The sequence below is a fragment of the Panicum hallii genome, chromosome 3 (genome assembly GCF_002211085.1).
Source record: "Panicum hallii strain FIL2 chromosome 3, PHallii_v3.1, whole genome shotgun sequence".
Classification (NCBI taxonomy): Eukaryota; Viridiplantae; Streptophyta; class Magnoliopsida; order Poales; family Poaceae; genus Panicum; species Panicum hallii.
Genome location: NC_038044.1, coordinates 17,717,909 through 17,833,606, shown reverse-complemented (window position 1 = coordinate 17,833,606; position 115,698 = coordinate 17,717,909). Strand labels below are relative to the sequence as shown.

General features: G+C 45.8%; 12 protein-coding genes and 2 pseudogenes across 12 annotated transcripts; 10 read left to right on the top strand and 4 right to left on the bottom strand.

The window, feature by feature from the left end:
* Positions 1–3,241: 3,241 nt before the first annotated feature.
* Positions 3,242–6,781, top strand: LOC112885298. The gene is made up of 7 exons (XM_025950948.1): positions 3,242–3,332; positions 3,821–4,126; positions 4,221–4,787; positions 5,069–5,183; positions 5,364–5,855; positions 5,932–6,042; positions 6,762–6,781. Exons 2-7 carry the CDS (start codon positions 3,920–3,922, stop codon positions 6,779–6,781), a joined length of 1,512 nt encoding a protein of 503 aa, XP_025806733.1. The 5' UTR covers positions 3,242–3,332; positions 3,821–3,919.
* A 2,174-nt stretch (positions 6,782–8,955) lies between these two features.
* On the top strand, positions 8,956–9,835 carry LOC112885297. Its single transcript, XM_025950947.1, has 3 exons — positions 8,956–9,054; positions 9,145–9,341; positions 9,439–9,835. The coding sequence occupies exons 1-3, from the start codon at positions 8,956–8,958 to the stop codon at positions 9,833–9,835; spliced, it is 693 nt and encodes a 230-aa protein (XP_025806732.1).
* A 7,351-nt stretch (positions 9,836–17,186) lies between these two features.
* On the top strand, positions 17,187–18,403 carry LOC112885296. The gene is made up of 3 exons (XM_025950946.1): positions 17,187–17,282; positions 17,546–17,745; positions 17,881–18,403. Exons 1-3 carry the CDS (start codon positions 17,187–17,189, stop codon positions 18,401–18,403), a joined length of 819 nt encoding a protein of 272 aa, XP_025806731.1.
* A 9,841-nt stretch (positions 18,404–28,244) lies between these two features.
* LOC112887947 (eukaryotic translation initiation factor 3 subunit M-like) lies at positions 28,245–32,332 on the top strand. Its single transcript, XM_025954244.1, has 9 exons — positions 28,245–28,730; positions 29,907–30,045; positions 30,151–30,363; positions 30,468–30,612; positions 31,153–31,303; positions 31,411–31,520; positions 31,613–31,710; positions 31,810–31,879; positions 32,015–32,332. Exons 1-9 carry the CDS (start codon positions 28,499–28,501, stop codon positions 32,102–32,104), a joined length of 1,248 nt encoding a protein of 415 aa, XP_025810029.1. The 5' UTR covers positions 28,245–28,498; the 3' UTR covers positions 32,105–32,332.
* Positions 32,333–34,096: 1,764 nt separating this feature from the next.
* Positions 34,097–35,210, top strand: LOC112888009. The gene is made up of 3 exons (XM_025954348.1): positions 34,097–34,275; positions 34,358–34,566; positions 34,680–35,210. Exons 1-3 carry the CDS (start codon positions 34,180–34,182, stop codon positions 34,975–34,977), a joined length of 603 nt encoding a protein of 200 aa, XP_025810133.1. The 5' UTR covers positions 34,097–34,179; the 3' UTR covers positions 34,978–35,210.
* An 8,287-nt stretch (positions 35,211–43,497) lies between these two features.
* LOC112886882 lies at positions 43,498–44,286 on the bottom strand. Its single transcript, XM_025952903.1, has one exon. It carries the CDS (start codon positions 44,056–44,058, stop codon positions 43,738–43,740), a length of 321 nt encoding a protein of 106 aa, XP_025808688.1. The 5' UTR covers positions 44,059–44,286; the 3' UTR covers positions 43,498–43,737.
* Positions 44,287–51,417: 7,131 nt separating this feature from the next.
* On the bottom strand, positions 51,418–51,941 carry LOC112887003 (annotated as a pseudogene).
* Positions 51,942–52,318: 377 nt separating this feature from the next.
* Positions 52,319–55,874, top strand: LOC112885295 (annotated as a pseudogene).
* Positions 55,875–58,829: 2,955 nt separating this feature from the next.
* On the top strand, positions 58,830–61,464 carry LOC112883909 (3-hydroxyacyl-[acyl-carrier-protein] dehydratase FabZ-like). Its single transcript, XM_025949177.1, has 5 exons — positions 58,830–59,141; positions 59,281–59,341; positions 60,205–60,349; positions 60,839–61,092; positions 61,210–61,464. Exons 1-4 carry the CDS (start codon positions 58,943–58,945, stop codon positions 61,088–61,090), a joined length of 657 nt encoding a protein of 218 aa, XP_025804962.1. The 5' UTR covers positions 58,830–58,942; the 3' UTR covers positions 61,091–61,092; positions 61,210–61,464.
* On the bottom strand, positions 61,442–63,846 carry LOC112883908 (subtilisin-like protease SBT1.9). Its single transcript, XM_025949176.1, has one exon. The coding sequence runs from the start codon at positions 63,820–63,822 to the stop codon at positions 61,543–61,545; it is 2,280 nt and encodes a 759-aa protein (XP_025804961.1). The 5' UTR covers positions 63,823–63,846; the 3' UTR covers positions 61,442–61,542.
* Positions 63,847–74,437: 10,591 nt separating this feature from the next.
* LOC112883886 (probable serine/threonine-protein kinase At1g01540) lies at positions 74,438–77,851 on the bottom strand. The gene is made up of 7 exons (XM_025949144.1): positions 76,915–77,851; positions 76,716–76,820; positions 76,462–76,584; positions 76,197–76,367; positions 75,974–76,103; positions 75,663–75,872; positions 74,438–75,042 (listed from the first exon to the last, which is right to left on the bottom strand). The coding sequence occupies exons 1-7, from the start codon at positions 77,580–77,582 to the stop codon at positions 74,890–74,892; spliced, it is 1,560 nt and encodes a 519-aa protein (XP_025804929.1). The 5' UTR covers positions 77,583–77,851; the 3' UTR covers positions 74,438–74,889.
* A 10,117-nt stretch (positions 77,852–87,968) lies between these two features.
* Positions 87,969–91,749, top strand: LOC112887283. Its single transcript, XM_025953422.1, has 4 exons — positions 87,969–88,031; positions 88,410–88,694; positions 88,842–89,531; positions 90,808–91,749. Exons 1-4 carry the CDS (start codon positions 88,005–88,007, stop codon positions 91,567–91,569), a joined length of 1,764 nt encoding a protein of 587 aa, XP_025809207.1. The 5' UTR covers positions 87,969–88,004; the 3' UTR covers positions 91,570–91,749.
* A 6,436-nt stretch (positions 91,750–98,185) lies between these two features.
* LOC112883803 (protein S-acyltransferase 8-like) lies at positions 98,186–102,515 on the top strand. The gene is made up of 5 exons (XM_025949035.1): positions 98,186–98,448; positions 98,765–98,950; positions 99,061–99,354; positions 100,921–101,154; positions 101,651–102,515. Exons 1-5 carry the CDS (start codon positions 98,404–98,406, stop codon positions 102,176–102,178), a joined length of 1,287 nt encoding a protein of 428 aa, XP_025804820.1. The 5' UTR covers positions 98,186–98,403; the 3' UTR covers positions 102,179–102,515.
* Positions 102,516–112,577: 10,062 nt separating this feature from the next.
* Positions 112,578–113,390, top strand: LOC112887456 (ethylene-responsive transcription factor ABR1-like). Its single transcript, XM_025953631.1, has one exon. It carries the CDS (start codon positions 112,711–112,713, stop codon positions 113,350–113,352), a length of 642 nt encoding a protein of 213 aa, XP_025809416.1. The 5' UTR covers positions 112,578–112,710; the 3' UTR covers positions 113,353–113,390.
* The last annotated feature ends 2,308 nt before the right edge of the window (positions 113,391–115,698 follow it).

The following is a 115,698-nucleotide window of genomic DNA, read 5'->3' as shown; positions in this document are numbered from 1 at the left end:
CGAGCCGAGCCGCTCCGAGCCCGAGCCGAGCTTCGAGCCGCGAGCTTTTTTCCAGCCCTAATGCCCACCCTCGACTAGACCCGCGGGTGAAATATCACACCCACGCCCGCACCTGCGGATCACCCGTCGGGTTTCGGGTCACCCATGGTTGCGTTAACAATCATTACTATACTCATATACATCGAGCATTAATATTTTAGCATACAAATTGTCAATTAAGCATCAAATACAAACAAACATAAGTCATAGTAATAAAAAATCATAGTATGCACGGGAATGCTTACATGATTATGAAAATTTGTTTAATTTGATCAGTCGGATACATCTCTAAACCTAAATTTATAGGGAAAAAATCTTATATAAACCTTTATACGGGCCCTGCGGGTAAAAAGAAAGATCCGCACCCGACCCGCAAGGCCCGCATGTGCCACCCGAACCCACACCCTAACGGGTGCGGTGCCCGCGGGTCCGACCGCTATCCCTAATTGCCGCTACTGGTATACTTTTATTTATGCTTTTAGAATAACCAGCTAACCATTACCACAATTACGTGTGTGTAACTTGCTTGAGAAGTTGTCCGGCACCGCAGAGTATCAACTACGTCGTGGCAATTGCCCCATTATAACCTTTAGTTTTACTACAGTATTAGTTTGAAAAACTGTAGAAAGATGTATGCTTCTACTTCTAGTCAAGCTACGAACAAATATTAAAGGTTACAAATCAATCCTCATGGATAGGTAGTTTAGCGGTGGCTTGATTATAGCATTCATTGAGCCTTGACATGCTCTTCATCACATTGTTAACATCTCAAACACCAACATCGTTTGGCGATACCACAAGTGACCTTAAAATGTTAGGGTCTGTTTGCTAGATCTTCTCCAGTGACTTCTTCAACAACTTTTCATGAAATCCTACTGAATAAGTAAAAATAGAATGGCTTCACGCAATAACCCGACTAAATTCCCAAACGGCTTATAATAGAGAGGAGGAGTTAAAAAGTTGGTTTCACCGGCTTCTCCTTCCTCCTCAAGCTCGAAAGTATTCTTAGAATTAATAGATTGTTATTAAGAAATTTATTTTTGCTAAATATTTTCTTAAAACAGTTTCGGTTAAAAAATTGATTTCACCATTAAAACTAAAGCTAAAGTCATTTAGAAGGAGCCAAAGTTCTACAAAATAGAACATTAGTGTAAAATTTAGGGAGCGTGACAACCATTAGAAGAAAAAACCCATTGGAATAGCTATGGAGAAGCACAATTTAATAGCAGTAGTTTACAGGGAACAACTAAGTAAAAAGAAAGGAGAGGAAAAAAGTCAACATGGATCAGATTCCGAGATATTGGACCATGCATCTCGAACATATTGCAATAAGACAATCTGAAAAATATGAAGATTGAAAAAAATTAGCAATCCACTCTATTTGCGCAGGGTATCTTAATAGTTGCGTTGAACAAGAAAGAAATATTGTACGGCAAAGCCCATTTTTTATTTGATTCCATCCGTAGATGAAATCGTGATATGTTGCGGAGAGAAGAGACAAGTACATTACACACGGCGGCGGCAACATGCATGGCTTGTTGCTGCATGCTCTTATTTTACAAATCTTATAACGGGATCGGACATCGGTCGTGTATATGTCAACGTGGATGGTTCCTTAGTCGACCAAAGGGAAGCTGATGGAGGTTTACAAATCCGGTAAACAAAATTTTTTAACCTCACCAATAAACATAAAATATCAGAAATTTCGGATCAAATTCAAACAAACTCAAAAGGATTTTTAAAAAAATTGGCACGATTTGGATTGAAACTATATCTATTCCATCATACATCACAATTGCATATAAAAACAAAGAAATAATGCAACATATCACAAGATATTGCAGCTACAGTAAACAGTCTAATCTGAGCAAATTTTACAATAACGGAGGGCCTGTTTAGATCGGCGCAAAAAGGCAAAAAAATTTCGCCTTTACGGCCTTTTCGCGTTTAGGCATCTAAACAGGCCGGTCCGTTTAATTTTGCGTTTGGGCATCGGGCCGCGTGCATTCTCTCCCGGAACCCTATCTCGCTCGCCCCGTCCCCCGCCGCCTGCTGCTCCCCCGCCGCCGCCGTGCTGTCCGCCCCGTCCCCCGCCGCCTGCTGCTCCCCCGCCCGCTGCTCCCCCGCCTGCTGCTCCTCCGCCGCCCCTCCCCCGCCTGCTGCTCCCCCGCCGCCCCTCCCCCCCCCCCCGCCGCCTGCTGCTCCCCCGCCGCCCCTCCCCGCCGCCCCTCCCCCGCCGCCTGCTGCTCCCCCGCCGCCCCTCCCCACGCCGCCTGCTGCTCCCCCGCCGCCCCTCCCCCGCCTGCTGCTCCCCCGCCGCCACTCCCCCGCCGCCTGCTGCTCCCCCGCCGCCCCTCCCCCACCGCCTGCTGCTCCCCCGCCGCCCCTCCCCCACCTGCTGCTCCCCCGCCGCCGCTCCCCCGCCGCCTGCTGCTCCCCCGCCTGCTGCTCCCCCGCCGCCCCTCCCCCGCCGCCCCTCCCCCTCCTGTTGCTCGCCCGCTGCCCCTCCCCCGCCTGCTGCTCCCTCGCCGCCTGCTGCTCCCCCGCCGCCCCCCCCCCCCCCCCGCCGCCGCCGTGCCGTCCGCCCCCTCCCCTGCCGTGGCAGCCGAGCTCCAGCATCGCCGCGTGCCGGTCCCAACAGGGCCCTTCCCCCACCCCCACCTCCCCCGCCGCCGTGCCGTGGACGACTACCTGCGCACCTCTGCGGCCATGGACGACTACGACGCGGACGCCTACGATGCCGGCGGTTACGGCCTGGAGGACGACTGCAACGCCGGAGGCAACGGCAACGACGACCTTTTTGGCAGCGGCGGCAGAACCCGGGACTTCCTGTCCATGGGCCCGGGGTCGTCCTTCGACGATGGGTACGGCGGCTTATCGGCCGGCGCCTACCCCCACAGCGGATCGAGCAGCCTACGGCCGAGCCGTCTCCACTTCGACGGCCTCGACCTCAACGCGGAGCACGGGTGGTCGGAGGTGCAAGACCTTCTCCGCGGCGACGAGGTCCAGGGAAGTGACCGTCCTTGTCCCATTCGTGTTCCTCCACGGGGCTAGAACCGAACCCTCGGCCTGCGCGGGCCACGCAGCGTCCGCGGAGATGGCCGAGCCGGGGCCAGCGGTCGCCGCAGATCAGGCACCAGTGGCGCGACCGCACCTCCACATGCACAAGGCGGCGGGTCTGCACCCTTTGGCTCCGCAGACCTGCCTGCAGGGTGCCGCCCCCTCGACATGAAACGTCGGCATCCGACGAAGCAACCAGAGGCGGTGGCCGTCGCCGTCGTCGTGCCGTGCAGGTAAATTTACCTTTGTCATCACTAATTAGGTGCTGTTTTTACGAAATTGTGGTGCAACATTAGTCCGGACTGTTGATTGCCCTATGTAGGTTATGTTTATCATTGCATTTATCAGTGCAGTTACTAGTTTTTGGTGCGCCAATAGCGAGGGTTTGTTGAGTGCCCAATGCACGTTCTGTTTTGTACTGTTTGACTGATTGTGGAGCAACATTTGCGCGGGTTGTTAGTTGTCGAATATATGTAGGTTATGTTGTTCACTGTTTTTACTAATTTTTGGTGCACCATTAGCGCGGGATGTTGGCAGCCCTTTGTAGGTTCTGTTTTACGCTGTTTTTCACTTAATTTCGGTGCAGCACTAGCGCAGGTGGTTGACTGCCCTATGTAGGTTGTGTTTGTACCAATTTTGGGGGCACCAGTAGTCTGGTTTGTTGATTGCATTACCTTGTGCGACACTGCATAAATTCCGTGCTAATAATCGCTACGTTTAGGCCGACACCAACAGGGCTGCGTGGAGTCCAGAACATACCCAAGCCTTTTGCCGTATTTACTGCAGCCAAATCGATAACGGAAACTGCGTGAGGGGTGTGATGAACAAGTATGGGTGGAAAGAGATCCAGTCTAGATTCTATGCCGCCACTGGGTTTTGGCATGACAGACCGCAGTTTGGGAACAGATATAGGCAGCTCAGGGGTTTGTGGCAGTTCATACAGCAATTGCGCACTGATTCAGGGCTTGGCCGCCGACCGGATGGATCTGTTGTTGCCACGGAGGCTTGGTGGAGAGCGAACACAATGGTACTTCTCCTATGCATTCTATTACTTCAAGTTTCTGATACTGCAAGAATGCACACACTGATTTGACACTAATGATTCATATTGCACAATGCAGGGCCATCCTGAGTGGAAAAAACTGCAGTCCGGTTGGCCTATTTACCTTGACGAGTTGGACCGCATGTTCATGGGTGTTGCCATTGATGGGTCGAGTTCATATGTGCCTGGAGATGAGGATCCTGTGGACGTCACCCCAAATGATGAAGAGGAAGATTCAGAGGACGATCATAGCCTCCAGACCCCGCAGAGCACAGGAAGCAAGAGGACACGAGACAGCTCGCAAAGCCTACGCAGTACTGCTACGAGCCCCAACAAGAAGACGAAGAGCCCCGCAGTCCGAGCCATGGTGTCCCAAATGCAGCTGCACAACGAGATACAAACCCAAAGGAATGCAGCCATGGAAGGTTTCATGACGAAGAGGCTGCAGGTGAAGCAGGCCGAGGAAGCAAAGATGGAGAAACAGTTTGACACCATAATGGAAGCGGCAAGGGACTGTGGTGTCACCGAGGACAATGCGCAGCTGTGGATTGGTGTGCTCAAGATTGCTCAGGACAAGGGTGCATCTTACTTTTTCCTGCGCTCCCTTCCGCATGGAAGGAAGGCTCTTATTGAGCACTACGCTAGGGTCGTCGACTAGACCCTTCTATCTTTGCATTGTCTTTTGAACTTTATGGTGTCTGTGCGTGGATTTCAACTATTAATTTCCATGAATGCTGTGTGTTCGGACATATTTATGTGGATGCTGTTTATGTGGTCGGTTTTTATGTGGATGCTGAGTATGTTGATGGTCTTAGGTCGATGGTACTTATGTGGACGATGTGTTCGTAGTCCTACCTTTGCTGAGCTGCATGTGTTCATTATTTGTACCTTGGAGACTGATTGCTTGCAAATCTTTTGTTGTTGCAGGAAGGGGTTCATTGCTCAGAAGAGGGAAATGAAGATGCAGATTCAGATGAGGAGTTTGAAAACTTCATGATAACACAATTCATGGATGATTCTGCAGACATTGGTTTCATTTACGGTACGTTTCAGCTAGCTACGCATGTTGACACCTACTGCTGTAGAAATGTGTATAGGATAGTACCAGTAGGCTTCAGTGGTCTGGAATGGGTAGAGAGGGTCCTTTTGAATAGACAGAAATGCTACAACATGTTTAGAATGCCTCCAAATATTTTCCATCGGCTTCACGAACTTTTGCTAGAAAAATATGATTTGACATCTAGTGCAAAGTCAACCTCCATAGAGGCTTTAGGCATGTTTCTGTGGATGGTTGGAGCTCCGCAGTCAGTAAGGCAAGCCGAGGACAGATTTGAAAGATCCATGGGGACGGTTCACAACATGTTTTACAAAGTTTTAAAGTCTTTACTCAAACTTGCTGCTGACATCATTAAACCCAGAGACCCAGAGTTCAGAACTAGGCACCCCAGATTGATGCACCATAGGTTTGATCCATTCTTCAAGGATTGTATTGGAGCAATAGATGGAACTCACATTCCTGTTGTGGTGCCCCAACAGCTTTTGGTCCAGTACATGTGTCGTAAGAGCATCACAACACAAAATGTGATGGCAGTCTGTGACTTTGACATGATGTTTACATTTGTTCTCGCAGGTTGGCCTGGATCGGTACATGATATGAGGGTTTTTGATGATGCAATGAATAAGTACAACAATGCATTTCCCCATCCCCCTCCAGGTACACTTTTAACATGAAGCTCCATTTGCAATTCTAACGGCAATTTCTTGACGCTTACAGGTGTTTGGTGCTGCAGGCAAATACTATCTGGTGGACTCGGGGTACCCGAACCGACCGGGTTACTTGGCTCCTTACAAGGGCAGCAAGTACCATCTTCAAGAGTTTCAAAACGCCAACGAACCTCAAGGTAAAGAGGAGATGTTCAACTACGCACATCCGTCCCTTAGAAATGTCGTAGAAAGATCATTTGGAGTTTTAAAGCACAAGTGGCGAATGCTCACCAAAATACCCTGTTATCCAACACAAACACATATTATTGTTGCGTGCATGGCTCTGCATAATTTCATCAGGCAGAGTGGGTTTAGGGATAAAGACTTTAGGCGCTGTGATATTGATGATAACTATGTGCCTGATGAAGCCTATGAAGATCAGCCAGAATGCGAGCCTGCGCCCAGTTATTTGGAATGTCCACACATGAATGGCTTTTGTGATACAATTGCGCTCCATATGTTGCATCGAGGTTCAGCTATGATTATGTAACGGGACTTTTACTTTTTATTGTAATTTGTGAGGACGTGTACTGCTGCGGCTTTTTAATTTCGAGTTGTGGTTGCCTTGAAAAACTGTTGTTGTACTGTTATGCATATATATGTTGTTGTGTCAACTTGTGTGCTCAAGGACACTTTCCTTCCTCAGTGTGTGCACACAAGTACTTTCCTTCAAACGTTGGTGTTCATCTATGCACAAGAATGCAAAATGAGCCATCCAACTAAACAGCTGTAAACGCAAAAAAGCTGTAAACGCAAAAACCTGGCTATCTAAACACCTGTAAATGCAAAAAGATGTAAAGTTTTACACATGCGTTTTTGCATTTACACTTTTTGCGTTTACACCGGAACTAAACAGGCCTGGAATCTGACATATGAGCAATCTTGGGCCAATTTGGTGCTGGAACTGGACCACTGTTAGAGTTTGGTGCGGGCTATAGATGGGCCGGCCAGGGAAAAAGCCATTTTGGCCAGTTTGGTGTGGGAGCCGAATTTGGCTGAAAAAATTTAACCGGTATGCATTTTTTTCGCCCCCCACCGATAATAGCGAAAGTTCGGATGTATCGCCGAAATTGTGAACCTCTGGAATACTGTTGCTTGGAACTTTAGGAGGGAAGTAATCTTCCCCGTCTGGAGGGCCTTATTCAATATGTGCCACTGCAGAGGAAGCAGAAGCTAAAGCTTAAAGCTTCCGGCTAGCAGTGTGGCAGTGCAAGGTTCGGTGATCTTTGAAACTGAGTTTGCACGAATGGTGGAAGCCCTGACAAGCTAGGAAGACAAAGTTATATAGCTAGGCGTAATGTTCGTTCTGCGGTTTGGCGGGATCAGGCACCTGCATGTCTCAGACCTTGTCCACAAAGATTGTCATTCTAGGTTGTCTAGTTGACAAATCTCTCTTTTACACGTAAAAAAGATACTTCTCGAGAGTTATATAAAAAAGATAATTTCTAAATCTCTTGAAAAATATTGGCTGAGAATTCTTGATGCTAATTTGTTTCTCCCTAATATCCAAATTATACTCCAAAACTATTGGCTACATGATAATGAAAATATAAAAAAGAATAATAACCTTCGGACATTGAGAAGACAATCGAGGAAATGTTGATACGTTGTAGTGTTCCGCGAGGTGGTAATTTTTTTCCGTGCTTAGCACGTTTTTCATTAAGAGGAAGAGGATCAGAGATGGTAAACTTACAGGTTCCGTAAACATTAATACTGGTGCATGGGAGATCAAGAAGGTAGGAGAGAGATTGAAGAAATTATGAATAGGCCTTTTAGACCGTGTGATTAGGAAGAGAGTTTCACGCGGAAGATACAAAGGAGATCCCGCTGCAGGCTGCTCTGCAGCGAGCAATTTTGTGGTAGCTAGTGCCAACAGGCGAGAGTTGGTGAGCACGAAGACGGCCGGACCGGATGGGGACGGTGGTGGGACACTCCACCCCCGACTGAATCGCTAACTTCATGGCGATTGGCTCAACGCGTCCGCCGCCGCCGGCTAATCAGGTAACGCTTTCAAGGATAGCGTAGTCGTTGGACAGGTCATCCTTAAACTTGGCAATTTAAATGCACGCCTGGCCTATGCGAGTTGGCATCAAAGCCAAAGCCTGCTGTAGTGCTGCGCTCATCATCTGCGTTTCATTGAGCAATCCGGGAGCACTGTACCATGTGTTGTAGGAGAAAAGTTGAAAGAGAAAGGATAAGGAAATGAATTATATTAATTGGAAACCACTGTTTATATATTTATACATGCCCCATGGGCCAAAAGCTTGAAGGGACACACCCCTTCAGGATTGGTCCTTTCATGATTAGTAACTACTAATTATATTATTAATTATTAATTAGTTATTAAATTGATCACTAATCTAATTGTTTCACAACACCATGCGCCCTCCATCTATATTCTTCGTCGAGGTAACTAAAGGGGTGTTTGAATCCAAGTGCTAATGCTCAAAGCACTAGTCCATCCAAATAGGAGTACGTGCAATAGGGTGGGCTGTACTTTAGCCAATTCTTAAAAACTTTAGCAAATATATGAGTGCTATTAGATGCAAAAATTTAACACCTAACTTTGGTCCATCCAAAGAGGCTCATCCAGTGGTGTTTTTGTTCGCCATCGATGTCAATTCAAGACAAGTTTTGGTACGGTATCCGTAATCACCGAGCTGTTGATATAGTCTCTACCAGTAGATTACGTTATTAGCTTTGCGTTAGTTGAGTTTTTCATTTTGGCACGATACTAAATCTTTTTTTTTGCCGTACGCGACGACGTACCAGGAAAGTGTCCGCCTGTCCGGCACATGCCAGATGGTACGATCGATGCACACTCCTATGCACCGGCCTGGCGTCACTTCTCTTGAGATCACTCTCATGCTGTCATGAGTCATGAGTTCGTCGCGACTTGACCCGCAGGCGGCACGATCAAGTTTCATGTTTCCAGTACGTTCGCTATATAAACACGAGCATAATTCATTATACAGATAAATCAAGAAGCAATATAATTCATCGTCGTCTCCGATATCTCGTACTCCACTACGACCACGCACATGGGATCAATGGAGGCTGCCGTGACGGTCCTCCTCATCTTCGTGGTGGGGATGTCTGGGGTGACGAGCGCCGTGCTGGGGTTCATAGCCGAGACCAAAAAGCTCACTGTAAGCACGACGAGTCGACGACGATACCCATATTTTGTACATGAGTAGTGATATGATCTGCAAGGTTTTGACGGATTGATGCTGCTGCAGCCGGATGACATCCACGTGTCCGGCAGGGAGTGCGTGTACCCGGCCAACCCCGCCCACGCGCTGGCGGTATGCGCGATCATCCTGCTGGCGGTGTCCCAGATCGTCGCCTCGGTGGCCGGCGGCTGCTGCCGGCCAGGGGGCGGCGCGTCCAAGTCCACCAGGCGAGTCGTGGGCGTCGTCGTCTCCATCCTCTCATGGTGAGTTATTAATTTGTCCTCACGCGCCAGCTTCGTCGCGTCGATCCCAAGGAAATTAAACGGGTGGTTTTTTATTCGGCCATGATGTTGTGTGCAGGATAATGGCGGTGATCGCCGCGGTGTTCTACTGGCGAGGCGCGAAGCTGAACGCGCCCGGGACGCGCGACGCGACCTTCGCGGGCGCCTTCTACGAGAAGTGTCTGGTCATCAGGGGCGGCGTGTTCGTCAGGGCGGCCGTGCTCAGCCTCGTCGCCACCTCGCTCGCGATCAAGTCCTGCGTCCTGCTCCGCGCGCCGGCGGCAAAGGATGCGCCGGCGGCAAAGGATGTGCCGGCGGTGGAAGGTGCCGCTGCCGACGAGCCCAGGCCCCACGGCCAGCACCCGCCGGAAGCCGGGGTCGCCGTCGGGCTGCCCCAGTGGCCGGCACAGGGGAACGGGCAAGCGCCGTATCCGCAGCCTGCTGCTGCGGAGGGGTACGGTCAGGCGCGCGTCTAGATGGCCTGACAAGACACGAGAGTACGCGACGACTACCCGTGCTGTACTGTACCTGCTGGTGCATACTATGTGTCTGCGAAATTGTTTCCGAGTTGTATTTTACGACTTCAATTTCTGGATTTGTGTAAAGGGGGTGATGATTATTCTTCAAGAAAAAAGGGAGTGATGATTGCATGATGTTGTTCACACTATCGATTTTCAATTGCGTAAGTAGCAATAAATCTATTTATTTATTTATTTATTTGATGGTTCAATTGTGTGGAGCATTTCGATACATATCACACTGTTCAATTCACTTCAAATAGATAAGTCCTACTTACAGTAAATTTGAACGATTTTGCTTGCAGATTGAATAGTTTAACGACATTTGAATATTAGGGGCCTAAAAATACTAGAGCATCTGTATAGACCTAGAGCCTGTTTGAATGCCAAGGTTTTAGAAAACTATGGTATTAATAAACTCCAAAGGGTAGTCCTGAGTGGATTTTCTAAAAAAATCAATAATAAGACTCCTTTTTGAATTTTACAAACTCTACTCAGGACCTCCTTTTTGGAGTTTTGCAAACTCCAAAACACTACAGGTTTATTTTGAAGTTGTAGTTTTAGAGAAACACGGTTAGCAAGAAAATTTAGTTTTAAAATGATGCCAAGTACTTTTGAATATTGGAAGATTACTTTGGTTTTGCAAACTACTTTGGTTATGGGAAACTGCTACCAGGTTCTGGATCCAACAAACCTTCTAGTAGTTTTTAAAACCAAGGAATGTTAACTGCAATCTTTTTTTTTCCTAACCATGGTTTTGCATGACTTCAGAAAGTTTCTTGCATCCAAAAATGTCCGTTAGCTTTCCAAAACTTTGCAAAATCATAATATTTTTTATAATTACTCTTTAAATACTTTGCTTATAACAACCCAGTTTGGACCATTTATCATTGTCGGTCATCTGAGTTATTGACGATTCTCTACAACTGATAAATTTTGATAATAGTTATCACTAACGGTTCTCAATGCTAGCTGATAATAATAGTTACCACATGCATAGAATGGTATAGCCAAACAGTAGATTACAGACTTTGCAACAGACAACCTTTCTTGAGCAAAAACTAGAAACAAGAAAAGATTTTTACGCACATGGAACTCCACCTCATCACAGGTATGAAATTGACGTTCATGTAAATTAAAATATGTGGGTATACGTCGTAACCTATTACGAAGGCTGTTTTACTTTTCTGTAAAAGGATCTCGGTAATGCTTAGAGGGTTGAGTAGACCTATCTGAAAGTTTCTAAAATTTTTTTACAGTGGTTAAACCTGCTGTGTAGAAAGTTCCGCTGACTGGACCGGAATTTCCGATAAAAGGAGAGTTCTTATATGAAATTTAAAATTAAACTTCAAGCTGCAGAACCTAGCTAAATCAAAAATTGCGCAAAGATACTAGAAGACTTCCGCTAGTGATCTTTGCAAGCACAACAACTTGAGCACGTAGATCGGCACAAAATAAATTCTAGATCAACAAGAACTAGATAAATGCAATAAGCACAGGACACAAGAGATCTATTCCCAAAATTCACTCCCACAAAGAAAGCTATGTCTCCGTTGAGGAGCTCACAAAGAGTCGGGTCTTCCACTAACTCTTTACCTCACTCAATCAACCACAAAGAAGGATTGACTCACGTACTATAAAATCCATAAAGGATAGGTGATAAAAACTTCCCGGGGCACACACACACGAGAGGACGCTCAATCAGGTGACGCCGAACTGTCTAGAAGCAAAGCTTTAAGAGTAACAAACGCGAATTGATGGATAAAAATGCTTCAAGTGCTCTTCAAATGAACTTGGCTGCCTTCTCACTCAAATGCTCAAGCTTCACACTTCAATCTTTTTCTCACCCAAGTCGTAACTCAAATCAACTCAAGGATTAGCTCTTGGAGAAGGATTTCAAGCTTTATGAGGTGTTCTTTTTGTGGAAAGTCAACAACACATGAATGAGAGGCTGAGGGGTATATATACCCAAGTCTAAAAAATTAGCCGTTAGTGTGCAGAATAAGTGATTGTCGGAACTTCCAATTCGGGGTCGGAACTTCAGACACTATTAAAACCAACCAGCTGAGGACTCCCTATCAGAACTATTAACCAACTTCCGACAGGGGTCGGAAGTTCCGAGCCACTATTGGGACTTCTGGCACTCACAGAAACAGTGAGAAAAACTCAGTGCACAACTGTGTGATTTGTGTCTCTCATAGGTAGTTGGTATCTCAATTAAGCACTTTGATATCTTCAAACTATCCATTTGCATCCATCCTAATAGTACGGTATTTTCTATACTCAAATTCAAAGTAGAAAATAAATAAAGATCTTCTTTTGAGCTTCATCACCGTCTATCAAATAAATTGGCATTTTCATGCAAATATTTGATTTCATTGAATTTTAACCTGTCCATGGTTCGATAAACACATTAGCTTCTTAATTATACATGTCATCAATATCAAAACGTATTTAGGGACCAAATGCACTTTCATTTTGCATAGATTTGTACCTTTTTGACCTGCGTACATTACTTTGTTCTTGTAACCTGATGGGGACCGTATATTTGTCGTCTTGAGTAAACGCTGTCCGGTGGCTTAAGTATATGCTTCTTGGCTCATCATCGTGTACAGAAGCAGCCAATTAATTAAGTGCACAACATAGAGATGCTCGGGTAGATAATAGAATTTACAACGAGATGTCGAAGATTTTCACACTACAGAACGAAATAACATGTTTATTTGGGGATAAGGCATAGTTTTTATAACCTCATAAGTCATCTTATCAAATTAAACACTTGCTTGATCAAGATGTGACGGTGTTAACAATCCAAATTGTAGTTCACTACGCATTATCTTTTAAAGATGAAAATAGAAAATATCCCCTATGGATCACTAAGTTGCAAATACCTCTACAAGAAAAACAATTTTATTTATCGCCTCACAAGTCTAACCTTAGTGAAAAATGTATCCTTTACGGTCCTTACTTGACAATATGATGTCAACGAATATATGCCATGATCCGACCTCAGGTACTGCATTTGAGCTGCCAGCATGAAAAGGAGGAGATAGAAAAGGGTACCAAACCATCACATCAGTTGTCTTTTTAAAAATTTGATGTACAAATCATCTTCTTAGAAACCACGTTTTCCTTATGTACCGGAGTATACAATTGCTTTCCCATAGTCCAATCGGCACGGCAACGCCGGTGAATCTTTACAACGTACTCCCGAACAGTACTCTCTTGTTCTTCTCCAAAACGACGACACATGACAGAGACTGGGAGCCCGATTAGTCTCACACTGCATCGGTACTTAGATCGGTAGTAGTGAGTCTGAGAAATTATGGCTAGCTTGAGTCTGAGTGGACAGCTAATCACCAGATGACAAGCAGGCTATACACAGCAGGTCCGCTAGGTGCCCAAAAGGTGCCAAATGGAAGAGATGAAAACAATTATTGTTACTGGCCAAAAGTGGAGTATACCAATGTGTAGCCATCGCCAGAATACATGGAGAACAAACAAACAATTTCTGAGGCTTAGGTTAGGGTCACTGCGATGATCTAGTTAATTTACGACAGAAGCAACTGGCGACCTTAATGGAAACATTACTGGTTTGCTACCGCTGAATTGAGTGTGGCGATTAAATTGCATTTAACCTCAAATCTATAAAAGTTTGTGGCCATCTTGTTGCGATGATGTTTACATTATCGCCGTTGACGACCACCATATTTCCTCTAAGACAACATGCATGGTTTTTCATCGGAAAACTACGTTTTGCTACTTCGACACCATCGGATTGCTCTGATATGCTTTGGTTTCCCACGGTCAGATATGAATTGATTGGAGCTAATTTGAAGAGTATAATACTCCATCAGTTTCAAATTATTAGTCATTTAGCTTTTCTACGTGCATAGCAAATAAATATTACGTTTCTAGAAATATCAAAACGAATAATAATTTGGGATGGAGGGAGGACATAATAAGTTGATGCGATGACATTAGAATTGTTTTAGTAGTATAAGGGTATGTTTAGTTGAGCTTTTCAACCTGCTTTTGCTTTTGCAAAAGCTAAAAGCCAACCATAGGATTTAAGGGTGTGTTTGGTTGGGGTGCGGCTTTTGGAAAAGCTATTGTGAGCTGTGGGCTGTGGAAAACCTGCTGTGAAAAAGCTGCTGTAGGAAAAGCAGAAAGCCATTTGGTTAGAGCAGCTGTGAGCTATTGGAAACTATGGGTGAAATACCTGTAATATCCATGAAGGTTTGTGGGACTGTCTATATACCAAAATACTCGTACAAACCTATGTAAATGTATCTTTTGGAAAGAAAAATATTAAATTTTCTAAATTTTTCATCCATATGGTCCACATAAATAGAGCTGTAGCAATTACACAAGGTAAATGGCTCATAAAATTATGATATATATGTCAACATAACTATCCTCCTGTCGCACTACCCAAATCATCAGCATCTTGTCACGAATGATATTCATGATATCCTCATTCTCTACATCTTCACTTCCATCTTCTTATGTTTGTACCGTGCCACTAATAGATGGTACCGAGTACTTCTCATCAGCATCACATCTCTCAAACTTCTTATCACGCAAATAACTATCACGGATAAAATTATGTAAACCAAAATAAGCCATGATTATATGCTTCTAAGTACGAGGTGAGAAACTTGACATGCTCTTCAAAATACGCCACTTCTGCTACAAGACTTTAAAAAACCTTTCAATCACATTGTATAACAGCCCTTTCTTATCACGGCTCTTCTTATCCTTCTCCTCAGCAACAGTGGATGCCCATTGTGTGTTCTTTTTTCTATGTTTCTTTTGATTGAAAGGTGATTGAAAGGTCTTTTAGAGTCTTAAAGCAGAACTGGCGTATTTTGAAGAGCATGTTAAATTTCTCACCTCGTACTCAGAAGCATATAATTATGGTTAAAGGTGTGTTTGGTTGGGTTGTGGGTTTTGGAAAAGCTTGTGGGCTGTGGAAAACCTGCTGTGGAAAAACTGCTGTGGGAAAAGCAGAAAACCGTTTGGTTAGAGCAGCTGTGAGCTTTGTCCCCTCCGCTGTTGCTGAGGAGAAGGATAAGAAGAGCCGTGATAAGAAAGGGCTGTTATACAATGTGATTGAAAGGTTTTTTAAAGTCTCGTAGCAGAAGTGGCGTATTTTGAAGAGCATGTCAAGTTTCTCGCCTCGTACTTAGAAGCATATAATCATGGCTTATTTTGGTTTACATAATTTTATCCGTGATAGCTATTTGCGTGATAAGAAGTTTGAGAGATGTGATGCTGATGAGAAGTACTCGGTACCATCTATAAGTGGCACGGTACAAACATAAGAAGATGGAAGTGAAGATGTAGAGAATGAGGATATCATGAATATCATTCGTGACAAGATCGCTGATGATTTGGGTAGTGCGACAGGAGGATAGTTATGTTGACATATATATCATAATTTTATGAGCCATTTACCTTGTGTAATTGCTACAGCTCTATTTATGTGGACCATATGGATGAAAAATTTAGAAAATTTAATATTTTTCTTTCCAAAAGATACATTTACATAGGTTTGTACGAGTATTTTGGTATATAGACAGTCCCACAAACCTTCATGGATATTACAGGTATTTCACCCATAGTTTCCAATAGCTCACAGCTGCTCTAACCAAATGGCTTTCTGCTTTTCCTACAGCAGCTTTTTCACAGCAGGTTTTCCACAGCCCACATCTCACAATAGCTTTTCCAAAAGCCACACCCCAACCAAACACACCCTTAAATCTTATGGTTGGCTTTTAGCTTTTGCAAAAGCAAAAGCAGGTTGAAAAGCTCAACTAAACATACCCTTATACTACTAAAACAATTCTAATGTCATCGCATCAACTTATTATGTCCTCCCTCCATCCCAAATTATTATTCGTTTTGATATTTCTAGAAACGTAATATTTATTTGCTATGCACGTAGAAAAGCTAAATGACTAATAATTTGAAACTGATGGAGTATTATACTCTTCAAATTAGCTCCAATCAATTCATATCTGACCGTGGGAAACCAAAGCATATCAGAGCAATCCGATGGTGTCGAAGTAGCAAAACGTAGTTTTCCGATGAAAAACCATGCATGTTGTCTTAGAGGAAATATGGTGGTCGTCAACGGCGATAATGTAAACATCATCGCAACAAGATGGCCACAAACTTTTATAGATTTGAGGTTAAATGCAATTTAATCGCCACACTCAATTCAGCGGTAGCAAACCAGTAATGTTTCCATTAAGGTCGCCAGTTGCTTCTGTCGTAAATTAACTAGATCATCGCAGTGACCCTAACCTAAGCCTCAGAAATTGTTTGTTTGTTCTCCATGTATTCTGGCGATGGCTACACATTGGTATACTCCACTTTTGGCCAGTAACAATAATTGTTTTCATCTCTTCCATTTGGCACCTTTTGGGCACCTAGCGGACCTGCTGTGTATAGCCTGCTTGTCATCTGGTGATTAGCTGTCCACTCAGACTCAAGCTAGCCAGAATTTCTCAGACTCACTACTACCGATCTAAGTACCGATGCAGTGTGAGACTAATCGGGCTCCCAGTCTCTGTCATGTGTCGTCGTTTTGGAGAAGAACAAGAGTACTGTTCGGGAGTACGTTGTAAGAGTCACCCGCGTTGCCGTGCCGACTGGACTATGGGAAAGCAATTGTATACTCCGGTACATAAGTGAAAACGCGGTTTCTAAGAAGATGATTTGTACATCAAATTTTTAAAAAGACAACTGATGTGATGGTTTGGTATTATGATAATATTTTACAAGGATAAAACGTGAACGAAGAATAAGATTGAAGCTTAGTCTTCTAATTTTCTTCCTTTATTTTAAAGTTTTGTTCTTACGTTTTCGAAACCCTCATTTGAGGTTTAGAATCTAATAACTCTTGATTATATATATCCAGTTTGTTGATATAGAGGCCGGTTCGTCCTTTTATCTTAGAAAAAAAGTGAAAACGCGGTTCTCTACCCTGTCAACTTCCCCTCATGGAACTCAAAATAATTGAGGAAGTACCTCGAACATGGCCAGAGCACATGATAGTTTATATCAGTATTCTATCCATTTGTAGTGACTTATGCTTGTGCTAATCGGCCTACGACGACAGCATATGTCTGGTGCGGATGAATTGATCGCTGTCTGCAAAACTGCAAGTGTCCACCGTCTATATACGCACACATTCACATTGGTCTCTAGACACAGAAGAGCTGAGCCACGGCTCTCGAACACCTCTTCTCCCTGCCAGAAGCACTGCACAGAGGAAGAGAAAAGGTGCAGAGAGCTAGAAATGGATAAGACGTTGATCATCGTGTGCTCAGCGGTCGGGTCTCTGGGAGTGTTGAGTGCCATCTTGGGGTTCTCGGCGGAGGGGACAAAGCTCACTGTAAGCACTACCGCGGATCTGCCTAGCTAGTTAGTTATTTTTAATTTCTTTTTTCTTTTCAGTTTTGATATTTTTCCAAGTGTTGAAGCCAACCTATCTATTAATCAATCATCATCGTATATGACCTTTCATCATCATCCCGTTACTTGTATTCGTCCTCTTTTTTATGGGAGATCTTGTTGAGCTGTGAACTACAGTATTGGTACACACACGCTTGCCTGCTTAACTGAACTTGAACCATGACTCATCATTCATCCATGCAGCCATATACGATACTGGTTCATGACGACGACTGCATCTACCCGCAGAACCCGGCGCTCGGGCTGGGGATCTGCGCCGCCGTCTTCCTGCTAGCGGCTCAGGTCACGTCCACGGCGGTCGGCGGCTGCTGCGGCTGCTGCAAGTCCCGCTCCCCTTCGGAGACCAAGCGGATCGTCGGCGTCGTCTGCGCCGTCGTCTCGTGGTGAGTGGTACGGTGACCGCCGGTGACATATCTCTGCTACAAACTACGTACATAAGCACATTCCATATGTTCAGGGTCATGAACATATGAGGCTATATCAGCAGTAATAAACGATCGAGCACGTGCTGCGAGCAGGATCGCGGCGGCGATCGCGTGGGTGCTGCTCATAGTAGGAGCGTCGTGGAACGCCAACGTGGTGCGGGTGGCCGCGCCGTACTGCCCCTACCTCAAGGACGGCATCTTCGCCGGCGCCGGCGTGCTCTCCCTCGCCGCCACGGCGCTCGGCATCGCCTCGTACGTCATCACGCGGACGCAGCGGGCGAAAGCGGCGGCACCGGCACCGGCACCGGCACCTGCCAAGGGGGAACCGAACATCCCTCCTGGTTCTTCTGCTCAAGGCAATGGACCCCACGCACCGAACCAGGAGTCTCCTGCTACTCAAGAGAGCCCAGCTGAAGCCCCACAGCCGCAGGCGGTGGCACCGCCCGCGCCCCTTGAATCAGCAGGCGAGCTGCCGCCGGTGGCGATGGGCCAACAGCAGCAGCCAGCTACTGCTACCCACCAAGGGGATGAACTACCAACAATTATTCGCAATGAGGTAACTAAGCAAGGAATTAGATTGGCTGCGAAGGTGGTGGAGCATTCCCTTCTTTCCTGACAACTAATATCGGGGTTTGGGATATCCTTCTTGTTCCCATGCATGATGACTGTCTACTGGATCTAAGGTGATGATCTTCAAGCCACAATTAAGTAATGGGGATGCTGTCTTACGGTTACCCGAAATGCCCTCTTGGTTATGCCGGCCGTCAGCGAATATGCTAGCTGAGAGTCTAATAATTTAGTTCTAGTTTTTCTGGTCCGGTGGCTTAGTTTCAGTTTGGTGTTTCTTCTTGCTGGAGAGTAGAGACTTTGTATACGTCTCCAGTATATGTATATATGCACAAAGTACGCTGCTTATATATGATTGTGTACCTTGCTTTCCCCACAATTCTAAACAGCCATAGAGTTGAGTATATATATTGTTCCTATTACAAGTAACAAACTAGAGAACTCAATGGTGACTAGAATAACTTGAGTACATTTTTTCTGCAATTAGTGCACAAGTGCAGAACACGCCGCCATTCAGCAGTGGAACCTAAAACCTACCTGCACAAAGTCTTCCCCTCCTCTCCTTAACATCGTCCTTAACACCACGGTTTAGACTGTTATATCAGGTTTTAGACTGTTATCATGATACCAATCACAAATATATCCAAAAATGTATTACAAATATGGTAAAGATAGGATAAAAGCATGCAATTAAACACCTAAATGTAAAAAATTGAGCTCAAATAAAAACTTGTGCAAGGACAAAAAGAAAAGAGATCGAAATAAGTCTGTTAACAGTAGCAGGTACGGTTGCTTATGAGAAGTGAGTAGTATCCGCACACTACTATCCACAGGATGATTTTTCAAAAAAATTTCCCAACTTCTATAAGTTTTTGATATGAATCAGATTTTTCAGGATGATAGCATGCTCTTTCCATCTTTATTTTTGTTACAATTCTTAATTTCATACACTTTTAAAAGTGTATTTTGTGTTTTGTATCATGATAACACCCAGGAACCACACAGGGATCAGGGAGCAATAAAAATCCCTATCGACTCGATGAATAATTTGGTTGAGCAAGAAACATGTGAGGGTCGTACAGTGACATTTCCTTTTTTTTCCTCTTTTGCGGTGCCATTTATACGAGCAAAATTAGCAGTTACTCTAGGATTGGATGTGCATATACGAGAACAGGTATCCCGGTGTCCCAGGCACACCGCACACGCCGTACAATTTGTATTTATGAAAAAAAATACAATTTGTAAAAGGAGGAGTTATCGGTAGCAAATGGAGTCTTTGACTATTGCCCAGTACATTCTTTCATCACTCAATAGGGTCGTATACCTGCATCCCAATCGCTGGTTTTCAGTTTTGAAGTGTTTGTAAAGACATGTGAGGTATGAAATTCCAGAGAGCATATATATTGCTCGCGTTTCAGATCACTGATCCATCGTCTAAAGGAGAAGGTTAACTGCAATTTGGCCCAGTAAATAATTTCAGCCCACAATCTCTTGCTTCCACACGCATAACATATTTTGCTTCCTACGTTATCCCCACGTTGCTTATGCATGCTTGCCTGTGCATTGCTTGTACATGCAACATGCAACCCATGCCTAGTCTTGTCGGCAATTATTTTCTCTTTTCTTATTCTTTAGTTTTTATTCATTTTTCTTCATCTTTTTCTTTATTCCTTTACTTCTTTTATTTTCCTCCTTGTCTCCTAATACTGTACATATGATAGTTTTTATTTATATCTCCTTTTATATTTCTTTCTTTACTTTTTTTCTTTCTTTAATTGGTTCTTACTTCTTCTTCCATAATTTATATCACTCATCTTAGATCTCTACATTTAGATATCAACAAATGATGGATAATTCATCTTAGCCGGTATTAAGAAAAATAGAAGCAATTAAATTTGCACGTGCATGCATGCAGCTTATGCTTGGATCACGGGAGTAGTTTTTTCATCTCTTTTCTTTTCTTTATTGTTTTTATTTCTTTCCTTCATTCTTTCCTTTTTCTTTTCCTATTTTTATTTAAATCTGCATATAAAAAATATTTTTCCTTTCTCCTTTTATTTATACTTATTTTCATTTTGTATTCATATCTTGATTTTTTATTTACCTTTTTAAACTGGTTTATACTTTTTTCATAGTTTGTATCTATTCATTTTATGATTGTATGTTATTAAATATATATATTTTATTAGATTATCTGCTATACAAACTATATATTCGCAATGAAGAATGATAAATTATAGTACAAAACTTTTTGTTTATATTTAAGAGTCAGTCAAACTTAATGTGCACTAATTTATTTGTATCGTAGATTCATAAATTGGTGTGTGAAATAACTTATTTCTTTTATATGCTAACTTGTTTAGCCTGTGTATATATGCTTATAAATTTTTTTTACGAAGTATATGTATTTGTCTTCATGTAAAATTATTTATCTACGTGTAACTAATTTATTCACAACATCAAATTATTTGCTCGCTTTGTAGATTAAATTATTCTGTGATGTTGACTTATTTGTTCGCTATATTCCTTTTTTATTATTTATCCTATATAATCAAATGTTGGCGATGTGTAATATTTTATTCATTGTATATTATTATTTATTTGTTATGTTTAACTTTTTATTTGTAGAAAATAATTATTTGTTCGTGTTGTTAAAATATTTGTTCTTAGTAGCTGAAATTCATTGTTGAGTATTAATTTTTTTAAAATATTGTGCAAACATAGGCAAGTGTGGTCTTATTTTGAAGACCTTGTCATAAGAAGGATAATGGTGCAATTAAATTTTAATTTGGATGCTTGGTTTAATACTTATAGTTTTTTATTTTGAATTTGCAAGCATGTGGGTGACATCACCATCCCTATCATTTTTGCATGCACAGAATCTTTTTTCTTTAGATGAAAGCATAGCGTGCAAATATTCAACCACAAATGGACTTAATTGCGGCTCAAAGTACCGTGTCCGCGGGTTAAAGTGCATCTAGGCCCTCTAGTGAATTTTGGTGGTTGAATAACAATACAATTATAGAACTAATGAGTTTTATGAGCTTTGGATAGATCACAATACAAATAAGTGTACCAAAATTATAATATTTCAAATTGAAGAGGAAGCAAATTGAAAAGGTAAAAGAGACATAGTTGCAAGGCTATTATATGATCTTAATGACGGTTTGCTTGTATGAATGAGTAAAGATTGGTAATACATTGGTATTTTGATCAAGAAGGAAGAAATGTGATCAAGAGCTTAATATTTCAATAGAAGTGAAGATTCTTGGTTGCTCGATCATAAATTTGGTATATAGATCAATTTGTTGAACAAATGGAATTCAATGAGTATAATGCATTGATATTTTGATCTATAAAGAAGAAATGTGATTAAGAGCTTGATATTTCAATAGAAGTGAAAATTCTTAGTTGCTTGATCATAAAATTGGTATATGGATCAATTTATTGGACACATAAAATTCAGTAACTACATATTGTGGTGCAAGGCTACAAGTGATTTAAGATGGAAAGATGGTTAAGCGTTAGTAAAAACTTGGCTACATGTTAATAATCGAGGGAGAATGCAAACTAAGGGCTTAGCACCAATGAACACATGCTAGGGTGAAGAAGCAAATTAGTGATAGTATTAATGGACCAATCAAGACCATGGATAGTCATAAGTTGCTTAGCATCAATTATTGTTGAATTATATGGATTTAGGTATCCTGAGGATGTCAAATTGATTATTGATCATATATGGTGAAGAACTTCAAGGCACTAGCTCAAGAAGGATAATGCTCAAGAAAGAGGCATAGAAAATGTTTGCAAATCCTCAAAGTATGATGCTGAAGAAAAGCGGCATAGTAAAGATATTCAAGCTCAGGCCCCGTTTGGAATAAAGGAATGAAAAATACAGGAATAGGAAAAAACGTAGGAATGGGCAAAACGTAGGAATCAAGAAGATGAGAAAACCACAGGAATTCAAAACACAGGAAACTAGAATTGTTGTTGTTTGGATTGCAGGAAACATACAAGTTTGAATATTTAAACCACGGAGGGTACTAGCCGTTGCAAGCACATACTAGCCGTTGGACATGTTGCACACATGCTAGTCGTTGGGCATAAAAGACCGTTGGACCTCTCTAGCTAGCTTCTTGCTATATAATTCACCCATATGACATACAACATTGCAAGAGCCATTCAAACACACTCACCCACCTGCAGCAAACCAAGTAGTAGTATTCATTTTCATGGATTCAAACTACCATCGTAGGTCCAGAAATGATGATGAGTTTATTTTCTGCATATTGCCCACATTACAGCCCACATTACAGGAAGATACCTCTTCCCAAGCATCACAAAAACAAGCAATACACACTTCTTGTAGGAATGGAGCCACATTTATACATGAGACTCTAACTAGTCATGAAATCATGTGTAGAACCAGATTTCATATGGAGAGAGAGAGATATTCCAAGCATTAGTCCAAAGATTGCATGAAAATAATCTTGCTGATTCAAGGTATGTCTCTGTAGAAGAGCAGCTTGGTATATTTTTATATGCAGTGTCAAAAAATGCTAGCAATCGAACATTGCAAGACCAATTTCAGCATAGTGGAGAGACAATTAGCCGGCACTTCCGGGCAGTGTTGTATGCTCTTACACAATTGACATGCAACTATATACGCCCACCTTCTCTACACCCACATCGTATATTAAGACAACCCAAATTTTCTCCATACTTTCAGGTATTTCTTTTTACGGCTATAGCAATAAGAACTTGAACTAAGCATGATACTAATTCTAGAATGATATATGCAGAACTGTATTGGTGCTATAGATGGCACTCACATCCCTGTGACAATTCCATTTGGTCAAGAAGAGCCATATAGAAACAGAAAACAAGGTCTCTCACAAAATGTCATGGTGGCTTGTGACTTTGATCTAAGGTTTGTTCATGTACATGCTGGATGGGAGGGGTCAGCCTCTGATGCAAGAGTTCTCCAAGATGCACTCAACCATGGATTTAGTGTGCCACCTGGTAAATTTTATTTAGTGGATGCAGGTTATGCAAACACACCAGAATTTCTTGCTCCGTATCGTGGAACAAGATATCATTTACAAGAACAGAGAAGAGCAGCACAAAAACCACAGAACTACAAGGAATTATTCAACCTCCGACATGCTCAGCTACGAAATCATATAGAGAGAATTATTGGTATACTAAAAATGAGGTATCCAATACTCAAAGCTGCTACATTATATGACATTAGTACACAGGTTGACATTGCTGTAGCTTGTTGTGTAACTCACAATTTTATACGGCTACACAATGGAGATATGTCATTGCCCCAGGATGCCTCTATAGATATCAATGAACAAAACATGAGGTCTGTACCACAAGGAGATGATCGATATAACAGTGATGTGCCAACATTTAACAATGAGCGACAAGCAGGAAATGCAATGCGAGATGACATAGCTATGAGAATGTGGGAAGATTATATTACAAGACGAACAAGTCAAAGATAGAGAAGTTCTTATATTAATTGTAAACTCGTCCACTCTCATGAGTCGGTTAATTTGTACCTTGCTAATTATCAGTTATGTTATGAGCACTGCTATATTAGTACTCTATACAAAAGTCAGGCTACCCAATGTTGCAGTAGTTAGTACTACAGCAATTGATCACAAAATAAACATGCGTACCTGCACACATGTAACAAAAGCTAGTCCTATGGAAGCTAAAGTTGTTTGCGTAGCCACCCTAGTCGAAACTGGTCACTAGTAAATGAGAGAAACACTTCCCTGGCTGGTGGATTATCTTTGAAAATGTCTGCTGCCTTGATCATTTCTTCCATCAGTAGTTCTTCAGCCATCCCCTCAAGTGTTGACACACAATTTTTTATGTTGTATGGATCCTCCATTTTTTTCCTCAATAGCTGTAAATCGATCAATCTCCTCTTTTTTGAGCCTTAAGTATCTCTCATGGAAATCATTGGATGAAGTAGTGTCAGGTTTTGGCCTTTTTGCCCGCCTTTTGTCTGGCACTTGTGGAGTTGAAATAGATGGTCTGGAATTTATGCATGGTAGCTCTGGAACTTGTTCTGAATCAAATGCTGTTTGATCAACAAAAGGTTGTTCTTTTTCTCCTTCTAGTGCCTCAAGAAATGCAGAGTCATTTGCTTGGTCTGAGAATTGACTAAATGCATCGGTACCAAACCAGTTGGTTTCATCCTTGCTTCCCCCTTCTTCAGAAATAAAATTCAATGACGAATCTGATCCTGCTACTCCTACAGGTTGTTTCTCCCTATTTGAATAATGATCCATTCCACGACAGCTTCTCCCTTCAGCGTATCGTCCTGTATAGATTATATGAAAAATTATTATACACATATACAAGTATAGGAATACGTGCAGTTAGTAAAGATTTAAGTTCAGCTGCAACTCACCATCATAGAGAGCAAACAGATCGTTATAATATGGAAATGACTTGTCTCGCCAGCGAAGAAGGGCTTCTTTGTTTCTACGTGCTTCTAGCGATTTCCAAACCACATCTGGCGCTGTGACCATCATCCTGTCAGGATCCCAACCAAAACCACTTTCTGCAGACAAATCTTTTACAACTCGATACTCTTTTTTTCATATCCTGCTCCTTTTGTTTTACTTGAGAAACAGAGTACAAGGTTGAAAATTTTTTATTGAATTGCTCTGTAATACTCTTCCATGCCTCCTTGCTCCATGCATTGTTTGTTCGGAATCTGGGCACATCATGATCTTTTAATAGCCCAATAAGATAAACAATCATTTGATGATTCCAATTTGCTCTACCAGATTTGCTTTTTGGGCCTAATCAGAAATACAATCTTAGTTTCGGAATAATACAAAGAAAGCACCTAATCTTGCTTTATATGAGGTCACAACTTTGACATCATCAGGCTGCTATATTTTCTATATGCACGAGGGCAATTGCGAAAGTTGGATTGTACAATTGCATTTTGCCTCAACTTGGTGTAAGCAGACAATGACTATCCGCATGTCTTACACGAGTGTAAAAATAATCTCTGATCCACACTGTTACAATGTTTGCTCAACTTGGTGTCTAGTAAATGAGCAAGGCTTCGAACAATAAGTAAAAGTATAAATAAAAGGTTTATGGTCCTGTAACATCTCAAGTCTTCAGTTTTCCTGATTATCAGTCAACCACACCTTTTTTTCACAAAGGAAAAATTCGATTCAGACAAATGAAAAATTCCAGGCCACAAGTAGTGCAGAGGCACGGACAAGTCATTTTCAACAATTAGTTTCTCAAGGACAAATACAGAAGCAAACAATTAACGTGCATGCTTCCATTCCTCTGGATAGGTTCGCTACAAGTTGCGATACTCTGATAGATACAGTGCAAATAAAAAGAGAGTATGCGCAAATATTTTTCATTGTAGCTACGGAGTACACTGCTTTTGCCGGCATTGGGTTGGGTGCAGACCCGGCTCTAGGCCAAGGTAGGGCCAAAGGTCTTGGGGTGAAGAAGCAAGCGAGGACCCAGAGCCGGGGCAGCGCCGGCGGTCAAGCGGCAAGAAGTGGCGATACTCTCGTATCGTGCCACTGACGCGTACAGCGCCCTCCATCACAGCGGCACCCCCGCCAGCCCTCTCCAGCTCCACCTCGACGCCTGGAAACACGATTCACCGCCGCCATCCTACCTCCCTACACTGAGATAAGGCAGGGAGAGCTGAGATCTTTACCTGTTTCTTGTGAAATTATTTCATCCCCTCCAGATTGAGAACCACAATCTAGTGTTGATGGAAGGGGAAAAGGCAGAGGAGGGCGATTCCGTTGAGCAGATGAGCTACTTGGTCGTGGATTCGTCATCTTGAGGTCCAATCTTGAGGCAGATGAGCTAGTTCTGTAGAGCCATGGTTGGGGATGAGAGCTTCATGAGGAAGAGAAAAAGTAGACCCAGACGGAGAGAGAACGTGAGAGACAGAGACGGAGAAAGAGCGAGCCTTTCTTTCCTTTGACTCGGAGTGGATTTTTTGATTCCTGTAAAATGCACACCCGTAGTTTCCTTTCCTGCGGAACGGATCGCCGGTTTCCTCCGTTCCAAACGTAGCAGCGTGTTTCCTTTCCTATGGATTGTATTCCTACAAAAATCCTTTGATTTTCCTTTGATCCAAACAGGACCTCAAGAGGTTTATATTGTGTTTATTATTTGATCTTGAGTATAGGTAATGCCGTACTTTCAAGAGGGATGCGATGTTGATATCTTTGCTTATATCTCGATGCTCAAACCTAATATTTCAAATACTAACATGAGAGAAACACTTGTCATAATACTTGCACCGGTTGATCTTTTATATTGATTTCAGTTGGAATGGGTAGTCCTCTGAATAAGCTTTCCATAGAGTCCAAGATCATCTAATTTGGAGTCCGGATAAAAGTTATGGTGTTTTCTGTTAGGTCATCTAAGCTGTCTGGTGGACCTGCGGAAACTCCGAAGGTTTCTGAGATTCCGGAGAATTTTGCAGAGATTCCGAAGATTTCTGAGAAAAGACAAATGCTAACTTTGTTCGGAGATTCCAAATATTTTTGCGGAGTCTCCTAACCTATTTTGAACCTAACGGTTAGTTTTTGGATCTGGAGTATCTGGAGATTTTCTGGAGATTCTGGAACTTGACAGCCCAACGGCTAGTTTTCGAGGGAAGGGTATTTATACCCCTCACCATCTCTCATTTGTTGCTGATGGTTCCTCACACAAAAAATACATATCCACATCCATAAAAAGCTCTGCCCACTCTAGATTTGCAAGAGATTTGAGAAGAGAAGTAAGTTGGGGTTGAGAGAGAGATTGGAATGGAAGATTGAGTGAAAGTGAGCAAATCCATTCTTGAGCACCCAAATTCATAGCGAGAAATCTTCGTGGCGTTCGTTGCTCTTGGAGGTCAAGCCTCCTAGACGGCTAGACGTCGCCCGATGAGCATCCAGGCTTGTGGCATGTCTCGGGAAGTTTGTGAAAGCTTCGCTTTCGCCTTCGCAAGGGAAGAAATCAAGAAGTAAAGTGCAGAAAAGGTTGAGCGCGATCCGGCTTCTTTGGAAGCAACCAACGGAGACGTAGGAACCTGTGAAGGGATCCGAACTTCAATAAACAAATTCTTGTATCATTTGTTCTTGATTTGTTGATTTCACTATTTGTTGCTTGTGCTAGTTTCTTTCTAGGTTTATCTCGATCTATCACTTGAGAAGTTTGAGCTGCAAGCTTCTAGTGAAATACCTTGAAGACAACTCACCGATGTATGGTAATTCGTTGATTCACATTTGGCTGTAGTTTACTTAGGCGTGTTGTGAAACTTCTATTATTTCTGGAGACTCCGAAGATTATTGCAGAAACTCCAGAAGTTGTGGAGATTCCGACGAAATCTCTAAAGATTCCGTAAGCTACTAATTCCGCTGCAAGTTTTTTATAAAATTTTAGAACCGTCTATTCATCCCCTCTCTAGGCGACATCAAAATTTTTTCAGCAGGTGCAATTCTGGTGATGGTTCCCGAACCATCACCTCTATATTGTATCCATGAAATTCATGGCTGTGATATGAACTCCCAGTACATGTCCGGCAGCAAATGTTCCATGAATTGCTCTCCAGCAGAAATAAATAACACAAGTGATACAAGAGTGCTAGCAAGGTCTCCACTGGTTTTTCCTTTTCTGAAACGAGCAAGGTCTCTACTCATGTCAATTCGGTCCATAAAAATGCTGAGCCGAAGACATGGCCTCGGCAACTCGGTTAACCAAGTAAACTCAAAGAACCGAAATACATAAAAGGCCCAACAACACAAAGTAGGCAGCGAAAGCCCAGTACTTATGAGGCGAGCCATGTAACCCAACTCACACACCGGCCCATACCACTCCCACCGCCAGGAGCCCAGCCCCCCACCCTCCACCCGACGCCCAAACCCTACTCCATAGCGTGCGGCGGCGGCGGCAGCCGGTGAACTCCGTGTGGCGCTGCACTCCCCTCCAATCTTCCTCCCTTCCCCACTCCGACAGATTTTAGGGCTTTCTCCTCTCGCAGCATCTCGCAATCCCCCTCGCACCCATCTCCTTCTCCCTTACCCTCTCCAGCGGCGGCGGCAGCTCCGGCTCACGACAGCGAAGGGGCACCAAGATGGCGACGATCGTGAACACGACGGAGGAGGAGCCCATGCTGGCGGTGGTTCGCTTCACCGCCGAGCTCGCCTGGGCCGACGCAGGCCCGGAGGTCGCTGACCCCGAGGTCACCCGTCTCTGCCTCGAGGCGCAGGAGCACATCCTCGCGGGGCGCTGGCTCGACATGGCCTCCCTCATGCTCGCCTCCGCTGACCTCCTCCTCACCTCTCCGTTCCGCGTCCCCGACAAAGGTATATCCCTCTTTCCGTTCCTTTTTCAATTCAAGATTTGATTTGCTGGCTTGCTCCCAGGTGAGGAGCCATGTTGGGGGGCATATTGGCTCCTTCCTCCACTTACCCATGAGAGAATTTTGAAGAGCCAAACGTTAGTGAACTAGCTGCTGCATGAGAGCCGGTACTGTTCCAGTAGCTCAATTACTTTCACATCAACAAGCATGCCTAATTTAGATGATTCTTTAAAATAAAAGAAAAGGAAAGGCCACAAGATAAAAAAGAGGAAGGTTCTGCAGTTGTGCAGGCTGCGCAAGAGATGTGTGCACAACCGCACAGGCCTTTGTAGTTGCATCGTTGCCTAAGCATGGAGACGGAGATGAGTTAACTAGAGAGATGGGCAAAAGGTGGCAAAGGGAGCACAAAGAACGACATCATGGACTGTGCCAGTCGATCGAGCACATGCAACCTTTGTTATTTTGAGAACAGTGAAGGGAGCGTGGCATGGGACTGGCATTTAGATCATTGTATTTCACGGTCTGGACAGTCACCAGTCCCCACAGTTTTGATTTTAATTTTCCAGAAGAAAGAATCAGAATGAATGAGAGATGCTCAATCCAACAGAAGAGAGACCAGGGTGAGGAGTTTACATGCTTTGCATCCATGCAGCCATGCAAATTTGTCAAACATGAGATGATATTGCACTGCATCCTTAGTAAATCTCTCCGGGGAAGAGAGGGCCGGAGTCCTCTATGGCCATAATGTGGCTCCGGCACTGCTTGTGTTCTCAAAGCATTGGTAGGCATTGTATTGTGAATCAGTGGTGGAGCTCTCGTTATGGCAAGGTATGGCCACCGCCATACCTTTTTTTTTCTGAGAGTATCTTGTCATGCTCGACATATTGCTTCCTTTCTGTGTTTTCTTCCTTCGCTGCCACCATCAATCAAGGTTTGCAGCTTCATCAGCCTAGCTGAGCCACAGCTCAGCTTTGATCTGTCCTCCGCCACTGTTGAGAATACAAGCATTGTCACTTGTAGAAGAAAAATGCCTACCAAGGATGCATCTGGACTGTATCACTTAAATGTATCTATTCAATGCTGTTAGTTTAGCTTTACATAATATATCACTTGTAGAAGAAAAATTACCTTCACTGCTTGCTCCTGTATGGGGATTGAGCCTTCAACTATTCTCTTGCAGATCTTGAGTGCATCCTCTCCGTCATCTGCAGCCTTGTCACCAAGGCCGGATCCGAGGACCAGGCGCTGCAGATCACCGACCTCATATGCGCCAAGCTTACCCAGCAGGCCGATGACAAGCCAGCATTGCGCCTCAAAGTGTAAGCAACCACCACTAGTAACCCATTCTATCAATTGAGCTATTTGTTTCTTGGATGCCAGGTTCCCTTACAAATTACAATGTTGTTTCCAATGTATACATGTAGTCTGTTTAGCTTGTACAATCTTCTCCCGAGCCCCTACGGCAAGGCATTTGTTTACAAAAAGGCTCTCGAGCTTGCCACTGCCGGGAAGGCTGCCGAGTGCATCATCCCGTCATTCAAGAACATCGACAGCTTTGTCAGTGAGTGGGGAATTGGAAATTTGGAGCAGAGGGAGCTGTACCTTGCCATCGCCAGGATCCTCAAAGACCACAAGGGGTGAGGCATGCGTGATGCTTGCTACTTATCATCAAGTTCCTTTCAGTTTACTGTCCGACACTGTTTTGCACTGATACAATTTGATCCCTTTTTTTAATTGACAGCACGACCAAGGAGTACTTTAACTTTCTCAATAAGTACCTTGCCACTTTCAAGGGATCAGATGATGACTCTGCTACAATTGGTGATGCAAAGGAAGAGGCTGTTGCGGCAATCATTGAGTTTGTCAAATCATCTACACTCTTTCAGGTGCTTGATTACCCCAGTTTATGCCTCTGTAATTATCAATTATATGAGAAGAAATTCAGGGGATATAGTGCCTAAGAAGGATGATTTTTTTTTGTTCATGAGATGTTCATTAGTGCCTCACTTCTAGAATTGCAATATAACATCAGGTTCTTATATCATTTATCCAAATGTGAATTTGTCTGATCAGACTGTTGAATTGGTCATTAACGTACCAGCATTAGTCTCGCCAACAAAAGATTCTCTAATGTTATCTAGGTTGCATATAAGCAGTGTTGGTCTTCTTGATATCTTCTTGGATCAAACTTGTGTAGTTATAAGTTGGCAGATTTGACATAGGGGTAGACTTACAAGTTTTGTTTTCCTTTAATCATTTAGGTTGCCAAATCCTTCCAGTACTCTTTCATTATGTAACCTTATCTCTTGTACCGCAACAATAACTCTCAATATATCTGAGTTGTTGCAATTAAATATTGGCATCTTTCTGGCCTTGTACTTCCGATCATTGTGCTGGTTTGATGGGAACTTTTTGTCATTTTGCAGTGTGATCTACTCAATATGCCAGCTGTTGCACAGCTTGAGAAGGATGAAAAGTATCAGTTAGTTTATGAACTTCTAAAGATATTCCTTACAAAGAGGCTTGATTCCTATTTAGAGTTTCAGACTGCAAACTCTGCCTTGCTGAAAGATTATGGTATGTTCTCCTGCTGGACCAGTACTAATGATTCTTCCCTTCCAAATTCAAGTATCTAATACATCTTCGCCGCATTTCTTTGAATTTTTTTTATGAACAATTGACAGGACTGGTTCATGAGGAGTGCATAACCAAAATGCGCCTCATGTCTTTGCTCGATCTGAGCAGCCATTGCTCCAGTGAAATCCCTTATTCAGCAATCACTTCAGCACTTCAGGTAAATTAACCGTTTTACTTACTGTTCATCTGGCCAAATGACTTTTTTTACCTCCCTGAAACTTTAGTTAGCTTTGATAAATGCTTTGTTAGATCAATGATGATGAGGTGGAGCAATGGATTGTGAAAGCAATTGCATTCAAGATATTGGATTGCAGGATTGATCAGCTTAACCAGACTGTCATCGTCAGGTATTCACGCCGCTAAGACTTTTGCAGATGTCCTTTATGTTTTAGCTGTGGATCAAGGTTTCTCTTGTTCATCATAGGATGATATGTTATTATTTTCAGTCGGCATACTGAGAGGATATTTGGGATGCCACAGTGGCAGGGTCTGCGCACAAAACTTGGAGTCTGGAGGGTAACTTCTTGATTCACATCGAATTTGCAACTAGATCTAAGCATGTTATCTAGAGAGACTATTCTGGTGACTGGTGCATTGACCTGTTAACATTTATGCTGCTCCTGATTGAGTTATCTAAAAACTATGATTCAGGGACATGTTGCCAGTGCTATCAACACAATCCAAGCTAACAAAGTCACTGACGAGGGGACACAAGGGATGCAAGGCTTGATGATCCGCTGATTGGAAACGAGTCCAGGAATAGAGTTTATAGCTCGAGGGATTAGATGAGCAATCTTATATGAGAGTTTGTAATATGAGTTAGACCTGTGACGATGCTGGATAGATTTGAGTTGCAATGCATGCTCCACAACACCATTTGTTCCGTGTTTTTGTCAGCACAGCCGTGCAAGTCAGTTGTTACACATGCCAAATTTTTTGACAGGATGCAGTCTGTTTCTTCACCGCTAACTCTTGTCCTTTCTAAATTTTGATCACTAGCAACTTTGCGCGTCCCCCTGCGTGCTTAGTATTTTTGTGGTTCTGTACTTCTGTGTGATATCTGCAGAGCATGTATCTTTGACGTATATACATACGTAGTTGGATTAAAAAAAATGCTTTGATCTATTGAATCTTTGATTAAATATAAAGTATAAGCCCATGTAGATTCTATTGAATCTTGTGCGCTGTCAGCCTGGCATACTGATATACGTGAAGCTCCCTAATGGTGTGTATCGAGTCTCTTGGGTTGTGTACGTAGAGTACATGGTGACTTATATGCTAATAATTCTAAACGTAGAAACTAAAACTTCTTTTGCCAAACATAGAAGAAGGCATGCAGGCACAACCTACCCTCGGGGCAGATCTATAAAGTGATAGCACCTCGGTGGGCTCGTATGTATTACTATAGAACGATTAGTTACAAATATTTATGCTGGGCATACTCAAATTTAGGTGGATAGTTTCACGAGAAGAAACCTAACCAACTGAAATATGCTCGGTAGCAATTTCAGCGTGAACACACAGAAGGCAAGAGAATTTCAGCATGCGAGGTACAAAGCGTCAAGCGAGACGTGATTATCACGATGGATGACGGAGGGGACAACCCACACCCCTTACTGACTTCGCAATGATTGGTTAGTTCATGGAGTCAATGGTATTCCTAACAGGCTAATTAGGTTCTGGTCCAGGAAACTAATATCCAATCGATCAGAACTGATAAGTGGACAGGTCATCCTCAAATCGGACAAATGCACAATGCCCTGGCAGTCTTCGCCATCCGGCTTGACTTGGGACCTCCTACCCACACAGCCCAGCCAGAGTCATGATCACCTGCATCTTCCATTAAATTGCTCAGATAAAATCCCCTTTGATTATTTTTACTTAAAGATATCCTGTTTGATCAAGCAAAGCACGTCGTGCGTGCTACCTATGCCTCTGGATGGACATGAACATGAAAAACACACGTACGGGATTTCTTATTCGTCCGGAGGAAAAAAAGGTGTTATTGCCTTCTTGGTATGCAAGTATCCAATATTTTTCAAACTTTAGATGTTGATATCTCTATTGAAGATGCACATAGTGGTAATATGTTTATATTTATTTGGAATTCAGAACATTAAACTTAAATAGGTTTTATAAATACATGATACCAGATGTTGTCAGCAAATTTATGTCCTATACAGATTATATCAATGTCCCACACTATCAAAACAAAACCTAGAGATGCCTTTCTTTTTTTTCAGGGCCGGCCGCACCCACATCACATTTATTTTTCCCAAACGGATTATAAACAATTTCTTTCCACCCACCTTCCCCTTACTATCACTGCAGCTATTTCAAACTGTTTGAATAAGTCACCACTATCTGCTAGCTTAGTTACTAATCTCACCCATGTTACCAGATCATAATAAAACAATCAACAAGGTCAACTCAAGTTAGTATAGTTAACCACCATTGCCGAGTAAACTACGCTATCATGCATCTGGCATTCTGGCTCATGCACCACACTGCACACCATGGTGCGTGTGTTCCCTGCTAGCGGTTGCCTCCTGAATCTTTTTGCCACACAAACCAACCATCTGAGAATCATAGCAAGTTAGCAACGAACCAGACTGTAACCACGGCATCAGCTGATTAGTCTGATCTGTCGTGACATATAACCTGGCATTCTCGGCGTTCTCTATATAAATACGAGCGTAGTTGATCACGACCTGTGTACAGCCAAAGCACATAACCGTCTCGCTTCCATACCTGACACCAGAAGAGAGGCAGAGCGAGACGCTGCGAGGCATCCGAAAGACCATCGCGTCGGATTCATGGAGGGTAGCGTGATCGTCCTGTCCGTCGTGGTGCTTCTGTTCGCGGTGGCGAGCGCCGTCCTGGGGTTCATGGCGGAGGCCTCCAAGCTCACTGTAAGCAAGCTAAGCCACGGCATCATCCTTCCATTTACCGTTCTACTCTCGAAGAATAGAATAATGTTAACCGTCGTTGCAGCCGGCTGACATCAAATACTCCGGCGGCGTGTGCGTCTACCCGGCCAAGCCGGCACACGTGATGGGGATATGCGCGGCGGCCCTGCTGGCGGCGGCCCAGGTCATCGCGTCGGCGGCCGGTGTCTGCTGTGGCTGCTCCAAGGTGCCGCGGGGCGGCGGCGCTGCCGGCCCCAAGCTGAAAAAGGCCGTCAGCTCAGCTATCCTCTCATGGTGAAGCCTATTACCGGTACCGGCCGGCGAGGCGGTGACGACACGCCCCGGCAGGATGGGAGTCTCAATGTGTTGTTAATGGTCGCTGACAGCAACCCTACATGTGCATGCAGGGTGGTGGCCGTGGTGGCGGCGGCGTCCTACGCGCAGGGCGTGGCGTGGAACGCGGCCACGACGCGCGACGCCGTCACGGACGGGTGGTTCATCAAGTGCCACTACCTCAAGGGCGCCGTCTTCAGGCGGGCGGCTCTGCTGGGCCTCGTCGCGGCCGTGCTCGGGATCTGCTCGTACGCCATGCTCCGGGGGCCGGCGTCTGCGGCGGCCGAACCCAAGCCCGACGGCCAGCAGCAGCCGGCGGCTGGCCAAGCGCAGAACCCACACCACCCGCCTCCTCCTGCGCAAGCAGTGTAAGCGCGCGCGACCTGATGCCAAGACACGAGGGCTCGATCGATCTTCTCGACCGTGTTGGGTCCCATTCCGAGCCGTGGTTCCGCATCTCTTTGTGTATCTGAAAAATGTAAGCGTGCAATCTTTGAATGATTTGTACCATGTGCGTGAGTGTGGAGTGGTTTTGTTATTAGTGATTCGGTGCTCCTGGCCTCTTTTCTTTTTGAAAAAAAATAGTATTGTGTAAAGATTCATCTGGTTTTCGTTTTCAATGCCCATCAACTCGCACCACATATGATCATTTGGACGATCGGTCCATGCATGAACTGTGGACGCCACAAACGTGTGTAGCATGCAGCTCGAGATGCTGAAACGCTAACAGCGGTTCTAACAGTGTAAGAACGAACCCGTGGCCGGAAGGTTATAACAAACGGCTATATGTGCAGTGGAAATTAGATAGCCCGTCGATGCCGATGTCGGCCCACTACAACAACAGTAGTCATCCATCATCGCAAAAGCCGTTCCGAAGCATGTAACAGTGGAGTGGAAATTGGTTATTGGTGTTGGTTAGGGATCGATGCAAGAGAGTTCGTTTGCCAGCGGCAAGTAGATCATTTTTTTTCCCGGTTCACCGGCTTGCATCACTATTACAAAAACTGTTTAAAAAAATTAATCGCTTCAAAAAGTATAAATAGAAAAAAAAAGTGTCTCCAGACATGTGCTACCTTCGTGCAGCTGGCATCTCTATTAATATATTTTGTTGAGTCGATCGTAGGCACGGAAATTTTCTTCTCACTACTATATATATATCCTGGCAGGATGATACTACCTATATCCTAGAATATAGCTATTTTTAGAGATTTTCAAGTCAAACTTTTTAAACTTGAACTATAAATAGTAAAAGAATCATAAAGATTGATAACATAAAAATAATATTAGTTGATTCATAATGAAACCAACTATCATAGCATATAATCTTTTCTATTTAAAATTAATTTTTTTGAGATATTATTGATAAAAATAAAAATATTTGACTTTGATCAAATTTAAAAGTTGCTATATTATGGGATGAAGTAGTATTATCATTTCTTGCAATTGATGACGCTAGCTGAGTTGCTTCCGGCGAGAGGTCTCTCCGCTATTAGGCTTGGAGTGATAGCCTAGGGAGGCAGCACAACCGACGGAGGCAATGTGCAGTATGCCTGGATGATACTAGCCAACAACAGAGCATCTCCAGCAATTCCCCAATAAACATCTTCCAATTAGATAGTAATGAGATATCTCAATATATACCACATTCATAGATTATTAGGAGAGATGCTTTTATACTTTCTCAATAATATCATTCCAATACAACTAATATATTGGGAGAGTTACAATTCTCTCTTTATTTGAGGGGAGTTGGGGTGAAATATCGGTACAACCCAATAATTATTGAGTAAAGGGGAATGTTTTGGAGAACTGCTGGTTCTTTCTAACATTATCAGTTCATTATGGAAGGGGAGACTGCTGGAGCCTGGAGATGCTCTGAGCAGTGATAATCCCTCCCGATTCATTGAAACCCGACCGGCACTCCCTGCTGCATTCTGTTGTTGACGATTGAAGTCAGAAGTGACTCTCACCTGCAAGAAATTGCCAAAAACGCGAACATGATAAGCACGAAGACGGAGGAGAGGTGCTGGTTCATCCTGTACCTGGTTGACTTAATGATTGTCTCGGGACATCCGCCGACTAATCAGGCTCCAAGGATACCCGGCTAATCATTGGACAACACAGTTCATCCTTAACTTTGGCAAATGCACGCCGCTGCCTCCTGCGAGTTGACTTCAGTTCAGAGTTGGGATAGATGGCCACCCGGCAGCAAGCCACGTTCTAGCTGGACCGTACCTAAACGTGCTGTGAAGCATCCATTGCCCAACATTATGAGCACTGTGAAATATCTCTACTACCTTATGAAATGAAATTGTAGTTACCATTCGTGTAGTCCCATTACTACTGATCAGCCAGCTGTCAGCTGTCACCGATAATGTCAACGCTCTAGTTAGCGTGCGTAACCACCATCTCGCGCCTTGCCGTCGTTGAACTCGAGTGCACTATGTTATCAGGTGGCTTGGCTTGGCTGACTTGATCATTATATTTCGGCAATATTATACGCTAAGTATGCTTTGTTAAGGATGAAGAACGCCGCCTATGTTTTGTCGTACGCCACTTGCTAGGGAACGCACATCACATCACATACATATCACAGCCATCATTCTTCATCTCACCTGAAGATGCTGACCACGTACAGAGTTGAATACTGGGCTAAGATATCAGCTCCTCTGTTTCTTCCCCCCACTTTGGTCGAAGAAATGATACAGGAGCTACGCAAATGGACAGAGCAAACCTGAACCTGACACGCTCTCTATGTATAAACATATGAGCGCTTACGTTTGGCCGGTCACCACCACCATCGTCTCCCATAGCGATCACTTAGAGAGGAAGCGAAGGAGCACGTAGGATCAATGGATGTCGGCGTGATCGTGCTGACCCTCGTGGTGGGCTTGTTTGGGGTGGCGAGCGCCGTTCTGGGCTTCATCGCCGAGCGCACGAAGCTCACAGTGAGCACCAACACCAACCCCCACTCCGCTCTTAGCTTGCTGTGCGTTTCAAATGGCACTTAGGAATTAGGATGACGGATGACCGCCGTTCTTGCAGTGGGACGACGTCGACGTCGACAGGTTCACCGGCGTGTGCGACTACCCGGCCAACCCGGCCTACCTGCTGTCGCTGATCGCGATCCCGCTCCTGGCGGTGGCTATGATCATCGCCTCGCTGGCCGGCGGCTGCTGCGGCTGCTGCAGGCCGCGGCACGGCGCCTCCGAGTCCAAGCGGGTCGTCGGCATCATCGCCGCCGTCCTCTCATGGTGAGCACCCGCGAACGCCCTCTCTCGTAGGCTCATGGCGATCGATATGGGGCGCGCAACGGCTGAACGAATCAATAATTAAACCGGTGATACTGTGTGATGCCCAGGAAAGCGGCGCTGCTCGCCGGGGCGTTCTACGCGAACGGCGCGGTGTGGAAATTCCCCGTCACGTGGTATGACACCACGTGGTGCAGGCTCCTCAGGGACGGCTACTTCAGGCTGCCGGCCCTGCTGAGCCTCGCCGCCACGGCGCTCGCGATCATGTCGTACGCCATGCTCCGGGCGCGGCCTCCGCCGGCGCCCACGGCGCCGGCTGCGGCAGGGGCCTCCGGACCCAAACCCGACGTCCCGCAGGAGCCGCAGGTTGGGGAAGCGGTCGCGGTCCCCCAGGCGCAACGGTCCTCTTCTCATGGTCAGGGGTACCGGCAAGCGCAGGAGCCGCTTCCGGAGGTTCCTCGGCACCCTGTGGGAGGATACGGTTACGGTCGGACACCGTACGGGCAGCAGCTCGCTTCTCCCTCGCGGCGTCAAGCACAACCAGCACTAGAAGTGATGATGGCTTAAAAAAAAAGACGACATGTTGAAGCGGATGTGCGTGCAAGGTTTCTTTGATAAGGAAGTGCAAGGTTTGTGGGTGTATTCCAGCGCCTTTGTTATGTGCCAGTACGTGTAAGTGGGTAAATCATTGGATGTCTTTCTACCGTGTTATGTTCAAATCCTGAAGGAGAGCCTGCTAATCGGATCTACTTCCAGACCTAGATATTTAGAGGGAAAGGTCAGTTTATATGGTGCTCGCGCATTCTTTTTTACCCTGCTAGATTCGAATTTGACATGCGACTCATAGAATGTGTGATGTCTTATTTCCTTGCTCACTTAATTATTGGGTCTGCCTACTGCCCACTCGAGTGTTTATGTCCCTCGTAACATCCGAGTGCGAGCAACTGAGCAAACACACGAAAATATGATCAGAAAAAATGGAGTGTTTCTAGACATTTGGACACCTGAATTTAACACTATCTATTTTAAATATGATGATACCTGACGATATGATCTGAGCTAACCAAACTTGATAAACCTATACACTCTGACTGTCAATTTGTAACCAAAATTTCAAATACTCGGACATATTTAAAATTGATGCAACTCTGGTTGCAAGTTTCAAAAAGAATTAAGCAAACTAATACATGAAACCAAAGAAGTAAAATAAGTTAAAGAAAACTTGAACATTTAACAGGAATTAAGACACAAGCAACTAAAGTTAATTACCAAAAATACTTAGACATATTTGATAGAAAAATACAAAGTTTTAACTATCATATAAATATTGTAATTATAAACTGAGCATTCTATAGAAACATAGTCGTTCATGAGATCTTTGCTCCATATACTACTTAATCTTACATACTACTCATTCAGATAGAAAATACACTAACGCATTGAAATATGATGGCTCTACTTCATCATTGATGCACCATTCATCAAAGCATTCGTCATGACTGTCATTCGCTGAAGCATGTTCATCCTAAGGAGGCGGTTTGTCAAGCATCTACAAAGCAAGATGATAGTTTATATTAAAAGGCAAAAGTTGTAAGCAATAAATGACAATGAAATTGCAGAAAATATACATAATATTCATGCATAATTATATTATTTGGCAATCACCAAATCCAACCAAATTTAATGTTAGTTCAGCAATGGGATAATAAGTGAATATCCTCAAGAAAAAATATAGATTCAAATTTTATCAGATAATTTCTATGGAATGCAAATAGGATAATTATTTGGGTGCTTAGTCAAACCCCACAAATTCAAATTTGAGCATAGATAAAAAATCCAATCTATATTTATGTAGTACTCACAAATATTTGTTGTGAAAAAAATTAGTGATGACATGTACTAACATGAAGTGTTGTTTTATTTTGCAATACTAAGAATGTGATCCTTGGTACTAAAAGAACAAAGAACTAATTGTAAAAATGAAATTAGAAAGCTAGAAAGCAACTCTAATTTGTACATGCAAGGAGAATATAAAATCCAAATGATGGATTCCATGCATTCAAGAGAACAATGTAACTGCCTAGTCCATTTTAGATTTGAATTACATAACAACCATAGCAAAATAACATGGAGGTTATGTTAGATGGTGTAATAATAGTAATTTCATATTGAAATTACATGTCAACCATTGAGATATGTGTAGATGAGATAAAAGAATAGTCGCAATAGTACTCAAGATGGCAATGTATAAACATTGAAGATAAGAAATTCCAATGAGGGACACTGCATCATGTTGTCGAAGTGTTGCTAGTAATTGTTTGATTACAATACAAAAATATGAAGAAAGTGAGTTTATTGGACAATGAACTATACATCACATCCAAGTATTTTCATGGGTGCTAATACCTGAATTTTTTATTGGATTTGCAACTGACGGTTTCAGATTTCCTTGTCTTTCTAGTTGAGTGAAATTCAGGTGTCTCTTGATTACAACAAGAGCAGATGAAAATTATATAAAAAGGTTATTCCAATTCTAGTATATGCCCATCATAATTGCAACAAGAATTCACTGAAAGCAGAGTTAGGAACTAAAAATAATGTGTTGTGGCCTCAGAAACACATAAATTTTATTTTCCTCACTCTTAGATGCATTCGGGTTAGGTTAAGCAACTGATGGAAACATCCATAGTAGAGGAAGAAAAAAAATGAGTGTACAAGACACCCAAAACACGTAGGTTTTAGGGTAGCTTATCTATAAAAGAAATATTGATATATATAACAACTGCTTCAATTATAGAAGTTTCAAAAAAACTGCTTCAATTGTACATGGTTCAGTTCAGGAGTATTCTCACTGATCTTTTGATAGAATAGATAAGAAACTCAGAGGAGGAACTTCCAAACAATAATGCAATCCAGGTGAAATGACAGTTTACATAAAAAATGTTACGTTATATATACTCAAAACTAACAATGCAGAATCTAATGTGATTGTAGTATATTATTGGTGTAAGTTTATTGACATTATACTTTTATCAAATTCCTCAAGCATCCTACAATCATACACAAAATTGATACTAGGCAGCAATATAACTGAGGTGAATCATTTGCACTTAAGCATGCCCTGTTATATTAAACCAACTATAGATAATAAAAAAAAGTATGAACTTGCTACGCACAAAACAATTCTGAATTGGAAACAACAATGGCCAGCTATAGTAGAGACAGCGAGTGGCAGATAGATAGGTGTAAGAAAAGAAAAACTTAACATTCATTTGGTGCCGGGGTCCATCAATGTACAAGTTGGATGAAGAGTCATGTGAGCTAGTTTAAATTAAACAATTTAATTTAAACTATTTTTTTAATTATTTGTGTAACTGACCGGTGGACCCACTGAGTCAGCGTCTACACTCGAACATATAGGCCGAGACCTTTATCGAACAGCATGAACAATCTTCTTGTGAAACAAGTCTAGTTGGGGTTTAGGGTTCTCTGCCCGACCTTGCCTACCTTCTAATCTCTTGCTGGAGCTTGCTCACGTCCCCGGCGATCACCAGAGGCCACGGGTTGTTACAGTGGATGCAAATCTGGCAGCTTGACCTTTGTAGGCATGTATCTTGAATAGCTGATAAAAAGTTGCTAAAAGAAATTGGAGAAAATTATATTATAAAACAAATAAATATGGCATAGCATATTAATAGTTTATGTATGTGAGCAATATACCAGGTGTAACGGTTTTGATTAACAGTATAGTGTATACTTCCATACCTTCAGATCATTGCAAACTCTCTCTTGCAAAAATCTTTTAAAGAAAACCAAGCAAACCTGTGATATGTTCATCGACACTACGAGAAATCTGTTAATCTATGACGGAAAAATTTCATCACAGATCGCTAAAAAACCGTTACAAAGCAGTGTCTGTGAAGATTTTGCATAACGTCATGTATCAAGCGTCACAAATTATATCTCATGACGTTTTAGCTGTAATCATCACATATCCATACAATCCGTGACGTTTCTAATTCATCATAAAATAGCCTCAGGCCCGCTTAGCCCAACCCAAACCCAACTTTAGCGATGAAAATAAACGTCATAGACAATCGCCACGTGTGTTAATATTCGTCATGGATCAAACAGCCACATCAGCAACAGTTGATGTGGCTGATGACACGGAGGATGATGATGATATGACTAATGACATGTCGGCTGACGTGGATGATTACATGGTGGCTGACATGGCTGATGACACGTGGCGGATGACATAGCCAATGATATTGACACGGAGATGGCTGCTGACATGGACATACCCTCATCACGATCTATTTGTGAAATAGGCCCATGAACCGATACAATTTATTTTGAGCTCATTATTAATTTCAGTTATTGGGCCAGTTTCCAGCCCATTTATCACAATACGCTTTACAGCCTATAATACATAAAATTTCAGCTCATAATACACAGTTTTCCAGCTCAGATCACATGCATGCTTTCATCTAGCGTCACAACAGATTTACCATAGCACATAAGCCAACTAAGTATCAAGTACCAGAAACAACAACAGATAACACCAGCAACAATAATAGATAGGTACCAGCAACAGCAAAAGGATAAACCTCTCCATATATATGGTTTGAAAGAATGCAACACCCAGCACCCTATAGATTAACTTGCTCAACATAGAACAAGATCAAGTTATGCATCCATCTCAAATTGATTAATTGCATATCTGTATATGGTATAGCACAAGCAGCTAGAAGACATATATATAGAAATTGACATTTTAATGGACACATAGCAGAAACATTAATCATAGTACCCTACCTTACTGTCAGTCTAACACAAAATAAGTTTAGAGATACCATAATTATCACTCGGTTATTGCAATTTAAAATACATCTGGATAAGTGTCACACCCGGTTTTTAAAATAAAACCGAATGCATAACTATATGTATGCCAGAATCAAGTTCCATACGTATAGCGACGTCATAATAGAATCGTGAGCAACAATATCATGTAAAAGAGATTTACAACAACTAAAAGTCAATTAGAGATACACAGTTTTATTCTGGAAACGAAGGCTCCAACTTCATAGGCAATTGATCGGAGGTTGCTTACGCCTAGAACTCAGCAATATTCTCAGAAAATATCATATCAATTTTTCTTTTTGAGCAGCGTTTTTAGCAAATATAAGTACACTTATGGTTAATATTATGATTGGTATTCAGCAAATATGTTGGAAAATAAATGATATGCAAATTTCTATAAAGTTTTTTATCCCCGCAGCCCCATCCACTGTGGGCTGAGGGGCGTGACGTGCCGGCTGAGGGAGCAACGTCAGTCATCAAGGGTCAGTCCATGTATCCACAACATATTTACATATGTTTTTAGTTTTTCAGAAGATTAGGAGATGGAATAGTATTGCTCAAAATGTGGAGAATTTGATTCATAAGTTACCAACAGAATATATATTAAATGTGTTTTGTACATAGGGTTATCTGTGCCAGGTACAATTTTTATCTTTTGACAGCCACTAAACTGGAGAGATCACAGCCACTAAACTGCAGAGATCACGGTAGGATCAAGAAAGGATAAATAATAAAAAGAATAAAAATGAAATTAAAGAAGGGAGTTTGAAGAGCCAAGGAAGGGAAGGAATTTGCCCAAACACAAATGTCGGTGAAACATCCATGGCAAATAAGGATTGCAACTTTTTACAAATAGTAAATAACTAAGATACTAAACTTGCAACACGATGGGATGTTTTCCGAAGTTGTGATTACACGCATACAGATACAGCAATACTCTCCACACAAACAAAAGCTCAGTACAAACTACGGACACGGCGAGTGGCAAACGTCAGTACGGGCGCCGCGGGCGTCCCGCTCAGAGCGCGGAGCCGCAGAAGGGGCAGAACCGGAACTGCGGGTCGACCGCGCGGCTGCACGCGCCACACCGGGCCTCCTGGGGCAGCAGCGACGGGCCCGGCTCGGCGCCGAGGGAACCCGGCGCAAGGAGGCCGCACTCGCGGCAGAGGTAGGCGGGGTCCTTCCCGGGCCACCGCCAGACGGGGACGAAGAAGAGCTTGAGCGCCTTCTCCGTCTCCACCAGGTCCGCCGTGCCGCCGCACCGCAGGCACCGCCCCGCCGCCTCCTTGAGCACCCTCCCGGCGCCCTGCTCCACGCCGCCCACGAAGAAGAAGAACATCTTCACCGGATCCCGATCGATCCCAGTTCGATTCGCTGGTGCGATTCGAGGCAGTAGGGGGTTTTGTAAGGCTTGATCCGGGTTTGGGGCTTTGCGCGGATTGGCTCTCGGGAGAGGGGAGTGGGAAGGGGGGGAATTTTCGCGAGAGCTCGGATTTGGGGATCACGAATTCACAAGAGTTCGAGACGCTTCACGCTTGTCTTGGGAGACAAGATGGTGGCGGACTGGTGGTGTGGGTGATCGGCTAGATGAGTTGGGTGCAGGCCGTGGGCCGGGGCGACAAAGCCCAATCCGTACGTGGACTGCAAACAGGCCGAAAAGGACGGAACGTGATCTGTCGAGACTCGAGAGCTCAACCTAACGGGTCAGCGCAAAAGGAAACGAGAACACGATAAATCTTTTTCTTTTGAGCACAGTAGATCCGGAGAACAAACGATGGATGGTAAACGAATTAACTAATCCCTTGATAAACCTCGGTCATTACGAAACAACTGTGACAACTTTAAAGAAGCAATCTAACGGACTCACGACATAGACTCTAGTAGCAAAGGACGCGCATCCACCACAGCAACACTACCGGAGAGACCAGCTTTGCCGAGGGTCAATAGGTTTGCCGAGTGCTATATTTCAGGCACTCGGCAAACACATTCTTTGCCGAGTGTCGCTCTCGGCAAAGAAAAACACTTGGAATAATATATTTTGCCGAGAGCCTGATACTCGGCACACAGATACACTCGGCAAATGACCCGTCAGCAGTGAACGGGAACTAACGCCGTTAGCTTTGCCGAGTGTTTGATGTCTGACACTCGGCAAAGGGTGTATTTGCCGAGTGTCAGCTGACCGACACTCGGCAAATCAAATATATTTTTTTCTTTATTGTGTACAATTATTTGGCTGGCTGAGAGGTCCTGGCGGACAGTCCGCCAGGACATCTCGGGGTCAGCCAGCATTTTTCTTTCATCCAACGTATCTCTTTGTGGGCCCATCGTCTTGTGTCCGTGGGAGGCTGTCCAAAACCCCCTGTACCTCTTGGATGAAGCTCCTCTATCTCTCTTCATCCACATAACACAACTCCATCCTCTCACTCTCTCTTCCTTCCCCACGGACAACACCCCCCCATTGTCCGTGGAGCCAAGGATTCGGTTCCTCCGCAAGGTCCATGGCGAAGGAGCCCCTCCACAGGCTGCAAGAACCTTCTCCCCTCGTTTCCAATCCTTTGGAAGCACTTCCATTCATCCTAGGGCAAGAACAAGGTATATGCAATCCTCCATCAATCTCTCTACTCGATGCATATCTTGAGGAATGCTTTTAGCTATTGTTTCCTGATAGGTAGAGCATGCTATTCCTTGAAAATCTTGTAGAATGGATGGCTAAATCTTTAGTTCATATGTTCATGTTCATTTCATAACCTAAACCTTGATTCAAGTCGATCTCCCAATCTATCCACCCAATGTTGTTCAAAATTTAATTCTAGGCTTCCATTATCATCTAGAATGTGCCTACAAAGTTTGAGCCCCATTGGATTAATTCTTGACATCACATGTTTTCGCGGGAACATTCAAAACTGAGGCGTCCTGGCGGACAGTCCACCAGGCCTGGCAGACAGTCCGCCAGGACCTCTCAGTTCTGATTGTTACTGCATAATCCTTTGTTTGTCTCCACCCGTTCTTTCATTACTTCTAATCAAGCAGTATACTTCCTATACATGTACAGATGGTGCATGAGAGGAGGACCAAGTTCTTGCGTGATCCCGTCTCCAACTCCGATTCCGATGAAATTGAAGTCGTTCCTCCACCTAAGCGCACAAGGAAGCCAACGCCCAAAATTTCAATGAGTCGAGCTGGCCAAATGGGCGGTCCTAGCCATGCGGCACCCAGGCGTAGCTACCAAAGAGCTGCTCAACCACAAGAAGATGTGCCTCAAGAGTCAGTTCCTATCTTTGATGATTACCCTCCACTCCAACCCTACCGAAAGTATATCATGCACAGACCGGAGTACACAAGGATCAACTTCGGTGACCCTGGAGTGAAGCGAGTGGATTACACCACAAAGCAAAGAGGTGCCACGGATAGGAGGTTTTGGAGCAAATTTCAAGCTGATTGGTACATATCCGTCTTTATTGAGAAGAAGAATGCTATCACCGTCTCCAAGTACATCAATTGGGTTGAAATGAGTGAGAAAAATAATCCAACCTTTGACTTGGTCATAAGTGAATGTGAGAAGAAACACCTCTATGAATTCTTGGCCCTCAATCAAAATTGGAACAATGAGTTGGTTGCTCAATTTTGCTCCACTGCTTGGTTTGAAGGTGAGGGCAATAATTCCTTTATTCACTTCAATCTTCAAGGGCGCGCCTTCTGGGTTTCATACAAGCAATTTGCTACTATCCTTAAGCTTGATGACACTCTAGATGAGATGGAAATTCACGATGACATCAATCCAACGGATGAATCTCTTATGACTCTCTATCGGGATGAGGATCCGGATTTAGCGACGACTCATGGACTACGTCCATATATGGAGATCATGAACAGGATATTCCGGGAGACCTTGACTCCCAAGAGGGGTGATCGCACCAAGATTCATGGTACGGTCAAGTTGCTTCTTTTAGCTATGGACTTTGATCACCCGCCCTTTAGTGTCTTTCACTTTTTCTGGACGGAGTTGAGGTACATGCTCCATCATAGCAGTAATCCAGTTATCTATGCTCCATACATTCAAAGGATGATTAATGCCGTGACTGAAATGGAGTTTGGATATGATGCGGTCCATGCCCCATATTGCCCACAGCCTCCCAAGGAGCAAGAGTTTCCACCAGAGGACGAGTCTCCCCCATCAGCTCACTCTCCACCCCAGCCCACTATGGATATGCCCTCCACCTCGGCGATGCCTTCCTCTTCTAGGACTCGTCCTCGCAAGAAAGGCAATGCCTTTATTTCTGGCTTGAAAGCTCTCTTCAAAGTATGCCGCAACACCAACGATGTAGTTCGTGCTCATTGCTTTTCACTCTAAGTTGTTTTTACTTAGTTTGTCCAATCGTACTTGAACTTGCAGGGCGTTAGCGATGCGACCTTGAGTGCCGAGTTGAGACAGGTGGCCGGTGGCTTTGGATATAAGGTCAAGTCATATTCTGGTTATGACGTGAATGGATATCGTTTTTGTACAAGCAGTCATGAGGAATGTCGACCCAATCGAAAGACCACAAATTCTGGGGTGTTTACTCCCGGCCTTGATGGGATTGAGTATTATGGAAGAATTGAAGAAATATACGAACTCAGCTACTATGGTTCGAAACCACTTCGTGATATTCAAATGTCATTGGTTTGACCCTCAAGCAATGATACGGACGCATTCTAATGTTGGGCTAGTCGAAATTCGACAGGATTCAGTCATGACCATAGATGATGTCTATGTTGTTGCTCAACAGGCTATACAAGTTTATTATCTCCCATATGCGTGTGAAAGCAAAGAGCATCTTAAGGGTTGGTATATTGTGTACAAGACATCACCGCACGGTAGAGTACCTGTCCCTAACGATGATGATTACAACTTAGATCCAAACATATATGACGGAGAGTTCTTTCAAGAAGAGGGGCTACAAGGGCGATTCGAGATAGAATTAACCGAGGCAAATGAAATGGAAGTTGAAGCGGTTGATGATGCGGGCGAGGAGGAAGAGGTGCAGAGCGTTAAGGATTTACACATACTAGAACGACTATAAGTAGACAATGCAAATGAAGACACCGAGTCTTCTGATCTTGTTGGTTACGACATGATTGATAGTGATGATGAGGACTATGATCCAGCAAATCCCGACTACGATGAATATTTTTAGTCAATGTAAGACTATATTATTACGTAATTATGTTCTATTTTCTTTATGTATTTATCTAAGTATGTATTATATATTTATCTGTACTTATTACGTAATTATGGTTGTTGATCTAAAGTGGTAAACTTTTTTTATGTTGGCTTGAAAACTGTGTTTTATTTGTCTTCTGCTTTGTCTCATATACATCCAATCATCTCTCTAACGTATCTAAAAGTTTGGATCAATCCCTTGGAAAGAAGGTTTTTTGGCTGGCTGAGAGGTCCTGGCGGACAGTCCGCCAGGACATCTCGGGGTCAGCCAGCAGAACTGATCATTTTTCTTTCATCCAACGTATCTCTTCGTGGGCCCATCGTCTTATGTCCGTGGGAGGCTGTCCAAAACCCCCTATACCTCTTGGATGAAGCTCCTCTATCTCTCTTCATCCACATAACACAACTCGGTTTTCTTTATGTATTTATCTTGGATGAAGCTCCTCTATCTCTCTTCATCCACATAATTATTACGTAATTATGTTCTATTTTCTTTATGTATTTATCTAAGTATGTGTTATATATTTATCTATACTTATTAATTTTCTTTCAATTGCAGGTGATTCACCAGAGATGGTGGGCCGCGGGATGAAGAAGAGTGTAGCGGTCCTTTACAAGAGGTTTTCGGGGGGGGGGAGCAGTGAGCCGACGTCCGAGGCGGCTGAGGGACCGTCTTACAGGAGGAGGAGGGGGAGTGGCAGGAGGGCGACAACACAGGCGCCGCCGGAGGAGGAGCATGCGCTCCCGGAGGAGGAGGTGCCTCCCGGAGGAGGAGGTGCCGCCGGAGGAGGAGGAGCAGGCGCTCCCAGAGGAGGAGGAGGAGCAGGCGCTCCCGGAGGGGAGGACGAGCAGGCGGACGAGGTGGTCCACCAGGAGGGGTCAGGGGACGACGAGCAGGCGGACGAGGAGGGCACGGAGGCCTCTGCTTCGTCAACCGTCTACCAGCGAGGTCCGGCGAGTCTCCCCCAGCGACCGATTCTTGAAGCAAAACGCCCGATCATAGCTCCCCAAGGGGATAAGTAAGTAAATTTACATGTTTTCAGTACATGTTTACGTTATAATTTCAAATTTGTGGTACAAATTAATAATTTTTATCAATCACCTGTGCAGGAACTGGATAGTTGTGGAGAGGCACGTTGGTGCTCACAGACGCCATGTGAATGGCATCTTGGGTCTTCTGGTTAGGGATCACTTCCCTGGCCTGGTCACGTTGGCCGGAGAGCCGTGTCCAGCCTATACGTGGGAGCACTACCGGGCCGTCCCCGACATGCGGGATGTTGCCGGCAGACAGTGGCCCAACTTGGCTGAGCGAGTGAAGGGCGAGCTTTGGGTAAGTGATCAATATATCGCATTCGTTGCACATCCTTGATAATATTTGAAATATATATATCGTGTTTATTGCAGGATTTCTACAGACTACAGGCTGGGATGGACGCGCAGGCGGATGTGGTTGCTGAGTATCGCTGCAAAAAGCTCGTTACCGACATGTTCTACGAGCAGTGCCTCCAGTCAATCATCAACTACCACGCCGTCGTCCTTGGACAGAAGGTCACCAAGACACAAGCAAGAACTATGACGTTGACTGAGGAGCAGTACTTGCAGGTAAATACCAAAATTTGATTTCTTTGAACATTAAGTTGGCTTAATGTCCTCTACTAATATGTCTTCTACTTGATGTCGTGTAGATGGTTCCTCATTGGTGTGCCCACTTTCCTGAGTGCTGGCAGCAGATAGTTGCTAAGTGGTTATCTGACGACTGGAACGCTTTGCACCAGGAGCGTCGTGAGCACCGTCTGACTATGGCCGGTGTGCCACACCACCAAGGCAACCGTAACCTGACCGAGTACGCCCAAGCATGGGTACGCGACTTTACTTGTTTTGTGGTTATTCAACTATGCATGATTTCTCATCATCTTGTTTGTCGCAGTCGGCGGCACATGGAGGGCAGCAGTGCAACAAATTCATGGCGTATGCTCTATCCCACAAGGGTAAAGCGACATCCAGCGTCAGCTACAATGCGGAGGACGGGCCCGAGGCGTACAGCAACCTGAGCATCTATACTCGCCTCAATGAGTACACATCGATGGCGAGGGAGGTGCACGGGCCAGAGTACGATCCGACCCAGGAGGATCTTGACGCTGAAATTGACATGAAGGTCGGAGGAGGAAAGAAGCATGGACGGTACTGGATTTGCGACGGCGCGATCGACTCCTCTTCTACTCCGACTCTATCTCAGATAAAAGCACGGCAAACGAGCTCGAGCGCAGGCATCCGACCTCGTCCTGACAGTTCGATGACCCGTCTCCAGGCACTCCAGGTTGTTGCTTATTCATACGTTTTTTATCTATTATATTATATAACTTCTCTTTTGTATTATTGTAATATTGGGGTAAAAATTTTGCAGGCTCAGCTGGAAGAAGAGAGGAGAGAACGTATGGAGTTGGAGGCAAGGATGAGGGCGGAGATGGAGGCCGAGCGGGAGGCTGACCGACAGAGGATGGCGAGCATGTTCGCGTACATTCAGAGTCTTGGCGCCGCGACGGGTCTACCTCCGCCACCTCCCTTCGTCACCCCACCTAGACCACCCACCGATCCGTTTTCTACTTCAGTGAGTATGCAATGTTCAATATGTCGTTTATTTTGTCGTTTCACTCATACATTTCATCTATATGTTGCAGAATCAGTCGGCGGCCTCCAATGATCCGTATATTTCTCCAAATCAGACCAACCGGAACAACTGGCCACCTTCGGCATAGATGATGGAGTTATTTGCATTTGAGACTTAGCTAGACTGAATGTACTTTGATTGTTCATTGTGTACTTTGTGATATACTTGGCTACAGCGAATGTGCCTACAAAGTTTGAGCCCCATTGGATTAATTCTTGACATCACTTGTTTTCGCGGGAACAATCAGAACTGAGGCGTCCTGGCGGACAGTCCGCCAGGCCTGGCGGACAGTCCGCCAGGCCCTCTCAGTTCTGATTGTTACTGCATAATCCTGTGTTTGTCTCCACCCGTTCTTTCATTACTTCTACTTCTAATCAAGCAAAGAGAAAATAGGGAGGTTATTAAAAAAATAAGATTTGCCGAGTGCTGCCTCCAGTGGCTCTCGGCAAAGAGGCAGAACGGCGCAGCTCTGGATGCCCTCTTTGCCGAGTGCTCTTGACTGGGCTCTCGGCAAAGAAGGCGACCAGGGTGGCCGTTGACTCGGTCCTTTGCCGAGAGCCTGACGGTGACACTCGGCAAAGGATCCGTCCACGGTGGCGCGCCGTGACGGCCACTTTTCTTTGCCGAGGGCCGCTTTTGGCTCTCGGTAAACAATTTGCCGAGAGCCCGAGGAAAAGCTCTCGGCAAAGTATCCTTTGCCGACCCCGGCTTCCCCGAGAGCCCTTTGCCGAGTGGGGCTCTCGGCAAAGGATTTGTCGAGTGCCTTTACGTCTTTGCCGAGTGCTCGGGGCACTCGGCAAATCAGCCGTGTCCGGTAGTGCAAGGCCTCTCTAATCGCTGAATGCCCATTCGTTCTCCCTGCGGATCTCCATCTCCTCCTCCGGCGTGAAGTCGTTCTTGATGTTGAACTTCCGCCTGATCTCCTCCACCGACTTGCCCTTGATCATGTCGGTGATCTTCTGGCAGATGAGGTCCAGCAGCCCCTTGACGTTGAGGTAGTTGGCGGCTAGCACCAAGTCGTACAGCGTGGCCTGGTCGACGTCGATGAACTCCCTGTCGAAGCTCTCCAGATCCTTGGACGCGGTCGCGGTGTCGGTGGCGGCGGCCGCGGAGCTACCGGCAGCGTCCGGTGACGAGGCGTGCTTGTTGCAGTACTCGAGGACCCTGGCGAGTACGTTGGCGGTGACGTTGGGGAGCGGGATGCCGCCGTCGGTGCAGCCGTCCTCGATCATGTGGCGGATGGTCTGGACTGGATCGCCGCCGCCTCCGACACCTCGAAGCGCCCGTTGTCCGAGCTAATGAGCGTGACCGTGGCCGCCGCGGCCGTCTCGTCGCCCGACCCCGCCGATGCCATCACTCTGGTGTTAAAACGAGTTGCTCGTTCGCCGAGCTCGCTCCGGAGGTGCTCTCTCGCTAGATTGATTTGGAGAGATTGGTGATCTGTGCATTGATTTATAATGCCGGGCGGCAGATCACCCAGTCGGTGAGTATAGGATTGTAACGGAGGAGAGATTCTATCCGCGACGACATGGAAATTAAAGGGCGCGACATGGAAACGAATCGGAACCCTGGGAGGCCCGGGGTACTGCATCGCATTACAGGAGATCGAACCTAGTAGCCCGCCACTGCATCTTCTCGCCGCCTGCTCCCGTCCATCCTCATCAGTCATCACGCCCAAATGAGATTCGTACGTAGATTTTCCGGTGCGCAACGCGGCGCGCGGCGAACGCCATGACGCGGCGCGGCCAGACCCCGCCGGACGCTCAACTGACACCGTACGTACGCGGGGCGGCGGGGCTGTTTCTTTGGTGTTCAGGACTTCAGGCCTGCGCGCGCTTCGATCGGCCGGCTGCGTATGTGATTGCCTGAGGCTAGTAGAGTAGCATTACTCCCTCCGTCCTAAAATTAAAAAATAAATTATTCTAGGTTTTAAAATTTGTTCTAAAAACAAGTCATTTCACCCTATCTAGAGTGTACGTTGGAAAGTGTGGTTGGAGCGCAACGCTCGTATTTTCAAAGGTACGGAAACGCCTTCTTTCGCAGTGATCACAAAAATTAGAAATGAGGTATCGCTGTGGACTGTGGCCGGCGGGAAACATCTGGTACGCCTTATTGGCAGAGTTTCGTATTTTCAATGGTACAGAAACGCCTTCTTTCGTAGTGATCGCAAAATCAGAAATGAGGTATCGTTGTGGACTGTGGCCGGCGCGAAACATCTGGTACGCCTTATTGGTAGAGTTTGAGTCCACATGCGTGCTTTAAATGCTCCACGTTTTTCTTGCTTTGTGATAACTATTGTACAGTGCTAAAGCCTCTTAGATTTCCCTCTTCTTATTAATACAACAGGCAGCTCTCATGCTGGTTCCATTTCAAAAAATAAAATAAAATTAATACCATATGAAAGTATTTTTAAATCTAAATACAATAGTATAAATTTGTATAGCATAATGTACAAATTCTTATATTAAGTACCTATGGTTAATATCTTGAGTTGCTAATTATGCACTTTATATCTCAACTACCACTATACACATCTATACGAGACCACCAATTTTATATTCTTTCACTCTATATATAGATCCTACCGCGACCTGACGTGGTAAGTAGTTTGTTACAACCATTATTTGAGATTTCTGTTTAGTCAATACTCCCTCCATTCACAGATGATACTCTTATTTGGGATGGGCACAATAACCAAGGCAAAAATATTGCTTATCAATCCTACTTATCCTGGTAGGCTGACTCCAACGGAGCAGCCATCCGGCCAGGCAAAGCGAAAATGGCTGCCGCGCGGGTACTGTAGCGTGAGAATGTGGCTTCCAACGGGCCAGCCATTTGGGCCAGCCAAAATCGCGGCAGGAGAGAGAAGCAGCGAAACTGGCTGCTACTGTTCGCGCTAGCCATCGGTGTTGGGCCCACTCGTACCAACGGTAGCATGGCGGCTTCTCCCCGTCCCGCTCCCCCTCCGTCTCCATCGGTATCGCCTTCCCCTCCTCCCCGTAGGGTCGCGCCCAGCGACAACCGCCGGCGGCGCACTTCCCTCCTCCCCGCCTCGACCGCCGCCGGCGCGCATCCCGTCCTCCTCGCCTCGGCCACCGACGCGCCTTCCCCTCCTCCCCGCAGGGTCGCACCCAGCGACCACTTCGCCGCCGCCGGCGCACTTCTGTCCTCCCCGCCTCGACCGCCGCCGGCACGCATCCCGTCCTCCTCACCTCGGTCACCGACACGCGAACAAGGTGCTATCTTCCTCCCTGACCCTTTGCCTTCTTCCTGCTTCCATGTTGTGATGATTTGTGCGTAGAGCCGTAGATCTGGGGGAGGCAGCGACAGCCGTGGCAGTGCCCTTGCACAACTGTACCTTCGTTGTACTTGATGGATTTCCGGTCGATGCTGCTTGCGGCGGGGGCATAGGATGTGATTGTGTTGGATTTCCTTCGATTTCCTTCGATTTAGATCTGGGCACGATTTCCTTCGTTGTAGTTGATGGACCTTGACCATGTGGATGTATATACTATTTTGCTAAGCACAAAACTGCAACTATGGTGATTATGAAATTGCAACTATTTTATTGGCTGAAATGTGATATTCTAATTGTGTAGGATGATTGTGTATATTTCTAATGAGTAAATATGAAGTAATCAGAATTATAGAGGAAAGGTTACTAACCATGTGAGCAAATATGAAGTAATCTGAGTTGTGTAACCTGTATTTTCAGTTTCAGTTTCAGTTTCACTACATCTTTTGTGGCCTCTGATGCTGATTGTGTTCGATTTCCTTTGATTTAGATGTGGGCACGATTTCGTTCGATTTAGTTCGTACGCCTACTTGCTTGCAGTAATGGTGTCAATTATTTAACAAAATATACACTCATTATTTCAGGCTGGAGAACCAATTCAATGGTTACATGTTTCAGGGTGGTCCGTCTCAAGGAGGTGACAATTCCAATGAGTTATCATTACCTTTGCCGTCAACCATAAGGGAACTTGAGAAGGTATGTTTCCTTCCTAATTTGGATTTTGCATACCATACTTTTTATGGTTCACTAATCACATCTCTATTTTTTCAGTACAACCTTAACGGTGCATTTAGTGGATCAATGCATAACATGGGTGTACCAACTCAGACTGCAAGTCCTCTCGTCAATGCATCATTTCGTCTTGCTCCCACCGAGGACCCAGAGGTTGAAGAGGTCGATGGAACCCAAGTCTCAAACAATAAGGGGAAGAAGAGGGTTGCCCAGCGAGGAAGGTCATTCACCCACGAGGAAGACAGGGCAATCTGTTCAGCATTTCTGCATGTTAGCAAGGACCCTATTATCGGTAAGCTGTAGCCGATGACTTAAGTACTCCACTTTTCCATTGTCAAGCCTTTATGAGATATGCTATTTAACGTTACCACTACAGGAACCAACCAAACTTCTGCTGGATACTACACGAGAATGCATCGACACTTCGTGGACAACAATGGAGTGAGTACAAATGGGACTAAGGTTTCAATAGAAAACCGGTGGGGAACAATTCAGAAGGCCGTCAACAAGTTTTGTGGCTTTTATGACGCTATCGAAAGGAGGAATTAAAGTGGCAAGAATGAGCAGGACAGGGTAAACCATTTTAAACATTTATTCATTTGTTATGTTGATTGTTGCACATAATGAATGTTTTTTTGGTTTGGACAGATTAATGATACCATCAGGATGTACGGAGAAATCGAGCCATAGCAATTCCATCACTGTTGGCTCGTTCTGCGAGGAGAGCCGAAGTGGCACGCGAGGATGGTGGAATGTAACATGGCTCAAAGAGTTAACTAAAGGCCTGCCCCGAAATGCTCCGAAACAGAAACATGTTCTGTGCAGGCTGAAAGTACACTCCCAGACAGACCCGAAGGAAGGGACAGCGCCAAGAAGAGAGCCCGGATAATGGCTGATACCTCATCGTCAAGTGCAGCAATGGAAATGCTGCAGAAGATGCATGATAGAGGAGAGAAGAATGATGTAAAGGAAGATCAACTTAGGCACGAAATGTTCAAGATGGAGAGAGAGAGGCTTGAGCTGCAGAAGCTAAACTAGGAGAAGAAATGGGTTGCCTGGGAGAAGAAATGGGCAGTAATGGAGTCCAATGCCATGACGCGACAGAATGAGTATGAGTTGAACCAATGGAACGCGGATCTTATGGTCATGTCGCAGGATCTTGACAAGTTAGCTCCACCACTGCGTGCGATGTATAAGCAGAAACAGGGGGAGATCATGAAGAGGAGAGGCATCTCCACCCCTCCAACTAGTGATTCCTGAGTGTTTGTAAGCTGTTTGTGGCTTATGTTTGTAAGCTGTTAGTTTGTAAGCTGTTTGAGGCTTGAGTTGTACCAGAGTGTTCGACTATTTTTATTCGTATTCGACTATTTTTATAAGATGTTTGTGTGTTATTTACAGAACTATATTTTGGTAAAGCTGTTTGTCAGTTACTTACACAATTATATTTTGGTAAAGCTGTTTGTGAGCTCTTTACAGATGCTAAACCAGAAATATATACCATATTATATCATTAACTGCAGAGTACTAAAAGAGAATTATTACATAACTATTATATCACAATTAAAAGAGAACTATTACATCATTATTAACGCAGAGTTTCATGTTCCTACCGGCCCTGTCTATTTGCAAAAGGTCCTGCATCGTTGCCATAGAGAAACCAAATGTGCTCCATGAGGTCTCGTTGCAATCTGTTAGACGTGACCTTGTCACGAATTTTGGTGTACGAATTAATCAACTGAGAAATTTCTGGCACATCTCTATTCTGAGAAATCGGTGGGTCTGAAGATATCTCAAACTCCTGGTGATCGTTGTACAAATTTCTCTCATCTTCAATCACCATGTTGTGTAGAATAACACAAGCACGCATGATGTCGTTTAGATCACTTTGGCTCCACAACCTACCAGGGTTATAAATTATCGTGAATATGGACCGTAACCCCCCAAAAGTTCGTTCTACATCCTTCCTTACTGACTCCTGTCTTTCTGCATATACTCTCTCCTTTAGACTAATCGGCTCACTGTATGATTTTACCAACGTAGCCCAATCAGGGTATATTCCGTCGGCAAGATAGTAACACATGTTGTACTTGTTTCCATTAACATCAAACTCAAATTGCGGTCTTCGTCCTTCAGCGAGGTCATCAAACACCAGGGAACTATGAAGCACATTAATGTCATTATGGGACCCAGGCAATCCGAAATATGCATGCCAGATGCGCAAGTCCTGCGTAGCAACAGCCTCCAGAATTATGGTCGGTTTGCCTTTGTGCCCCTTGTACTGGCTATGCCACGCAGTTGGGCAGTTAGACCATTCCCAATGCATACAGTCAATGCTGCCGATCATCCCAGGAAAACCTCTAGCTTCATTGACTCGTAAAATTGTCTCAAGCTCACTTGCAGTCGGTGGCCTCAAGAAATCAGACTCATAACAGCAATGACGGTTCTTGCAATTGCTTCACAATCTCAAGAACTGTTGACTCGGCCATGCGGTATGTGTCGTCGAACGAATCAGCTGGACTGCCGTAGGCAAGCATCCTCATAGCCACAAGGCATTTATGAATGGGATGGAAACCGCTGTGCTTGCAAGCATTCTCGCGTTGAAGAAAATACGAATTCTTCTCGGTAATCTTCTGGACCATGTCAAGGAATAAGGACTTTCTCATTCTAAACCTGTGCATGACAAGGAAATACATTGGCCATTAGTTTATGGAGCGTACCATCTCAAGAAATAAGGTAAAAGGGTGACAACTGACAACAGGAAAGGGTACATACCACTGTCGAAAGTCCTCCGCGTTGTACAGAGGATCATCAACAAAATAATCCCTCATGATTTGTTCGAAAGCTGCTTCTCTGTCACGACGCATAAATTTATGTTCTGCAACCGAACCACCCCTCTTACGTTTACAAGGTTCCAACGAAGCCAAGACAATCGAAGTTGCCATGCATTGTTCATCTTTCTTCCTTTTATTCTGCCAAAAAAGTGATTCCTTCAGGCATGACCACGAAGACATGCTCGAGAAGTCTGTACAACATAGATCACACATTAAGTTCAGTACCACGGTCATTACAAACAACGTTATGAAATCATAAACAACTGGGGATATGTTCAAAGCATAAGCACAAATACAAAGGAGGTACTCAGCTACGATGTATTGAAATGTAAGCACAAATTTAGAGAACCGGACCTTGAAGGAAACTAAGACTCCACAAGGATTAAGCAATACACTAGACTAAACCTCAATTAGCTCTTGTCTCGATGGTCATGGCCTGGCCTGGAGATTGTGTGTGGAAGCATAGCGCCGGTTCAAGGTCAAGCCCCAAAATCAAAGCAGAGTGCTGGTGCGGACCTACATCGCTGGAGCCTGGAGGTGAGGGTCGTCCGACGACGAACGTGTGCTGAAGGCGGGAAATCTCTTGCCGGCCGCTGGAGTGTCGGGGTCGCCGGTGCTTGGGTCACGGCGGCGGTCGCGTGGAGGGCGAGAACTTCGCTGCTGTGGCGGCAACTGAAATGTTGAGCGAGGGAACTCCCGGCACTTTTCCTTTCCGTGGCGCAAACCAGGCTGGGCCAACATCTCCAGCTATTTTAGCTGGTCCATTGGAAATAGCAGGCCCATGGGTGGCAAGGCAAAATCGATGGGGCAGGCAAACTCCGGGATGGCTGGCTGAAATGGCTGGCCACCGTTGGAGTCAGCCTTATTATTTACCTTATGGAAACAAGCAACCTTTAATGCTTAATCCGGTACCCATGCGGTAACTTTCGTGCTTAACGGTCACCAGGAATGTAATTGTATACAGCTAATTCGTGTTGGTCCTGAGAGGCAACCAGTGGATGAGCTCAAATAAGACTATCAATTTTTAAAATCTTAAATTTTGAAATAAGACTATCGTCTATGAATGGAGGGAGTACAAGATACCGCAAGAGGTAAGTAGTTTGTTCCATTAATAATGTTTCTTGCTCATAAAGTAGTATTTCCTCCGATCTTTAATACAAGACTTCTACCAAATAATAAAATAAACACAGAAATAATTATTTTTCTTGAGAGAACATAGAAATAATTGTTGATGTTGCATGTAACATGTGTAAATATTTCGGTGGAAAATTTGCACCGTCCGATGTTAGCCTTGTCGGGGCGCTAGCTACGCCGAATTCAAACTGGGTTGAGGTTTCCAAAGCTCTCGGCTGAAAGTCTGAAACGGAAACCCCCTCCCCACATTGCCAATTTGCCACCTCGTAGGCATCCGCCCGCTCCCCTGCTTCCGCTTCAAAACTGTACACGCTTCCGCTCTCCTTCTACTCCCCTCCCCTCCCCCTCCCTGCCGATCGGCCGATGGAACCCGCAGCCATGGCAAGATCCCCGTGCTCCGCCATCTACCAGGCCACCCTCCCGTCTGCTCCGCCCGTCCCCGGTCGCCTCTCCATCCGACCCCGCTGCGGGCTGGCCCTGACGAACCCCGCCGCCGCCAGGCGGCTAGTCGCTCGGTGCACCGTCGGAGACAAGGCCGAGGTGGAGAAGCCTATCGAGAAAAGTATGCCTGTACTTCCGCTATTCCTTATCAGTTAAACTTGTATTTATGGCTTTGTTGTTGCTGATTGGGATATGTTTGGATCATAATACTGAATTTTCTGATGCGTGTGCTGTGGGGGTTGTGATCTGTCCCGTTTCAGGATTTCCTCCTTTCCCGACTGCCATGGACATCAACCAGATCCGCGATATCCTCCCACATAGGTGAGCTATTGTAGGTGCTGTTTATCCATTTTTCCCTAAATTTTTCTGTTTTGTGAATTACTTTGTGCATAGATTTTTCTTAAGCAGATGTTGAAATTGTGCCCAATGTAGTTGCATCCCTACCTGTTATTTCATATCCAGCAGTTCACTGACTGCCGATAAGTTGACCTAAAAGGAATTTTGGGATATCAGGATCTTGTCAGTGGCAATGCATGACTTTTACAAAGTAAATGTGCTGTTAGACTTGTTGGCCTAAGAATGGGTGATTTTGTTTGTTGCTGGTAATTGATTTGATTTCTTTTTCTGTCCAATTTTACAACTATGAAGCCCAACGACTTCTCTCCTTTATTGGACCCTCGCGTAACTTGTTATACTGGGGTTTCTTCTTATTTCAATTCAGGTTGCTGGCTATCAAAATGAAAGGTAGATGGGAGAAAATAAAATCAATAAATCTAAAAGGTTTACCATGGTCATACAAAAGACATGATCTTTGCCATTTTATGAATGATAGTTGTATGGTTGACAGACAAGTGGCATGCTTTCTGTCCTGGCTCCTAGGCAAGTAAGCTGTGGATCAATGTTCTAAAGAAAAGCCTCCAGAGCAGCTCATGTGCTCAGCGAAGCGTTCAAGCTAGCCTAGCAGCTGTGCGCCCTGAACGTTGTTAACTGCGTAGTGAGCACTAAAAGACAGGGTAGCTTGCTAACCATCATTTATTGCGCTGTGGTTGACTATGTCAGTACGGTGAACGAAAAGAGCTACTGCATTTGTTGATTTCCTATCCGTGGTGAAGATGCTTGATAGGTGATACTCAGATTCCATGTAAGTTGTGTTAAATGCTTCGTTTCTTTTATGTGCATTCCAGGTTCCCATTCCTTCTGGTTGACAGAGTGATTGATTACAAACCAGGAGAATATGCTGTTGCGATTAAGAATGTGACAATAAACGATAACTTCTTCCCAGGCCATTTTCCGGAACGACCCATAATGCCTGGTGTTCTCATGGTTGAGGTATATAATTGTTCTCTTTATTTTGACATCCACATTGTTTCACTTCAGCATTCTTGACATGTAAATTAATTTCTTGTTGTAACGTAATACTTTTTCCTCAAACTATACCTGCTGGAGTCTTGTGCCACTCTTATGGTTTAGTTCAGGGCTGAATTTACTTCAGTCACTGTGTCTAATTGCATGGAAAAATGATTAATGCTAGATAATCCGTGCCGGATATTGCCACACTTGGTAGCTGTCTTCCAGCATTTTTCGTGCCTTTGTAAAAGTAAAGTTTCTGTACAAGCCCTTTTGTTTGCTTTAACAGTTCTACAGATTTCTAAGGAACATGAAGTTTCAGATTGTTGCAACTAAAGTATTTATATGGGATTGCTTTAAGACATTCTTTGCATTTTTACTAAGACATTACTTCAGCTACTTATTATCTGACATCAAGCAGGCAGTGTTAATTTGCTTGAATGAGAAACAAGTTTTCACCTTGAATTGCAGGCAATGGCCCAGGTTGGAGGTATAGTTATGTTGCAACCTGAAGTAGGCGGATCTCGAGAGAACTTCTTTTTCGCAGGGATTGATAAAGTGAGATTCCGGAAGCCTGTAATTGCTGGAGACACCTTGATCATGCGAATGACTCTGATCAAGCTGCAAAAGAGATTTGGAATCGCAAAGATGGAAGGGAAAGCTTATGTCGGGGCCGACCTAGTATGTGAAGGGGAGTTCTTGATGTCTACTGGATCAGAGTAAAGGCAAGAGACAAATTAATACTTTAACATTCCAGCTTTCTGGTGCTAAATCAACTTTGCAGCCTAAGTTTGGAACCGTGTCTGTTATAGCATGTGATATCTTTGCCTTATGTGGAACAGGTCTGTAGGTTTACAAGAACTATGATGGAAGAAATCAAAACTTGCCCCCCTTGGTGTGAGGCACCACACTCTTGCTAGTTGCTAGTCGGTTTTCCATGTCAGGAGTCGTGATAGTAAAGTGACATGGGGTGCAACCCCTGTCTTCCACCTTGTGATATAACTAAGGTCATTTTTTATGTTTCTTTTTCGTCTACTTTTCGATGAAACTTTCAATACTGAAAATCATTCTGTATGCTCAGATGTTGACGAGCTTTACTTGCCTGATCTTTTTTTAAAGCTTTACTTGCCTGATCTGCTTACATAGACTCCAACAAATTGATATACGCACGGATCCTAAAACTGCTGTGAGCTCGCGGTGGTTGCGACGATCGGACTTCTCACCGTGTACTTGCCGGCGTCGTCAACCCACGTCAACGATCCTTGCAGCACATCGCCGGTATTGCTATTCATCTGCCCCCGGATCACGAGCGTGTACTTAAGCTTCTCGTTCTTGCTGCCGAAGACCAACCTTTCCGGAGTCACGGTCACCGTCAGCCCTTTCAGGCCAACAACTTCGGCGCTGTAGCTCGCCGGCGCGCCGCCCACGTTGGTCACGGTCCTAGTGAACGTCCTCTCGCCCACGCCGCTGCCGTTCGCGTTGAAGAACGCTATGAACGATGGGTAGTTGAGGTCGAGGGACGCGCCGGCGCAGTCCACGGCGTAGGACGTCGATTGCACGACGGTCCTGATCTGCGCCGCGGTGTAGTTCATGGCGCACATGAGCTTGACGTAGTCCTCCGGCGCGGCGTCGTAGACCAGGCCCGGGTCCGCGGCGCGGCTCGGGTCGATGTGGCCGGAGCCCATCGCCAGCGGCGACGCGGGGTGGTTGCGGCTGCCCATGTCCTTGATGGACGCCCCAGTGTTGTCCACCGGGCTGGCCGTCGTCATCATCGCCGAGCGGACCATGGCCGGGCTCCACTCCGGGTGCGCGGCCTTGAGCAGCGCGGCCACCCCGGACGCGTGCGGGCACGCCATGGACGTGCCAGAGATGATGTTGAACCGGCTGTAGAGCTTCCGCGACCCGACGGTGGCCACGCTGATGTTCTCCGCCCACGAGGCCAGTATAAGCGAGCCCGGCGCCATCACGTCGGGCTTGAGCACCGTCGGGCAGCTCCCCGACGGGCCGCGGGAGGTGTACGTCGCCACCATCGGCGCGGGCTTGGTGCCCAGGATGGTCACTTCGAACTTTACCGCGGCCTTGGGCGCGTGGCTGCTTCGTATGTACTGGAGCAGCAGGGGCCCGTCTTGTGGGCTCAGGATGACGCCCGGGAAGGTAAAGCTTTCGTAGAGCTCGCTGAACGAGTCGTTGGACAGGAAGAGGCCCGCGCGCACCTTGGCTTCCTGCAACGTGGAAATGGCGTCCCCCAGCGAGTCGGGGTCGCAGAGGATGACCTTGTCGCGGTTCATGGCGAGCACGGTGGAGTTGTTGCACGCGTCGAGGAAGACGAGACCGGTGGCCGCGAGAGAGGTCGGGCCGCCCGGGTACAGTGATTCGCCGATGACGGTCGTGCCGTCGCCGAGGGTCACGACACCGGAGAACTCCCGGTCCACCGTGCCCGACGCGACGGTGAGCGTCCACGGTGTGCCGTTGTGGAGGAAGCCGAGGTCGGGGCCTTCGTTGCCCGCCGAGGTCGACACGAACACGCCCCGCTGCATCGCGGCGAATGCACCGATAGCGATGGGGTCCCGGTACAGGGGGCTGCCGTCCAGGCCGAGGGAGAGGGAGATGACGTCGACGCCGTCGGCGATGGCCTGGTCTATGGCGGCGAGTATGTCGGACGGGTAGGTGCCCTCGTCCCACAGGGCCTTGTACATGGCCACCCTGGCTCGGGGCGCCATGCCGCGCGCGGTGCCTGGCGCGTAGCCGAAGAAGGACGCGCCCGGCACGGGCGAGCCTGCGGCCGTGGACGAGGTGTGCGTGCCGTGGCCGTCGGTGTCCCGCGGGGAGTTGACAGCGATGGTCACGTTCTCGTTGGCGATGAGGCCCTTGTTGAACTTGCGCGCGCCGATGAGCTTCCGGTTGCACGCCTTGGAGCCGTCGAACGCCGTGCCGGACTCGCAGGCGCCCTTCCACCGCGCAGGCACCGGCGGGAGCCCGTCGTCGCGGAAGCTCGCGCTCTCGGGCCACACGCCCGTGTCCACCACTCCGACGATGACGCCGTCGCCATAGCCGGCTGCCTCCCACAGCCCCCCCGGCGCGCTGACGCCGAGGAACTCGGGCGTGTGCGTCGTGTCGCGGGTCACCGCCGCGGCGTCGTCAAGGTAGCACGACACGAACCCGCGCGACCGCCGGAGCGCCTCGACCTCCTCGTCGCGCAGCCGCGCGGCGAACCCGTGCGCCGCGTGGTCATAGACGTAGTACATGCCGGCGCCCGGGGCGGCCGCGGAGAGCGTGGACTCGTACCACCGCTGGTGGCTCGCGAACGCCCTGGGCATGGCCGACTTGTCCATGTGCACGATGTACGCCGCCGCCTCGGCCGACGCGGCCGGCGCCCGCAGCGCCGTCGCGACGCACACCGCCAACGCCAGCCACGACCACGCCATGCCACGAGGCGTTACTACGACGGCTGCCATTATTATTCCTGCCGGCGCGTCTATCTCCGTGTGTGTCTGAGACGACGCTGCGACGCCGTGCGCGGGCTATTTAACGGTGTGGCGACACGCACGCCATGTAACACAGCACACGATTGGGCAGGGTGTGGATGCTGAATAGTTTGGTGCGGTGGGCCGGAGCCGATTCGGTGGTTGCGTAGTCCCTGATGGTGGTCAAGCCGGCGCGAGCTGGTAGCGGGATGGGCACCGGCCGTGTCGCGTGCTGCTGCTCCGGGCGAATTCGCATGCCCGCCGAGCCACGCGCGGTGGCGCTAGCTGGACGATGTGTCGTATACTGTGGAGCCTCACTCACAGTTGTGAGCAACTCCTTTACAAGGGTGCGTGATAGTGTACCGCGCAGCTACCGTCGCGTATGGCTGGCTACCTCCTATCCTAGGCACGTTCCGAGGATCACAAGACAACAAACAAACCTCGTTAACTAACTGCAGATTCTGCTGGATGGTTTGTCTGATCTTGACAAAGCATGATGAGGCGGCGAGTAAGAAAACAAGTGTTTTCCTGGAGTGGTTACATGCAGAGCGGCGGCGATAGAACATGGAGAGTTATATTAAGCTCGTAATCGCGAAGCGTGTTCCCATACGCGACTATCAAAATGGAAGAATGTCCCGATGGACAGAGCGTGTCAGCAACTGGAACATTGGGTGCACTCCTCAGGAACTTCCTGCAAAGAAAAGGACAGCACCTCCTACACAGGAAGGGATCACACGAACAGGCCCTCGTAACCTCCAGAGAGACGACTCTAAAATGATCTCCTCCACAAAGAGGCTTGATTGATGGTACCAAACTACCAAGTACCGAGACGTACTGTCCTCGTGGACTGTCGGTGGTTCAGATATGTTCAGCTATATTCTCTTAAATAGGGTGATCTCATTTCAGAATTCTGATGAAACCAGACAGCGATGGCTGACCCAATAGAAACCGCTGCATGGTCAGTCCCCGATACCCGCTGCCGATTAGCCGCCGGTTGGCCGGCAGCCACGCGTGCCATGCCAGTGGTTCGACAGTAGCATCTCTCGCGCTCATTCACTGCCGAAAGACCTGCATGGACCACGAGGACATCGAACAAGACCGCGCGAGGACCCAGTGAGCGAACCCGTCGATCGCCTCGTGTGGTAGTAAGTGATAATGCGAATGATGAATGATTAGACGGCAGCGAGATAGGCTAGGTATAGTATCCGCGAAGAATTAGATCCCCGGGCGCAAATCCGGAGAGGCGGATGGACGGGCGCAGCGACGCGCCACCGGTTCTTGAGCTTTCGTCCAGCCGGGAACGGGATCGACAGGCACAGGCGCGAAGCCACTTCAATTCGTGGCCGCTGGCTCGGCACTGCACTGCTGCCGCTGGTGGGTAGGCTATGGCTGAGCTAGATGCGGCTGCCGGCTAGTACTCGGCGCGCGCTCGAGTGCGCGGCGCGTGTGACGATGGTGTGGGTGCGTCCAGTGGGTGACGCTTACGCGACAGGGGCGCCCGCATTCAGCGGCTGGCCGGCCGGCTGCGCGCGGGCGATGATTTCCTCGACGGGGACCGAGGGGATTTCGTTCCTCTCCCGTCGTCGTTTGACCGGGCGCTCGGAGCGCGACGCACACACGAGGTGCTGCGCGGGTGGTGCGCGTCGCGGCGCGATCACGATGGCTGGTGCGTGCGCCCTCGGCGTCTGCAGTGCCGCGCCCGCGCCCGCGCCCGCACCCGCACGGCACAGGTCGTCCGTCGTGTGGCCGGAGCATCGTCTTTTGGCCTCGGTGCCATGGGTCGTCGTTAGTACGAGTAGGCTTCCGATTTTTTGGGGGCAGCTGGTGGCCACTACAGGCCGTGGGCGGACGTGGAGCTTTACGTGATCGGCGAGTCAGCAGTAGTGGACCGGTGATGGTGAGAACCGGCTAACCGCCGGGCACCGGCAGGCCAGACGTCAGTCTACAACAAATCGGCCCCTTTCAAAGTGTAGTAACATGTTTTAGTTTGTAGCGACTTTTTAAAATTTTGGTCAAGTTTACCAAACATATATGAATCTCTCCGTTGCGGGGTGTGCAGCTTATTTGGTACCTTGCTATAGACTAGTTCGTGGAACTTTGCTTTGTAATTTCGCTGCTTTAATCCGTAATGAAATTCGGGTTCGACGGTAGTAGAAGAAAAGAACATCACAAATCAAAATTATGTGCAGCCGCAATCCACCTTTTTGTTGATGAGGTGGATGCAGAAGCATTTCCATGAAACCTATTCCATCGCGCATCTTTTAAACACGAATTCCGGGCTCAAACCGGGCGATTTTTCATCACACCACGTCGCCCGTTAACCCGCTAGCCGTTGGATCCAACGAGTTCGGATATCGACCGTTCGATACAGTACAGCGCGGGTCTCTCTGCCGCTCTCTGCTCTCTGCCTCTCTGCCGCTCTCTGCTCTACGCCTGCCGCGCCGGACGCTCCTCCCTCCACCTGCAGCACGGCCCGCGGCCCGCCGCCGCCTGCTTGCCGCCGGCCATCGATTTCGCCGGCCCATTGCCAACTCTAATTCCTTTGCCGCAGCCGCCCAAGCCTCCTACAGTAGCAGTCGCGTTTGCTCGAGCCGTCGATCCCAGCACACTTTATCCCCTCCGCCTCCGCCCGCTGAAGCTGGAGGAGAGCTCGTGCTTCTCCTGCGTCGTCCGGTGTGCTGACTCACATTCACATCGCTCTCCTCGCCACCGACCTGCGCTCGCCCGACGGGTTGCCGCTGCCCGCTCTCCCTGCCGTAGCCTCAACCTCCCTTGGCTCTTCCACTCCTCGTCTCCCCTTCCCTTCCCTCCCTGCTCTCCTCCCCGTCGCATATCCCCTCCACCAGAAAAGATTTATCAGAGTGAGCCTCGCTGCAGCCCAAATCGAGTTCCTCCTTGATAACTTGATCTTTTCCCACCCATAACCATGTTGCTCCTCGTCGGATTGAACGCGGTTCACCAAAAAATTGAGTTCCAAGCTGTGGGCTCATGGAGAGCCTTGGCTGAAGATGGCGGAAATCGTGGTGTTCCTGGGACCCGGGCTCCGTTACATCCTAGCTTACTGGCCCGGCCCTGTGCAGCACCGCCCCCTTCCCCACGTTGAAGCTGCTGTAGCCTCCGCTGCCTGCAAGGTGTTCGGTAAAATGTTCAGCCTCTAAAACGGTAAGCTCTACGACCATGTTGTATACCACCGACGTTGAAAGCTTACTAATTCTACATCCATGCATTCTTATTGAAATTTTTTTTTAGGGACAATCTGTGATAGCACCTGATAATCACAAGTGACTTTTTTTTAGCAATACGACTAGATGGTTACAAAACGTGACAACTAAAAAGTCAACTTATGAAACTTCATGGCAGACATAAAATTTGCATAGCATGGATGGAAAACAACCAGGTGAAAATACCATTCTATTTTTGCAAATATTTGTTCCAGACTGGAAAGGCAATAGTAGTCACTTGCATTCTATTTATCCATTATTGCAAATGTCAGATGATGACTGCGATTGAACTATACATTGCCTAAACCTATAGATGTGCTATTTTTCGTCATGCTTATGCTTGCTTATTGCTTAATATCATCTACTTTCCACCTTTCTAATTTGTGTGTTTTGCAAAGTTGTTGCTGAAAATGAGCTTCCACCCTGCGGGACATGTTCTGATGGCCTCTGCAGATCAGGTTTCAGGTAGCCCCAGCAAACTAGGCATGTGTTTAACTAGATGAAAATTTACAGTATGGAGGAAATCAACTTGTATAACTTGTGGAGATTCAATTGTTCAGTGGCGTCAATGCGAAGATCAAACATAATTAATTTACTTAGTGAATGTTCTTAAATAAATAAGGTTATATATGCCATTTTGTATTTGAGATGTCCAACTCACTTGAATCAGGTTGTGCCCTTTTATGTTTGTACACAACAATTCTGAAGTTGTTGTACACTTCTGAGCATCAAATTCATATTGTAAAGAAACTTGTTGTAGAAAGTGATTTACTACATGTTATAACCCATGATCTCTATCAATCAATAGCTTTATATGCCGTATATATGATTATCCAAAATAGTTTATTAAGAGGACAAGAATTGCATATTGCCAAGTACTAATATAATTTTGCATGGCTTCCTTATTATGATTAAGTGAATTAATCGAGATATGCTTAACCTATGGCTCAAATGAAAGGGTCATAAGGCACGTGGAGCACGAACGGCGCGCCAGTTTTCTAGTGAAAATTTAAATTCAGGCAGCATATGTTTGGTTTTTCTCAATAAAACTCAGGTGACGCGGGCCGCCGGTATTTTGCTCCGCACTTCTTGTGTTGGACGCGGCCCGGAACGGCAGACAATTAGACCGCGGAAAGAATGTTTTGGGCTCTGATTCTCTGCCGTTCAGGGGTGACGGTTGGCCCGGCCCAGCGCAGAACTAAGCAGGCGTCGCGGCTTCCCTCTCCGGTCGAGAATTTTTTTAAAAAAAGGGTTTAAAAAAAATTAAAATTCGAAAAAGGGGTGGCAGTTGAGAAAAATTTGAAAAATGGGTGCCTCCCGCCCGATCATCGGGCGGGAGGCGTGGGGCCGGGGACATCCCGCCCAACCAGCGGGCGGGATCCTCAAAAAACTTTTTCCAGGCCCCCCCGAGGGCCCCTTCGCGAATAAGAAACTTTTCTTATTCGCGAACGGGTCCCTGAGGGAGCATCCCGCCCGGCCAGAGGGCGGGAGGCATCCCGCCCGGACAGTGGGCGGGATGTTTAGCGCTATTTTTTTTTGTTATTTTCCTTTGGAATTTATGATTTACAATCTATTATGTTCCTTTGGAATTTATGATTTACAATCTATTTGAAATTCAGACTGTTTTCAAATGCAATATTGATTCGCCATATTCTTTTGTGTACATATAAAATTTTAATTCAATTTTACGAAGAAGATTGCTCTATCTAAAATTCGTATGAAGATGGTTAAACGATAACGTTTTGCAACGTAGAATCCGAATATTACGACAGTACGATAGATCAACCGATTAAAAAGAAAATAGTATCATACAAAAACAGTTCAAATATAAAAAGTTCACCAAATCAGGAGTATCTACTCCGCATGTCCCGGACCTCGCGCTCTCTTGGGCCTCCCGCCCCTAGTCCTAGGCCGTCGGCGTATGTGGTCCTCCGAGTACGTAAATGCATCTGGAGCACGGTGAGGACGAGGCGGAGGAGGTGCAGGTGTGAAGGGGTCATCCTGGGACTGTGCACCTGGAGCGTCATATGTCTCAGATGGACCAATGATGTCAGGCTCGGCGCCGCCGCCCACCAGCTCTGACCAAGTGGCGGAGCCGCCCTCCCAGTCGTCCCAGTCCGGCACACCGAATGGACCACCGTATGCAGGAGCTCCCGTCGACCATGCATGCTGAGCATAGCCATAAGAGTACGGTGCAGCTGGCCTCGAGCCTGACGGGAGAGACGTTCCTGGAGCATAGGCGCCAAACGTCTGAGGCTCCATTCTTGCAGGAGGAGGTCCCATTGCCGTCGAGTGCATGACTACAAAAAGAAATGAAATTAGTCGTGTAAATCATAGGTGATTGAAATGGCAATTATGAAGAACTTACAGCTTGAACTAGCGGCAGTACCGCTGGACGCTGCGTGCGGTGCTGTAGAGGTCGACGGGCCAGCTGTGTACACGTGGGCGGACGCATGAGATGAACTGGAGGTCCCCACGTCATCTCTGCCGCGACACGTCAGTGCACGTAACGCTCGCGTCAAGCTGTCTTGAATCTTACGGAAGCTGTCCTTGTACTGTGCCTCCGGTACACGCACTCCACGTTCAATCAACGTGATCTGAGATGTAGCTTCGACCTCCGCGAAGTTGATCAGATCGATCTGCATACGTAATGGGATGCAGATTACTATTGGTATCGATCTTTTAGAAAAAATATTTAATAATTCAAGTTGCGAAACACGTACCGCGCCACGGTGGTCCTGATCACGGTACGAGGGATACGTGTCAGAAATGGTCGGCTGGTGCTGATCCTCCGCGTCATGAATACGTGAACGAGTGACGTACGGACGCGTACGAAGGAGGTACCAGCGGAGGTATGCGCTGTAAGACGCCTCTGTGTGTGGCTGCGGCTCGTCCCACACATCGTCAGGTGCGTCTAGCCACCCTTGCACGTACTCCTGCATCTTGACGACCCAGTTCACCTCGTTGGCATGATATCCCCTGCGCGAATATCTGTTGCGAACATTTGAAATTCAACATTGCTTTATGATAACGAATATATAAGTCATACAAAACGTGTTATCACAAACTTACTCGTGTACGTTGCGCGGCACGGCCTGGAACGCTCGAGGTACGAGAGGAAACTGCTGTCGTCGCCCGAACTGTCTCATCACACGCTCGACGCAGTACTGCCCAGCCAGAGGGTGCAGATCCTGAGCCTGTAATATATTTGTTCAAAACTTAGAGGTACTCACATATGATTCAATTAAATTAAATAAAAAATAACTGGACGTACCCTAAATTGTATTACCCAACTCTTGGCGGGGCCGGGCAAATCAGGTACGTTCACAACAAGTGGCGGGTTCGCTGGACCAAACCGCTCCTGCAGCTCCACCCTCCAGAAAGGTGGCACGGCAACCGACGTGTGGACAGGGCTTCGCCGCTTCGTCTCCTCTCTTCCTCTCCTCTCCTCCTTTTCTTTTTTCTGATTTTTGATGAATTTTATGAGAATTAGGGGGTGGGTGGGGGCTTAAATAGTGGGGGAACGGGCGGGAGGCCCACGTCCCGCCCTCCCAACGGGCGGGAGGCCCCTCGGAGGACATCCCGCCCGTTGGGAGGGCGGGATGTCGCCTGACTTTTCGCAAAGAGGCCCCTGCGAAGAGGTTTTCCTCCCCCCGCCGACCCCCCGCCCGTTGGATGGGCGGGATGCGTCATCCCGCCCTTTCATTGGGCGGGAGGTACCCATTTTTCGAAATTTCCCAAACCGGCACCCTTTTTTTGAATTTAAATTTATTTTTAACCCTTTTTTTAAAAAAATTCCTCCGGTCGATCGATGCACCAAGCAACAAAGATACACGTCGACGCAGAGCGAAAATCCAGGCCAGTTTCTTTCTTTTATTTAGGGTAAAATTGGCGGCTCGACATTGAAAAAAAGATGGCTTTTGTCACAAACCACTAAAGATGTCTCTAATAGACACCACAATTCATTGACAATTAGCTGTTGAACACTGTACCTTATATAATAATATACTCTCATCAAACGAGTATGAGCACATTTATAAAAGACATGTATACCCTGCCCCTTCGGATCAACATTGCAGCCTATCCCTTTACATCACACACTTAAAACTGTCACAGCTGAACAACACACTACGTAACCTACACACGTAGCAGCCAATTTTGCCAATGAACACAGGGTACAATTAGCAGCCAATTTTGCCGATAAACATAGCATACAGTCGCCAATCGAGCCTACAACCCTATGGGGGAAACGGCAGGAACCTTACACATCAGGTAGTCATGACAGATCGTCGTGGTCATCGGAGAAAATCTCGCTCAAGCATCGTGGAAGATCCATTTGCATCTCCTACTTTGGGAGCGGGCGCAAACCGGCCTATCTACCAGCAGCGAGTCCTGCCGGCCCACCACGAGCGGCTGCTGCCGTCGCGGCGCACCCCTCGGCGCCGCCCCGTGCAACGCGGACGGGCGCACCCTCCTCGCCGCCGCGAGCGCCACGGACGGACGCAGTTCCGTGCGCCGCCGCGGGCAGGCGACGTGAACGGGAGTCATCCCGTGCGCCGCGGACTGGCGCACCCCTCGTCGCAGCTTCGTGCGCCGCCGCGGGCTGGCGCCGCCCCGTGCGCCGCGTACTAGCGCATGCCTCGTCACCGCCGTGGACGGGCGCCGCTCCGTGCGCCGCCGCGGGCAAGCGCCACGAACGGACGCCGCCCCGTGCGCCGCGGACTGGCCCACCCCTCGGCTACCGGGGACGGGTTGCCGGAGTGGGAGAGGGGCGGCCGAAGCCCGCCGGGAACGGGTCGCCGGAGGCTGGAGAGGAGCGGCTCGAGTTGGGGGCGTCGGGGATTCGATTTGGAAAAAAAAAATCCAGGAAAGGAGAGATAGAGGCAGTGGTAGAATTATCATTTGGCGTGGCTTTTATTAAAAATGAGTATAATAATAGGTATGGTGTCTGCACCAAGTTACCATAGATTTATAATGCGTTTTGGTAATGATATCTTTTTATATGATGCGTTTTGGTAAAGATATTTTTTAGTGGCTTAGGGCAAAATCTAAATTTTAATAGTGTCCGCCAGCTAATTTTGCCTTTATTCAGCGATAGGCAGGGATGCATCTTCTCGTCGAGAAGGATGGAGGGAGCTCCGCCTCCCTGGGGATGAAGGCTTTGCACCGGTGGTGGCGGCCTCATTGAGAACGTCGCTGCTGGCGAGTTTCAAGAAACCGGCACCAGACGGCAGAGCACACCCTCTGCTTCCTCCCCATGCGTCTCGTTCGCTCACACAGCGCGGCCGGCATGCACAGATGGGACGACCATCGTGGCCGCGAGGACGAAGGCTGTGGCGGTGGCGAAGGAGCGAGGTATTTGAGTTCCTTCTTGAGGTTGCGCAGGGACACATATGCCTCTGCTTTTGGGTAGAGTAACTTTAACGAGGGTAACGGGTGAAGGCTTTCAAATGCGACTAGTAACAATGGAAATTGACGACTTATACTTTACTTAAGATTAGGGTGTCTTTGGTTTGCACTTGCTTATATTTACAGACTTAAATTTAGTTTCAATAATTCCTTAAAGTGCCAAACATGGTGATTTATTGGGACAAAAGGTCCATAAGACCTAAAATTGTAGCTTATAAGAGCTAAAAGATGCTTTTAATAGGAATACCCTTCATTTATTGCTGCTCCAGCCCCCCTCTCTCCCACACCCATATTAGTCCCTACAACCACGTTAAATGATCAGGGTATGAGTACAAAGAGTCTTTGCATAACCACATTAAATAACTTTAGTACCTACGACCAGCAAGGTGGGACTTAAATTTAGTAAAAAATCCAAACAATTTAGTCCCTGGATGAACCAAACAGGATCTTAACATCTTCTTTGCATCATTAGACTGTTGTGGGTTTTTTTTAACAAAAACTGCTATGGTTTAATGATGTAGGAGTATCACTAACCGCAAAATGAACTGCGTCAGCGAATGCCTCAGTGCCATTCTGCCATTGCACCAACAGGCAACAGGGCACCATACCCATGCCAAAAAAAAAGCACCTTACCACAAGTCAGGCTCCATTGTTCGAAAGAAGAGAGTACTACGACGACCATGGCCATCGCAATAGATTGGCGCACAAGCACAACACGGGGCGTCTGCCTCGAGCATCTGAAAGAAGTAACAAGCTGCAAGCAAGACTGACGGCCTGTTCGTTTCCTACCCAATAAACTTTAGATCCATCACGTCAAAGAGAATCTTGCTATTTAGAGGTATTAAATAAAATTTGTTTATAAAAATTTTTGCACAGCTGGGTGCTAATTCGCGAGATAAATTTAATAAGTCTAATTAATCCATAATCTGCCACAGTGATGCTACAGTAATCATCCGCTAATTATGGACTAATATACCTCATTAGATTCGTCTCGCGAATTAGCCCAAGGGTTTTGTAATTAGTTTTATAATTAGACTTTATTTAATACTTCTAAATGATAAGATTCTCTTTGATATGACCTCTCTAAACTTTAGACCCAGTAAACAAACAGACACCAAAAGGAGAACCGGCGCAGGAATCCTTTTCATGCACAGGCACCAGTTACAGCACTCGCACGCAATGACGCAACCTACGTGCTTTGTACTGGATAGTGTCCGCCTGGGTGGAGACCGGACAGCCGGCAGCACATGCAATACGCAATGCAGCTGAAGAAGTGAAGAATTGCTGAATTGGCAGGCTGTGGCGCAGGGCGCGGCAAATGACCGGCACACAGTTCAGGTAACCACAAAAACTGCACAGCTCATGGATCATGATGTGGGGTGCGGGTGCGGGTGCGGGTGCGGGTGCTCGAGAGCCTGGCTTCGATGGCTCTGAGTGCCGGGGAGACGGGATCTCTCCAGCGCACCAGCTGCCTCTCTCGGAGGTCAAGAGCGTAGCCGGGGAGTGCGGCCGCTGCAGCGCTGCTGATGCTCTACTGCGTACAGTCTGGATCGCAGTACGGAGCTGGATCGCTGCCGAGTGATTGCGACGAAGGGCAGAAAGGCGCTTCTTGTCCCCCGCAGTCCCAAGATCCGTCGAAAAGGCTCGAGAACTTTACGGTTCAGAATGGATGCTCGACGGACCAACGCAATGGCACTCGTCAAGTGGCCGTGGCGTCGTGCGCGTCGCCGAGGCTAGGGATTGAAGACCGCGCGTTTTGGTCTCCTCTGCCACTTATGGGCTTGGGCCGGATGCGGAAGTGGGGGTGCCGACGTGGTGGAAACAAGCGGGCCCAACTTGCCAACTTGGCCACTTTCTCGTGGCTAATCAAGGTTTTTGTGGAGGGCAATAATGAAGTTCTTTTGGGGGGCTCCTGCCAAATGCAGTGTGTTGCAAGCAAACAAAGAAAAAACATACAGATGAAACCTTTTGCCATGGAAATTTTGATCAAATTTTCTTCTTGGCAACAAACGACTAGCCATGCTAAAATTACTGGAGACATGCTTCTACACATGAAGCTTCAAGGGCAAACAGGACACAGATAACTCGCACCCACGCCTTTGTACATCACCACGGAATGAATCAACGAACAAACAGCCGGACTGGCGGCCTGAGATGATAGCGCTTCACTATACAGACAGTTCGGCAACACCCGGGAAATCTAGGTCAATCACGGTAGATGAGTTCGAAACCTAGGGAAGGGAGGCAATCAGGCAACCACGCCTCCGGGAAAGAAAAAAAAAAGAATCATGCGTCGGCGAGGCAAGTGGAGAACCAGATCAAAACGGCACCGACAGAGCAGAGCCGCAGCATCCCCGTGCGGCCGGCAGGCAGGCAGAAGCAGAAGTCGATCAGGAGCCCGGCGGACGCGTGCGTGGTAGCGCTGGCTTTACATGTCCTGGACTAGTCTGGACGGCGTGCTGGCGGTGGTCGTGTTGCCCTCGTAGCAGCTGCTGTCGCAGGACCCCGCCACCGCCGGCCTCCCCGGCGTCCTCGCCCTCTCCAGGGGGCTGCCGTTGCCCGGCCGTAGAGTCCGGCGATCCTGCAGGCAGGCAGATGCGCACAAATGCAGAGCTCAGAACGAGGGGAAAGAAAAAAGGCCTCTGAAACTTCTGTTCGACCGTTCAGCAATTGTTATTTCAGCAAGATTCTTCTCTAGCATCCGAGTCAGTAAAACAATAAACCATGGCCGAAACGGTGATACGAATTGATAGTGTTACCATTTTGTTCATGTTCATTGAATAGTTTTCCGAGGTGACAGATTTAATAACATCCCAACGGGCAGCTCAGGCACTGTCAGGACAGTATTTAAAGCTCGGTCCAGGGTCAGACAGAGAGCTGGTAATCAGAGCCAGCAGCGTGCTATTTTAATCCCCCTGATGATGCGCCTGCTGTCCATGCAGAGGGCTCACCATTTTAATCAAAACCCGGATGCAGAGGGCACCACCATTTTAATAGAGAGCCGGCGAGCATTCACGCAGGACAGGCTAATCGGCACGCTAGTTTACTCTGGCGACCGGCAATGGCGGGGGATTCACCATTTGTAACTTGGGATCGGTTTCAACATGGATATAAAGTATGTTCTTGCGAGCGAATGAGTGACATGATTGACCTCGCAGAGATGTAGTAAAAGGAAGCAACTGGCACGGCAGCAGGGCTCACCTCTCGATACGGGAAGTCGTCGACCTCGAGCATGTGGATTACATGCCCCATCTTCGGCCGCTTCTGCGAGTCGGGATCCACGCACCGCAGCGCCACCAGGAGCGCCTTCTTCAGCGCCTTGGAGGACGGCTTCTCCGGCAGCTTCGGGTCCAGGATCGCTTCGTAGTCCCTGTTGGTCACCTTGTTCTTGAGCCACTCCACGAGGTTTACCTGAAACGATGATGATACAGCAGCAGAGATTCAGGCGAATTGTGAGGTAGCATAGAATGATTTCTTTGCTTGGTTGAACAGCAGCCGCGTCCCTAGCTAACCTCTCCGGCGGGTCTCGCGTAGTCGACCGGGCTTCGGCCGGAGATGATCTCCATGATGAGGATCCCGAAGCTGTACACGTCGCTCCTCTCGTTCAGCATGCCGGTGCTTGCGTACTCTGGCGCCACATAACTGTCGCAACGGAAGCAATTTCAGAATTCACACCATACCGTTCACCAGATGGAAGCAGATCCATACGGTTCAGGAGCCTGGAGACCAGCTCACCCAAATGTTCCCATCACTCTGGTGGTGACGTAGTTGCTGTCCGACCCCAGGAGCTTTGCGAGGCCGAAATCCGAGACCTTGGGGTTCCACCTCCTGTCCAGCAGGATGTTGCTGGACTTGATGTCCCTGTGCACCACCTTCGGCTCCAGCCCCTCGTGCAAGTACGTGATCCTGAATTCATTCGCATCAATCTCAGAGATGCGCACATCGCAAATTCAGAGGTACACGAGCAGCAGAACGGGAAAGCATTGGGAAATTCAGGCACCCTTTCGCCATGCCGAGCACGATGCTCATCCGGATGTCCCAGGTGAGCGGGCTCACGGGGCCGACGTCGCCGTGCAGCCACTGCTCGAGGTTGCCATTGTCGACGTACTCGTAGACAAGTATCCTGAGATCACAAGCAACAGTGGTTTGGTTGGTACGACGTGCACGAGCAAGTTACCACAGGAAGCAATGCAAGTGGCAAGGCGAGAGAAAGAGGAAGGCAGCGCGTCATCAATGCGCGAGAGGGTTCTGTACCGGTGCGCGCCCTCGGCGCAGTAGCCCAGCAGCCGGACAAGATTCTTGTGTCGGACGCGGCCGATCGCCTCCACCTCCACCCGGAACTCCCTCTCGGCTTGCCCCCTGCATGCGGCGAGCGAGCAACGACGAGCTCGCGGATCAAAAAGTGTGTTCGCCAAGAACGCACCGATCGAACGAGAAAAGATGCGGCGCATGCCTGTTGTTCAGGAGGTTCTTGACGGCGACTTGGTAGCCGTCGGAGAGGACGCCGCGGTAGACGATGCCGTAGCCGCCCTCCCCGACGACGTGCTCGGGTGCGAAGGCGGCGGTGGCCTCCTCCAGCTCCCGGAGCGTGTACCAGTGCCCCCACCCGAGGTGCGACACCTCGGGGCCGCACGCGGCCGCCGACACGTCGGACGCCACGGGGCCGACCTCCCCGTCGGCGCACGCGAGCATGCGGCGGCCCTTGCCGGCCTCGATGTGCACGCGCTGCGACCCGTGCGCGGTGGCGGCCCCCACGGAGTCCCCGTCGCCACCGTCGCCGTGGTGCTGCGCGGCGCCGCCGTCCTTGAGGAACGCGTGGCCCATCTCGAGGTAGTGGCGGAGCGAGCCGACGTGGACGGCCACCTCCTGGATCTCCTTGGACACGGGCGGGATGGTGGACGGGGACAGCGGCGCCCCCGCCCCCGCCGGCGCGGGCGCGCGCGCGACGCCCTTCCTGGGCCGCCTCCGGCGCGCGGCGGCCAGGTGGAGGGAGATGAGCGCGAGGAGCAGCAGGAAGGCGGCCCCCACCGCGATGCCGAGGAGCACCCACAGGCGCAGCCCCAGCACCGCCGTCCTGCGCGACAGCTGGTCGCGCAGCAGCGGCGGGGGCGGGGGCGACATTGCCGGCGGCGCCCGGCGGGGCAGCGCGCTCCTCCTGCTCGCCGTCGCAGCCTGCCCGGACGTCCCCGCGCGCGCGCGCTGCTGCTGCCGCCCACTTGGCGCTGCCACTCCTCCTACCAACCCACTGCCACCACCACCAGACTCGCTCGCTAGCTAGCTAGAACTGCATGGTACAGTCACTAGCTCACTGGTCTGGTCACTAGCGAGTCACAGCTGCCTATGGTGGGAAGAGTGAGTAGAGCAGGGAGAGCACGAGATGGCACAGGGGAGTTGAGCTCCGGGCCTCAAGCTCAGCCAAGTGGTTATCTGTGGGGCCCGGGGGAGTTGCGCTGTGCGCGGAAGGTTGTCCGTTTCCGTGCGTGTGGGCCCCGTCTGACAGGCGGATCTCGGGTTAAATCGGAGTGGAGTAATTAAGCGACGCGCAGAAGTCAGAACCGAGGATCTTGAGACAATTAAAGCTCGGATTAACCAACCACCATGGACGTGCAGCCGTGCATGAAAAAGAAAGCTCGGTGATGATCTTGTTCGCATCGGTTCGTCCAACTCGATCCGGACCGTCGGTCGGCTGATCGGACGGATACCAGGGCCTCCGCAGCTCTCGTCCAAAAGCCGTTGCAGGGAATCTCTCTCTGGACGCGCTGCCATGCCTGCTGTTCGGAGTTTGGCCTCTCAGCCGGGCAAAATGGCCCAGTGGGTTTGCTAAAAAGTTTCCACGGCGGATGGCACCACCAAAGGAGCTGACTGTTCACATTCCTTTTGCAGTACTGATGACTACTGGCACGTGCAATTTTTCTGTAGAACGAGTTTTCTACCCCAATTATTTGGATTATTCCTCCTTCAAAACTGCAAGAAATTTACCCGCAAAAAGAAAAAAAACTGCAAGAAATTCGTAGGAAGAGGCAGGCGCGATCGCTGCAAGGGGACCGGTAGCACCGAAAGTATGGCGTCACGTTGGTTGGCGTTTTGATACGCGTACCGGTATGGCCCCCTCGACAGGATAGCCAACCAGTGGCTGACAATAATGCAGAGGAGGAGGCAGAATCCTGCGATGCGGGCAATACATCTGCTGCCTACGTACCAACGCACGTACTACTGTGGCCAGTACCGCGCGCCACTGCCACAGAGCAAACGGAGAACAGGCGAGCAGAGCGCGCGTTTCCTTCCCTCCGGGAAGTTCCTGGGCGGCGCAGATGGGAGATGACTGGCAATGAGACTAGCTCTGTTCGAGGAGCCAGCGCCCTGACTCCCAGCGCGCATCATGCAATGCGTGGCTACGAACGCACCGAGCTCCATGCCTCGACGGCGAGAGGTCGCGTCCGTGGCAAGACTCCGGCGGTTCAGCGGCGCCGATTGAGTCCTGGGTGTAGGCAATGAGTGGTTTAAATTATGCTCGTCTGTTCTACGACCGTGGAGCATGGGTGCGGGTGATGACCGCAGCTGCAAGAAAATGGAGCAGGGTCACTAACCTATGGCTGCTACGTGTAGCCTCCGTCCGCAGCAAACTGCTCACCAGCCTGCCCAGAAATGGCCCTACCGGATCACCCGTTTCAGAGGCTAATAAACCTCCCCAGTGGCCAATGGCTGGGAAGATTGGCAGAGATGTGGGTAGTACGTACTCCTCCAGTATAGGTAGCCCGGCATGTACGCCTTTATTAGCGGTCAAGGACGACATGCCTTGCAGCTCCCCTCGGCTTACGATCTGCTGTCCTGCGCGTAACCGGACACGGTGCCGCGGAGGCGCCCCTTAAATCAATTCCTCAGCGGAGCGCCACGGATGGATGGATAGATCCCGGCGATATGCCAGATCTAAACAGACAAAGTGTACCGGCGATGAGCAGTAACTGTGAGCCGGAGAGAGGACTCATCCGCCGTCGCTGTCGACCTCCGTCCGCTTCGCCATGCATGGGGGCGCCTTTGGACGGGGGCTGCCACGCCAAAGATCGGAGAGCTGGCGCGATAGTAGCTAGGGGTGTCTTGCTGCGCCGCGCGAGGACAGCGTCGTCTGTGTCTCTCTCTCTGACGAGCTGTGCGTGAACAGTCTCCAGCTCCGCAGCCGGAGGACGCCGAGGCCGGCCACCGGCGTCACGCGCGCGGGGTCTCTGTTGGGGCATCATTTCATTCCCTTCCATACTTCCATCTGCTGCTGCCTGCAGATTGGATTGCAGACGGGTGGACGGCCGGGCATCGGCACGGCGAGCTGCAACTTCTCTGCTCTGCTGATCTGCTCCACAACACACGGAAGGATTGCTTTGCAGCGACGGCAGCGCAGCCCAGGGAAGTAATCCGCAATGATCTGGTCTCCGGTGTTCAGTGGCCAATGATCACTGATGCTGCTGCTGCCGGCTGGCTACTGCGAGTGCGAGCCACCAGTGGCAATTCAATTCCGCCAGTGCGCACTCTGACACGGCTGGGCTTCAGTACTACTTGCCCATGCAGCCGTGCCCACGGATTAACACATCCCAAGTACTGCGCGCGACTAACTACTGCCGCTAGTACTCCTGCTCCTCCGTGAGGATCAGGAGAAGTTTCTTCGTCACCCACCCTGTTCGCTCGCGCCCTGCTCGACTGCTCGTGGTGGATTTATTGGGTTGGCCTCCCGGGTAGGTAGGTGCTGCTGCCGATCGGCTGGTGCTCGAGCGGGACGCCGTGGGAGGAGGAGGGACCGAGGGAGTCGCGCCTTGCACTTGGGAAAAAAATTATGTGCGGCGGTGCCGCAAACCGCCCGTGTGTGACACTGCCTCCGATTGCTGCCACGTGGATCTATATTCTCATCTAACGGAGAAGCTAATTAAAGAGCTGCAAACGACGGAACCAGACGGCCAGCTTCGGCTCACATGGCTTCGGCTTGCATTAGGAATTTGTGGCCCCACGTACCGGCTTGGTCCAGGTTGCAAGTTGCCTTCCCTCGTAAGATGACCAACCCTGGCCCTAGCAAGCACGCCACCGCCATCGCCTTGGCCGCGCCGTTGCTAGGTAATGGTGCTGCTATTGCCACCACAGCCATGAAAATTAATCCATCCTCATCCTCACCTCTAGCACCTGATATGGAACCCTAGCCCATGCAATCTCCAACCAACATGGTCATCGGGCTTGAAGATGGGCTTGGTGACGGGTCTGAAGACAATAGGATCAGTGCAACTATCGGGGATCATGGAGATGAAAGGAGGCAAGCAACTCACATAAGACTACCTAGTTGTTTGATCATTTATTATTTTTCATTGATGTTGTCTGATCATGTATGAACGTACTTACATCTTCTTAACCCACGTACCACAGATCAATGATAAAATCAAGGAAACTTTGATTGTTCCTGAAGTTGGAATGGCTTTCGATTCAGAGGACAATGCTTATGACATGTACAATAATTATGCTGATAAAATTGGATTTAGTATTAGAAAGAGCACGACGAGGCACCGATCAGATGGTACCATATATCAGAAACATGCGAAAGATGATTCATCATCGAAAGGCATGACAAGGATAGGGTGCGGTGCTCGTATTCAATTCAGTGTTAGTAAGGAAGGTGTTTGGATGGTGCAAAAGGTTGTATTTGAGCACAATCATTATCTTGCTAGTCCAAATAAGACGAAAAATCTAAGATCCCAACGACGTGTCACAGAAGCAGATAGGAAGCTAATTGGATAGAGAGGCTGGGATGAAGTCTACCCAGGTGTTTGAGTTTATGAAGGAGTTTTATGGAGGAGCTGGTAATGTGCCATTTACTAAGATAGATTGCAATAATGAGATTGGTCGTGAATGGAAGAAGTATCTAGAATCCAATGATACACAAACACTATGCAACTATTTGAGGAATAAGCAAATAGAGGATCCCACATTTTTTATGCAGTTGATATTGATGAGGAATCTGGTCATATAGCTAATTTTTTTTGGGCAGATGGCCAGTCTATAATGGATTATGCATGCTTTGGTGATGCTATATCATTTGACACCACATTTCAAAGTAATAAGTTTGAGTTTGAAATGCCTTTTGCTCCAATCCTCGGCACCAACCACCACAAACAAACAATAATTTTTGGAGCTGCATTGATATTTGATGAATCAATTACATCATTTATATGGCTGTTTGAAACCTTTTTGGAAGCAATGTCTGGCAAGCATCCGAGCACAATTTTCACAGATCAAGATGCGGCTATGGCAGGTGCAATTGCTTGTGTATTACCAAACACAAGTCATCATCTTTGTATATGGCATATTTATCTAAATGCAGCTAAACATCTTGGGCATGTAATTCAGAAACACCCTGAGAAGTTTCTACCTGCTTTTAAGAGTTGTGTGTATGAAGATAGATCTGAATTTTACTTCAATAAGAAGTGGCATGCCTTGTTGCAGGAATACAATCTTGAGGATAATGAATGGATGTCAAATCTATATGCTTTGAGAAGAAAATGGGCAATATCTACCATGACTCATTTACAGCTGATATGACCTCTATTCAAAGGAGTGAAGGAATGAATAATATTTTCAAGAAAAGATTTCGTAGGAAACTCGGTCTTTCGGAGCTTCTTGTAGAATGTGAGAAGGTATCTACTAGTCTCCATGAAAATGAGGTGAATGTAGATTTTCATTCACGTCAAAAGATTTCAGTTACTTACAACCCTAATTTATCTATGTTGAAGACTGTAGCTGAATCATATACAAGGAGAATTTTCTTAGAGTTTGAGACAGAATTTAAGGATCAATTTCTATTAACCGGGCAATTGTTACAAACAGAGGGGTCAGTTTCCACATACATGGTCACACATATGCAATCTTCTCATGGAGCAACAATTGTATTCAACACTGCAGATATGACCATCAAATATTCTTGCAGAAAGTATAAATCCATAGGTGCGTATACGAATTTTGAATTTTAATTTATTTTGATAATCAAAATTGATGCATAACGGTTTCCATATATTTTAGGTATATTATGCAAGCACGCCCTCAAAGTCTTCAACATAAAAGATATTTTTATTTTGCCATCACAATATATACTTAATAGATGGACAAAATATGCAAAATGAGAATTTTTTGTTGAGAGCTAAGGAACAAAGAAGAAAAATTTGACAACTCAAGCTGCACGTATCTCATGAAAGGCGACATTTGTTGCATTGAAGTATTCGCTGTCAAAAGAGCTTCTTGATGATTTGGAGAAAGCCATAGATAGGTTGGACTTGGAAGCAGATAATTCTATAAGCAAGGTGCAAGAAAAAAATAATGAGGTTCCTCCAATTTTGCGGGACTGTTCTACAAATACATTAGCACGTAAAATATCGTTTAGAGTACCCCGTGTGGTGAAAGGTCCAAAGAATAAACGGTCTACCATATCACTTGAAAAGAGAAAAGGGAAGAAAAAGAAAAGTAGCAACAACAAAGGTAATGATTCTACCAATTATAGCAGTTTTTCCAATATGTAGTGCTTTATTCAATTCATTGGCTGTTTTAACTTGTATTGCTGGTTACAGGAGAACATGAAAATGGCACAAATGAAAATATACATGAAGCCACTTATATGTGTGGCCATCCTTCAGCTGTGGTAATTCCATCATTCCAGGGCGGTTATACTAATGTCACAATTCCAGACTTTAATATGTATGTGAGTTCTTCAGGAATTGATGCTTCTGCTGTACAAGGAGGATACACAAGTCTTCTACTTGGAGTTGATCAAGATGCTACATCAGCTGTTAGGAAATTACATTTTGATAGTGTGCCAAATAATGAAAATATTTGATAGTTGCTATTTTGGTTATTTGTAATATGATGCAACCATTTTCATTGTAAGATGACAGATTGGGGCTGCTGATTCTGTATCAGCTAATGCTATTTATTATTAGTTCAATAAGTTGAGTTGTTTCAGTCCACAATAATCTTACCGACCACAATAAGTCTGACATGTATTACAGATCACAACAATCTTGCTAACTAGAACAACCAGAATAATTGATTTCAAAACTCAATATTTATTTCTGTTGCAGGATCCAAATGTACATGCTCTCCATGAGTTTTCACACAGATCTCTGCTAGTTCGCTTCTTATATATGCAGCCAAAATCTACCTACAATCACTTCACTTTCAGGAAGCGCAGAGGAAAAAGCAATATATTTATTTCTTGCTTGTTGTCTCAGGAACACACGAATCAAATCTGATCCGAACCAAAAAACAATGCTTCTACGGCCACAGCTTGCTACTTCAGCTAGACAAGACTCACACAAGGATTTTTAATCAACACATCTTGCTCCGTCCTCACATCAGACTCACAGCATGACTTGAAATCAACGCTTCGTGGTCCATCATCTAAGCAATGCCTCCTGAGAGTTTCTATTGAAGCTGCAAACACCATCAACTCGTTAAAGTCACAGAGAACATAAAAAATTTACACATCAATTTGTGCAAAAATGATGATCCAATTTATTGAACTGAATGCCGCGTCATACTAATGTTTCTCTTACTTGGCATTTCATCGAACACTTACGGGTCTAAGAACAAGCCACTGCAGAGCTGGTGGAAAGCTAAAACTATTTCACGGCAGCAACAGCTAAATCAGGTACAGATGATAGCAAGGAACACACTTGAGGCTGGGGCAAAGGTGGGGAGGCCTAACCTGGCAGCGGCGTAAACACGGCAAAGAGTCCGGTAAGAGGTGCGTGCAGGACCGAAGACGAGTCTGATTCCGGTTTCCAGAGCTTATGAGGAGGCGTACGAGGCTGAGGAGCCGTGGCCGGAAATCCTGATGCAAGCCGATGCTGTGCGAGCCGAAGCCGGGAAATCGGTAGATTAGTTTCTCCGTCCGTTAGATGAGAATACATGTCCACGCGGCAGCAATCGGAGGCGGTATCGCACGGGAGCGGTTTGCGGCACCGCCGCAGGGAATTTTGTTTGCCTTGCACGGATCCTGCGCTCCGCGCACGCGATGCTGGACCAGGGGCCAGGTCTCTTGCGGGCGAATCTCGAATGCTGCCGCCGGGCGCTCCGCGGAGGAACCGGCGGTTCAGTTACGCGTCGCTGTCCCGCCGGGCTGGTGCTCCGTTCTCTCGTGCCCAGGTGCTTCTGCGTAGTAGACGATACTATCTGCCACTCTGTATGCAGTCTCTGTACGTGTGCCCGGATCCGCCGTTCCGACACGTTGGCATTTCGGCACGACCTAACTAACATTACTCTACAGCTCGGCCGGGTCGGCTAGCTGGGACACCGGCGCATGGGCTGACTGCCGGAGCAGAGCAGCGGGAGTTAAGCCGGCGGCGAAATCTAGGCGGCGGTCGCGGTCCGGGCGCGAGACCCACCGCCGGCATCGGCGGTCGATGAGGTAGCGAGTGTTTTGACCACGGGCGCGGCCGTGTTTCGCGGCCATCATCGTCGTCGGTGTCGTCGCTCAGCACTCATCACCATAATTCGATCCATCATCCCCGTCTCCATAATTTGGGCCATCATCATAGCCGTTGCCCGGGGGTCACCGGGGGAGCGGGATCGCGGGGCGAGTCTCGATAGCAGCGGCACGAGGCTGGTCTGTACTGCACCACTGCTGCGCGCTGCACTTTCTCTCCAGCAGGAACAACTTTGGAATGATGTGTCGGGTGCCGATGGCCGACGAATGCTACCGGGTGGCTTCAGCCTTGCGAGAACCAGCCAACTCCTAGCAAAGTAGCGATCCGTGCAGCATCCAGGGGGAATTGCAGGGTAAGGATCACATCACAGCTGCCCAAAACACGGTTCACAGCTGCAACTCTGTTACCACGGTAGGGATTCCTATGTACAGTGTTTTTCTTTTGAAAGAATATGTACAGTGTTTTTACGGCAGTGGTCTTGGCGCACACGAGTTGCATCTCGAGAGAGCCCGCCCGGGGAACATCAGCGTCAGGAATTTTTTTTAAAAATGGGCTAAAAAAAAACTAAAATTCGAAAAAGGGGTGGCCGTTGGGAAAATTTAGAGAAATGGGTGCCTCCCGCCCGCTGAACGGGCGGGACGCGTGGACATCCCGCCCACCCAGAGGGCGGGACGTCCCCCGAGGACCTCTTCGCAAATAAATTATTTGCGAAGAGGTCCCTGGGAGGGCATCCCGCCCAACCAACGGGCGGGATACTGTGCTGATGGGCATCCCGCCCTTTGGTCGGGCGGGAGGTCCCCCAGCAGCTATTTAAGCCCCAACCTGCCCAAAAAATGCCATTTTATCCAGCAAAAATCAGAAAAAAGAGAAAGAGAGGAGAGGAAGAGAGAAGAGGAAGCGGCGAAGCCCTGTCCACACGTCGATTTTGAGGTATATTCTCGTTCTAGCCATATAAGTACTTGAAAATAACTATAATTTAGGAAATATTTGTTAGAGTAGTTATGTTTTGAATAGTTTTAGTATTTTCATTTGTTTTTAGTATAATTTATAATCTGAATAGTTTAGAATCTGTAAAATATAATCTGAGAGTCGCTGAAATTTAGGATCGTCGTTCGTTGTGTATTAATATGTAGTATAACTAGTTTATTAATGATTGACAGATATGTCTTCCGAGAAGGGTATTTTCAGTATATATTACGGAGAAGGAAATGTGATTTATGGGCCGAATGGGGTAGATTTAAGTGAATTCAACTGTGCGGTCAGAGGAATTACCAGTTGTGCTGAAGCTGGCCCTACAGGTGATGCTACAGATGGAAGACCTCCGGTTGCATCAAGAAGTGGGAGACGTCGCCGATCGAGTGCTAGTACGTCATCAGGCATCATTTAGTTGTAATTTTATTTAAACGTTATTTGCTCATATGTAATTTTTGCTGCGTTGAGATTCTATCAGACCTAGATACGTATTTGTAATATTTGCCGCATTGACTGAAGACACAATATTTGGATTCATGTATTTGTAATATTTGTAATGTTCATTATCATATTTAGATTCTACGTTGCAAACGTTATCGTTTAACTATCTTCGTACGAGTTTTAGATACCGTAATCTTCTTTGGAAAATTGAATTAAAATTTTATGTGCATACATAAGAGTATGGCGAATGAATCTTATATTTAAAAAAATTCTGAATTTTAAATAGTTTCTGAAACAAATAATCTAAGAAAAAATATAACAAAAATGGACCAGGAGCATAAGATTATAGGTTTTAGAACTTTATAGGTTTTAGAACTTTGACTATATATTAGATATTAAATAATATCACATTAGAGAATAACAATAGATTTTAATTAGAAAAGGGTTATAATTAGGTTTAGTTAACATTTCAAATTTGAAAAATTCAAGACAAAAGAAGTTAAATTTACATCAAATTTGAGTTTGAAACTTTGCACAAAGGTACCTAGAGTTTATAGAATAGTCATACCAAACTTCATAAACAACAAAGCATGAAATCCTAAAGTTATGCATAAACTTTCCTTAATCTTAGTTTTAAAATAGGAGTAAAAGTATTTTGTTTCAAACTAAACTCCATTAACAAAAGTTATAGAGTTTGAAATCTACTTTCTAACAAAACTAGTTTTGCTATTTTTGGATTTTTCTGTGAATTGTTACGAATTTTGGAAGCCAGAAAACACATACACATGAAATAACAGTGCACCAGGAGGCGTCCCGCCCAGTGGCCGGGCGGGAGGCATCCCGCCCAGTGGCCGGGCGGGAGGCCTCCTTCAGGGACCACTTCGCGAATGAAAAAAGTTTTCTTATTCGCGAAGAGGTCCCTGGAAATTTTTTTTGAGCATCCCGCCCTATGGTTGGGCGGGATGCTCCTTTCCGCCCTCCCAGCGGGCGGGAGGCACCCATTTCCCTAAATTTCTCCAACTGCCACCCCTTTTTCGAATTTTGTTTTTTTTTTGTCCCCTTTTTAAAAAAAACTCTCAGCGACAGAGCATTCCCCTCGTGCACAGCACTGTACTGTCCTTTGCAAGTAGGCCAGTAGTAGCTGCAGAGGAATCTGCGTCGGTGCCATATGCTGGGCCGCGGCTGGAGGTTAAAAAAAGCCCACAGTTTCGTACTAGGCTGGAAGTACGTACTCCATTTGAGAACTAGGTTGGGCCTCGTGCATGCACCCCGTGTGTTGGGCTGCTGTACAAGTGCCTGGAAATAAGCCAACTCCCAGTCCGCCGACGTGGCCGTGGGATCATCAAATCTGTATCGGGTAAAAACAACGTTTGAATTTTGAAGTAATAACTGACCAGCCAAAGCTCAACGGCCGCAAGATTTGAATCGCTATCATGGGATAGCTGTTCATCCTCATCAGTTCTTAACCCTAGGGCGGCGTACGGCATTCAAGCGGAGCAGCTCTGCGGCGCCCGGCTGGCGGATTCGGCGATAGCCGGGGCGCGCGCGACGCGAGCGGCGGAGAGGAGCGGATTGCTCCGTGGCGGAGGGCTAGACCTCGCCGGCGGGCCTTGGGCGCCGCGCCGCCGCCTGGCCGCTGCAGGCTGCAGCTGTGGAGGGCGCGGCGCCGCGCGGTGGGCCAGACAGCATGACGGCGAGACGGTCCGCCGGTGTGGTGAGCCTAACAACATCCCCTTCTATTCTCATCGCATCTCGCTTACTCCGTGTCTCTTTACCTGTCTCCGTGGCAGATTCCCCTCACATTTTAAAATGCTAATCTTCTTAAATTGTGGTACATTTTGATCGGCGTCGTGTTACTTTAGCTTCTAGTTTTGTTGTTGTGCTTACTGTTATGCTCACAGGGATCCCAATTTTGCAATGATCGAACAAATCGACGAATCATTGACATAGCTGGTGACTTTAACAGTCTAATTTAGTACTCATCAATTTTGAGCTTTGCTTTTTTCTATGTTAATATTGGTTTTGCTGTGCATATCAGTAGTGCTATTGCCCCCATGCCTGAAATTACTTTTGGAAATGCTACTACAACCAGGAATCCTCTGCCCCAGCTGCTGGTGGGACGCTATGGAAGGGGCGGCTGCGCTCTCACCGTGCGACCCCTCAAAGTTTGCCCATGCCGAAACTCCCTTTCAGTTCCAAGAACCAAGAGGAGAAAAATGAGGTCCGAACATTAAAGAAGAAGGCTGTCCCCAAGAAGACTGGGAAAGGCCGCAAAGCTGGAGCTGCGCGGCAGCCAAGGGCTCTTCGATGCCAGTTGCTGCAGCAAAGGGGGAGGGATCCAGAGCATCCAATTATGATTGAGGATGAAGTAAACGAGGTAGGACCGATTCTTGCTTGTTTTCATCCATTTCATTCCTGTGCAATCTTAATATGTATCATATTTGTTACTTTGAAAGCTTGATCCAGTTCACATTTAATTCCTAGCTTGGAGAAAGTCTGTTGTAATTTGTACTCTTTCTTGCAGGAATATAAGGTAAGGGATGATCAATCAGCAATGATGCCTCTGCGCAGATCTCTACGGTTCCATCAAGAAGATAAGAGTTTTGGCAAGCCGTTACTGCCACCAAATTGTCAGGAGACATCTCATAACAGAAAGGCTCAAAATTCTATTAGGAAAGACAAAAATCAAGTGGATCTGAAAAGGAATAGGAAAAATGCTGGATTGAAGCCTTTGGAAGGGATGAAAAGCTACAATAAGCCCCATCAACTTTGTAAAGATCCCCAAGATATTCTTACTAGGAAAAAGGTTACAGATGTACCTCGCATGAAGAGTGAGAAGCAAGAAGTAAGGCCCAGTCATTCTGTGGTGATGACAGGAAAGAGGAAGAGAGGCACTGAAGGGAGGTCGTCACAAAAGAGGCGAAGTTACAAGGAACCTAAATCATTGCCTGCATATTGCCAAGAAAATGAACCTAGCAATGAACCTAAAAAGGCCATCCACAAAAAGATTGAAAAGGACCCTTCTATTGTGGCGAAGCCTAAAGCTGGTCATGGGAGGTTGATAAACATTGATGAGCCAAGTGGGACTGAAAGAGAAGGAATGGAAAATTTTTGTGGTGCAGACGATTGGACAGAAGAGCAGGACATGGCATTGCGTAAAGCTTATTTCACTGCACGACCATCCCCACATTTCTGGAAGAGAGTCTCAAAATTGGTAATTCCAATCCTAACATCATTTGGTTTAGCGGTTTTTGTCATCTCTTGTAAAATGCAAGACCAGACCAAAGAAACATTATTAAACATTAATTTGTCTTGATTACATAAAAGATGAGAATGTTGTAGTTAAAGTATTGGTTGAATATGTTTTTGCAATTTTCAGAAATAGATCTCAGTGCACATGGTCTGTATCGTTTTATTATCAAGGTTTCAGTAGTTAGGTCCTTCCTGCTAACATATCTATGATGTAGGAATTATATGGGATAATAAAGTCACTAATTATGGACTGGACGTGGAGAGAAATTTGTGCTGATCATTTTTTTTTTATTTTTGTATATGCAAATATCCTAATGCATAGTAGAACACCAACTTCTCCTGAGTTTACACTGGTTACACCGTTGAAGTCTGGAGGTCAATGAAACCCCATCACCAGTCTGGATTTGAAGGCTGGTACAACCTTCTTATGAGCAAAATCAGGGGATGGTCGAGTTTTTTTAATGCATAGTAGAGCAACAGCTCTAAAACGACATTAAATTTCAATAGCAGTTCATTCTTTTTTTTAATGGACTACAAATTTGCAAATCAGCAAAAGGGCATGGTTAGCCAAATTCACCAAAGAGTAAATTGCACCAGCTGTCCCTAAACTTGTTCGGTGGTGTCATCTAGGTCCCCGAACTGCCAATTGCAGTTCCATGCCTCTAAACTTGCTAAGTTGTTCATTCAAGGTCCAAACCTCCCTAGTTAGTGTTGATCTGTCTATTTGACATATTATGTGGCGTCACTTCTCCTTGAAGGTTGTTGCTTGATTCATGGAGAGGAAGGAGAAGAGAAATGAGAGACGAGAGAGATGTGTGTTTCTGCATTGTGAGTTGCTAGCATGCCACATTGGCAGCTACGCACTAATTAGCAAGATTTGGACCACAAGTTGAGTACACACTTAGCAAATCTTAGGGACATGAACATGCAAATTAATAGTACGGGGACAAAGGTGACACTTGCGAAGAAGTTTAATGACCCCTGAAGCACTTTACTCGTCAACAAATAATGCAACATCTTAAGAAACGAATAGCTAGTGGGGCTCAAATATAAAAACTTGAGAGTTAAATTGTCCTGTTCGTTCAATCAAAATAATTTGAGGCCTCATAGTGATGGTTATCTTTTCTTTTTCGTACCTCACTGAGATACTTTGGTGGTAGGTCATGTTTCTTATTTAGCATATTTCTATTTGTTTGGAGTCCTCCTGTTATCTCAATGATCCTTGACACACTTTTCAGGTGCCAGGGAGATCTGCCAAAGACTGCTTCAACAGAATTCATGCTGACCTCTCAACACCCACTCCCATTGCCCCACGTCCCAGAACAAGTGAAACGACATTTTCTCCTATAGGAAATTTCTCATTGTCTGATCCAAAACTTCCAAATCTCTTGGAATCGACAGTCGGAAGGCAAAGGACAGCTAAACAGAAGAGCCTAGCAACTCAGAAGACAGTGAGGCATTTGTTGCAGAAGCATTGCCTCATCGACCAAGCTCAAGAGGCTGATCACTTTTCATTATTTGAAACCTCACCAAGTGCCTTTCAACTGAACATACCTTCTGAGTATTCTCCTCAGACTCCTGAAAGTTATTTAAATTCAGTTTCTCTAGGCAAGTGCAGCGGAAGTTTGTCAGCACAAAAGAAACCATTTTCAACATTAAGAGCTGAGCGAGCTGAACCGAGCCCAGCAGTTCTGAAGCCCATCAAGAATGTTATCTTACATGAGAAATATGTTGACCAGTTGTCTCGTAGAGAAGGCACAAAAAGGCCTCGCAAAAGGACTCTAGGCTCTAAAGGCGCTGATTCTGCGACGACTCTTTCTCGGCAGGAAGCTGGTGGTCTGAAGGCTGCAAAAAATGCTCTCATCTCAGAAGCAACTGACTTTATAAGCCAGTTCAAGAAGTTACAAGCCAATTCCCTTGTGCAAATTGTTGAAAATAGAGAGGATGATGATATTGAATGTGATGATAGTGATAATTTCCATGATGATGATAAAGAATAAGGAGGTTCTTACAGTAGCTACCATTAGCATTTTTTTTTATCTTCATTACTAAAGCTGCACTTGGATAACATGGCCAATTGTGCCAAACACTGGCTAGGTATATGCAGTCACTGTCAGCCTGTTATGTTGCATATAGTTTTGTGCTTAGCGGCATATGATCCACTAAAGCAACTTGTTTCCTGTCTCTACTCTTACATTTTGAAGTATGAACTTTTAAGAACAGATCCCAGTTTTGCACTTAAAGATGACTGGAAGTGGCATGGTCAATTTGCCAAGATAGGCAATTGGCATTTTTCTAGCACTGGAGGCCTCATCTGTAGGTACACATAACACATACATGGAGGTCCGGTGATCACATATGTGGAGCAGGTTCCTCTGAGATGTCTTTGACCCAGGACCTAAAGTCAGCACAAGAGCATTAAATTGCAGCCTTTGCAGATCGTGTGGATGCACATCTACGTCATACCTTGAAATTTTATTTTATAAAAGTGGCTTACAGTTCGATGATTTGCACCAAATGGTTTGTTCTTGTTAGGGGTGAAGCGTGAACAACACTCATGAGTTATGTTTGTAGTTTTGTTCGATTATTTGGAGTCTCCTTTTTTCTACAATTAACAATTAAATATAGGTGCATCTTATATGAAGTCTGTAATTGTGTATAATTTGATAATGCGCATGAACTTCTCACCCAAGAAAAACTTATCAGTTAATAGTATTTTATCCAGTATTTGTTATTTTGTTTGTTCAAAAAAACAATATGGTTAAGTCGCTACATGATTCTGTTGCAAAAGGAAATAATATAATTTTTTTCCTTGAACCAGAATTAGTCTGATGGGCAAGTATTAAGCTGTTATCATAGTATAATTAATATATTCCATTTGTAGGCTCTGTTACTACTTTATTTAACTGCTTGTATTGCAATAATGGTGTTACACAGTTGATGCATTGTTTCCCTCGTTTAAGTAAGAAGAAACATACAGGATACTCCAAGTTCCACCCTGCATCGTCTCTTGGGCCTGTTTCCTGTAGTTAGCTTCTAATAGAAATTTTAATAGCTGGTCCTTGAGATCTTGTGCGGTGCTGCAGGTAAAATGAGGTATGGCAAAATAGGGTTTGAAAAATATGGCATCACAGTTTGCTTAATGGAGCAGAAGATATCCATGTGCAGCCTCATGTTACTTAAGAATTACCTTATCTTCATTTCTTTTGGTGTCTCTTTGTTTATTTGCAGGATGGCCATGATATGGGTATCTGCTAGCATTCAGGATTGGAAACTAGTGTAAGTTTCAAAGAATTACCTTATCTTCATTTCTTTTGGTGTCTCTTAGTTTATTTGCAGGATGGCCATGATATGGGTATCTGCTAGCATTCAGGATTGGAAACTAGTGTAAGTTTCACCTGGGATAAGACTATTTTATCCAGAACAGATTAGATGGTAAAATGAGTGGTTTGGACAATGTAAACACAATTTCTATTTAGATCTTGTAGAGCTCAAGAATTAATAATCATCAGTTGGCCATCAACCTAGGTATTTTCTCTGTAATATTAGTGGTGAGTTCTTCCAATATCCACTGCCACTGGTGATCAAAATATATGCTCAAACTATTTCTACTCTTGTTACCAGTTCATCCGGAACCAATTCTAAAACAACATTGATGGCTAACTGTAACTGGTTTCTGAAGAGCCTGCTTTGTAACTGACTTATGTGTTATTCTGTTTTTCCAGATGCCTGAAGACTAGAACAAAATGGTTCTCTGGATGCTCTGCTGGCCACACAGTTGATTCTTTATTTTTCTCTGCACAGGTACTTGAAGATATTATTCCTTCATTATTTTACTTGCATTACTGTTTCTGCCACTAAAGATTAGTTCACACAAGGTCAAACTATAGTATACTACTATCCATTTTTTTTTCACTACACTGTATATTCCCTCCACATGGAATTTGAAGATTCACGAACTGCATGCTAGGTCTGACATGAAAAATAAGGCCTTTTCAGTTTACGTACGCACTCAAGCATCACGTGCCTGCCATTGTACTACCACAATTTTACGTGAATAGCACAAAGGGGTAGACATTATTGTGAAGCTCAGAACATACCTTACAAACGGGATGATTGACATTGACTATTAACTGTAGATGATATAGCGTGTTCCACTTATGTGCTTTTTTGCATTTGCACGGTTGAAAATAAATTTACTTGTTTTGTTTCTGTACTTCGACATTTGATATGGGCATAGCTACAAAGTAGAGGTCGGTCCAGTGTCAGTAAACAGGAATAAATACATCCATCATGGCTCTGAAACTGTCCGCGGTGGACTTGGGGGTGGTGGCTTACCAGCAAGCTTGTGCACTAGCAGGAGCCATGCTTCTTCGATGGCATCAACCATCAACAACAATCGATGGGCTTGGCATTGAGGGGGAGGCAGAGAGGAAATAGAGAAAACAACTTTTTAATCCTTATTTCCGGGTCGCGAGGCTATATATAGGGAGATGGGCATATAGCTCTTGCAGCACTGCAGCAGTAAGCCAGGCTATTACTTTAGCATCAGTGGGTAGACACGAAGGACTCAAAACGTGCATTTTGATGGGTTCAGTTGAAGGACCAAGCAATTTCAGTATGATGGATTGCAGCTTTTCATGGGTCAATGGAACATTGGTTGAAATCAGCAAGATTCCTCATGGGCATGGACTAGTCTATTATGTCGTAGAAGCTGGATTCATCGCCTCATTGGTGAGGAACGGAAAAACAAAAAAGGAAAGGAAAAACGATTAGCAGGCACTTGACTCTTAATAGAGTGACTTAATAAACAAACGTTGGCCAGATATACATAATCAGATAGTGCAAATAAAAGATTCGTACACAGAAAACTTTGGGGTTTTTTATATATGAGTCTACTAAATATTCTCTATAAAAATGGTCTACTAAAGACTTTAATTTGAACAGAAAAAAAATGCAACCCTGATCTGTAAATAACTTGGCTATCAACCTGTGTATATGCGTTTTCTCTGCACACTCATCTGTCATACATGACTGACAGGAGTACATGAGTTGTCTGATTCTCATATCTATCATATGATGATTTTATGTTTCCGTGCGCAGTATTGTTGATCTGAAAGATGGAGCTGAAGGAAAAAAGAGACACAAAGGACTTTGAAGCAGACGCTCAATGTGCAGACACTATTGATATGAAAGATGGAAATGAGAAGGGAAAAGAGACACAAGTACTTTGTTCCAAGCATATGCGCTATACACAGATGTCTTTGGTCTGAAAGATGGGAATGAGAAGGAAAGAAGAGACACATTCGACTTTGTTCCAAGCATATGCTAATCTTCTAGGTATGTCTTTCCCTCACTGACCATCTAGCTAAGATACAACTGCCTCTAAAAAAAAAGCTAAGATACAACTTTCTGAACTTTTAATTTACCAGTAATTCACAAAAGGTGTTTGGCGTAATCATGACCATCCCCATCACCGAAATCTTGCCTCTGTTTTCAGGAGAGGCATCTCAAGTTCTGAACATATTGACCTGTCGGTAGTCTTGGATTCTGGGCCAAAGGAAGCGAGCAGCTGCAGCTTGGCATTGATGCTGCCCAACCCGTATTCCAGCTCACTCCTGCCGCCCTTGTGATGCCACAGTAGTTGAGCAGCAAGAGGTCGGTACTCAGGCACGGTCGAAAAAAAAAGGTCGGTACTCAGTACTCCCAACTGCTTTACCTTTATTCCTTCTACTATATTTTATTTTATCGGCTTGCTTGCTCTGAAAGTCTTGAGAGGGTGATTGGCAGAATGTTTATACAGTGGCCCACATTCCCACACTTGCTACCAAACTATTCCAAATGTGCTGTCCATGACTGGATTCTGGATTTGTTTTTATTATCTGATTTCATGGACCACACCTGCTATCAGAATTCAGAAAAGTCAGAATAATACAGGTACAGAAAAAAAAACTGGAAGAAAGTACTGGCGTCCATGCATAGATAAATGTTTAAATGGTAGCAAAAAAAACGCCGCAGATTTCTGTATTTGGGATGTATGAAGCAGACTGAAATACACAAAGTGTCTAGCTCCTTTCAGGGAAAAAAAATTAGTCAGACAAGAGGAGATAGGAATTGATTCTGTTGGAGGACGTGTTTGTTTCTGGGAGCAAAACTTCCGCTTTAGGGGATGTTTGGTCCTGACACGTCAAAGAGAATCTTTTAGAAGTATTAAATAAAATCTAATTATAAAATTAATTGCAGAATTTCTGAGCTAATTCACAAGATGAATCTAATGAGATATATTAATCTATAATTAGCATATGGTTACTGTAGCATCACTGTTGCAAATTATGGATTAATTAGGCTTATTAAATTCATCTCGCGAATTAGCACCTATCTGTGCAAAAAGTCTTTTAGACAAATTTTATTTAATACTTCTAGATGATAAAATTCTTTTTAACGTGACAGGATTAAAGTTTAGCCCTTCGAACCAAACGGGATCTTACGTTCCAATGTTACATCCAGCTTCTCCTGCAGATTGCGTAGCAAGGAGACCACCAAAGTTGAATGTACTTACTCGGGACAGCTGAAAAGAAGCTTTTTCTTTCTTTTTTGAAAATAAGGAAAGAAGCTTTTTCATAGGATTGGATTCCAATCCCTCCGATTTCCCCCGGGGTTCTTTTCCTCTCTTTTTTTTCTAAAAAAACTGAGATTTTGCCTTAATTCTTCCCGGAGTCCCAAACATACCACTTCTGTGCCGGATTGCATATTCCTTCCTGTCTCCAATGAACCAAAGTTCTTGGCCAAAAGTCTGACCTGCTATCCCCTAGAGTTTTATGGCCAAATCCACTAAAAAGGAGTTTGACGGCCAAATCTACTTGGGGCGCAAAAGATTTGCAAGAGTTTTGCACAAATTCTACTTGAGCCTAAGAATATCTTGTGCGTCAGTTTTATAAATCTCCAATGAAACATACGTATCACTTAAAAAAACATACATATCAATAGTTTTAGGCTTTTAGTCATTGAAGAAAATGGAAAACACACGTGACACGTCAGTTCTTGTCTGTCAGCGTCAAACTCAAACCAGCGTCAACAGTATTATTATATTATTCTGATCCTGACATCCTCTGTCTTATCGGTCACTGGATTAGCGAAGCCGCACGTGCATTTCTTTAACCACCAGTAATAACAATCCAACTCTTGATCAAATCACGTGCGCCCTTCCAGATATTAATTTAGTCCTAATTTAGTCCAGATTATCTAGGATGTTTGATGCTAATTAGAAAAACTAAATATAAATTACTAGTACAAATGAAGATTAATTCACGAGATGAATCTATTAAATTTAATTTATCCATTATTAGTGCATATTTGCAGCATAATTTGATCAAATTATAGATTAATTAATTTTAATAGATTCGACTCATACATTAGACTCTATTTATGCAATATATTTTATAATCAGTATATATTTAATATTTTAATTGGTGTCAGATGGAAGTTTAGTGCGTACGAACCAAACCTGGTGCAGGACATCACCTTCTGGCGCCCGTCCTCTGTGGCCCCACCCGGCGTCCCCTCCGAGCTTCGAGTGCCCCCCAGCAATTCGCTGGCTGGGCCCGGCTCACGGTGCGTTCCGAACAGTACCCGGCGGTGTTGACCACCCGTGGACCCCTACACGCACCTGGCACTGGCGGGGTCTGTACACCCGGTGCATAGGAGTATCTGCCGCCGCTTTGCCTTTTGGTCGAGATGGACTGCTGGGCCGGCGTGTTTTATATGTAGCCCCTCAAATATGTTTGGATTTAAGCATGACAGATTTTTTGGTTGCTCGTTCTGATTTGAGAAAAAAAAAAGTCTTACTGTTGCAACATTTTCAGGAACTAGACCTGATAATTTGAGCTTTCTGTTGTTACTTTTTCAAGATCACATCCTTTCGTGACGTGTCATGGACAGGAAGTCAAATACACACCTTGCATTTTGGTTCCTAGTCATATTTGGACTCATATTATTGTCCGTACGTGTGCACTATTTCTTGTATTACAGATGGATTTTTTTTAACCTCCCTACTTTTGCCTTATTCAAGACAACTTTTTGTTGTCCATGACTTCTCCAACCTTTCTCTGGCCCGGAGGAGAGGTAGGACCTTTTTATCAAGGTTAGCTAAGCCTGATGAAATCTCATAATTCCTTAGCAGCAAAGCATTATTTATACTAAGTTAACCTCATCGTTATAATAGAGCTGACCTAGGTGTCAATCTCGGCTGGCTTCACCCCCGACTCTAGCTATTGAAAAAACAACTCTTAGTAAAGGCCCCTTTTGGAATGCTAGAGCATTTCCCATTTTGCAATTATTTCACATAAAATTATAGCCTCTAAATTCATCCTCATTATCTTTTTTTGCGGGTACATCCCTATTATCTATGCAATAGGTATTTTCCCTCTAAAAGAAGGAACGTCACTTTCATACACGTGCAGTTTATTTTTACAAAACACAGGGTGTCATGTGGAAGAACACTGAGCCTGGAGAACCCGGGCCCCTCTCGAGTCTTGTCCGGCCCCCCGTTGCCAGCTTGTATCTCGTAATATCTTACTAGTCATTTTTTCGTTCAAAAAGAAAAGCTTTCGTTTTACACCTCACCTCCCCGTTCCCCGTTGCTTTCCTCTCCTCTGCAGCTCTGCTCGGCCTCGCCGCTTCCCCTCCCCCCCCTGCCTCAACGATTCTTCCGCTTTCCCTTTTTCAAATCGCCCTTTCCTCGTGCGCGTGTCGACTCCGTCATCCTCGCCGCCGGGTTGGGGGGACGCCGCCTCGGATGAGGCCGCGCTGACCGGAGCTGGACCACTCGCCCAACCATGGCGCGGCCGCAGCGAGTGTACGAGGCCTGGAAAGGGAACAATGTAAAGATCCTGCCTTCTCTTTCCTCTGCTCCTCCTATGGCTTCGTGGACTGGGAATCCGGGCTGAGTCTGTCCGGTTCTTTCTTGGGGAATTCCGCTTCTTGCTGTATCGTTTGGTAGACCTGCTTGTCTGTCTGTACTGTGTCAGAATGCGGTCTACTGTTCCCGGCGCTTCCAGGCAGGAACAGTGGATTGCTTTGGATGCGTTGGTTGTGTTGCTATCATGTTATCTGCTGCGTGTTGTGTGTCTCTGTGTGTGCGGAAGCGTCAATGTGCGGTGTTCCTGCATTCTGACGTGGTTCGCTCGCTGTCTGCAGAAATTCCTCTTTGGTGGGAGGCTCATATTCGGACCTGACGCCAAGTCCCTGATCCTGTCTGTTTCGCTCATCGTGGTCCCGGTCTTGGTATTCTGCGCGTTTGTTGCTCGGCATCTCCGACACCATTTCCCGGACTACAATGCGGGATATGCGATTCCTGCGGTAGCGTTAGTGTTTATGATCTATGTGAGTTCTCTGTGCTGATTCCTTTTCCTGCTGGTACTAATCAACGAGCATTTGGGGGTATGCACTCCACTGAGCACGGAACATTGGTTTTCTTCTGTGTACGTTTGCAGGTGCTTGTGCTCCTCTTGATTACCTCAGCTCAGGATCCTGGGATCGTGCCTCGCGCGGCGCACCCACCGGAGGAAGAGTTTTCGTATGGGAATGCATTGTCTGGGGGCACGCCTGGGAGGCTGCAGTTCCCCCGTGTAAAGGAAGTAATGGTTAATGGGATGCTTGTGAAAGTGAAGTATTGCGACACCTGCATGATTTACCGGCCACCTCGGTGCTCACACTGTTCAATATGCAACAATTGTGTGGAGCGCTTTGACCATCATTGCCCCTGGGTTGGACAATGCATTGGACAGGTAAATAATCTTATTTTTCAACTAAAGCTATCGTAATTCTCATGATTTTGTACTTTAGCAAATATGAGAGAACTCCAAACATGCTAATTTTGTATCTCTGCATGTAACTTTCATATCTTAATTATTGGAATGACTACATTCCAGAAGACGAGTTGCACAAGATTTTTTGGCCCTCTGATTATTTCCTATGAATTCATTTGCTTCATACTGGTATAAGGTGTGTTGCTAGTCAACCTGCTTTTGGTTAAGGTGACTTCAATTATATTATAGCACAAAAAAGTATGGAGCAAAACGTGTGAATTCAAAAGGTTTGGTTTTGTGTAAGCATGGTATCAAAGTACTTGAGGGATTTTGGAGTAGCCTTATATGAGTTTTTCTGTGTGGATTTCGTTTGGTGTTGGATTGTGTGACAAACCCATAAATTCGAGTCTGGTTAACTAATGTTATATCCACCCCAATATTTGCTCTTGTTTGTTTAATCTTAGTAGTTCTGTAGTAGATCATCAATGCTTGTGGTGTGTTCCTTTGAATTTGTCAGTTCTAAATTTATCTGGCACAATGCCTCTAGTCTTGTAGTGCATTTGTCTTTTACATCTGGATTGGACAATCACAATGAAATTGTGCGATGTGGTCCTCTCTGATGTCTTCTTTTGAGCTCATCTGAAGTCTAATAAGATGGGTTAAGAAATAACAATCATATCGTAGCAAGATTTTTAATGGCTGGCACCACTTTACATGGTCAATACAATTCTTGTTGTTACCTATTTAATATACCTAACTGTTGTATTTCCTTGTTATAAGCGCCATACGCTTTGTCATTACAAGCCTAAATCCCACTTGGTGCGAACGGGTGCCTAGCCGGATTGGTTAGGTGGCCTCAGTAGCACTCCTCAGGTCCTGGGTTCGACTCCCGGTGGGAGCGAATTTCAGGCTGGGGTTAAAAAAAATTCCCACGCCTGCCGCCACACCAAAGCACGAAAGGAAGGTCCCGGCCCGCACTCACACGGGTAACGGCGCCCATGTGTGAGGGTTTCTTCCCCCCGCAGGCTGAGTTTTTTTTTTAATCCCACTTGGTGGGCATGTAACATGCTTCTGTACTTATGTTGTATGCTTGGTGGACATGTAACATGTTTCTGTACTTATTGTTGTAGGCTCAATATAGGCACATGATTATGTTTTCATTAGGTGGAATGTGACCTTATTCCATCCTGACCAATTTATCAAATGTGCATAACTGGCAGTAAATCCTAGGAGTGGAAATATGAGTGCTCAATTCTCTTGCTAATGATCTTGTGGCACTAATATAATGTGCATGATATTAGTGCTCCATGATAGTTTGTATAAATCATGCACTGGCAAAACAACTGTTCGATTCTGTAATCCCACTAAAATCCCCTCCATCACAATATCAGCTACTGGAAACATTTAGTTCAAAGTGACAGGTGCTCAGAACTTTTATATGTTGAAAGAATGATTCCTTACAATCTCTTGGAAATTTTGCTTTAGTTTCTCTTTTGTTGCCTTCTTTTAACCTGATCTTTATTGGCTCACTTTTACATTGTGCAGCGCAATTACCGGTACTTTTTCATGTTTGTTTCTTCCTCGACTCTTCTCTGCATTTATGTATTTGCAATGTCAGCCTTGTACATCAAGTTTCTCATGGACGAGGGCTATCCAACAGTATGGAAGGCTTTCAAACACTCTCCAGCCTCTTTGGGGCTTTTGATATATTGTTTCATTGCTCTCTGGTTTGTTGGTGGACTTACTGGATTTCATCTGTACCTCATTAGCACCAACCAGGTTAGTTTCTTGATACAAGATTGAGCAATTCATTTCTTTCTTTTTGCTTGACCAAGGATTAGTTTCTTTTAAAATATATATTTGGCTACTAAAATGCTAGCCAGAAGTGTTGGTACATGCTCATGATAATAATGAAAAAGTGAGATCTTTTATGTTGGACAACCAACTAGCTTCACTGCAGCTATTATTTCTGTGGTGGATCCATGGAGAATAGAAAATCTTATAGTTTTATGAATTTATGTAACAAAATTGTAGGGATACTTGGTGTTATTTAGGTTTGACCATTTGATGTTTAGAAACTAAATAGTCCCAGTAATGGTTAAGAAAACCAGAAGGTCAGCTACCTACTACTTGTGATTATATTCTATTATGTAGGATTTTAGGTTACTAGTTTATATCTATAGCAAGCATTTTATCATCTGTGCAACCATTGATAATAGTTGTACAATGAATGAAGCAATGCTGCAGTATCTGTTCTGATGCTTTCATTTTGCAGACCACATACGAGAATTTTCGATACAGATCAGACAGCCGGCCTAATATCTATAATCAAGGATGTCTGAGTAACTTCCTAGAAGTCTTCTGTAGCAAGACAAAACCTTCTAAACACAAGTTCAGGGCCTATGCACAAGAGGAAGTGCGACCTCCCACAGTTAGCTTTGGTAGGGAGGTCGAAGAGGAACCAGTTGGTGGTCCTCGGTCGAAAGTTGAAGATGATCTTGAAATTGGTAGTGATCTTTTGAAGATCTCTCAGCGGCGAAACTATGAGGATGTTGATGTAGAAATGGGAGGCCGTCGCAGCAACGATGTGGAAGGAGTAGCCAGTGCCAAACTTGTGACAGGTTCAGAATCATATATTCCTGCAGTTGGGAGTGATGTACGGGTACGACACTCAAGCTGGGATCGGCGAAGTGGGAACTGGGACATGTCATCAGATGTACTTACAAGAAGCGCATCAGATGTGATTGAACGTAGTGTGTTTGCCACGGAGGCTGCACATCCATCTCAAGCAGAAACTCACTAGTGAAATATTTGTGCATTCAGAAAATGTATGGACGATTTAGACGGCAAGGCCGTTTAACTCATGGTTGCACACCCAGACAACAAGGAAGAAAACGCCCGTCATGCATTTTGACTTTGACTGCCTTGATTGGTTTTTTTTCCCGATCCTTGTCATGTAAGAGAAATTTAGTCAAAGAATTAGCCCCATTGGTGTCATATTTTCGCGTGTTTGTGCCACAGCCTCATCTGACATTTTATGGTGCATAGTCCTGTCTGTAAATTGCAAATGCAAGATTCTCTTCCAACGGTAATTCTTCTTCAGCTATTTCTTTGAGAATGCTTAATCTGCATCTCACCTAGCCTATGTCATCATCTTGCACCTCACATCTTCTGAAGAGTACGGGTGCCAGATTGCTCTAAACTGCCCCAGGATTTACGTTCAGTTATGTCTCCTAAACCGCGTGACGCCCCGGGGTTGAATTCCAGGTCCATCATTCAAGGAGTCCAACGAATCCAACAACAAGCGGCCCATCATCTCTTTGTTTGCAAGCATGACAAACTCTTTGTTGGCTTCTTGAATTGACTCTCGGAACGTTGACGCTTGCTTTGTTTCTAGTGGGAACCCATCCAGATTCCTGAAGAGCATCTCTGCTGTTTTTTTTCTGGTTTCTGACTACCGCGACGAACTTACCGGAGGACCGGAGCCAGAAGAGCTCGCCGGTCGCCAGTCGCCGGTCCATGGCTGGGACTGGAGCATTGGGGGCCGTTAAGGATGCTTGGCTGTTGCAACGGTTGTTTTCGTTGAATTCATTCATGTGCGGCTGAAAGAATAATTGAGACCGAAAGCTTGTTGTCCTTTTAATCATTTGGAGACCAGTTGCGGTATGTTCTGAAACTCTGAAAGTGACTCCCACTAGCTGACTTTGCAGTTGATTCTGAACCACGGGCAGGCCGAGTCCACTGGAGAGTGGAGTGGTAAGGACAGTCGGTTCACTGTCGCACTGATTTTGTTGACTGCATTGGTGTGACATCTTTCAGCATTATTATGGGTCATCTTTCAGCATTGTTATGCATGCCATCTGTGCGTGCTGTTCCCTGAGACTTCATTTCTACAAGCTTGGCGACACCAACCTTATTACCTCACCATACGGGCATAAAAGTGCATTCCATCTCGCGCTGAAAACTCTTAGGTTCCCAACTGATCAGTGTTTGCTGTCCTGTTCCGGTCTTCCGCTAGCTTCAAGTTTCAGCTGCAATAATCTTCAGGCAGTTTATTTTAAAAAAAAACTTCAGGCAGCGACCAGCGAGGCTGCCACACTCCTTTTCACTGTTCTTGACGCGTCTTTGAACCATCCTGACCGGCCGAAACTTATTATTCCTGGCAGTGATGATTCCATGAAAGCTACCTCGAGTGGCCAGGACCTAGCTCACCGCACCTGCTACCAGTACCGCCCCGCCCATCATCCGCTGTCGATCTCTCTCGGATAAATTCCGTGGGACTCCCACATCGGAGTACACAAATCCTAGCGGTCTCCACATGAGATTGGCAGGGCCCCAGAAAACACCGGCAGCAGCAAAGGAGGAAAAGAAAGAGGCGGCCGGTTTTGACCGGACGGCTCTTTTGTTCCGTCTCGCAGTGTACTCGTGCATCGAGCGTGGCGATGCCGGCCGTACGTTGGCGATCCAGTGAGCCCTGACACGCTAGCTGATGTGGTTTGAACGGTGCGCTGGCGTTGAACCTTGAACGCGACCTGTCGCCCTAGCCCTGTACCAAAGGCGGCGCTGCGCAGGGTTGACCTCCTTCGCCGGGGATTCGTGCCATGGATGGACTGCCATGTTGCCGTCAGAGATCAAAACTACCCTAGCTTGGTAGCGTCTCTACGTGTCGGGACATCAGATCATACCTCTACATTGCCTCTACAATGTACCAATGCAATGCAAGAAGATATTGGCATATCGTCTGAAAATAATGTCAACAGTTTTTTCTTGGTATGTTCTCTTAATACGTCTTTCATCAGGGCAATGGGGTGGTGATCCTCATGACCAAAAATCTACTACAATCCTTTTGAGTCTCTTTTATGGTTGATGTATTTTTTTAGTGAAACAATAGGGGTAAGAAAAAAGTTTACGGCGGAAATACATTAAGAGACAGAAACTTATACAAGATCGTCCAGCCAATCTACAATTGCTACTAGATATTTATTCTTTGCTCTATGGATAATTAGGGCAAATAATTTGCCGCAAATTCATGCCTAAAGTTGCCACTGCAAGAGTCCACTCCGTTTGAAGATGAAATTTCCATAACTTTGTAGCAGTCCAGCGGGCTAAGAAAATACTTGACGTTCGAAAATTATTGTTAGTATTATATAGAAAATTACATTAAATGGTACCCTTTTTGGAAAAGGGAATTGTTCCGATTAAATGGTAATATCATCACAGATAACTTTTTTTCTATAACTTTCAGTAATTCTACAAACTTCTATTATTATATTAATAAGAGAGTGTTAAAAGAAGCCACATATTCACCGAGAGGGTCTAGAAATTTCTATTTTAATCTAAAAAAGAGAAGTATTTGTACAGTTGGATTTTTTTAAGATCTAACGGTCCAAAAAGACTCAAGAGTGCATATCAAATATGATTAATAAATAGTTATTTTCGAATTTAAAATATTAATGAAAATAAGGACATGACCAAACAGTCCGGAATACGATTAGTAAATAGTAAATGTAGAATTAGAAAAATAAGCAAATTAGAATTTAACAAAAGAGTCCACGTCGAATACAATCAGTAAATAGCTAAATTCAAAATTATAAAATTAAAAAAATTAGCAGTAGCGTTTGCAATTGATAAAAAAGAGTTACTATTAGCAAAATAGCTAAATTCAAAATTAAATAAAAAATATAAAAAAATTAGCAATTGATCAAAGAGTCAATATCAAACTAATAAATAGATAAATGCAAGAATTAAAAAAAATTAGTAGTTAATTTGTATAGTGATTAAGAAGCACTAAATAAATAGTATAGATCAAATGCAAATCATAAAATTCCAAATTTGAGTTAAAACGGGACAACAAGTTGACATGCATTTCTTGTCAAATATAGTTAACAAATAGCTAAATTTAGAATTACAATTAATAAAAAATAGTAGTTAATTTGTATTTAAAGTTTGAAAAAAGTGTTAAAAGAAGTCATCACGTTCGTCAAGAGGGTTTAAAAATTACCACATTAATTGGAAAAAGAGAAAATTGATGAGTTAGCCACAAAGAAGCTTAGCTAAATAGTAGCACTCTGCACAATTAGAAGATAGAAAAGTTCATAAGAAGTGATTTTGATCTGAAAAGTGTTGATTAGATGAGAGTCTCTAAACATGAAAAACGTAACAAAATTAGAGGCATAGCAATAATTGCAGCCATGTCGTAGCCACGACATAATTTTAGCCCAGTCATCAAGTTGATAATTACTCTAATATGGATTGCATTGTCTAATTAACCAAAGCATGGTGATCATAACTAGCAACAACGAGAACAACGAGAAGAACTGAGACGGTGATGTTTTGCTATGTAGCATTGTCATTTGTTGATGGTCGAGAGCTAAAAAATATTTAGAAGAGAAGGAAGATAGATAGATGATACAACCACTGTGGAGTGATGATGCGAGATCTAGAATAAAGGAACTTGAAAATCGATGTTTGACATGCACGCCCGTTGGTAGCAAGCCACGGGTAGTGTTCAAAAGCAATGGCGTGCACTATCACTTATGCATCTTCGATTACTATGGTACAGCAAGCAAAGATTCTTAGGAGCATAATAGACAACATAAGAGCACGTATTACGGGGTTATATCAAGTGGTGATTGGAGGATAATGAAAAGAAACTATATTATACTTCTGACGATATATATATATATATATATATATAACTACTCATCTAAATTTTCTTCTACAAGTCTAGAGATAATTTATTTATCATGTACGGTAATTAGAAAACTCAAGAAAAATTGTACATCCCAAGTATTTTTTCTTAAAAAAAGTAATATTCATATATATCAAAATAAAATATATAAATATTTATTTACTTTGAATAAATACCCAAAAGATGTATTTCTATATAAAGCAGTTATTTTTCTTCTAAATTATTATCAAAAAATACACCACAAAATATATAATAAAGAAAAAATAAAAATTGCACCCGTATCTGGACCATGACCATTAGGACAAATCAATTGCAAATATACAGCTAAACAAAACTATTTGCATTCAACTTTTTTAAAGTAAAAAAACTAAAAGTTTAGAAAAGAAACTAGGTACCCGCACTATTTGCTCGGGGCACCTTGCTAGTTTGTCGGAAAATGAAGAAGGGCGAGCTAATGCAATGGAAGAACATTTGCGCTTGTGTCCTGAAGATCCTGCGTTGTGCGTTCAATCAACCTCTTTACAAGTTGCAACCGAAGGTGATCATCTAAAAGTTCATACCAGACCCCACAACTTCTATGAGAAATGGCATGATTAGGAGAGTGTGAAAAGTAAAAAAAAGATTTCCATGTTTAGCTTCTCTGAACTTGAGCCAACAGAATGGCTAAGGTGTAGCGAACGTGAACTAATCATGCCCTACTATAGTATGAACCGTATCTCAAAAAATAAAAAAGTATAGTATGAACCGCACCCTACAGAGTCTCTCCTCCAATATCAAGCCCGTCACATTGCATGGTACCGTTTGACCCTAGACTAGTAGACTGCGCGCAAGTCTTCGGCATGCAAATCCAAGAAACAAAGCACTGTCAGGGGTGGATGCACGCTCACTCGAGCATGGACTAGCATTGTCAAAAAAGGAATGTAAATGGAACATTTTCCAACTTTTTTTCTTGGCGGTGCTGAAAACCTGCCAATTTGGACGTTTGAATTGTTGCTGTCTTGCATGACACAAAGTAGTAATCGTAATAAACAACACGGCCAGGCCTCTGCTTGCATTGTCCCCCTCCTCCTCATCATGCCCTGTGATGATAAAAGGCTCTGACTTCGCCATTTGTTCGGCAACACCTTTGCCATTTGCCTTGTTTATAGAAGACAAGCTTTGCGTCTCTCCTCATTTTTTTATGGTAGAATTCTCTGCATAAATTAACATTGCTCACAAACATCAACGACCTGAAAAGCGAATTCAGACGTATGAAACCAGCTCCTAGCAACAACGGCTTCTTCAGTTCAACTCCATGCTCGTGTGTATTTCGTTCTCATCATGCCCCGAGATGGAATGCCTGTGGGCGTGGCCGAACCCTGCACTGCCTTTGTGGAGACAGATCCTTCGTTTTTTCTCTTGTCCTCAGGTTTTCAAATGCCTCCGTACAAAATCGGTCGATTTGGGCAGATCACGGAGTTCAGACCGTTTGACGAAATGCGGCTAGCAGAGCTACTTTGCAGTGTATGCAGAGCCTCCTCGAGCTAAGAAACTTGACCTCCCCGAACTTGCCAGTCCCCGTGCACTTTGCATAGTCTTCTAGACGAGCTTCAGGTCACGTGGCGTTTGTGATGCTTTGGTTGCTACTACGAGCCCGTTTGGCACATCTCCTATCAGCTTAGGGTTCAGAGTTTGGTTTTAGAGTCTCAGCTCTTCGCTACGGTACTCGATATTATGTTGTACGGTTCTGCACTGTAGTGTGAAGCTTGAAGCCAGTTTTCTTGATTTTACCAGCTTCATGCCACAGTGCTCGGTACGTGAACAGTGATGAAGTCGAAGCCAATAGGAGCTGTACCAAACTGGGCCTACGTTATCAAGATATATGTTTTTTTCGCAAATAAAAAGATATATTTTTTCTCTGATGTAGTGTACGGCATGTCCGTGGTTGGGTTAGCCTGAACATCAAATGAGCACGCACGCGCCCACGCTACCTTTATTTTTATATGTAGACACCACCTGCTGTGATCTCATCTGATTACCTAGATGTGGTTGTAGTTCGTAGGGTAGCACCGCCTGTGGACTAGTACTGTATTACGGTCAACACCGACCTCTACTGGCGGTGGCGGATAAGCCACTGTGCAAGCAGAGGCAGAAAGACAGAGTGCTTCAGGAAGTAGCTAGCTAGCTAGGGCCGGCCGGTGCCCAAGATGCAGAAGACTTGGTCAGACTTCAGAATACGACGACGCGTTTCAATCTTGCCATCTCGCGATTCTTTATTGGAAAAGAATTCGTTTAATACGCCACTATATTGGAAAACTTTGGTTCTCACGAAACTAACTCGTTTTGACACGTGATTATTGTGAGAAGAAGAAGAAGAAGAAGAATCCAGACCGTTTTTGACCACTACAGCAAAGCGTCGCAGTGGCTGAGTGCATCCAGCAAAGTAATGTGTGCATATATGTAATAAGTATATATGTCCTTAAAAACCTTGTAAATTTAAATATATGCCAAATTTTTATAATATAAAATTATAGTAAAAACTAGAGAAATTCCAGGTCTGCCGGTACTCTCCTTGTCCAAATACTGACATGAAAAAGGCATAGCAGTAGCGCTTTCGGTGGTTAATGTTTTTTTCTTTTTATGATGCGGAATCGTGCGTGCGGTGCGTGCAGCAATGCCACTCCCCTGGCCTGGACACCTCTGCAAATCCGCGTCGTAGGATCCGACTCCACAGCGCCGCCCAGGCGCCGCAAGCTGCATGTCGTCGTCGTTCGTGAACTGGCCGACGACCAGCTGGACGTGGACCGAACACTCGGCGGCAGAATAATCTCTCCTACGTGCTCTCGCATGCAGAGCAAAGCGCCTCAAGCGGCGACGACGCGGACGGCGAATTGAACCTACGTCGACCGGGCGTTACGTTCAGTGGCAATTGGCACGCACGCTTACCGCCCGGCTAGAACATGGAAGAGAGACTCGCGGGGCGGCCAGGAGCCCTAGCTTGGTGGTGACGAAAACTAAACGCGACCCGTCGCCCATGTGGCCGTGCACGCGTGCTCGCCGTGACGACGAACCCTTCGTCGATCGATCGGCTCCTCCCGACCGGAACCTTTCCCGGAGGGGCTATGTGCGCCGTGTGGACGAGAGAGCGAGACCCTCGCACGCCGCCGCCGGACGTGAATGCGCCACATGACGTGCCCACACATGCATACATGGGGTGGCGGGCGACGAGTGCCCGCTGCTGCTGCTGGGCACGTACCGAACGGACAGGCATGTTGACGTTGCCTCGGCCGTCTCTCTCGCTCGCTCCTATTTAATTGTTAACTTCTATAGACAAAAATGGAGTTCTGAGGTGATAAATAAAAAAAACGAATAGTGACATCATCATATAAGGAGGCATATGTGGAATCCGTACGTGCAAAATCAACACTAATTCCGCCTACTAGTGGTGGTATTAAAGTACTTATACCATATAAGGAGTAAATTAAAGCTCGAGCACGCCATACGCCCTGCATTAGACGGCGCCTCCGTACGTAGGTTCGGATAGCGCAATGTGACCCAGGTTGACCTATGTCGGCAATGCAATGCACATCCAAACACGTTAGCAAGCGGCCGCCATCACGCTAGCTTTGACTCCCCCATAATAATAAGTATAAATAAATAAATTAACACAAGATGGTTGTGGATAATTAACAGCCAGGTTACACGATTTAAAAATTGTGCAATTGTCTACGTACACATGCTAGCTGATCGCCCAGTTTACCTAATTAACAAACCAGCAGCCAATGATCAATGCAGTTTCTCGGTACAGTCTAAATGGATTCAACTCGTCGCCTGACAGACAGAGGGCCGCGCGTGCTTTTCTCTGCGCAATAAGCAAGCGGTCAGCGGGGACGGGAGACCGGGTCCAAATCTGAACCGCGCCTTTTTCCGGCGGCGGCGAGCTAATAGACGAGCGCCGGCGGTAAGGACGAAACGTATGCCGATCCAACACACATTCTCTCACTCTCTCTCTCTCTCTCTCTCATCGGCACGTACGGTTTCATCGACACATCCAACCGTCCGTCCGTCCATCAGTCTATATATAGCCGGCAGCCCGGCTCGGCAGTCCGCCTCGTGTTGAGAAATAGAGGATCGACGTCGTCGGCTTTGAACCAGCTGCCCGCCATTATTCGCCCGATCGATATTCCATCTAGTCGCATCACGTTCTCATCCGGTCCGTTCAAAGTCTCCGCGCGTCGTACCGCTACTTTCTAGCTAGGCTGCTGCCAGCCAACCAGATCTTTTATTTGCATGCGATCGGCGGCGGCGGCATTGCAGTTGCAGCCCGGTGACGACTGACGACCGCGCGTGGCGGGAGATCAGGATGGAGGACGGGCGCCGGTCGCTCGCGGGCTCATGGGCGGCGGCGGAGGCGGACGGGGATGCGGCGAGCGCGGTGCTCTCCGGGGAGTACCAGGCGCTGGAGATGTCCGCGATGGTGTCGGCGCTGGCCCACGTCGTCGCCGGCGGAGACGACGACGGGTACCCGCCGGCCGCGGGCGGGTACACGCACGCGCCGGCGCAGCAGTGGGGAAGCTACTCGTCGGCTGCTGCACCGACGCCGGATCATCATCACTTCCACGCAGCAGGTGAGCCTTCCACATGCATTATTATTATTCTATGGTAGTATATCTCGAGCGAGAACATTAGCATGCATGCAGGTAACGGGAAGGAATCCACAGCGATAACAAACCAAATTAAAGAGCAGCTTCGCGTGACGTGTGCGCGCTTGCCCTTTGCCACTTTTTTAGTTGCGCCCTTCCTTTCGTAACGGTTCTTGCTTGTTTAATCAGCATGCATGTTTTAGTCGTGCATTGGGAGGTCTGTTTCGATATTATTGTGGCGATGAATATACTTTGCTTGCGCCAGGAGGAACCCTACGTCGCCCAAGCATAGATTACACGCAGCAGACGTGTTTAAACATGATTAGATGCACAGATTTTGCTTTGATACTATTTTTCAGGGATATTTTATAACCAATTTGAAACACAGCGGGTATAAAAAAGTAAAAAGTCTATTTTACTCCCTTCCACAATTCACTTTATCCACTTAACCTCCTAAATAAAATTTAGACTCAAGTTACTACCCCAAACTATTTCAATCGGTCCAATCTACCCCTAATGAGATTTCTCTTTTTTATTTCTCCACTTACAAGTGGAATTTGAACTTTAAATTTTGCAATACAACTTATAATATGATGCCCTATGCTAGAAAAATATATTATGATTTTTTTATAAATATTTTTCATGCAGAATTGTATTTTTGTGATAAATTTCATGTTAAATGTTTTCAAATTATGAATAACCATGGAAAATTCTTAATGTATTTTTTAACATATGACATCATGTTCTCTATCCACTCACAAAATTTGAACTTAAATTTAATTCGTACGCGGAGAAACAAATAAGAGAAATATCATTAGAGGGTAGATTGGACTAATTGGAATTGTTGGAGGAGTAAATTGAGCCTAAATTTTGCTCAGGGGGTTAAGCGGACAAAGTGAATTGTTGAAGGGAGTAAAATGGGAGTTTTTTCAAAAAAACAGAGACTAAGAGCATCTCAAGTAACGGCGCTCAAATCAGACCCTCTACTTCTTGAAGAAGGGCTCCCTCTATTTTTGAGGGTTAGTTTTTAACCTCAACTCCAGCAGTGGCCTCTAAATCGCATCCTCTTCTTTTAATCTAAAGGGTGGGATCCATTTATCAGACCCTCCAGGAATAGAGGGTAGAGGAAGAGATTTGGAGGCCTCCTAAAAATTAGGACTTCAATAGAGAATCTATTGGAGTGTGATTTTTTATCATATTCACTAAAATTAAGATGAAGATTTATTTAGAGGGTCTGCTGGAGTTGCTTAAAAATATAAAAATATAAGTTTTCAAGTTGCGCTGCCACCGAATTCGATCAATGCGCAACGTGCACCCACCGGATAAAATGTTAGATTTGACCTAGCCGAAGCCGAGCAACTCGTGACCCCTTCGGTTGCAGGTGCGCGCGCGAACATCGTGCATGCAAAATGAGCCCCGCATGTGGATCTCGCCAGCAGAGATTAGGCAACACAAGCTGTCGATCCGCAACCTCTTCCAACCCCCACCAAACAATCCATATCCACCACTAGCGTACGTACACCTCCGGAGATATCCCATTCACGGCACCCGTGCAACACAACAAAAATACTGCTAATTAAGCTAGGAAGGCATGCAATGTGTGTGTCTTGTCACGTCGCTAAGAGATATCGCTACAGTTTTTAGAGAGAGAAAAAAGCGACGACACGACACGACTGTACAGTGCCTGCTGGGGAAGCTACGTACGTAGATACGTACGTGCTCGCAACTGGCCGATACGGATAGACCCGTATTAATAGCTACGCCAAGCAAAAATACGACCCGTGTACCCATATGGTCAGCACGACGAGGGAGCGGTCAAATGCGGCGCACTATATATCCGTCCGTCGCGTCGCATTGCCTGCCTACCCTACGCTGCACGCATGACCCCCGCGCGCGCAAGTGTGCGTGCTTAGCTTGCTCAGTGTGGTCTCATCCATCTACCGTGTCCGCGGCGCAGCAGGAGGAGGGGAGCAGGGCGGCGGCGGCCACCACCACGACGTGCGGGGCGCGGCGGCGGGGCCCATGGAGGAGCACTCGCCCACGGCCGCGGCGGGCGGCGGCGAGCGGCGGTACCGCGGCGTGCGGCAGCGGCCGTGGGGCAAGTGGGCGGCGGAGATCCGCGACCCGCACCGGGCGGCCCGCGTGTGGCTCGGCACGTTCGAGACCGCCGAGGCCGCGGCGCGCGCCTACGACGAGGCCGCGCTGCGCTTCCGCGGCAGCCGCGCCAAGCTCAACTTCCCCGAGGACGCGCGCCTCACCGCCCCGTCGTCCACCGCCGCCGCGGCCGCTCCGGCCGCAGCGCCGGCGCCGTCCGCGACGGCGGTGGCGGCCTCGGCCGCCGGCGCGTACCCGGACGCCAGCGCCGTCTCGGAGTACCTGCAGTACCAGATGCTGATGCAGGGAGCCGGCGGCCACGGCGGTGGCTTTCCTCATCAGTACTACGGCGGCGCCGCCGCCGTGAGCAGTTCCTCGGGCTCATACTCCTTTCCCGCCTCCTCCGTCACCGTGGCTTCCGTGCCGCCGTCCTCTGCTCCGGGCTACGGCGAGGCGGCGCAGTGGGCCGGCAACAGCTGGGCGGACGGTAGTGCGTGGAGCTATCCGGCGACTACGGGTTCTTGGTCCGGTTCCGGCCACTACCCACCGTCGACTCGTCCTCCTCAATAGCCCATGCTCCAATTCCATAATTCCCACGTCTGCCAGTCTGCCCCCCCCCCCCCCCCCCCCCCGGCCCCCCCGGCCCGCGAAAGAAGAAAGCTTGTTGGAGAAGATAGATGTTTTTTTTTGTTCCAAGGTGCATGCATCCGTGCAAGATCCAGAAGAAGGTTGCGATGTTGTGTTTCTTCTTTGCTTGGCGGTGTTGATCCTGTATTAGTCATGTGGTGGTGATTTTCGGCTGCAACTTAATGGAAAAGCACGCGATAAATAACACTTCATTTAAAGAATTCTTTATCTGTCGATGAGGCATGTGATGCTGATACCTGAGGTCGTATCATCTGATGTAACACTAATATAGAACATGATATTACGGCCTGTTCGTTTCCTACCCATCATATCAAAGAGAATCTTGCTATTTAGAGGTATTAAATAAAATTTGTTTATAAAACTTTTTGCACAGCTGGGTGCTAATTCGCGAGACAAATTTAATGAGCCTAATTAATCCATAATCTGCCACAGTGATGCTACAGTAATCATCCGCTAATCATGGACTAATATACCTCATTAGATTCATCTCGCGAATTAGCCCTAGGGTTCTGCAATTAGTTTTGTAATTAGACTTTATTTAATACTTCTAAATGATAAGATTCTCTTTGATGTGACCTCTCTAAACTTTAGACCCTACGAAACGAACACACCCTTAGTCCCGGTTGGAAAATCTACAGTCTCGATTTTCCAACTAGAACAGCCAACATCCGGAACTAAACCTTTAGTTCCGGTTGTAGAAATCGGAATTAAAAGATCCGCAACACTAAAAAAACTAATTAGCAAGCACAATCAACCTGCGCTCCATAGGAATCAAACTCAAGACCTCCTGCCTCGTATATAGTTTTCTTACCACACCACCTATACAACTTTTGTGACTCTAAATGGGATGCTTTCCTTTTAAGCTGACCCGTGAAGAACTTTTTAGTCTCGTGAAGAACCTAACCGGGACTAAAAGGTGACTCTTTAGACCCGATTGGTGTCAGCATTCGGGACTAAGGAGAAACTTTTAGTTCGGATTGATGGCTCCAACCGGGACTCTAATCCCCCTCTAGCCATTGGACTCGGGACTAATGCTTTTATTAGTCTCGGATCCAACCCCGATCGGGACTAAAGGAGGTGGATGAAATGCATATAGTGTAACAACTTCGCGCACACACTGGCATACGGGGATGTTTGGTACGAAGCACGTGGGTGTCAAAACATCTCTTACAAAGTTCATGTAACTCCAATCAAAATTTGGTCATGTATCATTTTTGTTAGAAGTTTTCTTTTTATCTATAACACGTTTTTGTTAGAAGTTGGTGAGCTCTTGCAGGACCAACAGAATTACAGAAAAGGCTCTAAATGATAAATCCACATTTTTTAGTCTGTGCGGACCTTGTTCTCGGCCTATTCTAGATCTTCAAGAGTGTGAACAAGGCTTTTCTTCTTCTCAAGCGACGTGGAGTTGCTCTAGCGCCGAGTTAGTGTTAGAGCTATTAGGGACTTGGTTTGGGCTAAAAGTCCATCGCAGTCCAGCGAGTTTAAAGGGAAGCCCACGACAACAAGCTGACCAGAATCTGGGTGCCACTAACCATAGTGGCTGGCAGCCTGGCAGAGGACCAACGATTAGCGATGGACATGCAACACACATGTTAGATACATGGATGGCTGGGGTGATGGATCAAGTGACAAGAGCCATTGAATCCAAGAAAAGAAAGAAGGGGGGATTTTACATAGAGGACTAAAGTCGGAAATACATCTTTCAATCATCTACAGGAAGTAATGAGGTGATGTGTAGCGAAGGACCGTCATTGAGTTTGGGCTAGAGGTGGGAAATGCATGTGGTGTTCACAAGAAATATGGTGACATGGAGCAAATTTTTTTTGTGACGAATGTGTGTAAATAATATGTATTATCAAAAATTAGCATATTTTTGTGTTGGTCCACCAAAGACGATACAGGAGAAGGAAGCTACGAGACAAGGAGCGATAGGAGGTTATTATTGACGGCCGCAAATGAGACGAGGAAGGCATAAAGAGAAAAGAACACCGACAAATAAGATATCTACAAGGGTTATAGATATGCTTGGTTTACGTTGCAACATCGACTAATGAGCTCAACGACAACAAATATGTAACATAACATGTCTACTTACTTCTCTAGAATGGTTTTGTGTGAGTTGAGATTCCAACATCATATAAATAGAGGCTTCCCGTGGTAGCCAGATGTATACTCTTATTAAAAATAGAGGTATATCCTTTGTTACGTATTGTTTGGAAAGAATAATAATAATAATAATTTCAATGCAAACCATATCTGATTCTG

Excerpts from the sequence above, each read along its gene's own strand:
- LOC112885298 (XM_025950948.1), top strand. The coding sequence starts at position 3,920 with ATGAACAAGTATGGGTGGAAAGAGATCCAGTCTAGATTCTATGCCGCC. Across the intron at positions 5,184-5,363 it reads AGACATTGGTTTCATTTACG|AAAAATATGATTTGACATCT; the intron begins GTACGTTTCAGC and ends AACTTTTGCTAG. Across the intron at positions 6,043-6,761 it reads AAACGCCAACGAACCTCAAG|GCCTGGAATCTGACATATGA; the intron begins GTAAAGAGGAGA and ends GGAACTAAACAG.
- LOC112885297 (XM_025950947.1), top strand. The coding sequence starts at position 8,956 with ATGGAGGCTGCCGTGACGGTCCTCCTCATCTTCGTGGTGGGGATGTCT. Across the intron at positions 9,055-9,144 it reads CCGAGACCAAAAAGCTCACT|CCGGATGACATCCACGTGTC; the intron begins GTAAGCACGACG and ends ATGCTGCTGCAG. Across the intron at positions 9,342-9,438 it reads GTCGTCTCCATCCTCTCATG|GATAATGGCGGTGATCGCCG; the intron begins GTGAGTTATTAA and ends TGTTGTGTGCAG.
- LOC112885296 (XM_025950946.1), top strand. The coding sequence starts at position 17,187 with ATGGATAAGACGTTGATCATCGTGTGCTCAGCGGTCGGGTCTCTGGGA. Across the intron at positions 17,283-17,545 it reads CGGAGGGGACAAAGCTCACT|CCATATACGATACTGGTTCA; the intron begins GTAAGCACTACC and ends TCATCCATGCAG. Across the intron at positions 17,746-17,880 it reads GTCTGCGCCGTCGTCTCGTG|GATCGCGGCGGCGATCGCGT; the intron begins GTGAGTGGTACG and ends TGCTGCGAGCAG.
- LOC112887947 (XM_025954244.1), top strand. The coding sequence starts at position 28,499 with ATGGCGACGATCGTGAACACGACGGAGGAGGAGCCCATGCTGGCGGTG. Across the intron at positions 31,521-31,612 it reads CAATCACTTCAGCACTTCAG|ATCAATGATGATGAGGTGGA; the intron begins GTAAATTAACCG and ends ATGCTTTGTTAG. Across the intron at positions 31,880-32,014 it reads CAAAACTTGGAGTCTGGAGG|GGACATGTTGCCAGTGCTAT; the intron begins GTAACTTCTTGA and ends ACTATGATTCAG.
- LOC112888009 (XM_025954348.1), top strand. The coding sequence starts at position 34,180 with ATGGAGGGTAGCGTGATCGTCCTGTCCGTCGTGGTGCTTCTGTTCGCG. Across the intron at positions 34,276-34,357 it reads CGGAGGCCTCCAAGCTCACT|CCGGCTGACATCAAATACTC; the intron begins GTAAGCAAGCTA and ends CCGTCGTTGCAG. Across the intron at positions 34,567-34,679 it reads AGCTCAGCTATCCTCTCATG|GGTGGTGGCCGTGGTGGCGG; the intron begins GTGAAGCCTATT and ends ATGTGCATGCAG.
- LOC112886882 (XM_025952903.1), bottom strand. The coding sequence starts at position 44,058 with ATGTTCTTCTTCTTCGTGGGCGGCGTGGAGCAGGGCGCCGGGAGGGTG.
- LOC112883909 (XM_025949177.1), top strand. The coding sequence starts at position 58,943 with ATGGAACCCGCAGCCATGGCAAGATCCCCGTGCTCCGCCATCTACCAG. Across the intron at positions 59,342-60,204 it reads CGCGATATCCTCCCACATAG|GTTCCCATTCCTTCTGGTTG; the intron begins GTGAGCTATTGT and ends TGTGCATTCCAG. Across the intron at positions 60,350-60,838 it reads CTGGTGTTCTCATGGTTGAG|GCAATGGCCCAGGTTGGAGG; the intron begins GTATATAATTGT and ends CTTGAATTGCAG.
- LOC112883908 (XM_025949176.1), bottom strand. The coding sequence starts at position 63,822 with ATGGCAGCCGTCGTAGTAACGCCTCGTGGCATGGCGTGGTCGTGGCTG.
- LOC112883886 (XM_025949144.1), bottom strand. The coding sequence starts at position 77,582 with ATGTCGCCCCCGCCCCCGCCGCTGCTGCGCGACCAGCTGTCGCGCAGG. Across the intron at positions 76,585-76,715 it reads TGCGCCGAGGGCGCGCACCG|GATACTTGTCTACGAGTACG; the intron begins GTACAGAACCCT and ends TTGTGATCTCAG. Across the intron at positions 76,368-76,461 it reads GTGCTCGGCATGGCGAAAGG|GATCACGTACTTGCACGAGG; the intron begins GTGCCTGAATTT and ends GAATGAATTCAG.
- LOC112887283 (XM_025953422.1), top strand. The coding sequence starts at position 88,005 with ATGACGGCGAGACGGTCCGCCGGTGTG. Across the intron at positions 88,032-88,409 it reads CGAGACGGTCCGCCGGTGTG|GAATCCTCTGCCCCAGCTGC; the intron begins GTGAGCCTAACA and ends TACTACAACCAG. Across the intron at positions 88,695-88,841 it reads TTGAGGATGAAGTAAACGAG|GAATATAAGGTAAGGGATGA; the intron begins GTAGGACCGATT and ends TCTTTCTTGCAG.
- LOC112883803 (XM_025949035.1), top strand. The coding sequence starts at position 98,404 with ATGGCGCGGCCGCAGCGAGTGTACGAGGCCTGGAAAGGGAACAAT. Across the intron at positions 98,449-98,764 it reads AGGCCTGGAAAGGGAACAAT|AAATTCCTCTTTGGTGGGAG; the intron begins GTAAAGATCCTG and ends CGCTGTCTGCAG. Across the intron at positions 98,951-99,060 it reads CGTTAGTGTTTATGATCTAT|GTGCTTGTGCTCCTCTTGAT; the intron begins GTGAGTTCTCTG and ends GTACGTTTGCAG.
- LOC112887456 (XM_025953631.1), top strand. The coding sequence starts at position 112,711 with ATGGAGGAGCACTCGCCCACGGCCGCGGCGGGCGGCGGCGAGCGGCGG.